Here is a 144,179-nt window from a genome sequence, read left to right on the forward strand (position 1 = left end):
GCAAACCTCACTCGGCCACTGCTTAGGACGGGGTTACATGGCACGACGTCCGTAATCTTTCAGCCACAGGACATGATATCCTGATCAAATCAGAATGGCTGCAGAGCAAAGTGCACGACCACATAAAACTTACGATCATTCAACCCTTCTTCAAACCAGGCAGAATCCCGTCATTCGAAAATGTTTTGACTTATTGCACTAACGGCGACTATGAGCAATCTTTTAGAACACCTATATAGTCTAACACCGAATGCCATATCATCCGGAACAAGACAGATAGTTTCAACCCACACTAACTGGTTTCCTGCCAAATTTTTGTACTCTGTACACCTTAAGGTTACTAAGTAGAGTCATTATTCGACGAAACAAACTTTACACCAGAAAACGTGCACCCACTGCACACGTAGAAAGCATTAGATAGCGCCATCAAAGAAGCAATATCAGGAGCGTGCCGCACTGGCATTCCCCAGTCCACCAGCCTAGACATGGACACATAATTTTCACGAAAAACGCGTAATTTTGTTCTCAAGCAAAGACGATACTTGGACAGCGCGTCCACTCTTGCTAAATACCACATGGTTTCATATTAATTTCAATTGTTCTAAACCTGGTCGTGGATAAAGTAATGTGAGCGCTAAAACAAAAAACATACACTCGCTTTGCCATCTATGCCGATGACGTTGTCCTGTGAGTGGAAACGGGGACTGTCCAGAATATGAGCATACGCAAACGGAACTACAAGCGGGAGTGTTTAGCCCTGAGAGATTTCGGACAAGTCTCATCTTGCAACTGTCTCGCAATAAGACAGAATCTCTTATTGTCAACAGCTGCCGAGCCAAAGATCCGGTCTATCGGGTGGGACTCGGCATGAGCAACACCACCTTTACGTCTCGAAATGGTGCAAACCAGGTATTGAGATTGCAAGTTTATGTATAGATTTTGAAACAAATATTTATTGAATTCACTGATACCGTCGTACGCCAATACGCCCTGCAGAAAAACCAAGTTTCTCTGACGATGAAGATGAATGATGGAAGGGGGGGGGGGGGGAAGGAAAGAAAAAATTAGCAGTGGCTTCGGTCGGCTATTCCAGGAAATACGTAGCGCGAGCTATGGTTCAGCTGGTTATTCCTAGGTTTCCTGGTTGTCTAGGATTAACTTATTATCATGCTTACTGCTGCTGTAACGATTTTCATTCTAATTCAATCACATTTAATCCAATCCAATTTTATCCAATTCCAGTTCAGTCCAGTTCAGTCGCGGGGGCGGGGGCTCGGGCGCGCCAGCTGTGCGCCGTGAGAAGTCATGCCCCTCGCACATGCGCGGCACGGCTCTCCAAGAGCAGCGCAAAACAGCTCAACCTCGGCCAGTGTAGCTCGCGCTACAAAAACGTTTCCCATGTCCGGAAACGAACCTGGGACCTAACCGTTATAAAGCTAGCTTCTATCCGATTGCTCCATGTCGACATGGTCGAGGAGGTTTGGAAAACACACGACAACCAAACAATCCGCCACGAGAAGAATGCCGGTTAGCCACAAGACTTTAGACAATTTTGAGTTTTAGAGCCTTACGCGTAACGTCACATCTTGGGGTTAAACACCTCATACCGGCACCCACTGAAAAATAAAAAAATTGTTCATTAAACTCCAAGCAGGAGGTACCGATTTCCGCAGTACACCCCAAACCGGAACGTTATTCTTGCGAAGTGCAAAACCAAGAGTTGCTGTAGGTATTGTAGAAAAGTGGTGCGTACCTCCAGAGTAAAGCAAACTGGCACTGTGAGATTCGCCATCCAAATAATCTATTACGAGAAATCGTGGCGTTGAACTATAGTGGTCGGTAGACGGAGGTGTGCATGATTTCTTTTGAGTCTCAGATTATACAGCAAATAATGTCTTCTTTTATTACAGCTGAGTAACAATGTGCATCATCCTCCCATCAGCTCGCGGTGCTTCACTTAAATTCGCGATCATAGCGCGCGCTTTTGTTTAATGAAGTATGCTTGTGGGAATGTTTACTCATTTGCATTAGAACTAATGTGGCCAATGCGTTTAAGAAGGTTAGGTGTGCAATATTGGTCTCGTCCTGAGAATTGAGGCACAGACACTGAGAAACGGTGTAACAATATCGCAAAACTTACATGTACACAAAACATTTGTTGGGCTAAATAGGGCTTACAAAGCCATGCGAGGCAGCCTGGCGCAGTGCACGGAACGCATTCTGTCTTGCGGTCTCTCACGGTCAACGAACCTATGTGAGCATAAGATGTGAGTTGTCACTTCTTGAATAAAATACCGTTTCATTTTATGTTGCAAAATGATATAGCATTAGGATCAAACTCAACAACGGTGCACAGTTGGATAAATTTAAAAGGCTGAAGGTACAGTTTCAAAAAATATTACAGGCTTATATACTGCGCTCTGAATTCTGTCACTCAGTAAAGCAATGTACAATCCCGAAGGTTGAAATATACTAAAACAAAGAAACGAATGCTCGCACTCAGATTTGATTCTTAACGTCATCAAGTGCTACTGTATGTCAAGATTGAAAGGCCTTTAGTTTGGACAGTTGTACGACTGCTGAGTACGTTATATCTTTTTTCAAACTGTACATTGCAGCTGCTTTCACGCTATAGCTACAGCTGGGTGGAGATATATTTATTTTAAAACACCGCATATTGTTTTTCTTTACAGAAACACAACACTGGGGCCATTAAAAATGCAATTTAGTGTTACTCATAAAAACATTGCCACTTTTTGTCACAGGTAAGAAATACAGTTGCACCATATCCCAGGGGATTTGTAAGGACATCGTTTTTATTCAACCACGCAGCTGCTACGGAAAGGACAGCCATGAGCATGCAGTTCTTCACGCATGTAAAATTAGGTCTAATTTAGTACGCCCTGCATATTCGCATTTCCGAAAAAACGGCACTCATAGATCAGCAAACTCACGCAATCACTCACCGACTTGTAGGAATCCTTACAAAGGTGCGTCTATTTAAAGTTTCTAAATAGAATACAAGAGATATGAACAAGGTACGTTTTACCAAGATACGTCAGTATAAAGTTAAAACCAAAACACCGGCGACCTGCAAAGTACGTCAGTAAGGTGGGTTTATATAGCAACCACAAATGAACTACCACAGTCCGTTACACGTCCGCATTACGTCCGTAACATACGCCCAAATAGCGTCCCCAGTTTATATAGCAGTGACATCAGAGTATCGCAACTTTTGTTGAAAATGTGTACGCACCTAAAACATCCCGGAGATATACTGCTTGAAAGATACACATTAAGACCGTCGTATTGACATTCGTGGTTGGCGCGCACGCACGCACGAACGCACGCACGCACGCCGACGCGCACACACGCACGCACGCACGCAAACGCGCGCACACGCCCGCACACACGCGCACACACGCCCGCACACACGCGCGCAAGCACACGCACGCACACGCACACACCCAGACACACACACACACACACACGCACACATGCGCACATGCACACGGCGGCAAAATAAGCCGGGCACGTGAGCACTTTGCAAAATTCATCACCGCGACATGTGACGTAGCACTTCTAATGTCGAGACACCGATGTGCGCGTGCGCATGCAACCCCCGTACACTAACCCTGTCTTTTCTTTCGCTTCAAGCGGCAGAGCTGATAGCATTGAGCGCTTGGCGCTAGGGGTACGTTTTTATGCTCAACACGTCTTGCTGGCACGAGCTACGGCGCCACATGGCGAGGGTGAAGCCTGCTTTGCTCTATCTGCCTGGCTTTGATAAAGGATGCATTGCAACAAAACTTTGATATCTTGGAGATCTGAGTTTTAAGGGCGATATCGTTTGTTTCGCTGTCTAATTGATTGATTCTAGTGTTTCACGCGCCGACGCAACGCAGGTGTTGAGGAGGTGCGCCGTAGTGGAGGGCTCCGGATTAATTTTGACCACCTGGGATGTTTAACGTGCGCCGAAATCTCGTACACACGGGCATTTTTGCTTTTCGCCTCCATCAGAAAAGCGACCACCGCGGCCGGCAATCGAACCCAAAACCTCGTGCTCAGCAGCACAACGCCTTAGCTACTGAGCTACCGCGGCGGGTTGTTTCGCTGTCTAAATTCCGAGCTTTTGGTCCATGTCTATGTCAATAAATTCAATGCGTATTGCGACCCACTAGTATCATTTTGTGCTTCTTTTTACCCATGACCACGCCGATCTCTCCTCAAGTTTTTTTTTCTTCAATACCTCCTTTAGAATTGCGCAAGGTGACTTGCCATCATCCCTTAATAAAACAATCTATTTCTGGTGTCAATATTTTGCGTGTTGGTGTGCTCATTTTTAGTTGGCAACCAACTGCATGTTTAAGCAAAAATACAAAGACGCGATGTGCTATACGTGGCACAAGATCGTCACCGAGACATGCAAGACATGTTATACAGTGTAGCCCGGTTATAACGAAGTAAGCGAGAATCTGAAATTTCTTCGCTATAACCGCTTTTTCGCTATATCTGGACTATTATAAGACCGCTATAATTGGGACGGGAAATCAAGATCACTTCGTTATAACCGCTATATCACTGTAAGTGGGTTCGTTATAAATGGGCTACACTGTATGTGGGATCAGGGCAGAGCGAGCAACGCACACTTCACCGCCGAAGCGTGTGCGAGTGAGGCATGTTGGCGAAGAAAGTGAACCCTATGGCCAAACGCTGATTGTGATCACCTTGGCGGCTTGAAGTGAAAGAAGAGACAGGGCAGCGAGCTTGACTGGATGCGCACACGCACATGGATGTCTCGACACCAGAAGTGCAACGCCAGATGTCGCGGCGACGCAGTGTGCCACGCGCTCGCGTGCCGCGGATTATTTTGCTGCCGGGTGTAGATATATGCATACACATCAAAAGCAGATCATATGTGAGAACGAGGGGCTTGTTCAATGAACACAGTCGTAAAATGCAGCATGACAGAAACATAGTTCGTTGATAATTGATCAAAATTAGTCACTGAAATGGCCGCGGAGAAAGCAATCCCAAACCTTTTGCGCTGAGGGTACCGTTCGATCCACAACCTACGGGTAATCCATCGGATGTTCTACCAATTCAGCTACGCGAGAGACTGAACTCTTCTTTCTTGTGTATATGTGTGTTCTTCCTGCCTTCGAGGGTGGTAGCAAGCACCGCTTCAGCCATTATGCGGTTAAAAAGACCTCGTAGATATTTTGTGTCCCAAAGAACCTTGCGCAAGTATATCCGCGGAATCGCGACACCGACAAGAAGAAGAATATCCAAGGCGGCATGGGAGATCTTACATGAAATGGGCATGCAGTATGGGTGGTTAACCTAATTCGGCCAATAAGTCCCAAGGCGTACACCGATAAAAGTGGAAGGTTTATTAACAACTCTGCAAAAAAGCATGACCTTTCAACTCTACTCTCCCCATTGTAAATGCTGAAAATGCGGTGCATTACTTCAGGATATCAAGATTACAGGCGTGACCTGTCACCAGACGGCGTCCGAAGTCATAAAGACGAACCAAATCAGAAAGGAAAGGCCTCTGACGGGAGTGTTAGCGACACATCACTGTGCTTGCATGCCAATGGTAAACGATGTTTGTCGGTCTCAGTAGGTAATAAGGCGTTGTTTCGAGGCGTAAGTTGGTTTTGTGCCCAATAAAAAAAACAGCTGTAAATAAGCGCTGGTCCTTCTGTTCACACACGCCCTGTATAAATTTTGTGCGTTCACTGCCATTTAAATCAATGACGGTGATCGTGAGGTTCGCCTCAAACGCTATATCGTCCTTCGTGTGGCAAGTTGTAATGAAAGCTTCCATTCATACAACAGAATCTGAATTTTAATTGTATCGAGAAAGACTGATAAAAAACCTCTCCCCGAACATAGCAGCCTTCGAAGTGTCCTGCGGTAATATGCTTCGTTAAATTTGTACTGGAAAATATAACTGTATCTGGGTAAAGAGAATATAATTGACGGTAGAAGGGCACGCATGTAGGCAGAAAGCCTGCCAATACATTTAGGAGGCAGGCTTGGATATAACAGACGTTTATTCAAGCTGACCTTTCCAGAAGGCAACATGTTATTGACCTTCCAGAAACTATTCTATTGAGGCAAAAGAATAATAATTGTTAAAAATGTCAGCACAGAAAGTTAACTAGCAGGAACAAGCAACTCTAGTTGCGACCATCTTTGTAATTATCGAAAAGCGCGTGATCAAAAACCCTTGGCACTGCGAGTCAGGGAGCAAGTCTAAAAGTAGCAAAAAAATGCACAGGCGACACACTAAACGTCAGTCTGGCAGAGAAAAATTACGAAAAAAACACGCTATTTTTGTTAGTTGACAAGACATATAAGCGAATTCTGAAAACCAAGAGTAATACAATAAACGTACTTTGGCGCCCGTCTGCCCTTTCTCAGTGTTGTAGAAGAAGCATAAGGAGTAAGAAATAGCAACAATTGTCATTTTTGCACAAGGAAAGCGTCGAGGCTGATCTCTCTATATAGGATGGGTCATTTTGCTGTGAGAGAGGTCAACAGAACTATCTTTAAAAGTGGCCTTCAACGTATGGTGCCGTTTGTTTAGAGCTGTGAGCAGGGAGGCATCATACTGCACTTGTGGCTGACAAGCCTTATTGCAGTATTCAGGCACCTCCTCTCTAGAGAGACGGTATCTACTCTCTTACTAATATAAACTTGGTTTGGAAGTTGTGGCGGCAGTTTCTTTCTGCATGAGACAACTAAAACCAACGAGGGTGTCTCACAATATGTGGAACCTGACGCTTTCACCTCACAAATGCACTAGAGGTTTGTGAAAACGAGACAAAATATAATTTAATTTGGATAGGTCGACCCTGACGAGTCTGATTGCAAACTATGGTGCCTGCATGGGCCCAAGTACTTGACAGTTTTTCCGCGTAGGTTAGTGCAAATGTTAGTTCTAAACTTTCGAAAGTTCTGCCAGTTGTCTGCTTTCTTGATACGCTGATACTTACCGCTTTTTCCTGCTTTTGCTTGAGTTTAACAAACAAACAGTTCAAGGTCAAGGAACGCACGTTGGGCTTGGCGTTGTTAACGCTACAGGTGCCGTCATAAGTAATTGGAACAAGGATGTGTGAATATCCCCCCAAAATTGTCTTACCGGCTTTATGACATCCATAACCGGTTTATAGGAAGCTCTTTCTATTAGGTAGGACTCCTTTATGCAAACACGAATTCAGCCAGGCAGTTTCTGGAGGAGGGAGTTCCTGTAAGCTTACGGGACTGTGTTCCAAATGCTTTTGACGGAACACGTACAGCTAACGAAGCACGATGCCGAGCATCGAGGATGCCAAGACGAGGTTCTCGAAAATAATTGCGGCACGATTAGGGTGACTGAAGTGATGCGCTCCAAAAAAAGGCCCTAATCGCACGTAAGCTGGAACCTTGAGCTAACCTCTGTGCACGTTGCAGAGCTACGCCGCTCACAATTCCCACTTAAACCAGCTGCTGCACCTTGCACACCGGAAACTCTATCGGCATTGCGTAGAGGCGCTGTTTTTGTTCACCTAGAAATGTATGTAACTTCATTCACAAGCTTCAAATCGACAGAGCAGAACACGAAACGATTGATTGATTGTAGGGTTTAACGCGCCGACGCAACGCAGGCGATGAGGCGCGCCGTAGTGGAGGGCTCCGGATTAATTTTGGCCACCTGGGGATCTTTAACGTGCGCCGAAATCTCGTACACACGGGCGTTTTTGCTTTTCTCCTCCATCAGAAAAGCGGCCGCCGCGGCCGGGAATCAAACTCGCGACCTCGTGCTCAGCAGCGCAAAGCCTTAGCCACTGAGCCACCGCGGCGGGTAGAACACGAAACCCTCGCAGAAAAAAATGTCGGTATGTCTATAGTTCCGGAAAAGCCATTAATGCTATGTTACTGAATGTGACGGTGAGAGCTGGTATGATGCCTTTCCTTGTCATTTAGCGCGTCGGCTTATTGCAAAGTCTCAATGGACGTGAGAAGCACCTCGGCGCTGACGATGCAGAAAGGCAGCAAAAATATTTCAAAATTACTGTGCAAATGCTCCTCATTTAAAACATTACACCTTCCCTTTCTGATTGGGAGCCATTCTTTTAAGTGGAGTGAGAAACACTTGTCTACCAGCCTACTATCTGCGTTTTTATGTGCAGGCTTCAACACTGGCACAAAATGTTCACGGCGAACGTAGCTGGTGGTGGCAGATTTTTTTTCCGATGTCCTTTTCTCCGAAGTACTGGGTCAGCCATGCGGATGAGTGTGGCTGTGACAGAGCGAAGAGGAAGCTAAATTTCATTCGCCTAATACAGGCGATATTCCATTGGTCCATGAAAGCCGTGGCATTTCTTCCACCCAGCAGTACAAAACAAGCCTACCAGGTACTCTGAAATGCATCATGTATGGGTAGGAGCTGCCTACTGTACCTCAAACAACCTAAAACATACCAATCCCCCCTTACCTACAAAAATGTGTGTAATTTTTTAGTACACCTTTACTGCTAAAATTACTAGACACGAAATACACAGGTACATGCGGATTTTTCCGGGTTAAGGCGTTTAAAAGTACAATTAATTACCGAGTCTCTGAGCCCATATGTTTTTTGCTTGATTGAAGACGTCTGGAGACGATGGCGATCCCCCAAGCCACACTACAGGATATTTTTCAATGGTGACTACTCTTTTTGTGTTGTCTCAATAACACTTCAACACTTCATACCGTTTCAACACTTTGTATACAATTGCCGGTGTATTGGTTGGTGGTTGGTTGTGTACAATGGTTGGTGTAAAAAAACCTGCGGTTGATTCCTCTGTCATAGGAATCGATCGAACACGAAAGGCAAAATGTGAAGCGAAGTCTCCAGATGACCGTGGTTTGCGGGTAGGTGGCTGTATTGTCCGAGTGCTTGGCGAGCAGCGTCCTGCTGGCGGGTCGCTTCGGCAAAAGTTTACTGACGTCATTTCTGTGATGGATATGACAGCAGTGAAATCTTGCTGTACCCCGCATTAAACACTTTTGTGTTAAAATATAAAATCGAAATACGAAGAACCCTAAGTATAGCGTACTCTTGAGTACTAAAGGTTGCTTCCCCGCAAGAACACCGTGTGTGCAGGGGTGCACCCTCCTTGTACTGGCGTCATTCCCGTGAGGGATATGACGTAAGTAAAATCATCGCGAATCCCGGAATAAAACACTTTCACGTTAAAAAGCCAAGTCGTGTCTGCCAAGGCTAGATGCCTTCTGATGACATCGGAGTGAATGATTGTAAACCCTTTGATAGTAATAGTATTTTCCGCGATACTCAATCCCACTGCCTCTCTGTAAAAGGCAAAAAGAAGAAATAAGGAGCAAAACCCTGTCCTCAGCACTCATAATAAAGACCCCACAGTTTAAGAAGAATAAACAGGTAGAGAAATCGCGACAAGAGGACGCCGTATTAGATGATTGACTCAACATGCGCGCTCATGTATGGAGAACACTGATTCATACGCTGTGCAACCAAACACGCAGGGGCTGGCAAGCTCATTTATTTCATATGCACCGTTGTAGACAGCAGCTAGCATTGGGAACAGCGGTTTCTGCACGTATTACACAAGGCTGCATTTGGAATTTTTTGGAAGTGCAGTTCGCAGATTCGCACTTCCAACTTCCTGTATGAATATTGCTTTCCTCAAAATTTTGTGTGTTCTTCCATCGTCGCTTCACGGTAAGAAAATAATTAACTCTTTTAAACCATCACCAGATAATGCGAGATGCCCCTGGAACTGGCGCCACAACGGCGGCGAAGGGGCCTAGCACTTCCGCTGCATTTTTCTTGCGACAAGAGGGAAGGAGAATCGCCGTGGCCGTTAACACTGCGTTACATCAAGTGTCATTTTTTCTGTATCGTAAGCAACGTGCCTATATTATCTAGCTTGAATGTATGTCTCAGCAAGACAAACGGACATTTTGAAATTTCACAAGTGACGAAAAAAAAAGACAGTCACGCAGAGTGCGGCATGGCGCCCCAATGCTTCTTTTTATTTGACACATTAGAATGTTTCCTTTTTGAGCATTATTTTCTCTTTTTCTGTGTTATTCGTCCTTTTTTTCCCCTTCACGTGCGCCACTTCCGCTTTGTTGGGGAACCCCACAAGAAAACAAAATCTTCCATCCGCCACTAGTCTAGCGTAACGCTCAAATAAAGCTTGCTTAGCGTTCTCATTTGGTCTCTGAAGCTGGCTTTCCACTCTACTTCCTTTGTATGATCCAGCTGCCCATACAGTTTCCTCCCCTCCCCTGCACTCGCTTACTCGGTGCTCCAGGGCTACTCTGGGGCCAGCAAGAGTTCACCCCTATAACATTTTTTGTCGGTTTTATGTTCTCTGCTTGAGATCAAGTATTTTTGCCATCCATCGTGCCAGGCATCTTGCTTACTAGGGATTATAATTTCTGAACTGTCACCCTTAGCGAATTTTTTGTTTTTTCTGTTCTGCTTCATGAAACTATCCCTACCGATTACTGTACTTATTTTTTGGTCGAACATCTCTTCTTTTCTCTCAATGTGTGGTTCTAGCTTTCGCCAGTTGCTTTTAAACGTTTTCAACGTTTTTGAGTAGAATGGTCATAGTGTAACATGTTTGAATTAAAATTGCAAAGGTCCTGGGTCAAAGGCGCGTTGTGTTTTAGTTTGCTTATGAATTGCTCAACAAGGCAATGACGCGTAAAAGACACAAATCAACATTGTAGATTTCCCATTGATATATGAGCTGTTTTTTTAAATGAACCAAATCCATTTAACGCGAATTTGAAAAACAAGTGGAAGTTTGTTGCCGGACCTAAATGCAGCGCCGTCAAAACTATTATATGATATATTTCACGGTTAGTGATCCGGCAAACTCTGAAACAAAAGTGCAAGTACAAGAAGGACCAGGGTACACGGATTATAGTTGCACCAATCCTGTCGCAATTTTACATCGTCTGAGGCGCAGCGGCGTAGGTAGGGGCAAGTCGCGGCACGGCGCCATTGGTGGCGGACAGGTAACGCTTGAAGGTCCACTGTGGTACACCGTGTGGTGGGCTCTTACAATTGCAGCAAATGCAGGCCTCGTTGACGTAGTGTAGCCCCTCCCGATGCCCGACTTGATCACCTCCTGACCGTAGAGGTGGGTGTTGTCCGTATATGACCGCTGCTACATGCTCGGGTCTGGGCGCCCGACGGCTGTGTCACCGATGCATTCCACATACACCACCTCTTCTCCTTCCTGTTTTTTTTCGCCGTTGCTGCTGGCTGCTTCTTTTTGGACGCTGGGCGTGGAGTCTGGGGTGAGTGACCCCGCACAACGACAATGATGGCATTTCTCTCAGGGTAGTTGTAACTACCCCTTAGAGCGCGTCCTCTTCACTGCTGGCGTGAGAGCCACCCCCAGAGAAGTACTCGGAGCCAGACCTCATCTAAGCGGGACGAACGGCCAGAAAGTGCAATACCGTGCGGAAGTATGAGTGTGCGCAGGGTGTACCAGTGGAAAAGAACCGTGGAATTGAGCAAGGCTGTGTCTAGCTCACGCGGAATTAAGACTTGAACATTTTTTCACCGGACTCACACTTGGAAAAATTGACAAACCTGATTTCACAAGTGGGGACGCAAGCACACTTAGGCTGGAACAGTTCAGCAAAGAAGAGATTGGTGTAAACTGTAATGAAATGAGCTGGATCACACGAAACGGAGGGAACGCTCTTGGTGCGGATGAGGAAATGGCATTATATTTACAGACTGGACAGCACAGATGGTTTAAGCAATGACAAAAGGGAATTCACAAAGCGTTATGGAGAAACTCAGATAATAAAAACAGCCCACGCGGCCCGCTCCAGCGCCCGCAACTACGAAGTCCGCGACCGTCCCCGCGTAAACGTCCCGAGGGCAGGAAACGCTCACAGTCGGTTGTATGGGACGCGGGTGCCGACGTCGCCCTCGTAGCGGTGTCCGCGTCGTTGAGGTTGGCTACCCAGGTTCTGATGCCAGAAGACTTTCAGCCGGGTCCGCTGACGGCCTTGCTCCCGCCTCGCGCCCGGTCACGCGCCGTTCGGAACGCCGGAGCCCGGTCGACGGTGGCCCGTGCTGGCGACGATGTCCCGGGCCTTGGCGGCGGCGCCCGGAACCGTAGCGGAGACTGGCGACGGCCTTGCCTCACCGTGGCACGTAGACCAGACGTCTTGCCGTGAGGTCGCACAGAGCCGTGCCCCGTTCAGTCCGCCTTGTTCCCTGGCTCCGTCTCGCTCCCTGCGCCCGTGCCTTGTTCACCTATTCTTCTTTCCAACTCATCAGCAGGCGCTTGGCCTTGAGCTTCGGCTTTTTTTTCCCGCGTAGAATGTGGCGTCATTCCCCTTCGCGGGTATGTTCCATCACATTACCCCAAGCTTAAGAAAGTTGTTCATGGAACAACTATTCTACAGTCCAAAGCAGAGTCCAAAACAGTCCAACATACACAAAAACATTGTCCTCACAAAAATTGTGTCCTACGGAAGCATGCAAGTTGCTAAGGCACGTAAAAAGAAGATAATACGATAAGCTCCTACAGTAGGAGAGCTCGTGACAAAATCAGCGAAAAATATTTTGGTACAATGGCAAGCTGCAGTGCAAAACTGTGGACAAGCTCAGCCGATTGTAGGTATTGTCAAAATATGTTATTCCTGCTCTTTTGTTTTAGTAAGAGCCCGGGAGACAGGTTCCAAAGGATTGTCCCTACGGTGGCCTACACGAGAGGCGCCAAGGTTGGTGTCCGATGCGTGGGTTCCCGGTGGAGACAAGTCGTTTAGTCCTGTAAGGTGTTGGGGGAGCTTTTGCTTCAGGGTGTTGAATGCAGCCTCCTGAGAGTCATCCCAAGCAAGCCAGTTTGTCTCTGTTGTATCCATCAGGTCAGTTAGAGGCTCGGCAATGGCAGCGTAATTCGGAATGAACTTCCGGTAGCACCCAGTCAAGGTGAGAAAGCACTACAGGGCTTTTTTTGTAGTTGGTCTTCTAAACTCAAGGATCTTCTGTAAGGTCCGTGGACGAGGTAGGTTCGAGCCACTTATGCCGTGGCTTAGGGAAGACCCATTCGTTTCCACGAAGTCGCACTTTCCTTGCTTGTACCCAGCAACGCGATGAGATATTCCATGTCGTGGTATTCCAACCCTGCCCGTACATGTTTTCTTGCAACCGTCGCATGACCTGACGAAGCGTCTGACGTTTCCGCGCAGACCCGGCCAGTAAAACTCGTCTAAGATGCGGTAGACGGTTTTTTGTAAGCCCTGATGAATTGCACCGAAGCCTTCGTGTGCAAATCGAAGGATAGGTTCCCTTTTGGACTTGGGCACAACGACCTGTGTGAATCTTCTACCCGTTGAAAGGTGGAAGTGACGATGTAAGACGTCGCTGGTCTTGACGAAACGGTAGCTCCCGCTTTTCCCTGATGAGACTGTTTGTCCAACCTTGCGGAAGGAGAGCTTCTGAGCGAAGGATCGCTTTGCTGCTCCCAGGCGAGCTGTTCTCTTTCGGTGTCCGTGGTCGGAATCACAAGCGCTTTCCAGGCCTTGATGTTTGATGAGGTCACCTGTGCGACGGCCGACACCAAAACATTCTTGCTCGGATAGACAAGCTCCTTGGTGATATTCTTCACCAGGTTAAATGAACGTCCATCGGGGCGTTTCCAGTGCGGATCCGGGTTGCCCACCGCTCTGACACCCGGAAGGTTCCCGAGGACGAGATCGTAGATCGGCCGCTCCATACACGATACGGTGAGTTCACCTACGAAGTACGGAGTGTCGACATGGATCCTCGCCTGGGCTAATTGCTTCACGGAGCCATCTATAAGTGATACACGTGTTGTTCTTCCGGTTAAGCAACCGTCTTCAACCAAATCTCTCCGAACGATGGCGGTATTGCTTCCAGTATCCCGAAGGACTGTAGCAGGCTTCCCTTGAACACGGCCTTCCACGACAGGCATGCCATTCACGCAAAACGCGTCCTTTCCAGTGACTTGACCGCGGTCGTGGGCGAAAGGATAAGCATTTGCTCCGGAAGCACTCCGCTGGCTACACACCGGATGATTTGGAGAGGCCATGGTCAGTGCGCAAGTAGCCAACTGCTCTTCACCGTCTGACCCAGGTTGGCAGTCCTCTGTTTTGTGCCCGACACGTACACAGGCGCTGCACTTCGGTGGATCCCTTGCGGTGCTGCGGCAGTCCGAAGCGCGGTGGCCCGGCCGGTTGCACAAGAAGCAGTTGGGAGGTTGCTTCTTCTGCGCGTCTTGCGCATTCTTCTGCGATTGCTCTGCGTCATCTGGGCCTTTCCCAAGATTTGGGAGGTTTTGCGCCTCCAGAAACCGGTCGGTGTAATCTGCCAAGTTATCCAGAGTTTTGCACTGGCGCTCTTTTAAAAAGACTACGAGCTTCGGATGGCAACAGCGGAGGAACTGCTCCGCAATGACATGATCGCGGAGACCCTCAAATGTTTTTGGCATTCCGGTCATTTCAATCCAATGATCGAAATAACCGGATATCCTAGCTGCTAGCTGCCTCCCTGTTTGGCCATCCTCAGCTCGTGCTTTGCGAAACTTGTCCTGATATCCTTGGGCAGTAAACTTAAACCGTTGCAGCAGAGCGTTCTTGACTTTCGCATAGTCCAACGACTCTGTTGCAGTCATCCGGCCGATAACTGAAAGTGCCTCCCCAGACAAGCACATACTAATGGCAACCGCCCATTTGTCTTGGGGCCAAACCTGACCCGTTGCTACGCGCTCGAACCTTTGCAGATAGGCGTGCAAATCGTCTCGCCTCTCATCGAACAAGGGTAGCAACTTCTGTGGGTTGATCACAAGCGTGTTGGGGCCAGCGCTACTCTCTCCAGTAACTGCTGGAGTGTTTTGCGCCCCTTCCTGGATGCGCAGCCTAAGTTGGAGGAGTGCCAACTCCCTTTCGTCAGCTTCCTTTTTCCTTTCCACTGCTTCTCTAAGGGCCTCTCTCTCAGCTGCCCTCTCAGCCCTCTCCTCCGCACGCTTGTTCTCAATCCACTGCCGAAGTTCGGGTCCCGTCAATCCTAGCTGTGAACCTATTGCCATTAACTTTTCCAAATCCATCTTCGAAATGTCAGATCACTCGTCCGCACACAGCATTCAACCAACTTTCGCAGATGTTAATGATACGGATCCTGGCAGGCTCGCCACTTTTTGTAATGAAATGGGCTGGATCACACGAAACGGAGGGAACGCTCTTGGTGCGGATGAGGAAATGGCATTATATTTACAGACTGGACAGCACAGATGGTTTAAGCAATGACAAAAGGGAATTCACAAAGCGTTATGGAGAAACTCAGATAATAAAAACAGCCCACGCGGCCCGCTCCAGCGCCCGCAACTACGAAGTCCGCGACCGTCCCCGCGTAAACGTCCCGAGGGCAGGAAACGCTCACGGTCGGTTGTATGGGACGCGGGTGCCGACGTCGCCCTCGTAGCGGTGTCCGCGTCGTTGAGGTTGGCTACCCAGGTTCCGAAGCCAGAAGACTTTCAGCCGGGTCCGCTGACGGTCTTGCTCCCGCCTCGCGCCCGGTCACGCGCCGTTCGGAACGCCGGAGCCCAGTCGACGGTGGCCCGTGCTGGCGACGATGTCCCGGGCCTTGGCGGCGGCGCCCGGAACCGTAGCGGAGACTGGCGACGGCCTTGCCTCACCGTGGCACGTAGACCAGACGTCTTGCCGTGAGTTTTTTTTCACAGAAAAAAAACCCAGACTTTTTTTTCACAGAAAAGTATAAATCAGCTGTCTTTTAAATAGCGGCTGCTTCTGAATCAGGCCTCCAAGCTTTCAATGAAATGCCCCGAAACGGAATGGAGAGGAATTCATTGTTTCATGTGATTGTTGTATTACTTCGCTCATTAAAGCTAACCTTGGTCTCTCTATAGCCCACAGATACCGTAAATAAAGTTTCAACGCTCTGTACTGTTTCCTTTCACGCGGTTGTCTATTGCAGCATGTGCTTGGGAGATGGCCAGGGCAAGGCACAGTTCATCGACCTTTCGCCTGTCTGCCAACGCTACCTTTTCCAAATATACAAAACTGAATGAGTCAGTGTATGTCTTTTTTTAGGTACTTCCATATATCTCCGTTAAACTGTATAAGAATATAGCCTAGTCAAAAACAGTGATTTTTCCGGCGTATCTATTTCAAAGAAAGGAGCATACAGCTGACATGCGTTGCTTGAGGCATCTATTATTATACTACAACTATACGTTTTCATTGTAGTGGTTTCAATACGCATTCGAATTGGTTTCTTTTTCAAACTCCGTTGCCAGTGAACTCGCACTTTAAGTATGTTATAGGTCTCTTCGCACAGCTAGCTATAAAACAAAGAAAGGTAAAGGTGCAGAGTAGCGTGATAGAGAAGTCAAGAAACTACAGACCTATTCCTAGTACAACCATTTTCTTAGCAAAATCGCTGGCCTTGTATGACTGCTTTGATTTAAAGGTCTACCTATTTAGGATCCTCAAAAGGATGCTATGTGCACAGTCCTGACTTCCATCTGACGTCTCACTTCTTGACGTTATGCTGGCCAAGCACTTGTATAAACCCTCCGTTGTCTATCTACATTTTCACAACGTGTCGTGCTTCAGTGCTTAGAGTACCGCTGAAGATGCTGCGCGTTTTTTCGGCTTTAGGATTTGTGCTCCTTGTTAAGGGTAAGAAAAAGACAGCTTTATATTACTGACTCAATAGTGAGCGGCATCGTGCACCTATTGCATTGGGGTGTGGAGAAACGTAAATTTTATTCGACACATTGATCGTATATTTTATGAAAGATGCGTAATACAGGAGCCTGGAAGATTGAGGTAAACCGATGCTTCAGAGTTGGCCAGTCCAGTCGGAGTTACGATTTGCACACTGGTCTTGTGGTCTAGTGCTTTGGTTCAACGTGGCATGCAATTTTTATAAATAATTGGAAGTGTTTCAGAACTATGTCTTAACGCTATCGCACCTGTCCGCGTATGGTGAATGCAGATCTGTAATTATTGAAATATCCACATCACAAGGAATACGGAGATAAACGAAGTGTGTGGAGATGAGAGAGAAAGCTGATAGTGTGTGGGAATTCCTCGCAGCAAAAGGGTGATCAAAATTGATGCAAGGGTCGTACGAAACAAACTAAAATTTTACCTTGAAACTGCAAATAGTGCTGTTGAAAATAATTTCCTCTTCATGTCCACTCCGCGTACAACAAAGATTGCATACGTTCTTTACTCAGTAAAGCGGACTTTTATATCATTCGCCTTGTATCACTCCATGAGAAATAGCACTGACGTGTTGTTATAAAAAGCTGGTGGAACTTTTCTTCGTTCGGGTAGCTCAATTTCTATCACGTGATCGACATGTAGTGACGACTCATTCGTGAGTGGGCTGTGTTTAACTTTTGTAATAGACACTCAGGGCAGTTACATCTCAGCTTTCTACAGAAATGATAGCCCTACTTACCCTCTTTGAATGTTGCGTAAAGGTAATAGTGGTGTCGTGCTTGAAACAACGTTTTCTTAACACGTATAATTTGGTGAATATTGAAGGGAATGGTAAAGTAATGTCACTCTGAAGGCAAAGCAAATAATAGATGTGAAGAGTTCCCTTTACCTTCTTGTACGTTTGTTCACAGCGTCTTTGTTTCGCACGTAATTTGAGATGTTCAGCTATTTTATACCCACTTATATGGAACTACGTCTTGAGTTTCTCGGCGTGATAGGGGTCAGAGATAGTATTAATAAATTAGAAGGTCAAAAAGGGCATTGGACGAAAAGTCGTAGCACGGGGTCTTTATCGGAGAGAAGGCTCGCAAATTGATGCAGATATTTCCAAAAGCACGCATAAAATGAAAGCAAAGTGAGTGAGTTCAAAAGAAAATTACTTACATTTTCTACTGTTTGGAAATTCAACGAAGCGCCTCATAGGGACACTAAATCTCTGTTGTATCGTTTTATTGCGTATGCCGAAATGTAGAAAGCGAGAACAACAGCAAGTAGACGTTTCATATGTAACCAGACAAAAAACAATTGTGGGAAAAGCACCTACATAAATTGTCGGGCGACGTGCACAAGCGTTGAAGAGCAGGAAACCATAAGGGCGCTAGCCGAAGCAGCTATACACACGTGTATTGGGCGAATATTTTGTAACCTATGACGATAAATGGAGGGGCCGCAGCATTCCTAACAAAAATACACCACCTCTACAAAGTTTAGAAACCAAATAAAACGAGCATACAATATTGTTTTTCACCAGGACACGAGATTAATAATACACCGCAACGATAAAGTTTCATCCACATGTTTTTTCTCCGCATTCTTCGTAAAATATCCGAAAAAAAGAACCTCTCCGCAATCGAACAATTCTGGTTGACTGTTTGTTAGTTTATGCTGACATTGGAAATGGCTGAAAATGCCATAAGAACATCGTTATCTTTTACTTAGGTGTAAACAATGAGTGTGTCAGGAGTGACTTAACGAATGTTTTAACAGCAAGTGCCCCAGCGACTTTACTTACTTTATTGAGAAAATTCATTCATTACTACTGAAGGTACGGCGCACAATTTAAAGGAATTGAACAAAGAGCATTCATAAAAGCTTTAGCACAAACGTTCCACGCGCCACTGGGTTATGTGCCTCCAGTTGACTTCGGAACAGCACATGCATTGTGGCCGCCGCCTTGTAAACTTGAATTCGAGGCACATAGCGATACCTAACTGGCCTATGTGAGCTTGTGATTGCAGGAGTACTAAGTAGGCCAGCAGCAAAGCAAATTCTACGCATCAAATCTTTTATATGCATGACGAAGTGTAGGCGCGTACGTGATTAATACTATACGCATCATGATAAAGGACGGCTTACTTTTTGAACCAACATCCTGAGAAATGCTATTTCACCTTCACAAGTACTTTCATACTCCCCTTTCCATCTTTCCACTAAGCCATATTTTCTTTGAGATTACGCAGTGAAGGTAATATTGTTTCTAGCGGTACTCTATAGCTCTCTTGCAGCTTTTTCTTGTCAGGTAATCAGATATAGTTTTTCATGAAGGCTTCATGTATACCTTACCACTTCATTTCTAAGTGATTGCGTGTTTCCTCATGTGCTCCGAGTCATGTTGCCAGTATCTCTAACATACGTACTTGTTCTACAGCAGCCAGCTCGGGTATTGAAATGCAGGGCACTCGTTTGAGCGTTACCATAAACGTTTCTTGTCTTTATTCTTTGTTTAGCTGGTTTATGGCGGGCAATAAGTATTTGTGTCCATTGTTTCCGCCCTACATGTCTTCACAGCGTCGTTCCCATTATTTTCAACGCCCACTGTTGGGTTATTTTCCTTATTATTCCATTTTTGTCGTAACATTTATGGTCCTCTTTGGAGACTGGGTGTTATTATTATTTCCAATTTAGCCTCGTCGAAGTTATTAACGACATCTTGCAAAATCTAGTACAATGTCCTACCTTGGCTTCAAAAAGCCTTGTGCATATCACCATCTACTGCAATTAATTAATGTGGTACCCTAACGTCCTACGATTAGGTTATCGGCTGATATCCATATTTAAGCGTTGTACAGCGTCCGAAAGTATAAACACTAGCACCAATCCTGACTTCCCAATCAATAATGCTAAGATATGCTCACTATACCTCCGAGAGGCCCCGTGTTGTTACCACCACTTTTTCCTCTTTTCTACTGTTCACTGCGTATTGGTATTGACAGAGCCATTTCTTTTGTTTAGCCAGACCTCCATGCATCTATACTGCATTTTTAATAGCATGTTTATTGGTCCAAAGGTTTTGGTGAAAAATGTCGCCCCCGCTAAACACCATGACGTTATATGCACCATGACGTTATAATTCGTTGATTCCTTTGCCCAGTACCCCTACAGCCAGAAGCTTGTGACGGCCTCCATTTCCACAAAAATGCAGATTTGGCGGAGGTTCAAGCTGTAGAACCTTAGAGTTGCGTAAATGGAGATAATCGGTCGAACGGAATTATGAGAAACCGAAAAACTAAAAAATATGTATAAAAATAGCGGAAAGTCGCCATCTGTGAAACTCCCTGGACTTCGAGAAAACTGCAGATTTGGCGATATGGCAAAAGTTGAGCTTCTAATAATTATAATTGCGTAAGTGGATACAAATGGTAGAGCTGAATTTTATATTTTCAAAAAGATAAGAAAAATAGTGAAAAAATAGCAAAATGAGGCAAACCGTGTACACACCGCATTTACACAACAAAGAAGTTTTGGCTGAAGTTCCAGATGCAATCGTTACAACAACGTACACGGAGCTAACCGGACAAACAGTATTTTTAAAATCCAAAAAATAGGAAATACAGAAAAAATGGCTACATATGGCTAACTTTGTAACGCCCTGACTTTACAGGAAAATGCTGATTTGGCAGAACTTCTATGGGCAAAGGTTGTAATCGAATGACAAGAAATGATTGGTCGAAAAGAATTTCAAAACAGAAAAGTTGGCTGTAAAGAATTCAAATCTTGCCAAGCGACATAAGAATGCTAAGCACTGTTAAAATATTACTTTAATTGCGGCAGATTTTTTTTTCTCTACGCCTAACAGGACATGTTGTTTGCCAGTCACAGGTGTCGGCCACCTTCTCTAAATCTGCGTGATCTGCTTTTACCACAATTTTGTCCGCGTATATGAGTACCAGGATCCCTCGCGCCAACAGATACCAATTGCTTTGGTATGATACGAATACACAAGTTATTCTTTTCCAATCGCCTTCACATTCTTCTAGGATTGGGTGTGAACAGCCACGGCGAAAACGGACACCCGCGTTTCAACTGGTTTAGAAGTGAGGAGGTCCGTGTGCTTGTGCCACGGACACGTCATTAGCACCTTCTTATCCTCGTAAATCGCTAACGCAGCTGTAAAAACGAAGCGTCAACGTCCTCTCTCTTCAGAATATGCCACAACGATTCTCTATCCACCCTGTCCTATTTGAGCTCTCTTTATGTCTTTTAATGTACTTTTATTGACCTGTCTTTGTCTTCCGACATTATGGAACACAGAGGACACACAAATGTGGTTTCAATGCCGACCTGCCAGAGAACTAGTGCTTTATACGCCAAAAGTTCCTTCTCTTCCCCCGCTGTATCCGCCCTATCCGCAAGTCTATATTGCAAGTCATATGCAATATAGACAGCGCAGTAAATGTATATTGCATATGACGTCGCTACAACCAGCCTGTACTAATTTTCCTTTTCCTTTTCGCGTGTACCTTTATAAAAAAATGTTTCATGCAAGTCATGGTGTTGGACATGCCTTGATAATCATAGACGTTGGATAGTGTACACTGAATCTATTTCCTTATAGGGCGTTGTAGCGAGGCGCACGCTATTTAAAATTTCTCCGGCCCTTTTGCCGCTTTTTATAAAAGCACATTCTTTTGCCCTTTAAACGTCCCAAACTGTTTCATCTATCTCTACTGCACTTTTAGGGTGAGTAGATATGACAACTTTACTTCGAAGGGCCTCAAATGTTAATTACATATGCAATTTTGTCCGAAATATTCAAGGTAACATGACGTTCTAATGTTTTTTTTACCGATACCATGGTCACTACTTTGTCTCTTTTTTTAAAACACTTTTAAAATTCAGAATGCTAGGTGGGGTGGTTTGGAAAATACCATGACAGACTTAAGATTCCCCGAGGAAAAATATGAACGCTGCATAAAACACAAGAAAACGGTTATTTTTCAGGACTTCCTGAGCTGCAGTCGAGAGTAGTTTATCCTATGCTCCTTGAGGAGCGGTCATCTGCTGGAAGGATGGTAGTGCACGTACACGATGAACTCGTTCTTACTCTCAGAAAAGCCAGCGTCGCAGCCCCTCAACTTCGAGTTCTGGAGTGGGAAAATGGCATCGCCGTTACGAACTTTGTGAGTATCCCTTTTAATAGCGTATTTTGTGTTTGCCCCACCTTTAGGTAAATGACACCTTTCTGTTCTGTTGTGTACACAAAACTACACGGTGTGATTTTCCTGCACTGCAAATTCACTGTCCTATTTCTGTTTACCGCTAAGTACGTGGGGGCACGTTTTAAGCACGCTGTTTGATACTATGGTTTTTGTTGCTTGGAATCTCTGATACTGCAATTATGAATATGTCACGAAGATTTGAGACAAGGTTGAGCTGAATTCTTTGGAAAGAGTTTAACATTACATGCACATTTAGGTTGAAATAATACTTTTTGTGTGCAGGCATAAGACTCTATAATGTATTATGTATTTTTTAGCCAAGTTTTATTAGAAATTATGTTGTTTTATCAAATTTGTACAGAAATTGCAAACTAAGGCCGTAAAACCCTGGTCAGGTGACGTAGGTAGGGCTGGCTGCCGCACGCAATAGAAACTGCAGTCAAAGAACTCTTTAAAAATGCAACAAATTGTGATAAAAATAACGACAGGGTGACCAAAAAGAATCGAAAAAAGAACTGACCCTGATAAAGCAGGGTGTAATAGTAACGGCAAAAAAGAATCAGGAACATTATTTTATATTTATTGTCCCAAAATTAGAAATAGTGCACAACAGGATTTTTTTTTTTCAAAAAAGAAACTCCACATGCATACCCGTTCAACTCCTGTGGACCACATCTTGGAAATATTTTGTTGTTCGCCTAAGAACTGATGCACCCGCAGGTTCATACATTACCGAACTGTGTCCATCGTCACGGAGCATAGATTCTACTCCAAAATGGTCCTAACATAAACGCCGTAGTTCACGAATACACCGCACACTACAAATTGTCTATTATGATACCTCCATTATGGTTCTGTGTTTCTAAACCTTACAGAGCCATACATAAATTATGAAGACAGTAAGTGCAAGCTTCCTTAAGCCTTCGGGGTCCGTTTACGGGCCATGCCCGACAACGCGAATCGGTAATAGCGGTCTGTTGTCGGGCTATGCCCGACAGGTGTATTCAAGGCTAAATTTCGCGTTTTTTTCACTGCATCTTTTGCATACATGCTGCGCTATTTCCTGAAGAATAAGTGAACTTTGGTGAAGTTTTCTCCGTTTTGACTTTGGTGCCGCACAATGTTCAGCACGGTGTTCCTGGACTATAGATCGTTCTCCTGTGCGCACGATTCACTGAGAGACATGGCCGCTTATTTATTGTGTTCGTTACAGCGTTATAGCAATAGCGATGATAACTTCAGTGGGAAAGAGAAATGCATGCCTCCATCAGATAGTTATGCCAGTGATTCGAGAGGAGCCAGTGACAAAAACGACTACTGCGGTGTACAGAGTACCATGCGGATAATTACTCTGTGAGCTGGACACTTTGTTGAGCGACAATTACATTTATTTATTTATTTATTTATTTATTTATTTATTTATTTATTTATTTATTTATTTATTTATTTATTTATTTATTTGAGTACCCTAAAGGCCTCGAGAGGCATACAAGGTATTCGTCAATACGTGTAAACAAGACCGAACCCACCGATCAGACAAAACTAGGTAAAAGCTACATTTTGGAAAAACAAAATTCTGGCCAATCCACCCTGTGATTGTGGCTGGAAAGCAAAGCTCTAAAAGGCACCCACAAAGATTGCCCGTGCGACGTCACTTAAATTCACTCACGTCGCTCTACAAATTGTCAAACCAGAGAGAAGTGAAATGCCCTTAACCACACCATTTATTACTTCAAAAAGATAATCTTGGTAAGAATGAATCAATGCATGATGCATGAACGGTGGTTGTTTGAGTTGTATTGGTGTAGCATACGAGGGGATACTCTTTTTTTATAAAGTTAAAGCAAGCTGAAACCCGGTGTTAAACGATCTTACTTCGCCGTTTCTGCCTCTGCGGACGGAGGCGACGAGGTCGGCGGCAGGCACGGGGGAGGAGAAGAAAGAGGAAATACACCTATTCAGATTTCTGAACGGCCCAGAGTGCGGCCCAGGGTTCCTTCTTCACTGGAGCCCATATGCAGTCTGCCTCGCCTGTGCTCTGTCCACCAGCTGAAGCAGGATAGGCAGAGAGGGGCTGGACAGCAGCATCTCCCTTTGCTCTTGTTGGGTAGTGGACAGAAAAAGGGGAGGGTGCTCAGGGCTTAAGTCGCACACCCCGATAATGTGGCGGAGTGTTCCTACTTCTGAGCGAAATTTGCATTCAGCTTCATAGTGACTCGGGAGCATTAAGCAAAGACGCGGTGGGGGTGGGAAGAAGCCGGATTGTATGAACAGTAGGGTAGTTTGTTGTTCTCTGGAAAGGTCAGGGTGAGGCGAAGGTAGGGTCTGTCTCTGAAGGCGGTAATGCTGGGTTATCTCCCTGAAAGTGACAAGCGGGTGACTTCCCCGTGCAGTTCCATAGCACGGAGGGTAAAAGCGCAGACTTGTTGGTGGGCGTATTCGCTGCCCTCCTTGGAAACACGGGCGGATGTTGAGATGAGCTGAATGGAATTGTTTGGGGAGTGGTTTTTTTGCACACGCAGTGCAGGTAGGGGCATTCAATCAGACTGGTAATTCCGGTAGGCTTGTTCGAATCGTTGACTACCTTCCGAACCCCCGGTTGAGTGAGAGGCAAGGCGATGACTGCCTCTTCTGCTGCAGTCAGGTCGTGGTTCTTGAGGGGCGTACACGCAAGGACGCTGGTTCTGGAAGTAGCCACGATGATGGCGTATTGGTGCCCTCGATGTTGCGAGGCGTCTGTGTAGATGACTGCAGGATCTGCACCGAGAGTGGTGTTGACCGCCTGAGCCCGTGCTTGTCGGCGACCCTCGTAGTGTGAGGGGTTCATATTTCTAAGCAAAGTGAGCATCTTTAGTTCTACATCAAGCAGAGTGACATTCTGCGCTGCCCAGGCAATCTGGTGAAGGATGCGGCGACCCGCCGCAGTTCTGTTGAACCGGAGCTTCTGAATCGAAACATGGCCCTCTATTAGCTGTTCCATTATGTTGTAGAGCTCCGTGCTAAGCAGCCTATATGTGGACGCACTCATCGGAAGACAAATCACCTGCTCAACCGCCTTTATATAGTCATTATATAAAGCATCTTTAGTCCTCCAAGTGGGGAAAAGACAGGGGTTTGACATTAGTGATTCTCTGGAGGACAAAGCTTGAATTAATCGAAAGGTATCGGATTCCTTGAGGCCTGGCATCTTGGTGGCAACTCGCCTGATCATGTGTATGATTTGATTGATGCTGTGTTTGAGGCGCTGCGAGGATACGCCACTCTTGGTGTTGGCCTGGAGATGTAGGCCCACGTTCCTGATGCTGGGGCTTAGAGTGATGGCCTGGCCATCAAGGACTTTTTGAATGTGTCCCTTGATGTATCGTTTGGCGGGAGGGCGGACGATAAGGAGCTGTGATTTTCTACGTCAACACTGGAGGCCACAAACTTTAGCACATTGGCGTAGTAGAAGTGAGATTACATGCGTTGGTGTAAGCTTCCTTTAATTTTTGTAACTCTTAGCACATGCGGAAGCCACACACATGGCCGCTAGACGTGCTGTGAGCGGACCGCAAAGCCGCGCGAGAGGTAGCGTCACGCTATCACGTGGCAATCAGCGAGAATGCAGGGGAAACCCGTAGAAATGCTTGGTTAGTGCACCACCTCTCTTCCCCGTCTCCATATGGACCCGTAGCTAAATTGGTAATACAACGGGCTCTCGCTTTGCTATTTTATTAGTTCCAGGTTCGATTCGCGGGAGCTGTTGGTGTCAACAGAAGTTGACACCAACGGTCGTGAAAGAATTCTTGGGGGTGGAGGTAAACAGTTTTCTTTAAAAAAGAAGAAACGACAGGGAGTAAACACACGGTGTATTTCACATTTGCAGTAGATTTCAATTCCACAAAGCATCTTTGGCATTAGATATTCAACGTTGCACTGGTAAACAAGATATATGAACAGGGCTCAGGAGACGTATCAGTTTAGATTTTACACATGAAGAAATGTGCGCAGGGCAGGTTGGAATGCAGGCGGGTAATTTATCGTTAGAATATCGCGAGGTAGCTCGTTTCCCTCGCTTACCGATAACACGAAACGGGAATTTCGATACTTTTTGGTCCTTGCGAATATCGGCGACACTTTAGGATCGTGGTCACTGCGATTGGACACATAATGGGCTGGAAAAAGATGGACACACAAAACAAATATAATACTATGATAAAGAGACTGAGAGGTCAGATGATGGTGAAAGCTTTTTCTGGCGTCTATAGGTGGGTGATTTGAGGGCTCGAGCCAAAAATCAGGGCCCATTTGCACGTATGAAGTGTGAGTATATATAAGTGCTAGATAGGGCGAGCCATTTTGTATACCAGCTCCCAGGCCGAAGCATTTGCACGTATGAAGTGTAAGTGCTAGATAGGACGAGCCATTTTGTCTACAAGCTCCCAGGCCGAAGCAACAAGGTCTGTACTGTTTGTAGCGACATAAGTATAAAAAGCGGCGGGAAGTAAACTACCTTATTCTAAAAAGAAGCAGTAAAACTCTGGCCTGCACCCAAGAGAATGCTTCGAGTGTTTTCACAAGCTTCTGAAATATTGGTAAGGGAGTTCCTAGCGCAATGGAAAAAAATAATAATAAATATTCTCTGAGTGTTTGTTGCTCAGTTTATAGTTCTCATCGCGACGTTACAAACTGTAGAAATACCACTGGACCGGAACGGCCGGAAATTGGGCAAAAGATGCAGACTGCGAAGGGTTAAATTGAAGGGCTTCCGGTTGGTTTACAGCTACCTCTCTGCCGTCCCCTGTATATGGCGCGTAAGTGTGTACAAATTTTTTGTGGTGTGGTGCCTGAAGTTTTGATTAGAAAGAACTCGTTGCCATGAACTGAACAGTATTGCCTTCCGTAATGACCTATTTACCTAGGCTTGATTGGGCATATTTTTGCGGCATATTGCCAACTAAGCCAAATGTACACGTACAAACGCAGCACAATCTACGTGCTTCGCAAAGTTCTAAGCAATGAATTTATGATAAAAAAGGTTGAAGCGAAGATTTTTAATAAAAGGCAGTTGAATCAACCTTCAATACCAGTTGGGACAAGTTGAGGAAAAAAGGGGAAACAGTGGCAATCACAGAACGTTTGGCACGAACTGGGAAACATTGTATTTTCAAAAACAGTTCTCGGGAGATATATATGCATTATACAGTCTCACACATGCAAATACCTCCTGCAATTCATTGCTACACGCTCTACCATTGATACTAATATGTTTAAGTGTTATCACTCATTCTATTCAGGTGACGGCAACAGAGAAACTTAAGCCGAATAGGTTTTGCACCAGTACTCAGAACTTTCATAGTAAAAAAACGAAATGGGCTTCATTACAATTCAGGTGGAGAGTAAAGCCAGAAAGCTTCTCCTATTGCGTATAATTTCTTTTTAAATGCCACGTTGCAAATGCCGACCCTATCGCGCAAGTCTATATACAATTCTATAGCAGGCTACGTGGAATAGCAATGTGCACTGCTGGAAGGTTAACGACCACTTTAAATCAAGGTCTATGAATGCAGTTTTTACAAATTACGCCACTCAGCAGTTCCTCTCTCACGCGTCGCATGAAATAGGAAACAGAAAATAGCCTCATTTTTTTCCACTTACACTTTATAAATGGAACGCTACGTGTACGTTTTATGTATCTGTACAGCAGGCGTAGTTATGTATTGATTTTTTTCACATTTGTTTGGATTATGAACATTATTTTTGCGTGACATGGCATATATCGTCAATTTTTAACGTGCTTAGAATGGTCTCCTTAACTTTCCCTGACAGCCCACTGTGACCGCCTCTATGTTCTTCTTTTGCAGTACAATGGCACACACTTAGAGCGGAACCTTTTTGAAGACGAGACCAAACTTGCTACTGTTACCGTCGATAACTTTGGCAGCGCTCTCAAAATGGTAGGTAATGGGGGTTCGCATGATATTCCGCTGGAAGGTGAGTGTGCCACTTCACAAAACTAAGCGCGAAAACGTCTACATCATGTAAACTGCTTGCGTGACATGCCCTGAAACACACGGGGTACTTGGGTTACTCGCAACTGAATATACTGGAAAACAACGCGAACACGGCACTGCAAAAAAGAAAAAAAAAACACGAGCGCCAACAACCATCAAGCTGGCTTGTTGCTGAAATTGTGCAAACAATAGCACCCAAAGCGGGCTCCAACTTGAAGGCGTGAAGGACATATTGATTTCAAACGTATACAGTTTGGCCTTTATTGTATGTTATTTATCTTTTTATCTTTTCGCTACTGTACATGATTGGGTCGAGACAAGAACTAATATACAAGCAAATGTACATTACCTATAAGTTTAAAAGGCAGCGAGCAAACTCACAAAAACTTAAACTGAGCAGTGAGATGTACACTCTTTGTCAAAATTTTCGAGGCCAGTCCCAAGCCTTCTAGACCACAAAAAATTCAAAGAATAAGCTTTGCGGTTCATTGCGAAAAAAGTATTTTATGACAGTAAGAGAGAAAGTTGTTTTCTCGTGCTTTCCAGCATAAAATGCTTCAGCATCCCTCGGGACGTAAGATTGTATATTGAATTTTTTGCGGCCTTAGTAATTTTGTTTTGGGCTAGAAAGTTTTGACAAAGACTGTACACGCGCACATATTTTATACATGGAACATGATAGAACTTCGCAACGTAATGTTAACAGAAGTACTTTTTTCGCAAAAAGTGCAAAATCACGGAAAAATCTTCAAAATAACAAGCACTAGCTAACATTGTTTTTGATCGGCCTAACACTTCTTTTGTATAAAATGTATTAGTATGTACCACATTCAACATTTGCACAGTCCTAAAACTGGGCCACTGGTTCTCGGCAAATTCATGCCTAAGCCATCGCATTCACTGCTGGTGCCGTCTTCTAATTGTACAGCGCGACCGCTTTCACTTGACGGAATTCATGTAATAAACATTACGTCAGTCATTACCCACAGTGCGCCACGAAACATGGAGGTTCGTACTAATGTACACGAGAAGGAAATCTGTATTCACTGTCTAGGCCAGCTTCACTACAGAGAGCATTGCGTCATGTATCGGGAAAGCACGTTTCACTTGTCCTTGGCATCGTTCATGAACATCCTGAAAAGTTCATTGGGGCGTTAATAGAGCAACAATTTTATTGTAAAAGATTACCTAAGTGAGGTGAAATATCATAAAAATAAAGTTACAATAAAATTTGTTGGTCAAGCACAACTTAAAAAAATGCATTTCAAACAATAAAAAAATGTTTTTGTTGTTCCATTTTGGCTTAAAGACTAAGAAGAAGCCATGTCGGTAGCCAGTCAAGTAGGCGAAGGCCGTCGCTCGCCACTACTGCGGCTGCTATGATAGAACACAACTGAAGCAATAGTTTTGCTCTAGTATATTGCCGCGAACCATACATTGGATTTGTTTATTTGTGTTTTGCTTTTGCCCCCCCCCCCCCCGGCTGCCACGGTCTGTGTTATCTCTGCGCCAAGGGAAGCGCGTGTTCCATTCTTTCTTTCTGTGCCGCATGTGTTATCTGTTGTGATAGGGAGAGCATTTCGATCTAACGTGAACAGCCCAGAATAATCTTCTTGGATCTACTATGTTCTCGATGCGAATCGACGTTTCGAGAACCACGCGCGCCAAACGATAAAAAGCCTGCAGTGCGGACGCCGGTGCATTCGATTCGACGACACTCGCCTGTGGAAGTCACTTTGTTGACCACTGCTTCGCCGCCTCTGTATTCTTTTGAGTTGTTAGGGGAGCACAAGTTCGCTCCAATAAACGTGCTTCTTATTCAAGACAACTCCATCGTCCTTGTCTTCGTGACATCTGGTGGAGGTGCTGGGTACGCACCCTTCATGCCCACTACAACCTCGGGAAGCCGCCAAGCCAGTCTAACAAGAGCCAGCCTCCGCCGGCAAGATTTACCACCCGGGTTCGGTTTGATGCCAGAAGGGCCCAAGAAAAGGAACGCTGCAACCAACACCATGGTGCAAGAAACAACGTCGCCAATTGTCCTGCAGCAGCCCCGGGAACCGCCATCGTTCCGGGGAGCCCCCGCTGAAGACCCCGAAGAATGGTTGGAGAAGCTGGAGCGCGTCCGCATCTTCAACAGGTGGGACGACGAAGAAACTTTCCGGCATGTCTTCTTTTACTTAGAAGATGCTGCTCGAACTTGGTTCGAGAACCATGAGAGTTCTTTGACCGACTGGACTCACTTCAAACGGGAGTTCCTTAAGACATTCACTACCATTGTGAGAAAAGAGCGAGCTGCGCTTTTGCTTGAAAGTCGGACACAACACCCCAACGAAGGGGTTGTTATCTTCGTTGAGGAGATGAAGCAACTATTTCGCCACGCGGAACCCGAAATGACGGAAGAAAAGAAGTTACGCTTCTTGATGCGCGGTGTGAAGGAGGAGCTGTTTGCTGGACTTGTCCGCAACCCGCCCAAAACCATCGCTGAATTCGTGACTGAAGCCAGCACGATTGAGAATGCTCTCGAAATGCGTGCTAAGCAGTATGACCGGAACTTTGTTGGGGCGGCCAGTGCGAACTACGTCGACAACATGCGGATTCCGTCTGATAGCCTACGCGAAACCATCCGCGCAGTAGTGAGAGAGGAGCTGCGGAAACTTTTCCCGACGACGCCACAACCCCAAGTCGCTTGCCTAACTGACGTGATCCGGGAAGAAGTTCAAAACGCTTTGGGAACTTCTGTGGCATCCGAAGTACACTGCGAACCCCAAGCTATGACGTACTCCGCGGCTGTTCGCCGACCCCGCCCTGCTCCAACATGTCGTCAAGGGGCACGTCGTCAAGAGGCCCCGCCCTACCGCCGCCCACTGTCACCCGCCCGACCCCCGGTAGCACAAACCCAGACGCCGAGGAATACTGACGTATGGCGAACACCGGATAATCGTCCTCTGTGCTACCACTGCGGAGAGGCCGACCACATCTACCGTCGCTGCCCATACAAGAGACTCGGACTACGTGGTTTCTCCGTCGACGCACCACGCCCCCGACCCGGCCAGCACCCATCTGAGATTGAAGAATACCTGTCGAACACCAGCCGTGGACCAGCCCGTTTCAACCGTTCGCCGTCGCCCTACCCGTACCAGACGCCGGACCGCCTTAACAATGCTAACTTCGCACGTGGAAGGTCTCCCAGCCCACGCGGGGGAAACTAAAGGCGGCAACTTCTGTAGGTGAAGTTGCTCTACGGCGAAAAACTGGAAACCCTCCAACGACGCAAGGACGCGCTGAAGACAGTGATTCACGACATGCCCTCATCCCGACGACACGTACCCTGCGGCGTTCGTCGTTCTGCCTAACTGCTCCCGCGACGTAATTCTTGAAATGGACTTTTTGATGGACAACGGTGCAATAATCGATCTGCAGACTAAGTCAATAACTTTTCCCCCCCCATCACTCCATGACGCGGGAACCGAACCCCGAACGACGTGCTGCTGTAAGGATTGCCGATGATCATGTCACCCTGCCACCCCGCGCAAGCTTGATGGTCGCAGTTTACTGTGAAGATGCTGCTCCTGACGCCGACGCCATCGTAGACACTGATCAAAGGGTGCTTCTCGACCGTGGTGTGTCTGTCGCAAGAGGCATTGCGCGCTTCAAGGAACACCAATCCCACATTTTGGTTACTAATTTCACCGAGGAGTACCAGCATTTAAACAAGGGCGCGGCAATTGCATTCCTCGAAGAAACGCAAGAAGCAAGTGACGTGATCGCGGTCGCCGACTTTGAACGCACACCCGTAGAAACCTTCAAGCTCCCGCAGCCATTCGACGTGAATCCGGCGCTACCGCAAGAACAACGGAAAAAATTATTGGCTTTGCTGCGTCGCTATAGCGAACGTTTTTCGTCGAGCGCAAAACTACGTCAGACCTCTTAGCGAAGCACCGAATAATAACCGAAGATGGAGCCCGACCTACCCGACAGTCACCGTACCGCGTCTGCTCACACGAACGTGAAGCCATCCGGAGTCAAGGCGACGACATGCTCAGCGACAACATTATACAGCCATCGAAAAGCCCCTGGGCTGCGCCCGTCGTACTCGTAAAGAAAAAAGACGGCACATTAAGGTTTTGCGTTGACTACCGCCGACTGAACAAAATCACGAAAAAGGACGTGTACCCCCTCCCCCGAATCGACGATGCCCTCGACCACCTCTGCCACGCGAAGTACTTCTCATCGATGGACCTGAAGACCGGCTACTGGCAAATTGAAGTGGACGAGAAAGACCGAGAGAAGACTGCATTTATAACCCCAGACGGCCTATAAGAGTTCAAGGTGATGCCGTTTGGGCTGTGCACAGCACCAGCGACGTTTCAAAGAGTCATGGACACTGTGCTAGCTGGCCTTAAGTGGCACACCTGCCTCGTATACCTCGACGGCGTAGTGGTATTCGCCCGGACTTTCGACGAACACCTTGAAAGGTTGGAGTCTGTACTCGAGGCCATTCGTACGTCGGGGTTTACGCTGAAGCCTGAAAAGTGCCGTTTTGCATACGGGGAACTCAAGTTCTTGGGCCACGTCGTCAACGGCGCGGGAGTCCTACATGACCCGGCAAAAACTTCAGCCATTGCGAACTTTCCAAGGCCGAAAGACAAGAAGGGCGTGCGAAGATTTCTCGGGCTGTGCGCATACTACCGGCGCTTCGTCGCAAACTTCGCACGCATTGCAGAGCCACTCACGCGCTTGACGAAAGATAGCTCCACTTTCAGCTGGGAAAAGGACCAAGACAAAGCATTCTGCGAGCTGCAAAAACGCCTGCAAAGCCCGCCCGTGCTCGCTTATTTCGACGAAAATGCCGAAACGGAAATGCACACGGACGCCAGTGATATAGGCTTGGGCACCGTCCTTGTCCAAAAGCAAAGCGGCTGCGAAAGGGTAATCGCCTATGCCAGCCGTGGTCTGTCGAAGGAGGAGAAAAACTATTCTGCCTCTGAGAAAGAGTGCCTGGCTATTATATGGGCGATTTCAAAATTTCGCCCATACGTGTATGGAAGGCCATTCAAGGTTGTAACAGACCAGCATGCGCTGTGTTGGCTCGCCAATTTGAAGGACCCCTCTGGCCGTCTTGGGCGGTGGAGCTTGCGCCTGCAGGAGTTCGACGTTACAGTCGTTTATGAATCCGGCAGGAAACACTCCGACGCCGACTGCCTGTCCCGCGCCCCCGTCGATCCACCACCACAAGACTCTGATGAAGACAGCGCGTACTTCGGGATCGTGACGGAGAGCGACCTAGCCGCCCAGCAGCGTGCCGACCCCGACTTACGCGTCATAATCGAGTACCTCGAGGGATGCAACGTAGCCGTTCCTAGGAACTTCAAACGCAGCTTACCAGCATTCAGCCTGAGAAACTCCGTCCTTGTGAAGAATTTCAGCCCCGGAACAAGAGCGAATTACCTTCTCGTCATCCCCGCGGACCTTCGTGACGAAATTTTGGAAGCGTGCCACGACGACCCGTCTTCCGGACATCTGGGCACACCCCGCACTATTGGAAAAATCAAGGCGAGGTACTACTGGCCCGGCCTTACCTATGACGTCACCCACTACGTCCAGAGCTGCCGTGACTGCCAGCGACGAAAAACGCCGCCGACAAGACCCGCCGGACTTGTGCAACCGATCGCCGTCCCATCGAGACCATTTCAACAGATTGGAATGGACCTTTTAGGCCCGTTCCCTACGTCACGATCACAGAACAAGTGGATTGTCGTAGCGACAGACTACATGACGCGCTACGCAGAGACCGCCGCTCTTCCGAGGGGGACTGCACAAGAAGTTGCGAAGTTCTTTATAAGCCAAGTTGTACTGCGACATGGAGCCCCGGAAGTCCTAATCACAGACCGCGGAACGGCATTTACTGCGGAGCTGATGCAAGGAGTATTACGCTACAGCAACACGGATCACCGAAGAACGACGGCGTACCGCCCCCAAACGAACGGACTAACAGAACGTCTGAACAAGACAATCGCAGATATGCTGTCAATGTACGTTGACGTTGAACATAAGACTTGGAACGAAGTCCTCCCGTATGTCACGTTTGCGTACAACACGGCTATCCAGGAGACGACGCAGCTGACGCCGTTCGAGCTTGTGTACGGTAGAAGGCCGACTACGATGTTTGACGCCATGCTTCCGCACGTAGAAGACGACGACCTCAACGCCGACGTCCACGGATATCTTCAACGTGCGGAGGAGGCCCGCCAGCTCGCTCGAGTTCGTATAACGGACCAGCAGCTGGTGGAGGCGGGCCGCTACAACCTCCGACGCCGAGACGCCGAGTACCAACCAGGGGATCGTGTGTGGGTTTGGACTCCCATCCGACGACGCGGACTCAGTGAGAAGCTCCTGCGACGGTATTTCGGACCCTACAAGATTCTACGACGTGTTGGCCAACTTACCTACGAAGTGATCCCCGATGGTGACTCCGGCACATCACGACGACGCACGCGGCCTGAAGTCGTCCACGTGGTTCGCTTAAAACCTTTCTACGGACGATGACGAACTTTTATTTTCATTTTTCGGACTGTCGCTTATGTTAGCGTCGGGTCGATGCACTCTTAGAGGGGGGGGTAATGCCGCGAACCATACATTGGGTTTGTTTATTTGTGTTTTGCTTTTGCCCCCCGGCTGCGCCGGTCTGTGTTATCTCTGCGCCAAGGAAAGCGCGTGTTCCATTCTTTCTTTCTGTGCCGCATGTGTTATCTGTTGTGATAGGGAGAGCATTTCGATCTAACGTGAACAGCCCAGAATAATCTTCGTGGATCTACTATGTTCTCGATGCGAATAGACGTTTCTAGAACCACGCGCACGAAAAAATAAAAAGCCTGCAGTGCGGACGCCGGGGCATTCGATTCGACGACACTCGCCTGTGCAAGTCACTTTGTTGACCACTGCTTCACCGCCTCTGTATTCTTTTGAGTTGTTAGAGGAGCACAAGTTCGCTCCAATGAACGTGCTTCTCATTCAAGACAACTCCATCGTCCTTGTCTTTGTGACAATATAATTAAATGAAACTCTATGCCCCCTAAGCCGCATAATTGATAAACCCGTTTTATTAGGGTTCAGACATCAGGCCCTTGTAAACACTACATTCTTTTGTGTGACTGAGGTGGTGGGAATTTGCTTTATTAGTCAACGGAATGACATGGTGGGCTTTAACCGAATGCAACACGAATTGAGCCACGTGCTTTACTGTGAAGCGAGTGCGAATATACCTGGGGGTGTTACGCTGTCGTAGTTGCGCCTATGGACCCTTGCTGAATTTCAGGATTATAAACTTTTTCACAGGACCAGGCAGAGGGGATAGCTCTAGAAATCCTAAAACCACTCGTAATTTCTACGGTTCAACATTCAACTACACACGCGCCTACTTTTTTTAGCATCATACATGTTTTTCTAGCCTAAATATACATTCACAAAGTTCCCACGGACAAAATATTGTACGCCACTGTGTATAGGCTTTAAGTGTAAGCGTTATTTTACAGAAATTTGTCCTTTAGTATCCGCCATAACGACTTTTTTACGAGAAAAGCTTTCACCCGTGCCACTGCATTTGTGAGCCTGATTCCGGATGGTGCCAGAGCAAAATGTTGAAGACAGCCCAGTAAAAGCGTTTTATTAAACGATTTGTACGTAAAGATAGTAAAATTGTTCCTCGTCACAGTGAGGTGGAAGTACTTCCACATTAAAGCATGTCACCGGTGGCGCATGCAGAACTAAAGTGACAGGGCCTTCAGGGAGAGGATATTTTATATTCGGCTCAGTTGCGTAGTCGCATAGTACTGATATATTTCTAGGTAACAGAACTGAAATGTAGTCATATAAAGAGGCATTATAACATTTTTCGCTGTGTTTTTTTAAACTAGAAAGGAATAGTCGGGCCGAGTCAACGAATCGAGCCAATGCCAATCGAAGAGAAATCGAGGGACGGAATTATTCCTCATATGATATCTGACATTGAGCAACCCAGAATGCTGGACAAGCACTTAAGTTTTAAAAAAGGTAAGGACCTCTTAGGGGTGTACACATTGGGTAATGAACCAATTGCACGATTATCTGAATTCATGGCCTACCGCATTGGACTAGCCGTCAGTGCCAATGTGCCAATATTGATTTGAAAAAAAGAAGGTGTGATGCCTGAAAATTGGAAAGGGCACAGGAACAAATTCGCATAGTTTCAGCATCGGTCATCTTAGTTACCCTTGGCCTTGCCAAAGGATACACGTACCAGGTTAACATCAGCGTGACGGCGAAAAAATTACTAATTCAGCTAAGACAAGTTGCGACCAGCCGTCACATCCTCGATTCTGATCCGTGCCTTCTTGCTCCCATGAATTCGTCGTTACTAGCAACCACTTATTCCGATCCTCCCAATCTGGTCATTTGTGCCACGTTTCCAAAGTATGCGGAACGTAATGTGCATAGGGCACACTTTTTGGCTTAATGAAGCTCTGTGCTTTCACACATGCTTTAAACAGCCAAATAACATTCTGTGGTACACTTTGAGCACTTTGATGTATCCAAAATGTGTCCCTCTCCTGGGCTCTGTATGAAAGCGCAATGAATATACCTAAAAAAGTAAAAGCGTCGTTTTATGTAATACCATTTTGTGCGTTTCCGGCTGAGAGAAGTGCTCTTCAATATTATTTCGGGTAATATAGATTAAAATCCGTCATGTCCAGGCGATTAATAAAAATTTGTAGTCAGGTACAAGAATGCAGTTTTGACGCCAGCCGATAGGAAACATTTGGTGGTCAAGCTGCGCACTGAAAGAAAAGCTGAAAAGTATGGTTTTCTCACTTAACATATTTCAGCTGCATCCATGGAGGGTCTCTTCGAATACAATAAACTCCTCACTGCCTCAGCATGATATCGTAGCCTGGGAGGGCATGGTGAAATATTCCATTGGTTTCTCAGCAAGTGTCGAACCACCGAAGTATTTGTAGCGTTAGCTACACTGGCTGGGGTTGAGCAGTTTCGCATGGACCTTGAAGGACCGTGCTCCGCAAGCAAGAAGAGCATTGGATTAGATTGGGTTGAATTCGATTGAATTTAGAATTGATTCGATTGTATTAGATTGGAATGGATTGGATTGGAGTGGATTGGATTGGGTTGGATTAGATTAAACTGGATTGTGTTGGATTGGAATGAAAATCCAATCCATTTAGAGTACGGGTATGTAGAGAATTGGGTCTGCCCCTTCGCTGGTCTGCGCATTCCAGACGAGTGACGAAATTGCCGTGGCAGACGCACTGGGGCTGGCGCGTGCCCCAGTGTGCGGCTCCGTTGTGCAGTAGCTAAGTCTCACGGGGTGCCGGAGCGGCTTGAAAGCCGTTTCGCGTGGGTCTTGGTGAGCCATGCTGCGCATGAGTGAGCAGCAGTGACTGGACTGAACTGGACTGGGCAGGACTGAAAATTGTTTTACCAGCAGTAAGCGTGATAATCAGCTAATCATAGACAACTAGGAAACCTAAGAATAACCAGCTGAACTTAAAAATAACCAGCTCACGCTACGTATATCCTGGCACAGCCTAGCTAAGCCACTGCTAATTTTTCGAGTTGCGGTTAGTGTCTTGTAGTTTCTCTTATATGCAAGGCAATATCACAAAAGCACTTTCTTTGTTAAGCTGTAAGGACTGTATTATCGGACCTAATATGAGGTGTCACCGTATGAAGAACCTCTGTACTAAGAAATAGAATAATTGTTCTCTACTTTAAACTGCTGGTTCCTAGCACAGGTTTCTTGCACCCTTTCAAACACTGATCGCCCTTTGAGCCAAAAACTATTCTTCAACACGATCAATATGTGTCGAGAGTACACGAAGAAACCGTCTATTTGACACATAAAACTAATCGTGCAGAACTCCAGAAACTGACGTGAGGGTCATCTTTACGTCCCATCTTCGTTTTGTGGGCTCCTGGCCACATGTGCTTCGAGGTTGAGGAGAAGGCACATTAGCCGGCCCGAGTAATAATACACCAGTCACCGAACCTTCAACGGAACACCCTTCCGCTTCCGAACCTCCTCCTCTTTTGGAGCCACTAGTCACCTTCCGTGGTATCACCCTTCCTCACAGGCTCTCACGCACCACCCTTCCATCTCTCTACCTCTCGTTAGCCTACGCAGAATCAGCACTATAGACACAAATCCAAACCTACTCCTGCCCTACTCAAGTCATTCGCTCCCGCATAATACTAACCCCCTTTCCTATTCCACTTGCCCCCACTGCGAAAACTACAAAGATACCCTCACGCGAGTGGCAGTGCCACACCGTTATTAATATTTCCCTACTCAACCCCTTCGACCCATGGTTGTCTGCTCTCGATAGCTCGGACGCCCAGTCCCAGTGCGTCTTGGTCCATAGGTCTCGGGCCCAAAGAGCTGCTCTTGCCGGGTCAGCCATGCTTAGGCCAGGTCAGGAACAAATGCTTTCTTTCTGTGTATCTCCGGTGTTGTTCGGTGAAATGATTGAGGAGCTTAATTTTGAACGAAGTTGTATAGGATTGCGCACGGGCGAAGGCTAGGGTTCTGATTTTATGCCGTGGCTTTAGGTGTGGCACAAGCGTGCGTCGTCTAGTATTTCAGACATTTGCAGTGTCCATATCAATTTTTATTTTTGAGCATGTTGAGCATGTCCTAATATCTGTGTGTACTCCACATTGTTCGCGTGTTACTGCGGCGTGCAGTCAGTTGCGTCTGTTTTGTCAGCATATCTATCGTGTGACCTGGTCATGCATTCCATAGTACAAGGGGATGTATTGTTTCGATAGCCTGGTTTAGTCAGGCTACAGAGATTTAACGTTCGGGCGAGTGCGTTGGGGCTTGTTCTAGGAAGCCGTCATGCAAAGTAAACCAGGTAATCTTGCAGAAATCGTAAATGCTTTACGCACCAAATGGTGCGAGAAAGCGAGGTGCCAAAACTGTTTGTGCTGCAAAGAGTAAGCTTTTCAAATGTACCGAGTATTAAAAAGCTTTCGGATCATTGGAGTTAGTGTAGGCTGCCTAGAGTAGGATTCGAGTGCTTTACTGATGCGCCACATCAGCAAGTTCCTACTCGCGGGACCAGACCTCGCCGGAAGTCAGGCAGGCTCGACGTTATACGGCCTGAGAGGAGTGCGTGACGGCTCGTGAGTATCACAATGACACCCCTGTTACGAACAACTGTGGTATTTCACCAGCGGGGGCGGTAAATCCTTCTGATCTCTCTCCGAGTATTTCACCTCAAAAGGCAAAAAAGTGACGCTAGCGACTCGAATACATGGTAGCAGTAAGGTGTAAATTTTCTCGAATAGTGCACCCTACCGTGAGCAGGTGTAAAAGGAGCTGTCCAGCTCCGGTCCCTAATAAAACCGTAGGCTGATGGAAAGTGTCGTTGCAGCAGGAATCTCTAAGGGAGTGTCGCACTAAGGACCTTACTGCACATCATTATGCTCGTAATAAAGTATGCGTATATTCTCTTTGATGCACATTGCAGGGGAAGGTACTATACCTTGTAGTTGAAAACGCTATACCTGGGTGTCGCGGGGAAGCTTTGAATCCTCAGGAAATGTGGCTATGAATTAGTGAACAGTGACGTTTTGTACATGCTAGCTGGAAAACGATGGTTTGCAGATCTGTGCAGAACGTGCAGAATATTTCTTAAAAGGTTGTACATCATTGTTGCAGACAGCAAATACTAGTTGTAAAATTCTAACTGGCTTCAGTGTCCAATATATACAACTTCATTAGCTTTCGACAAGCGACTTTATGATAGGTTTTTTTCCTTGTTATTGCTTATATTTAGCCTCATTTTCATTGATAAGAATACATCTATGGTGTTCCAAATTGTGTCACAAATTTACTCCGCATACGCTAATTCCCGGTTTCCATGCAAACAGAAGCACTGCGTGTAAGTACCTCATGAAAGAAAAAAACGACTTGGGTGGTTTGTGACCCAAACTTGTGGGACAAAAGAAATTGTTTTCCTCAAAATTATAATTTTTCAATTCGCGTCATTTGCTCTACCTCTTCGCATAGAAACTTATATGGGTGCTTATTACAGCTCTACTATAATATCTCAATACTGCTATTTTGCCGCCTCCACAAAAATGGTAAAATGTGCCGTTAACACACAAATATGCAAATCTATTTTGATTGAGGATAATATATTGCTTTTAATCTCTACACATGAATCATCAAAAACTTGGCAGGCTTTGTGCACAACCTGAGGTTAATATTTTTATTATTATAGGGATTTTCAATCTCTACAACTTAAGAAAATGTACAACTTAATCAATCTCTACAACTTAAGAAATATACAATTGATAAGTGTACTTTCGATAAATGTACAATTTCGGCGTTTCCTGTATTTCATTAGAATTAAGTTTGGAATTGTGTAGCGTTACGCTGTGTAGTTTGTAATTATTTGTGTTGTGCGGCTACTATAATTTCTACTATAATATTTCAAAAAATGTATAATCTTGTTTTTTTCTCCATCACCTTTGTATAGCCAGTTGTCATGTTTTGTTTCTACCGTTGCTGTGCAATGCTACAATGTTACATATCCGGCATTAATGGCCGCCGTCAGGCAGAGTTAATCTGCCTTTTGCCTCTCATCCCGATACATGGTTTGTTTAAATAAATGAAATAAAAAAAGAAAATATCTTTTTTCAGGAAGGTAAATCTGTGTTTTTTCGCATTTACAGACGAAGCCACTTTAATACAAGAGAGGCAATACTGGGGTTCGAGGCGATACCCGAGGAATATTGAAGTCGAAGTTTTTGTCGTCCTCGATAATGCTCATCACAGCCAGTTTGACAACGCTGCGGACGCGTTGTTGTATTTATGCGTTACAGTTAACTCCGTGAGTTAAAATTGTTCTTGGTTTTATTGGAACGTACAAAACGCTACAACTTGTAAAGAACCCCGTATCTAGTCGCTATACCTACAAATTATCTGTGCCGTCTTTCTTTCTGTTGTTCTCGAGAGCCGCAGCACCGAAGGTTAAGCGCGAAAGTTTCAGAATGTCTGGTTTTTGGAGAGTTAATCTTGAAATTATTCTATGAAAACATATTTTTAGGAGTATCAAGGGTCCGGCTTGTGTTAATAAGAACGTGCTACATACAATACTGTTCATATTTCTTATGCATGTATAATACAAGAAGAAATATTAGAATGTAGTATACCTTATTTGTAGAGCGGGAATAGAGAATGAGCGGCTTGGTAATTAGCGGCAAAACGTCAGGAGTAAAGAACGTCAAAAAAGCTATAGAAACCTAGTTAACTTTCAGAAAGTATTTGCAGAAAAATATGCAGCCTCGTTTTACCCGTACCTACAACCTTAGCAATACGCGTGCGATTCCATGGGAACTAGGCTACCGGGCAGCGTATTCTTTTTTTTCTTTTGTAGTGTATTCATTTAATATAATTGTAATATATGCTTCTCGGTGTAGTACTAATACCGCGGTTGAAATAGCATACCACACAAAGAAGCGCTCATTAGGAGAAGCAAATAGGGCTGTTGTCCTGCGGGGCCGAAGGTTTGGTGCGACGGGTGGGTTTGGGCCATTGAGGCGGCTGTCTGTGCCACGAACGGGACAGGAGGTAAGCTTCTGTACTGAGATTTTCCTGCGGCCTCAGGGAGTGCTAAATTCTGCTGATAGACAATTTTCTTTATCAACTAAAATGCTGATTCATTTCGGTTCTTTACCCGCCGCGCTGGTCTCACGTTTTGCGGCGATGAAGTGTCTTTTTAAAATAGCCACCACCTAAAAGCTTTGAGGTAACTTCGGGAATCATACCGACGTGTTTTGCGGCTATGGACAATTTTTGTCTCTGGAAAGAACAAAACTTCCGTCTTCTAAACCTGTAAATTAGTGCACCTGTAAATTAGTGCACCTCAAACAACCTTACATGTGAAGCAAAAACGTCCGTGAGTACGAAATTTAGGCGCACGTAAGTATCCCCAGGGGGTCAAAATTAATCCCGAGGCCTCCACTACGGCGCGCCTCATCGCCTGCGTTGCGTCGGCGCGTTAAAAAAAACCTACATGTGACTTAATAGCAGAAGTGAGTCGGTCTTTAGGAAGTTCTCATGGTGTTTTTAAGAAGGCTAGCTCGCCTTTATGAACACTTACTCAACGGACCATTTTTAGGAATGACTTTTTACAAACCCAAACAGTAAATCAAGTCTCTTCTCTCGCTTTCTGCATCGTTTGGTACCAGGCGCGCGGAACGGGGTGGCGGGGACGGATACCTTTGCATGCGATATTTGAGGAAAGATGTGGGTAAAGTAATTCGGATTTCTCATATTATAAAAGATGTGAGCAAGAAATGTCGGACCTCAATAACGTTTGCCCAGTGATATATTTAGCAGTCGGTGCAACTGCCTGTTATGTGAGTAATGTGCAACTTTTTTCGGCTATACTGCAGCTTTAGGAACTGCCGGAATGGCTTGATGAATTCGGTTTAACAAAACCCCCGGTGCCTGGTGGCAGCAAATATTACTTTCAGGCGAGGAATGTGCCCGTGGCCTGTTTTATCTCTCAAAAGAAGCACAAGTTTAGAAGAACTTCTTGCTGGGCTAGTTGGTGAATAGTTGCCATGATATGAAGCACTGTCTCGGCTACTTTGTTTCATCGTCCGTGTTTTTTGATGCGGTTCATTTGTGGCAGACGCACAACTGTAGAGAGTAGCGTGGTTTATCTCTAGGGGGATAGATTTCGTTGGTAAGCCGTGTTGTGAGAGGTCACCAATCATAACTACAGCGCAGAGCTGGATCAATGTTCGGGTTGTTCTGTTCATGAAACCCACCCAAGAGAACCGTTTTCTATTCATTTTTTCTTTAAAGTTCCACCCTGAAAAAATGCAAACGAGGAGCTAATGTCCTATGAAGTACCAACTCTGCAAAAGTCATACTGCACCAAATGGGATAATACTCCTCCCTCCAGTGAGCTCAAAAAATTAAGAGATCTTATACAAGGAAATCGCAGCTAGGCCCGCTTGGCCACCTCTGACGTGAAGTGCACGCGGCAAAGCCTTCCTAGACAACCTACTCCTGGCTGCCCACCACTGGCTACGTACAAGTGCCCGAGCCAAACTTATGCATCCAAACAATGCCGAGAGGGAACATGCACGCGTAACATACAGCTGTAACCGGCCCCCGCCAAGTTGAAGGAAACTTGCACAAAACAACTGATAATTCGACAGCCGTACGATAGCCGTGGTCACATTATGGAACTAAACACGTCTATACCGTTTAAATACAAGTGGAGATCTTTGCAATAGGCCTGCGTTTTCAGAAGGAATGGGCCCAAGTGTCCTAAAGGAGCGTACTAATTTTATTCAACGTGAAAATAACTTTACGCTGTGTCGATAACTCTTTTGTGTTGGCTGAAGAGGGTTGATGCGCCCGCATTTTCCACTGTTTTAATTCCATCGAGGGAACGATCCAGTTCATGATAGCATAGCAGGTGGCCGGTCGAATCGTTTTTCTCGATGTTCAAGTGCAGCTCCATTATACTGGCTTTGCGATTTGGGTCTACCAGATGAGCAGTCATATTACCCGGTACCTTGACTTCGTTTTGCCGTCCACAGTAGGACGCAAGTGCCATGCGGTCTCGGCGCTCTGGCCATGTGTGTGATGCTTGTGCTCTTCCTCAAAAGCACGGAGGTGAAATGAAATTGTGACAAACGATGACTTTGCAAGAAAATTTCTACTGTGGCCAAATCATAAGCCACGAATAAGGCAGATCGGCAACCTCTTTCCCTTAGCACCGAGAAAATAGTGGCAGCGGGCCACCATTCCTTACGATGTCGGAGTAAGCAAAACGCTGTCACGAAACTTCAGGGGCCAAAAAGTCCCTATATACCACAGGCCCACAGGTGAATTTAGGAAGCTTGTACATACCACAGATGTGCTAGAACATGAAATATCTTCTGGGTGGGATATATGGAATTCCCGGTGAGGTGTCCGACGCAGCCTACATAGGGTGGACCGGAAATGTTCAGAGACAGCTAATATTGCAAGAAAACGACGATTTGGACGCCCGCGCCGAGCTAGATACCTAGGCAGGACGCCACACAAGAACAGTTCCATGATCATTTGCGAGTCATTCAGAATCTGTTCAACTGGGATGGAGGAGGAAATTATTGATGAAGAGTCGGGGGTTGGCAGGCCTGAGAAATGGAATTCGGTAAGTACTACACTAATCCCTGGACACTATGGCAGCCTAACAGGAAAAGCGCAGCAATACAAACAGGATTTGCCTTTGGTTCCGCACAGCACCCACTCTCCAAAAGAGGGGACGCGCGGAATATGGTGCTTGAGTGGTGCGTTCGGCAGGCGTTTTAATTCCCAGAAGAAATGTGTGGGAGGTTACGGCGTTGGATGGGCGGGGAATGCCCTGTCTTTTGTTGTCAAGGGGCGGGCAGCATGCACGTCCCCACAGGGCGGTAAGTAAACTTGCGGAAGACGTCGTCTGTAAAGGTTTAGTCCTCACGGGCTTTGGTGGAGGGCCATTCGGAACCACTCGGAAAGCCTTTCGGCAGCGGAGAAAAATGTTTTCGAGGAGGTATTATCAACACACCTACTGTGAGAATTTTTTGTGTGCGATTTTAGGAGGACACGTTGGACCATGCGTGCAAGGTATAGTTGGTAACAGAAACAATGTTTGCATATATATAGATATAGTTTGGAAATAAGGGGCTCGTTGAGGAAATACGGAAAAAAAGCTCGGCAGTCTACAACGCCAAAGGAGGCATAGAGGAATGAATGGGCTTTTTGTAACCGTTAGTGAAGTTAACATTTTTTTATTTATGTAAGAAAGGAGAAAAAACACGCTCCCAGAGAAAGGCGTGGTTTGGGTCACCACTCTGGGTGCGTGTTTTTCTTTTTTTCTTACGTAAATTAAAAAAATGTTAACTTTACTAACGGGTAAAAAAAGCCTAATCATTCCCCTATGCCTGCGTGGGCGTTGTAGACTGCCGAGCTTCCTTTCCGTATATATATATATATATATATATATTATTTTTTGTGTCATATTCTTCCGTTTGGAATCGCATCCCAATGAACACGCGAATTTTAAAAGGGCGAGGCGGGTAAAGCTGGCTCAAAAATGTGTCTAAACACGGATGCCGCTATGATGCTACGCTGTAGTTGCCAGATCAGTAGTTGAAGATATGGCTAACAATTTTTCTTGAAAATGAGGCACAAATTTAGGGCGCTAAGCTAAAATTATGCAACTTTTATGCCAATAACTGGGTTTTTCACGATTTTGTATAGTTTTTATTAGTTTTCTCGAAGCATTCATGCTTGACGAACAAAAGTAAATGAAATATTAAGCAAAAAGAGGACGTCGGTCTGAGCGCCAAATTCAGTTTCGGAATTTTGTGAGGAGCGTCACTAATGGGGGGGTAATTTACAAAGGTTCACTCTAACACGCCTTAGTGTCTGCTGTGTCACTTCCTTGCTTGCGAAGACAAGCTTGCGAAGACTGCCGACGATACGGAATAAAGCCGCTGCCGCCTATCTTCAAGGACACCTCTACATGTCCGTAGTGGTTGCTGCCGATTTGAACTCGCCGTCAGCCGGTCATATCATGTTACGCGAGATGTTGCTGTGCAGATCGGCTCCTTTTGACCGTATATGATTCGTAACTTAAAAACTCCCACCTCTCCTCGCGGGAACCCCTGTGTAGATGCGCCGCATAGGGGGTTCACGTTGCAGAGTTGGACAGCGGAGGAACGGCGCTGGAAAGATTGAGCGGAGCGACGCAGGCACCGCGTTTTATACCGCGCATAACGGTGAGGGGACGCGCCGGCGCCAGTACGTCTGCCGCGGCTATGACGCAACACAATCCAACACAATCAACTTTAATCCAATCCAATCCAAATACAATCCAATCCAATCCAAGCCAAGCCAAGCCAAGCCAAGCCAAGCCAAGCCAAGCCAATCCAATCCAATCCAATCCAAGCCAATCCAATCGAATCCAATCCAATGCCCCTCGCGAGAGAGTGTTCGCTATCGGAGAGGAGAGGGGGTAAGCGGCGGAGAGCGCAGCTGGCGCGGCGAGGAGAATAGGGGAGGGGTGGACGCCGACAACGCCGGATGGATGCAGGGACAAGGCGAGTGAATGAGATGCGTTCGCATCTAAAAACAACCAAATGTACGAAATATTGTACCATGCCTAGCGTATAACTATGTTCTTGTTTACGAGTGCTGTTATACTTTCACTGAACGGTGTTTTACCTGAGAGAGAGATAAAACAACCGCCAACTAATAATAATAATGGTAACTTTATTTGCACAATAAGGTGGTTTTCTAGAGCAGGACAAGGCGAAGCCGAGAAAGGTAATCCCGAAAGTAGGTGCAGAAATCTCCGGTGTGCGTATGTGCGATTGGTGCATGCTCCTTCGATCGCTGAAACACGCAATCTGAAAATTTCGAGAATATATTTGATGCTTTGCATGACCCATTTCCTAAACTCGGTGGATCAGCGACGTTGTTTTATTACGTCTACTTGCACCTCTACTCGCATATGCCCCATGTATATACCTGCGCAGAGGAGGAAGGGAAGGAATAAACTTCATTCATGTGAGATGGGCACCCGTGTGGTGGGGCGTTAAGAAAAATTATTCTGTCCTTCCCTGGGTCCCTTCGTAAATGAACGGAAACGGCCACTTCTCTTCACGCCCAATTATCAGGACCACCCCGCCTGCAGGCGGTTTTGCCTGAAATACCTGTGGGTTCGGCCGGAAATCGGTCTGTCAAAAGAAACCGCCTAGGAAGCAGGTTGAGGTAACACACATATGCGCTTTCTTGGGTCGCGATGGGACCGTCATGTATTTTGTGCAAGGCGAAGTTGACGAAGGATATACGTCTACCTTGAAAAGTAAATTAATTTGAGTGTAGTTTTAAATTGCTATTGCCCCTCATTAGTTCAATCATAGTGGTTAATTTTGAAACAGCTGCCAAACATCACTATAGCTGGTGAATAAGACTGCCTAGCTTAATACTATCAATCGCTAATAAAGAGTATTCAGACACTTAATGTGTATTGCATATGACAGTCATTAAGAAAGCTGGCAATAAATTGAACTCTCAATTTTATTATTTGCAACAGTTACATCTGCACGTATCGGTTCAGCCAGTGGCACTTGGAGACGTTCTTCAGCTGTATACACCAGATAAAAGGAAGGAATGCGATATGCGAATGCGATACGCGATAGAAGGAAGGAATTCGATATGTGTAGCACAGCATTCTCATTTATGCTAACATTAAACCGGTGGCCGCAAAGGTGTCACACTAGACCTTGTGGAATTTCAACGCTTCCATTCCAGCGTTGTCAAAGCAACAAGGATGATGACGAAGTTGCATTACCGAAGCTGGGTTCCAGTAATGCTGTAGCTGATTATGAACGTTCTGGCTAACGCTCATTCAGATTGTGGTCAGCAGCATTGTTATTTCGACAAAAAATAATGGCCCATCACAATGCCATCAGCCCGTGTATCGTATGCTTCACACCATAGAACATATACCGTGTCGCAATCCCGGCAACGAAAAAAAAATGACATTGCCAGCCTTACCTTCTCATCCTTCTACCGGTTTTGTTTGAGGTGTGAGAAGTTATTTGTGCAAGCTGAGCGCAATAAAATCTAGCGCACAAGTTACTTTTCATACGTACATTACTCTTTAGCTGCCAGAACAAGCAAAAAATAAACACAGAAAAAGCAAGAGGGTTATATGTACAAGCAATTCTCCTCCAACAAATTTTATTTCACCACCAGTAATACCACCAGACCTCTAGGGAAGTTTGTGATAGTAAGGGCAAGGCTAAGATGACCTACGTGCGACTATAAAAAAGGAAGAATCTGTAGGAGAAAGCTAGGGAGGTTAACCAAGGAAAGAAAAAGAACTGCCCAGCTAGCTATGTGAAAATGGGAACAGGAAACTTGAAAGCAAAGGAAAGGACTGGCATAAATTAAAGGATAAAAAAATTCGGGAGAAAAAAACATGGAGTGGAAACGGCCAGTACAAACATAGCACCATGGGCGAAAAAAAGAGAGACATAAAACATGCAGGCAAAACGACAAAATGGGCAAACGAAGGATGCTGCATGCAGGTAACACCCCTTCAGCACCTGTGACTGTTTTTCTCTCTTATTCACTTCAATCTGCTGCTTCAAGGCAAGAACTCATTTGGCTACTTCAGCTCCATCTTGCTAAAACCACTGAAATATATCTGATTTTCTATGTACATGATGTACATAGGGTACATAATTTCTAATTTTTGAAAAATTCTCCTGAAGTGTCTGTTCCTTCATGCCAAGCTTTCGTGACTAACTGCCTCGTAGAATTGCATTTGCTTTGCTCATTTTTTGCTCATTTATGCTGCCTCTGCTTGTATGTGTTTATTTCGTTCTTCTCCTCTTCTCCAGTGCTTAAGTTATTTTAATAATGATTTTGTTTTTTTTTTCAAAAAGGTTTTTTGGCTTTTAGCCCTGCCTGTTTATTGGCTTTAAACCTGCCATAGCTCTGCTGGAAATAGTTTGTTCCTCACACAATTTTTCTCTTTCTTTATTCTGGGAGGGGGGCATGAAATTTTAAAAGGTAAAGAGCCCTGCAGCGACTAATGAACACTTGCACTATTTTCTTTGTGTTTGGAAGTACTGAAAGCTATAGTTCCACAATCCCATGAGTGAATTTCATGATGCACATAACATAGTAATATTAGGATTTGGTATTTCAGGGTTATTGAATCTAAGCTAATGCAACGGCCACTACCTAAAAGCATTTCAACTGGAGAAAAAAGTTGACACACGTGCTGCAGAGGCCTCGTAGACAGGCACAGGCACAGAAAGCGTGTTTGTTTAGCATAAAGTGCAGTGACAAATACGATTTTCATTTACAAGCATTTCTTGTAAGCTTTGTCCAGTTTGAACAATTCCATTCGCTAGAAAAGCAAGTAGTTGTAAAGAGCACCTCAATAGATTGCGAAAGCAATTAGCTGACGCATACAGGAAGGGGGGGGGGAGAGCAGGCGTGTGCAACAGGTTAAATTAGCGCTGTACAAACGGGACAACCAAGAAAAGACTACACAGGACTAGCGCTGCATATCACCTGAACTCTTTTACCACACACAAAATGATATATACACAAACAGCGCATGCTCGAATACGGGGGAAGGCACCAGGAAAAAAATCAGGGGAAAAAAGCAATCAGGGGGCACTGATTTCTTTTTAAAGGAAGAAGGAAAATAAATGAACTGGGGATATTATTAAGCTCTCATGGGAGCTCACCTGCATTTAACACAGTAAAGAAGCGGGAATAGTAGGGGAAATAGGATAGGAGAGAGAAAAGTAAAGAAGAGTGAGGAAAGACTAGAGAAGAGTAGTTCCCCTGTGGTCGATTCCGTCGCACACAACACACCACGAACACTGTTGGCTGGCGTAATGCTGGGTCCGGGAGACGAGAAGCCTCGAAGGGAACGGTGAAGCTCGGAGGAGAGCTTGGTGCGATGAAGAGCGAAGTCTGCGGCGGTCCCGACCACTTTGGAGTTCGCTGGATACGAGTGCGGCCGACAGACGGGTACTGGGGAAGGGGGGGGGGGGGGGGGGGCGGGAGCTGGCACTCGACCGCCCACACCGGCAGAGCGAAAACCGGGCGACATCCAAAAGGCCGCGGTTGCAACGGGCCGCCGAAATGAAGCCCCTCCGAAGCACAGGAGCACGTAAAAACACGTCCGCTCAACTCCGAAGCGACGACCAAGCTTCCCTGACGCACCCGCAAAAGCTACCTCTCTGAGCGTACGAAGTACCCGCTAATCTACGCGCTACCCTTCTCAGTTGCGAAGAATGCAAAACTGCATCTAACGCGGCAGCAAGGCACAAAAGTGCGCTACGTACCACAGGAAAAACATTACACAACGTTTCTGCACAGCAAAGTTGTCACGGCGCACACACAGCAACGGTGGCTGCCATGATGGAATGCGTATGTTGCTAGGCGAAAACCCACTACTGCCGCCAACTCTAGTAGGCAAAAAGACAGCGAGCAACGCAGTGAGGGTGGCATAATGTCTGCGCCCGGGTGAAGCACGGTTTTCCTCTAGAGTCAGTAGTATTAACTCTATGAAAAGGGTTTCTCTTTAGGTTTAGGAGTCACTCCTCACTCCTAATACACTCGAAGTGTTTGGGAAAGCGGGGAGGAGACAAGGAGCCCACGAGTAGGTGTTGGGAGTGTGCGCTTCAAGAAAAAAAAAGTGTGGTTAGGCAGGTCCCGGAAATCGATTCCGGTAACACTATCCAGTGAACCCAGCAACCGACGCACTGGGCCGCCGCAAAAAACCGGGAGTAAAAGGTAAGCAGTGTCGGGGAACAACAACATGCGCAGTCAATGGGAACGAAAAACCTCTTCCCGTGGTTGGAGCGAAAGCTGGCCCCTCGCGTTATGCAACCGGCGTTTACCCCATTGAGCTGTGATCGCACTCCGTACGCACAGCATTTCGTTTGGGTTTGTAGCACGTGCCTTGGATTTGGACTCTGCCCCGCGTTCTAGCGCCTGCTAACGCGTTCCACTTTGGGAGAGATGTGACAGCCTGCGGACTAAACGATCCGACTCTGCCAGTCGTGGAGAACTTTCAACGGCAAGTTCTGAAAAAAAAACATGAGGTGTGACAGTTTGGTCCTCGACGAAGGGAGAGGGGCCGCCGGCCCTGTTCTTTCTCTAGCCTTGCACCAATACTGCAACCTTCGCCAATTTTTACCCCCACAGCGTCTCCACCTTAACATACAGATATAGAGTTTTCGTCTTAAAAATTACAGTATACTCTCAATAAACGGAACTTAAAGGGGCCGAACAAAATTAGTTCCGTTTAACAGGAGTTCCGTTTACTGAGATAGATGTGTAAATGTGCAAACTTATGTGTGTGCACACTCTTAATGTCATTTCATGAAACACTAAGCGCTAAGAATGAGGCTTGTGGTTTTTTTAGAAAGCAAGAAACCTACAATAGGTTTAGGCACAGCATTCACAAAGTTGATTTCGCAACAATGATTCGCTGTGCACTACAAAAGCATCAATTATTTTTGTTTGAGGACTTGCAACTGAATCTTCACGGAGGCTAGAGGCCTTTACTTCGCGAGTTCTGAGGAGCCACCGAATTTAGAAGACGGAAACGCGATATTTATTCGCGAATAGCAGCGTGATTGCACGAACGATCGACGGCAGAAGCTGAGCCCTGTAACCTCGGCGTCTTTTAATCGATACCGAACGACTGGAACAAGAACTGAGATGTTGCAGTCGTTGTGCTGAAACGGCGGACCAAAAACTAGACGAGGCTTACGAGGCCAACGAGGCTGAAGAAAAACGTGGAAGAAGAAAAAAAAAACAACAGCTGGAACTGTAATCCTCTTCGTCTTCCAAATTTCACCTCAATATATTTGGCATGCCTTTTGGAAATCGCGCTCGCGGTTCAAACGCTCAGCGAAAAGCATTCCCAGGTTATCATTGTCACAGATTCTGTTTCCGTCTGCTCCGCTTTATCTTCTCCAACCGTTACTCCAGTTCGCCGATCGCTGTCGATGCTTTTACCGGCACATGTCATGGAAATTTGTCTGATATGGGTCCCAGGGCACATATGTGTTGAACTTAACGAAACAGCTGATTACCTGGCAGGAGTAAGTAGCACTGAATGGTCCTCTGGTTGATATTTTGCCTCCGATAGCCTACGTTGATGCAACTATGTTTCGAAAGTACAGTTCGCTGGACAGACAGTATGGCTGGCTGACCTGACATTGAGCATCTCCGGTACTCTTGGAAGTGTGACTTTGCGAAGTCTTGACTTTGCGAGGTCACACTGACTTGCTTAAGCTGCCGAACACCTAATTGGAATTTTTATCTACACCGCACACACATAGCGCCATCGGCCCTGTGCGGCTTCTGTCAAAAGGAGGAAACAATTGAACACTTACTGTTGTATTGCCGGCGGTTCTCCTGCCTCCGAAATTATTACCTGGAGGTTCCCCTCCGGCGCATGGGCCTCGCCTTGTCGGTGCCTAATTTATGGTCATTTGGGGCAGTCGGACTAGGTTGGTTCAACGGGGATGTTTGTCGCGCTCTTCAGTGTTTTATTACCGATTCAGGTCGCTTGCCTTGTTAATTAATTGCATCAACCAATTTTTAATCGTTTATTGAAATACCTGCTGTTCAAGCAGTATTGATTTTTTTTGTTCCCAAATTCTTAGCATCACTGTACCCCATTTTTCCTTAGTTTGAAACTAATTAATAAGCTTCTTCAACAGTGAAACCACAATCAGACTTGGCCAATCCCCCAGAGTGGGTACGTGCAATTCTTGTTATGGCTCCAACCAACCTCCAAAAATCTTATTGTCGTACCAATGGGTTTCAGATGAAGTTACATTTCAGGTTTCGTTTACACGGCGACGCAGAAATCTTACCTACTTCCGATTGCCGAGAGTTTTTTAATACATGATCTGAATACAAAACCAACTAACCTACAGGCTACTGCTCCGTTTATGCGGCAATTCCGTTTAAGTGATTCTTGTTTATCATGATTACACTGTATATCTTTACAGAAATTCAACCAAGTTAATAAAACAGAGCAATCACTTATATCGAGCCTGGACACCCACATCCTATGCAATTCCGTATGGGCACGGTCTGCAATGGAAATTAGGCTGAACAGCAGAACGACAGCGGCAATAATAACTTTTTTACCATGAAGTCGTTTTTTGCTATTTTATGAGTGTAACTAAAATTCCTTTGTTATTTTCTTCGTTTTGCATACTGCTGCGTTTTTATGCAGGCTAACTTGAGGTTTGCAGTCACACAAGACCCTCATATAACGCTGATTCTCATTGGAATTGAGAAGAGCAAGGTAAATAAATAATTATGATGTTCCTGTTAGCTTTATTTTAACACTGTCGTTTTCTTCTCATCAGGAAGAGCCCTACGCTGTTGTGATAGATAAAGACCTCTACGACGAGTTAACGATACGAAGTTTCAGGACGTACGCCTTGAAAAACAAGATTTCCTATGGTAGTCCGGACGTGGTATTCCTTATGTCAGGGTAATTGTTGTTTATTTATACATACTAAATGCACAGAAATGTTTTGAATAGTTGCAGAGTGTTTTCAAACTGAATCTTTTTCTAGGCGGGACGTATTCACTATACACAATGGTATACCAACTAACGATGGGTTAGGTAAGTATTTTTGGTTAGATGAAATTTAGAGTAATTTTTCAATAACAGACACCACTTTACTTGGCTTGCGAGTTATAATATCACACTATGCTGTATTCCAAAAGGCAATCATGCTTCAAATATGGTTACAACCTTACACGCCAAAGGGAGGGCTCATTTGAATATGCACTGGAGTAACACTTTGCCGACCCACCTAAATTAACGTGGTGCACGATTACACATAGCGGGAAACAATAAAGGTGCAACGGTTGTTCTCCGCACTCAAAGAAGTCACCGTAGGCGTCTTCGCTACAATGCTGCTGAATAACTAATCGAATTGGCTTAGTGCTGAAATTTGGCCGATGACGTTGGCGAGCATTCAGTTTGAATGAAGAAAGGGCATCGGCGCTGGGACAATGCGAACATCGCGCAACCTTGCATGCCTTGCGTGTTTCCCCGCGCACGCACATTTCCTTGGTCAAAATATATGCTGGGAGTTGTCATTTGCCTAATTCGCATACTAGGCCACTTCGTTTGGTCATTATGAATTATTTAGTTGAAGAAGCCCTACGGGTACTTCTTAACAAATACAAGATTCGTTTCTACAAGAGGATTTTAAACACAGCGATTCCCTTCTTCGGTGATAGGGTTTGTTATTTCTAAAACTTATTTTCACTTTACGTGTGCATTTATCCGGCTTTACGTTGCTTCTTGCGATACAGAGAACAAAACCGGCACTGAAGCCATTTTTCTTTCACTTCCACCACCGTCCTTCATCATCATCGTCAGAGAAACGTGGCTTTCCTGCAGTGCCCTTTCGCATTACAGTCGCTGTCAATGGGAACACTAAAGATTCGCGTAAAAAAATTGGCTGAAGATTGCGGTGCAACCTAATTCTAAATTTGAGTGCAGCTGTTCAGGTGTTTGTACTTCGCAAAATATTGTGCCGAATCATTATAGACAAAAATATACGTATGGGCAATGACGCTCAGCCTCTGCGTCAGAGGCGCGACCTGCAGTCTTCTTGAAGACGGTCGCTAGCTTTTGCTTCGGCGGCGCAGACCGCGAGGCTTTCGTGCCGCTGGCGCTGAGCCTCTGCTCAAGAATCTTGTTCAGCTGCAGTCGCAGACGAAGAACCTCATTCCTCTCAGGAAGACATCGCGTCATCACAGAACGCACGATGGTGCGCGCTGTGGTGTAGTTGTGTAATAGAGGGCCACCGCCGTATAGCACATCTCTCGGGGCTCTCTAGGCATTGCGCTTTTCTCCTCACACACTTGCCACTCTCCTCCTCCGCTTTCGTAATCGTTCTATCTTCGGTGTCCTGCACGTTCTCTCCGCTACTGCCAGGCATGATGGCGAGAGACGATGCGAAACTACAGGAGCGGACGTCTAGAGCTGCGCTCTAAAATACGTGCCATGGGTTCCGTTCACGGCACGTTAATCACCCCCATTGGGCTGAATAATCTATTCGTTTTCGTGTCTGATAGGCCTGCCAAACAGTAGTCCTATCCAACACCGCACGAAATTTTGTGACTAACTTGGTTTCGCAGGCAGTGGTTTTAGTGAGTGATAAGGTAACCTAGGAAATATTTTGTACTAGCTATCCACAGATTGTATTCCTCAAACAGAAATCGCGACTCAAAAGCGGCTATTTTTCATGCATGACGTCGCATAAGCACATCAACGATGAATAGATATTGGAGAGCTCTAGAAAAAAACAAAAAAATAGGCTACATGTTCCAGGCAGCAACATTGTCTCGGATGCTTTACGCTCTACCATCTAGCGGTGGTTGGAGGGGCTCGTTTAAGAACACAAATGTCGAAGGCTCTACACAAGAAAACATTTCAAAAATATTTTCTGGCAACCTATTTCTTGTGTACCGATTCCTCAAAACAGAGCAGCATATCTAGACTGAGATGTTGCATTACCCATTTAGTAGTCAGCGTAGAAACTATTCTCCCAGCTTCGGGTTTTAACATCAAATAAATCGCATGTTGTGGCCTCCTCCCGGAAAAGCACATGAAAGGATAACGTACTTTCTTGTGTAGATTCAGCGCCTTCGGTGCTTCGTTTTCTGATATAGGCATGGTGACCCTTTTGTTCTGTTCTTCTATAGGTACATACTTCGGCGTACTTCAGAAGCAAAATATTTCGCAAACATTGTTGTTAGGGAAGCAACAAACTGAACTCACTATCGCTACATGTAGATATTAGATGTGTCAACCCAAGCCGCAGCACAACAGAAACGTCGCAATGTTCAAAATGACCTATAGATAGTTTTTATTACGCATATATCAATACACAAAACATTATACATAAATAAGAACTGCATGCTCAGGTGCCAATAGAATTAAGGGAACGTTTTTCACGTTAAAGCTCCAAATGGCTAATTTAGCCGTATAGCAGCAGACAGTGTTGCGCAGCGTCTGTATAAACAGATGAATGTTGCTGGCTGCGGCGCGTTGCACTGAGATGGCGCCAGACCTGCCGCCGAAAATTAAACGTGGCGTGCCTACATGTGACAGCAAAATAAGGCACGCAGTGGCTGCATAGGCATATCAGCGGCTGCCTCACGTCGACATTTTCCCCGACGCATCTTCTGCCTCCGAAAACCACACACAAAGGAGGGAAACGTCCTCTTGAACACTAGCCCGCGTGCGCTCCCACCTTCGTAGTGTTGCCTCTGCTTTATCCAACGATGCCAGGACGAGTATGAATATTTTCAGGTCATTTGCTTCGTATCACCGTGGCCCGAATTCTCCAAACAAGGGATGTCGTTTATAAGCGACGCGGTAGCTTCATGCAAATGCATGCGTTCTTGAGCTGGTTCGTCGCTTTGAGGGGTTCAGGAACACTGGCACTGGCACTGTAGCCAGTGCGCAAAGCGACGCGTACTGCCCCCTATTGATTTGCTTGTCGCTTTGCGCCTTTCGTACAGTGCTCCTCTGCAGCGCCAGTCTTGCTACTTCTCAAAAATTTCCAGCGACGACCCAGCCCAAGAACGCATGCGTTTCTTGGCGCTATCGTGTCGCTTCGAAACGAAACCCGTTTTTGGATAGTTTGGCCCCAGAAAGATCACTTAGCATTTCTCGCTTCATCTGTGTTGTAAATGGCTCACATAGATTTGTTTCATTGAACACAAGTATCCACCGAACAGTGCCTTTTTTGGTTGCAAGCATTCCTACAAAATTTACAGGTGTACACAGGACAGAGGTTTTAATCAAATTTGTCAATGATACAGCAGTAACTCAGTCGTTGAATTGACACCTTTATGTTGTGATGTGTATGCTATAAAAAACACAATTTTACTGTGAAATATTAAGAAAGAATGGCGTTTTGCAACTACGTTGTCACATATTCCTTGCTATTTTTCAGGAATCGGCTACGTTTCCGGGGTCTGCTCGGAGTTCTTTGTAGCGCTAGGAGAAGATAAGCCAGGGTTTTTCAACGGAATGCATACGTTCACACACGAAATTGCTCACACGTAAGCTGCCTTACTATTCTAGAATTAGTCACCAGATATCTTGGCGCAAAACAGTGGATATTCGACAGTGATGAGCAGTCTTTCCAAACAGTGAAACCACAAAATAAACGTCGAGAACAACCATGATGAATACGCGTGGTATACATGACTACTAAACGTTTGCAGATCGCATTGTCCTATTTAGTTAGATTAGTGAGAATTCGCAACATATGTTTTTAAAAAATTCACAGAAATCAGAAATCCCAATGTATGTCAAATGTTTACTTCTAGGAATCACATAGGAACAAATAATTGTAAATTGGGATTAAGAAAAATGCGAAGAAACATTGCTTGCAGGTAGGCAACTAAATATGAAAAAAGTAAATACTTTAATCCCACAGGAGCACGTCATTCATGTTATCTTAACAATTCAACTTAAACAAAAAAAAATTGTGGCGTAACAATTATGAATAGATATAGTAAGAAGTTTGCTATCTTGACCAGTAAGCTACTCTTGCCAATGAAGATCGGCTTAAAACAAATGTGTACTTGCGGTAATGGCATGTGGGGCAAGAACTTGGCCTTTCTTATCACCTTTTAAAAAAATGATTGGCCAGCAATCGAATTCCGAAAAGTCTTACAAGGAAAAATGCTGTACACTGAAATAGAGATGAAACTTGGCTAACGAAAAGTGGCAGTGTGAATTGGGGGCAACATTTTGTGGAAGTCATTGTAATCTAAATTTAGCAATGAAACGGTATTGTACAAGGGAACAAGTTAAGAACGGCGACAGCTCATGTAGGGGGTCACTCCGCCTTAGCAACTGACCAGGACGTCAACGGGCGCACGCGTTCTGAAAGAAGATCGACAGGAATATGTGATATCATCTGCCTTTTTTCACGAGTTTGTGTGTCGTCGCTGCAGTAGTTTATAAGCGTTTGAAGTCAAAAAAATTTTGGAAACAGCTGGTGCCATATTCAAAATATTCCCAGTAACGCACTACTTGGGCCACGCGGAGTAACATCCGTCTGCGTTGACGGCGCACAGCGGCAAATTTTGTTCCCTTTCCTAAGTTTTACCCGTGTATAGGAAGGACACGGCACGCATACGGATTGCAACACGTGAACCGTCCATTCCGCGGAATGAGAATCAATGAATTTTGGTGGCAACGAATGGACACGGAAAGCTAACGATAGGAGTGGCCCCGAAATTCTTGGGAGACGCGTTCAGCTTGCGGGAACGACGCCAAGGAGGGTAGGGCTGAAGATGTTGAAGGTGATGATGATTATAATGCAAAACTTTGGGGCAATATTTCTAAAGGCGTATACATGCCAAATCGCCCTATCTCACCTCCTTCTCAGTTCCGCCGTATATCCACGACTTCCTTAGTGTGATTGGTTCAAAATCCAAATTGATACCCTTCCAGAGGAAAATTTATTTGATAAGCACCGGCAGAAGAAAACGGTTAGAATAAAACCAATCGACCAGAAAGCTTTCTGTGATGCAATTTTTTTTCAGGAAATGGCACCCTCACCTTTGCTTAATTTTACATATTCCCCAACTTTTTTATATTACCTTAAAGGTGTTGTGCCACCAAATTTGTTGCTTGTGCATTCTTTGTTGCAAACGTTTTATAATTTGTTAGAAACCATGATACATGCTCTCACATGCACATATTCTGAGTAAAAAATTTATTATCGCACGATTCATGTGAACAGGATTCGGTTTCGGTTTCTGGGCGCTGATTCAAGCAGTGACGTCACAGTGTTGCGAGGGGGCTGTGCCACGGCAGCGCTGCGGTACGTTGCGACTTTACTGTGGCGTCTGCTTCCGCACATACGTGCTTCACCACGGAAGTAAACACGCCGACTCGTCACGTCAAGCCGCGACAGCTCCGACGCGGATTCTTTGTCTGCATCCTCGGATGCAGACAAATGAAAACCATGGATATGCAAACCATGAAAATGCTAAAAAAAACGCTAAAAAAAAGTTGCCCCCGCCGCGAATCGAACCCGCAACGTTGACCGGGCGGGCGGAACGCGCGAGACCACTGAGCCAACGAACAGACGGTTTCACGCACGCCGCGATATAGCCGCTGTACTAGATGGAGGCTGATCCTTGCAGTCGTACGTCGGTGTTTAGAAGCTAGTTTACAGAATTCCTGGCTTGTAAACTCAAATTTCTTAAATAGCGTTTGCGCAGCAAGGTTCCGCGAAGCCCCCGCGACAGCTTATCGCCATCAACTCTGCTCTTCTGCGAAAGCGCTCGCAAAAATAAGTGTGCCTGGCTGCGGCTGCGATTTTGCACTGAAGGGATAGTGCTTGCCATACTTTGGTTTTACGTTTTACGTTAAAAACCTTTGCCGATACTGATCTCTTATTACCCAAATTACCCTACGTAACTGTTCTTCTGCACGAAACTGACCTTATATTTTCTCCGGGGTAGCGGATTCCGGGGTAGCGGCGTCGCCGAAGAGCACGGCCGAAGCGTCGAACGACAAAATACGGATCGCATTAGCGCTAGTGTTGAGTTGTATGGGCTTCATGGAACTTACTGAGTTTATTACCCTCCAGAAACTAACAAAATAGAGCCGCGTTCATTGCGGCACGAATGTTGTCGGGGCCCAGTTTTCGCTTCTCGGTCGATTGACGACGCGTCGTGCGACCAGTCAGGAGGCCGGTTCTGTTGGCGTCTTCGGTCGGCGAGTCAGTCACACTACGGCGACTTTCCATCGGCCGACGTGTTTGTGTCGCTGTCGGCGTAGTGTGACAACGCGGTCTGGCAATTCGGCAGTTGGCTGATGTTTTGGCGACTCGTCGGCGTCGCGTTGTCGTCGCCTTCGTATCGGCATAGTGTGTCGATACGACCAAGCGACCAAACTGTGGTAACTGGAGTTCACGTTGACGTCGCTCGAGTCGCTAACGTTGTATGATGTCACAAACTTTGCTGTGCTGGCAATTCACTGACGTCATGGTTAGTGGCGCTAGCGATGGGTCCTGATTTTCAGAAGAGCATTTAGGTAATTTTCAGAAGCGAATTAAAATATATATTAAGCGCTTGCTGTACCCAGCACTTCGTGTTGAGGGTCGTTGCATGCAGGGGAAGCCTACAGCAGGCTTTTTACAGAGTTAAAATTTGGTGGCACAACACCTTTAAATTCCTTCCACCTGGTAGGCTAAGGTGCAAGTTAGTCCTCCCCCTTTTTGCTTACAAGTTGAGATTACCTGTCTAATGTTGCAAAACAGTTTACCGGAGCTCAACCACGAAACCTCGTAAAAACACAACTATACTACACGCAAAAAAAAACTTGCAACTGTGGAGAGCTGAAACAATATTCGATTTATTTGGCAAATGCTGCTATTGTTATTATTTTTTATATTTTTCTGATGCTTCACTCAAGTTTACCTGCATAAAAACCCGATAATAAAAAAAATCACGCCATATCCACGGAATGAATGATGATAAGTGGGGCGAACCTCGAGAGGGGGAGATCATCGGTAACCGTAACTCTCCCGTGAAAGTTCGCCCATTATATCATTAAGAAAGACGTAAGACTGTGTGCGTACATTGTACAAATCAACTTTTATTTTGTTCTTGTTCGTTTGTTGTTGTTGTAGGGTTCGTGAGGCTGCAAGCAAGCGCTCGTATCGGCAGGCAAACCCCGATGCAGTGAGAGCTCGCGAGGCGGCTGCAAAATGCATCAAGCGAGCGCAGCCCGAAGCTGCCGACGCGCGGTTTAAGCGCGACTTTCTAGACGAGATGCTTCGGCCTCTCTTTCGCGCACGGCGGGATCCTGTCGGCGAGCGCGCGCTGCCGCCGCCCTGCGCGCCCTCCGCTCCGCAGCCTTGTCAACAACCACCTCCTCCATCCGGGGACTCGTTGCGAAAGAGGAAGCGCGTCACAACAGCGCTTGCCTTTTATAGTGTCAGTGACGTGCGATTGACGTCATCATGACGTCACTCACACCAGCGCCAAATGCGAGTGAGTCATCGAACTAGGCGGTCACGTAGCGCCACCTGCGAGTGAGTCATCGAACTAGGCGGTCATGTAGCGCCACCTGCGAGTGAGTCATCGAACTAGGCGGTCACGTACCACGATACACAAGGGATGGACAGACCCACGGCTTTAGGAGCTTCGCCCCTAAAAACATTTGGACACTAACCTTAAAACTGCACAATTTCACCCTTTTACGCCTATTTCGCTAACATGGGTTGAGGAAAAATTTTTAGGGTACGTCATGTATAACACGTGCACAGAGAGATCAAGGACGTTGCATTTACTGTCACAAGCACACACCACAGGTGAAAAGACCAGGGGTGGTATTCCCGTGTTTTGTCCCTTTTGTGTCCCTTTCAAAAGTGTCCCTTTTGGGCGAGCACTGATTGGCTAAAAGAGAACACCCGGATGTGACGCCATGCAAGCACGGCGGGGCTATGAGCCGTGGCTACTCGGAGCAGACGATTTGGAGCAGACAATTTTTCTTCGCCTTATTGTTGGTTCGCTCGCGGAACAATAAACACATAAAAGATACTCTGATACGGTTTCAGTTCCTTAAAATGCGTTTGCAAGAACAGTTACGGTATTTAAATCAAATGCCCACTGATTAACCGGAAGTACGTCACGATGAAAGGGACGCAAAAGGGACGTTTTCAAAAGGGACAGTTACGAGAATACCGCCCCAGGTGTTCACTGTCTTTTATGAGTGGTTTCTCTTTAATTGCTTTTGAGAAATGATGGGTGGGACATCGAAGCTCATGTACGAGGTAAAGGATTTTAAATTCCTCTAGCATGTCCAATGAATTGCAGGAAGTGTAGAGGAAGATCACATCATTTTTTGTGCACCCGAGGCAAATGCTGCTAAAATGAATAATTATGGGCATCCAAAAACTATTACCGCCAGAGAAGGCGCGTACACCTGAGATTCTCGCAGCGTAAGCAGGTTTCTTCGCTGTTTTGTGGTCCGGTGTGCATTGGGAGTTCTTTTTTGGACGAAGAAGCAGTAAAGCTGATTCGCAGAGAGGACCATAGAAAAGAGTGGCGCATATGAACACTTGCTCCCTGACGACTGCACCTTGCACGGACTGTCATGACGCGCTCGCGTTCACGCTTGCTGGCGAGTTCGCTAGCGTCGAAGCCGGCCGGAGAACTTTCTGGAAAGCTTAAAATAACATAAATATTGGTTTTGTCCATTTTATGCTCTTTTGAAATTTTCCGTTTCGAGCGACTTTATATTGGCTGACAGCTGATGACCAGAGCCCGCTTGCTCTAACAAACGTGCTTATTGGCAGTCATATTGGCAGTCTAGTCTTAGTCACGGACTTATTGAATAAGGCCGCGAATTAAATTCAGACTTCAGCGCTTCCTCGAAAGCGCATTGGTGATGCTACATAGCAGCCGTACTGAATACAATAAAGACAGCGCACAGATAGCCACGCAATGCAGGTCCCCATTGAGAACCGCGGGGAATGCGCCGCAAAACTGCTTGGTAACGTCCCTGGCGTTGGGCAAAAGATTATTTCGAACCATGTTCGAATAATAATAAAACATGACCGCGGTTCTGCTCTCTTCGTTGCAAATGTCGATGAAAGACGAGTCATTTGTGACATTTGCCGATTAAATGCCTACCTTCGCTTTCCCGCTTACCTATTATGCTGTTCCTCTCCCGTCGCGGTCCTCCCAAGATAAACACGCTAGAAGTTTTGCTAAAGTCAATTTAAGTTTACCGCGTTTCGCTGCTACAGCCAGGGTGTTTCGATGCCAGAACTGCCGTACGGCGGACGCGGGCGTTAATCGAGGTGCCCTACTTTAAGTTTTGTAGAACCACGTTGCCCTTCTCCACGTGCGTTTCCAGCGGAACGTGGAACCATTCTATTGGAACCTTTCGTAACTGTTGGCGTTTGATTTCTTGAAATGCGGGAAGAAGCTATAATAGCACGGAAGATAGCTCGCAACAGAGGAAAGTTTTTTTTTTCTGCAATGGATGCAGAAATAAAGCGAGCATCCATGATTTTTTTACAAAGAAGCACTGAAAATACCAGTTATGTATTGATTTTTTGGCTCATATTTGCGTAAAGTGTTGTCCTTGTTCAACATTATTGACAAGTATGAACATTTTCACAGGACCTAAATATTTAGAATTGGCTGTGGGTATATAAACCTAATATGCAGATGCCGTTCCGCTTTGGCCGGCTGGCTGAATCGAGTCACAGACCGACAGACAGGCATGCAGCCAGACCAAAATATCTGCGTTTACGTAGCCCAAGAAAGACTACCGCATTGAAAACGTTGACCATAAGAGGCGTATTTGGGGATTGTCACATACCGTTACAATTTCCCGCAATCTTTGTTTGGCCACCGAACGCGGCTGCGACACCTAAACTCGTTTGCTCCTGACGATGTTGGGAGACATAAACAAAGATCTGCTGCCCGAGAAATCCAACGGACCGTCGCGAAAAAGACCGGTGGTGGGCATACAAATACTGCCGAGGAGGTAGGAGAAAGTTATGCTGCCGGAGTGATATCTCACGTCCTGTGCAGTGGTTTTGCTCTCGCCATGAATGATACAATTGTGAATTGGTTTCTAGTTCACCGTAGTAGACTCGGATACAACAAGCAGCTCAGCGACTGGGTGCCACCTACGTTCCAACTGGAGGCATTGCGACACGGTCGCTACTACTCTCTCTTATCAGCAGACGTACTGCGACAAAACCCACGCACTGCTCAAGCAGAACGCACAATCAATCTGTAAACCCAAAAATCCAAGTCACGTAACAGCTGCTTTCGAGGGAGCAAAGGAAAGCTGGGAACTCGGCGCAGTTTCACATTAAAATATGATTTTATTTACCGCTCATGGGCAGACCTATCGGAGGTTGTTATCTTCTCGTTGTAAAATTGTTGTTTCATTATAACGCTGCAGCACCATTATGAACGCCAAGTCTTTGTTTTTCAGTTAGCGTGACTCATATATATATATAAAAATTGTGGCGTCGTTTTCGTGCCGCTTATTCAAAGCCGCCTCGTCAATTTCCTTTTTTCTTCTTACAAGGCGCCGACAATGGCGTCAACAGCGAACGTGGCAAACAATCTTACTCCTCGCTTGGCCGACCGATATATGCACTGCACCGATAGCGCCAGACAGACGATCATTTCCACCCATTATTGTAGAAGTAAGAGAGAAAAAAGAAGTACTAACTGGGCAGAACAACCGGAAAGCGATCTTTGGATAACAGCACAGGCAATCTTAGGCAACCTCCACCACACAGAGGGCACCGTGAGCGGACCACTTTTACCATAGAGGACGCACGTTTACTAATAAGGAGCCCTATTCCCGACTGCACAAATTCCTAGGGAAACTGGGAATTTGTAGAACGTTTTTCCTGATTGTCTTTCAATTTTGGTCACGTGCTTCCTGTTGACGAAGCGGTTGTGTGTGCTTTCGTCATTTTCACGTTTCGTGACGTTTCGAGCACCAGTTCTAAAGTTTCCCTTATTGCTCTTTGTTGAAAGCGCATAATTCTTGGCCGACAATAAAAAACTAGACTAAATGCACCCGACATGACAATGTAAGCCGGTCGTTGCTATTCAACCACAATACTGATTGTAATGCACACTCTCTCTGTGTTTGACTGAGAAGGCGTGAAGTGATTTAAAAAGTTGGCGGGAACGATCACTTCACACATTGGCAACTACAGCTGCGTAATAATGACGTAATGTTACGTAACAGCTTGAAAATGGCGGCGGTATTTTTCACGAAATGGGGCAAAAATTTCCCCGGCCTTCGGCGCCGCGAAATGTCGGTGAATTTGCAGCAGCCGCAGTTTCGCCTGACGCGCGGTTTAAAGCATGTTTTCTACCCCAACAAATATAGTTTCGACTGTTTCTAAGACAGCGATCCCGGAGCATACAAATAACGTGCTGTATTTTTCTTTTATGTTTGGCAATAAAATAAAAATTATTGGTTTGTCATAACCGCAGCATAAGAGGGCAGTACAAGCCTCTCCATGACAAAGAGAGCCCAATGCAAGGCATTTGTCCCCACTCGTCCCAGTAAGCTGCTGGGTGACATGACCGAACTCGAGGAAAAATAAAGAAAAGTGACTCTTTTTGTCATTACAGCGCTGATTGAAGTCGATCTTGACGAATGAGTCAATCGACGACATTGGTGCGCTCCGCGCTTCTCAAGCGTACTGTTTCGCAGATCTTATGTGTGATACAAGCGATGGTCACGGCCGTCTTTTTCTGTGATCACGCCATAAACTTGTAACATAGCAGCAGACGATAGCGTGGCGGCGCTGGCGGCCGGGAAGGTGATAACGCTACAAAGCTTGCATTGAAGCAGAGAGCCCAACTATGTTACAAAAGGCGATTGAAAGAAATATATAGATGCGGTGAAAAATTTCTGTGATGTTCTTTTGCTCGACATCCGCCTTTCGCTCACTTTTGGATCAATGTTACTCGATCATCTTGTGGTGTTGACGCCAATTTTAACCTGGAGAAATGTGTTTCTCTTGCCGGCGTCAGCTACAGTTGCAATTTTTATAATACATGCCAAGTATACTTGTACCTTTTTTGCGCAATATTTGACACCCAGATTGTGATCTTTATGAGTGAAGCATCAAATTACACTGCATGTCGTCATAGCTATAGATGCATCACGTCACTGATTGCTTACGTCGTGTTACGCAAAAAAAAGTGAATTCCCCGGTAATTTGTACAGTCGGGAATACGGCCCAATGTTGCCTGTAGCGCACGCGAGGGAATCTACAAAAGCTGATATTTTTCGAGCTATTATCACACTTATCACCCATTGCCTGCAGAGTTGCGTGCCAACGGTTTCCGGGGCTGATGATGAGGCGAGGCCACGGTGGACAAGGCCTGAAGAGGGGCAGTCGTTATGAATGAACCGACTACCGCTTGACTTCTGCACTACCTACAATCTGATTGGTCGGCTACAATATCAGCGAGTGACGTCTTGTCACATGCGCTGCCTAAACTGTTCGTTTGCGGTCCTTTTTTATTACGGTACCCACACAAACATGAACCTTGTTTGCGTGTGTGCCAGTTATCACACTGGGGATAATCATGGCTGTTTGTATGTCGGTCAGTGCGGCGACGCTTATGTAAATTGTATGTTATGAACAGAGGTTGGGATGGGCACGGCATCTTTCACAAACAAATTACACCCTGATAAACCAATACACGGAAAATGCCGCTGATGCTTCTTCAGCAAACAAGAGCGCAAGGTGCCTATAAAACCGCGATTAAAAATCAGTGTCATTAGCCTCAAAGTAGGTAAGCCTGACGGCTTCTGGTGGTGGCGTTTACCGGCCCCTCTTTATACCCACTCTCCCTGAGTCCTCCCCAGCAGCGCATATGTTCGCTAGACAGGCATTTTTTCGAAACCGACAGCCGCGCGGCCGCCACCGAGAGCCGTTCGCAACTTCCCTTGTTTTTCACTGCATAGAAGTCGGCCTTTTCGATGGAATGGCCGACCAAGTCAGCATGAGTCTGGAAACTAGGCTGCTTGTAGCAGGCTAGTTCACAGTCTTCTTGCGTTCTTATTCGAAGTCTCATTATCAGATTTATACGATAAAGGAAAGTCTCTAATATTCTACGGACGATAGAACCCGAATGACAAATAATTAGTTCGTCAATAATATTACACTGCCAATAGCTCGGTCTTACTGGGCATCGAGCGAGCCGGCCCTGGCTTTCTCTAGCCCTTTGTTGCGTGCTGTTGGACGTACCAATAAAGGAAAAAGATATAAAAGGGAGATATTCCAAACGAACTATATATTCCTCAGCAAAGAAGGCATCCTTATCCATCAAGCAAGAGCCCAGAGAACTACGAAGCATGTGATCTTTCAGTTTAAACAAATTGCAATCCGCCTTGTTATAAAGCAGCACTTTACTTTTTGGGAATAGGTTCCATCGCCTTTTATTTTTTTTAATTATTTATTTTAGAAAAACCTAAAAAGACCTCAGATGGAGAGCATTACAAAGGGTGACCATTACATCACAATGATAAAACGATAAATCAAAATCTAATTAAAACGAAACACAAGGGCAAAAAGGGTAAAATAAATGACAGTGCATGACGTAAAAAAAGAAACACTCGCAGAGAAGGCACACACACAAAAAAAAAGTTGTGGAAGCATCATGTCAAAATTAACACGTCGTCGCAGGGACATTACTAGCGCGCAAAAAAAAATGATAAACAAGAAAAAGAAATTGAAAACAAGTTTACAAATGAGGCAGTGGAATGGTGTTAGGTTTGCATACTTCTGTTTAGAGCATCTGTAAATTTTGAGACACTTGATTCGATGACAACGTGGGATGGCAGATTATTCAATTCAATCGTGGTTCGTGGTATCAATGATTGCGCAAATGCGAGGGAACGACACCTGATGCGTTTGACTTTGTGTGGATGATCACGGCGCGGGAAGATGGCTGTAGGTTTTCTGATGAAATCATCATGAAGAGACGCATGATTGCAAATTTTGTGAAATAGCGTTACACGAGATACACAGCCATGATGAGATAAGGCTTCAAGCTCCGCGGGATTTTTGAATTCTGTTACACTGGTGTGACGTAAATAATCCGATTAGATGAAGCGTGCAGCATGGTGTTCTAGGGCTTCCACATCAGTTATTAGGTATGCTTGATGGAGATCTCATGTCGCTGAAGTGTACTCTATTTTGGGACGTATTAGTGTTGTGTATGCCAATTTACGTAAGTGTGCAGAAGCATGTTTGAGGTTATGTTTCAGGAAGCCAAGAGAATGGTGTGCAGATGCGAGAATATAGATAATATTATTATTCAACGTACGCTTAGTGGTTAGATGAACGCCACGACATTTGTAGGAAAAATCATGTTCCACACTGTTGTCTTAGATGTAAGATGTTGATGGGCGGGATGCTTGATTAGTAAAGGACATAAATTTTGTTTTAGCAAAGTTTGGAGGCATTATTCAGGTGTAACACCGTGCATTTACAGCGTTGAGTTTGGATTGAAGAATGTCATGATCACAGAATGAATATTACGATATACTGCGGAGTTGTCCGCAACTAATCTGATATTAGATTTAACGCCGTCTGGTAGGTCAATATCATAAATTAGAAAAGTAGAGGCCCACGTACGCTTCCCTGTGGTACACCAGATGTTACGGGGACTAGAGATGAGTTGTGATTGTTAACTGATTTAAATTAGATTCTGTAAGAAAGAATTCTTTTATCCGCGAGACAACAGTAGGGTAAATGTTCAGTTTAGTCAGCTTGTGAAAGAACCGATGATGAGGGACATGGTCAAATGCTTTTGAGAAATCAAGGAAGATGGCATTTACGTGGACTCGTGCATCTATACATGAATGTATGTCGTGAATAAAGCCAGCGAGGTGTGTGTCACAAGAATAGTTTCAGCGAAAACCGTGCTGATGCTTAAGTATTAGGTTATGCTCTTCGGGGTATTTTATGACTTGTGAATGTATAACATGCTCGAATTTAAAAATGGTACTTGTTAGAGAAATGCGTCGATAGTTACCGGTGCGGAATGATCACCTGACTTGAAGAATGGTACAACCTTGGCCACTTTCCAAGTTCGGGGTGTCTCGCCTGTTGATTGTGACTGGGAAAACAGGGCCGAGAATATTGGGGAAATTATTGGTGCCAAACTTTTGAGAATTATTTTATTTAGGCCAGTATTGTCCGCTGAAGATGAAATATTGAGATTAGTAAGGAGGGAATAAATTTCAGAATCACTAGTAATTATTTCCGACGTTTTAATTATATTTTCCGCCATCACATCGCAGTACTTGTATTGGCATGCTTTCCCTGTTTCTTGAGAAACCTGCTGTACTGCAAATCTGTACATTTGTGTCGCATATTTTTGCAGAATCTGCTAACTTTTTGTTGGAATGAGAACACGATTTCTGTGAGCTAATTTATTTTTAAATGTCGGCTTGTTTTTCTGTGCAAATGTTTTAGTTCTAAACTGCACATATTCACACTTCCTCTTGGTTTGCGGTATCTCTATAGCCTTGGAGCAAAGCACGACGGAGATGATGCTGACCCCCAAAGCGGCCACCCAGGTGCCAAAGACTGCAGCTGGGATTTGGGCCACATCATGAGCTACATCAACCGTGGTCCTTCGCATCACCAGTTTTCAACGTGCAGTTTAAAACAAATCCAATATGTTATGAGGTACGGGTGACTCACATATTTGTTTAGAAATCATGTTTGGGGAATACGTATTAAACCATCCGAAATAGGGAAAGTGGGTACGGTAATTTATGATGTAAAGATGTCCATCAGGACATCTGCCTGCTAACAGAATTTCAAATAAAATTCGAGAAAACAGACGTACTCTTATATCGGTAAAGGTAATAAAGAGGAGGGGGGATTTCACGTGTTTGCAAAACGTATATTGATAATAAAAAAGCACGTTAGTTTACGATGGGATGTAATAATAAGACAATTTTTGTCTTGTGTTCGCATTCATACAGAATACGACACAGGTTCTGGGAGTATCTGGAGAATACCGACGACAAACCCGTCATCGGCCTAGTCTTTCACGGAGTTCGTAGGCTAACTAGTCAGAAAACGCTGTGTTCATCAAAGCCAACTTTCTCGCAAGTGCTGTGTAGCTGATCAGCTAAGTTGCAATTTTTAAATTTCTAAAGACTGTAAGTTCAAAAGGACAGGTATTACGCTACTACATCGCGATAGCCACGTATTTACAAAAGTAATAAAGCTATCTAGTTCTATCAAAATTCAGCTGCACATTCAAATCGTAGCTTACCAGTCTTCACTTCCTAAAAATAACGTAAATTCGAAAATCTCACTCGACATGTTACACGCCCGTTTGAACAATTTCCTAATATTATGTGCTGGGAATTGGTATTGATAACCTCCGTATGCAACAATCATTTGGATATATCAGAGCGTTTCCTACATAATGACGAATCAGTAAAAAAGGTTATTTACGCCGAATGCTTATTCGCCCCACTAGTACCTCGTTTGGAGAAGCGCTTTGAAGTTTCCAGACATTCATATGAGTTACCGGTATCAAAAAATCAGTTATCTATTTGAACAGGCGTCCTGTATCAAAATACATTCCTGAAAAAAAAACGTTCAACCTTGCCCAGGTTCAGGAAATTTTCCGAAATATTCCGCAATATGAGGCTCTTACCAGAAGGTAGAAATTCACTCGCCAAATTTCGAGCCTCCGCAACCTCGAGCTTAGCTTGAAGCTTATGCCAAATGTTAGTGTGTTCTACTCGTTAAGTGAGTAATCTAAAAAAACCATTTCACCTTTGGAAGCTAAACTAAACAATATATTTAAATTCGTTTTCGCATTTCTATGGGTAAATTTTGTGAGCTACCTAAAGTACGAGAAATTTCAGGGCAAGACATTTATTTAGGGATTAAAAGAACACAAAATGTACACTCACATCTTGCTTCGGCAAATGCGCATTCGTTGGGGCGAAACAGTGAAACTCGCTCTATCGGAGTTTGTACTAGTCACGCGTATATCAGAATAAACCACTTTAACCTCTGAAAATGCTCAAGAAATAATCTATAACTTGTGAAAATGCAATTCCCTCTCTTCACACCCCCACGTATGTAGTCTTCCGTAATAGAGGCTTTGTGGGTCCTACCAAATAATAGAAATGTACTCCGATGATTCTTAATCTCTAGATGTGAAAGGTACAGCTGTACGCCGACCATTTTGTTTGCTTTCACGGATGAAACGAGAAAGGTGACGTGAAGAAGTTATAGCATGACTAAGCCTATTTCGGTGTCCAGTTTCTTTTCTAAATTTAGCAATGCGTGCACTACGAAATTTCTAGTCTCCGGTATGTTTAACAGAAACTCTACTGTGCTTAGCGCCCAACATAATCATAGCCCTTTTACAAGCCTTATTTCACTATCAGAACATGGTGATTAGTGATTAAATAATGACTCAGGACTTCCTACACACCCACAAAAAAAGGTTTTTTTGCAATTATTGCAATCGCCAAGATAATACCTCTTTTTCTATCTGGTATCAGGTGTTGGAGGTTATAATAACGCGTTTAAACGTCCGCTGTTATGGAGTAACTAAGGCGCTATGCTGCTAACGCAAAAGAAGGCTGGTTATTTCCCGCAAAGGCCAGCCATTTTTCTGGTTTAGGAATAACAGAAAATAATTAAAGCCCTTCCGCTCAATGTGAAAGCTGTCGGAAGGGAAGATCAGTGATTCGCCATATTGCCCTGTAAAGCCGTTATTCGCTCACTGCTACCAGCCAAAGCAAATCAAGTTTCCCGCTTTAGCAGTGCTCATGCGCCCACATCCTGAAACTGCGCCAGTGGCACCTTTGTTCTTTTTTGCTTGCTTTTTCTCCGGCACGTGCCGGCGTTGCACTGCCACTTTTTTTCGCCCACTATCATAAAACCGTCATGAAAACCAGCTCAACGAGCGTTCCTAACCTAATGGATGGGTGCGCTGCCGGTTAATTACGTACATTTTGCCTGAAATGTACCTGCAGTTTTCTTTGCGCTAAACAACGGCAACGTGCATGACAAGCATTAGCGATTCACGATTTTTTAACGCTTATGACTATATAAACCGCTTGGCTTTCGAAGCCTCTGGATTATACCGCGACGACAGCCGCTATGACGGAATGCCGTATGGCTCTACTTGGGCCCAGCAAGCGAGCTACGACGGCAAGGCGAGCTCCTAAAATGCTCGGCCCTTAGGGCAGTGAATAGTTAGACCACAAGGTAAACATCCAGTCTAGTCTTTATTATTTCCTAGCCTGTACTACGGCCGGCTTAAAGTCTAGTTGCAGCTCAAGCGTGAAACCCCAAAACCCCAAGTGTGATTTTTGGAGGAAGTAAGGTTATCGGTGAAACATCTGACGCAGTAACTTACAAAACCTCCCTATACTGATCTTCCAAGTTTCTAGCAGTTTCTCTCGCTTTATACTTCGAATAAATTGATGATTGATAAAATAATGATTTTAACCTCAGTTTTTAAATATTTGTTTTTCGGAAAACCATTAAAACCGAGAAGTGTTCTGCATGAACCTACGATAGTTATGTACTGCAGCCAACAACATGGCCTTCCTTTTGTCAGTAGAACGAAATAGTAATATTACTATACCCTGGAAACTTGATACAGTGAATTTCCTACAAAATATTGTGCTGGTGTTCCACTTTGCAGAAATATACGCCTTACGCCGGGCGGCCTATTTTTTCTTTGCAGATTAAAAGGAGAAACGTGCTGGTTTGCAGGCACCCGAAAAGAAAGTTGGGATGGACAGTACCCTGGGATGACCGTCACAGTTAGCAGATATTGTGCGCACTTGCTCGCTCCGAAAAAAGACATCGAGTTTGGGGAATCCAGTGTAAGCAATTACATTTTGCTATTCTTTTTGGCTTATTTTGCGCGTTATTCAATTGTTGCTGTAAAAAGACATCGTTTGAGCGTACATTACCTTACTTTACAGGTTAATTCCACGTCGTGTAGAGTTCGGTGTGAATACCACCAATACTATTCTTTTGGTACTGGAACCCAGAAACAGTGGTATAGGAGAACGTATGTCGCCATGGGGGACGCCCTTGACTATATGTCCTGCGGATATAGAATGGTAAGATGCGCCCAAAATTTGCACTCACAGAAATAGTATGTAGTTTATTTCACACAAGTATTTTCGGGAGGTAATCTTTTAGGGTAACATAAAAGTTCAAAAGCATTGTGCGTATCATTGGGCGGATGTACATTTGCAAAACAGTTCATAGTTTCAAGAATGTCATATTTTTGTAAGTTTGCTCTTCTTCAGGGAAATCTTCTTACGGACGACGAAGGTGAGACTGTCTGAAATCCCGGACATCTCATCGTTAGAGAAAAACGTTATTTGTAAACAGAAATACAACAAAAAATACTTATTTTAGGAGAGGTCAGGGACACACGAATAGATTTCTTGTTTACACTGAGTTTAAACCAATGCATTTGGGATAACTAAACAAAGACTTCACATCAAATCAAATCAAATCAAATTTTATTTTCAACAATACAATGTTGAAGGTCACCCTGGCATGAAAGCTGCTAGGCGCAGCTTGACGGGGCTAGAGGGCCCAATATAAACTTCAATTACATGCATGCATACAGTGATAATTAAAGACAACAAAATTTATACAATCACGTGATATACCAAGTCTACTTAAAAAAAACATCTCTGTAAAAGCAGCATTTAATTTGCAACAGAAAGAGATCAGGTAATAACAGAAAAAACATTTACCGCACTTTACACTTACTTAAAACATTCAACAAACAGACCGACAAAATATGGAAATAAAACTCTGTACACGACATTTACCTATTGACATAAGCATCACGAAGGGCATGTCGCGTAAACCTCCACCCTGACAATTTTGCGCTGTTTCTGTTTAATATGGACGGAATGTTAGGTGCCAATCCTTGGAAAAAGTAATTAGCTCGGGGAAATGGTACTAGCCACATATCAGGTTTGCGAGTTGAGTAATTCTGGGTCCGGATTGTTCTGCAAGATAATCGTTTCAGGAACTGCTGATTGAGAGTATCAGGAAAGTGGAATGTGAAAAGCAGGCGGTAATTGTATAGATTATCGATCCTTCTTATTTTTGCTGCGGAAAAAGTGCTCGAGTGAGAAGAAGGTATGTACGTTGTTAATGCAGTGAACGGCCTTCTTCTCTGACAACAATACGGTGGAAACATTATTTTTTGTTGTAGTGCCCCAAACCAATGTGCAATAGTTTAAACGTGATTTAAAAATACATTGGTGATTGTGAAGTTTGATACTGAGTGGGAAAAAGTCCCGGCATCGATACAGTACACCCCCAGCAAAAGATAATTGTTTGGTCAACATTTGAATGTGTGCATTCCAGCTCATGTGAGGTGAAAGCACAACCCCCAAACCTTTGTGTTGCTCTACTGGATCGATCTTAGAATTACCTAGATAAAGCTCTTCTGTAACGGATACACGTTTATTTTTTTGTATGAACAAGACAGCTTTTGATTTTTTTGCGTTGATTTTTAAGCAGTTTGCTTCGGACCACTCGCGCAGTTTTTCTAGAAAAGCATTTGCAGCAGACAAGAATTCGGTAATTTTATCAGAGGACAGAAACAGGCCCCTGTCGCCAGCATATAAGACAAACTGTGAACGGTTATCGATAAAAATAAGGTCATTCACGTATACATTAAATAAAAAAGTGCTTTAAACACTTCCTTGCTGTACACCGCACCGTATTAGTTGAAATAACGACTGATACCCATTTATCGCCACCTAGTGTTCACGTCCGTTGATATAAGATTGCATAAGTGAATGCGGCACCCCAAGAATTCCTTACTGATTTATTTCTGAAGTAATATATTGTGATTTAGTGCACCAAAAGTTTTGCTCTAGTCAACAAATATTCCCAGAGTTAGTCTACTAGCTTCAATGTTTTTTATTACTAATTTCTTTTGTACTAAGAGGGCGGACTCGGTCGTACAGCCTTTCCGGAAGCCATGCTGGCATTCCGAAAAAGTTTGGTGTTTTAGAAGCATTCAGGCGGGACAGAATAATTTTTTCTGTAGCTTTTGAAAAAATTGGAAGGACCGATATAGGCCTGTAGTTGGCGGTATCATTCTTGTCCCTCATTTGAATATAACCGACACTTTCGCTCGTTTCATGTTAGCTGTGAAACAACCGGTTTGCAGGGCAAGGTTACAAATATAAACTAGGTAATAGCAGATTACGTCGGAACATGTTTGACGGGACGTATTTGTATATGGTCAACATGGACACTTTGGTATTTTTGAGGGACTCAAAAGTGCGTTACACTTCCGAAAAGTCGGTTAGCTGCAAAAACGCGGTATCAAGAATGTCACACTGAACACAGTGCGATGAAGGTAGGGTACTAGGAATGGCGTTGATATAATGAGCACTGAAGTGTTCAGAGGGGGCTGTATTATTCAGCACCTGGCCGTTAACAATCATTTCAAATTTATCATTTGGCACTGTGCGGGCATTCATTGAATCATTGATAATTTTTCAGACATGTTCTCGACGCGAAATTTGAGCCTCATAAAATAGCTTCTGGTAATAAATGAGTTTCGCCTTGCGCAGCACAGCGGTCACCCGGCTGCGAATTTTCTTTAGAGAAGTGAGGGTAGAAATGTTTCGTGTTTTGAAGAATGGGCCATACAGTTTTTTTTCTTCAATCATTTTTATCAGTTCAACACTGATCCAGGATTTTTTTACACGCCTTGGGGGCTTGAAAGTTTTCATTGGAAAGCAAGTATTGTAGTGCTTAGTGAATATTGTCATTAAAGAGTTGTAGGCATCGTTTGCATTGGTACTGTTCATAACTCGTGTCCAGTTGCTGAAGAGTATAGCATTTCGGAACTTTTCCAGGCCGCAATCAGTGATGCTCTGATAGCTAATCTTAGGAGCTACCGGTTTACGTCGTGATGCGCATTCCGAGTAGGCCAGGAACACCGGGCAATTGTCGCTTAAATCAGAGTACCGTACTTACCCGATTCTAACGCGCACCTTTTTCCCGCAAAAATAGGCCGAAAAATCGCATACGCGTTAGAATCGGATACGAAACCGAAACTGCCGAATCAGCTGCAATTTTGTTCCACCCATCGCCACCGCAAGATGGCGCCAAGGCTTTTAGCAACAATTTTTCGGATCTAGGCACCTAGGCTTTTCTTTCGGCGTTCACACCAATCGTCAAATTATTCCACTTGCGTGCTTGATAACAGCAATGGCAGCAGCGGCAATGAAGGTGCGCCGCTTCCGCAGCTTACGAGCGGCTCCCACGCGTTCACAACGAGCGGTTGGCTGAAGCGTATGCCTCTGGAGAAGCTCGCGGGATGGGCATGCGAGGCGTGGGCCACGATCCCATGGAACATGGTTGAACGTTCGTTCAGAAGTGTGGCATCGCGAACGCGCTTGACGGAACCAATGACGAGATGTTGCGGTCAGCGGAAGGCGACAAGGAGCTCTCGGAGAGCGACGAGGAGTGAGATGAGTGAGATTACTTCGGGGAATAAATCGCCCGTTTCTCTCGCACTCGCTTTTATTGCTCACAAAGTTCCTTGCGCGTTACAAACGGAGGTGCAAGTTTTTTTGGTTTTTTGCCTGGAAAATAGGGTGCGCGTTAGAATCGGGTAATTACGGTACTCGTGCCCACTGCCGTAACAGGCGGGCCATAATTAATAATAAGAAGGTCCTGGATAGAGAAACTTGTAACGGTTACACGAGTAGGTGTTTGGATAACGTTTTTATACCCGCAAGCAACAATGCGCTGAATCATGTCGTTTTGAACATGAGCTGTCGCCAAGAAGATTGATGTCAAAATCTCCGCCAAGGAACAACCGGAGCTTTTTGTAGGACGCACACTCAAGTAGGTCATGTACAAAGCTTTTAAACTGTTCAGTGTTACCTGAAGGAGGCCGATACAACACAGAAAAAAGCACGTAACGTTGCTGCGCACAAAGAACTTCATAATCTTCGGCTACCGAAGAGAAATGTGGCGCTTCCTCGGAAAAGCCTGCGTCACCAGAAATATAGATGGAGATGCCATCACCGCAAGAATTGGTGCGGTTGGCAGAGAAACAGTCGTAAACTGGTAATGTCGGTGGTCTGTTCAAGGAATTAAACCAAGTCTTTGTAAGCATAATGACGTTAAATCTAAATGAAGACTGCTCAAGGAAGAAAACAAATTGGTCGTAATTTTTTACTAATGAACGGGTGTTAAGATGAATAAGAGAGGTGGTCTTCTTCGCACGAGCACACAACTTAATACATCGTGGTTGCACGAATTCCTGATAGAGGATGTCATGAGGCGCCAACATGACGCCGACGAGACAAGCTATGCATGTGAGCGATACGTACTATGGCCTACGAAATTTTAGATAGGTCATCTACTGAGTCGATGTGAATGCAATCTGCGCCATCAGATTTCCGTGCCAATATTTTGCCATTTCGGGTCCATACGTACCGCTAGTTGGTTTCTCGTTTCTTTTCAATGGCCAAGGATAGTAGGCGTTTCTGGCTTTCGCATAGGTGTTCCTTAACGATCTTAAACGTGTGCGACCAGCGACCAGAAACAAAACAACAACAAAATATCGCTATAGTGGCCCAAAACGCTGCTTCTTGATGACAAATGTTTTGCTTAGAAACCGTACAAATTGTTTGTTTTGCCTATTTTAAAGGTTTGCATTCAAGGGGTATGCCAGTATGACCCGCGAATCAACCAAGGTAGAGTGCCAAAGCCTGGACACCCGACCAGAGGGACTCGCCCTTCAGCAAGCCCAACCAGAAAACCTTTTCGAACAACGAGAAGGGGAAGATTCTTTCCCTGGCGCCACAAACAAATACAATAATAAAGCAATATGCTTTGAGATGAAAAATAAAGCAATAGTAAAAAATGTGCTTCCTTTGACTTTAGTTCCTCCAGGATATTCGCAAATCGCTGCACAGCATAGATTGTCCCCGTATAATCATCTTTCTTGTGTTTTACTATGAAGTGGTATACTTCTAACCAGACAAGAAAATTTATTTCTGCGTCAGCAGAAAATTCTTAGGCTACTACTCACTACAGGCTGCACCCAGGGTACACAAACTAACTACTGACACCGCCAGGGATCTAACCTGGGCCCAAATGGAGAAGCGGAATGAGAGCCCGAACGAGAGCCCGCCGCCTTCCCGAATAAGCTACGCCCACACATGAAGACGGGGAGACAGACAGTGGTTTGGATTGAGCATTGCCCCCTGTATTTCAATGCCGAAGGCGTCGCCCGCTTCACAATAAGAGTGAGTGGGGCTCCTGGCCGCCGCGTGTCTTAAGATGGGGCCCCGAGATTTACCGGGATCCCCGGTCGTGTCCAAAAGCATAACTAGATTCAAGAGCGGCTTGTGCCTGGTTGCCAAGGCAACCCATTCTCGAGACCGTTAAAGTAGTGGCGCTCTACCCAGCAATAGAAAACTCGGCGCCCTGGCCGATCACGTTTTGCTTACGTTGCCCCTTTCCACCACGCGTCGTCGTCACGTGACTAAGCACTGAGAAGTCTAGCAATTGTCGGAAAGTAGTCTCAGTATAAGGAAATAACTTAATTCGCCGCTCAGCACTGATGCATTTGGCATTGAAAAATAGAGGGGGCGGTGGATTCAGCCTGTATGAAGGGAGGTGCGTTTTTTGCAGGCGACACGTGAAACAAAAATCAGGTGAAGGCAGTGAGAGAGATGACGTCCTAGCCGCGCCTTCCGCCCTTCTCCTCACACTTTGAATTACGCTTCTGTCAGTCATCTTCATACCGACGTAGCTGCGTTCGGCACTATAACCCGGCGAATCCCAGGTAACGGCTGGCAGAGTTTTTGGTTTTACTCTTTGTAGAGCCACGGGTGGGAATTGAAATGACGCCGCATGGGTAATTGTTGTCCTATTGTACCCAGCTTCGTAGTCCAAGCAGCATCACAGCGTGGATTGGAGCCAATTTTTCAACGAAAATAGTTTTGTGCATGGACGGAAGTCACAAGATGCGTTTTTCGCGAGTATGTAAAAGTGAGGAAGTCCTGTCCTCCTCGAAAAAGGTCAGCGCTGTCTATATTGCCTTTCTTTGTCGCTTGTTGTTTGACTCACGACTGCTCCAAAGTTTTTTCAACAGGTGAATCTATCTGCTTTTAGCATAGGGAAAACTTGTAATAAAATCATTTCCGTAATAGGCCATGAAAGCTTCAGCAGAGAAAAGAAATATTTTGGGGGCACCTGCTCACCTCGCGCCATGTTTTCAGACGGCTAAAATTACCTATAAGAAAACTAGTGTGCTAATCCTGAAAACATACAAAATTTGCATTTGTAGACATTCATATATTGTGCCACTCGATGGCCTTTTAATAGATGACTGGTGGGAAGACGTCTCTCGTCAAAGACAGTGTTACACAACTAGCCCCCAATTTCGCAGAATCACCCAATTTCGCAGAATCTTCCTGATCGTAAAAACTTCACATCCTTTATTTTCCGCAACTAATTTTGGCCGCACGTGCTGCGAATTAACATGGAGTCGCCAAATAAAATTTGAAGCTGGACAGAATCATTAGCAGACCTCCGAAACTGCATCTGTAGCGCCGGGAATAATCTTGCGGTATGGACATGCTAAAAGTGGAAAATGTTTAGTCAAATACTCGGTTCTGCATGGTGACTGTCCTCGCAATGTTTGATTGTGACGGTGAGGTACTCACTTTCAGCGCTCATGTGTAGCTATTCATTTAGAGCACCGGGCAACGCCCAAGGGATATTCGCTATAGGATGTGTTTTATAATCAAATGGTAACAACTTTTGTATGCGAGCGATGGGCGTTGCTTGGTTTTAATTAAATTTGTATGCATAAAAAACTCAGAACAGAACTTTGTGTATGCGTCAACGTAATTTCCTCGACCATGGAAAGAACTTCACAGCACGTTTAAGTGTAGAAACACAGTGCAATCAATCTTGCTCTTTCAATAGAGAACCTTATAATAAATTAGCATGCCTCAATACGTCATGTTGTCTTTGAGGAGGTGTATACACATGAAGTTATTTTAAAAGCCCTCCTACAAGTCCAATCGAATCAGCCACCGAGTAATAATATAGTGGTTTATCAAGGTACAAAATATACCCTGAATAACAATGTGCCTCCCTTACACTGCCCCAACCTTTGATTTACCTTCGAGTTTTGAGAAGTGTTTTGTGGTGCTGTTTTAAAACAGCAAAAAATACTTTAACGGTCAACGCAAGCTAAAAAATTTGCCTTGGAAAGGTTGCACACGAGGACAAAGAATATTGTCACAAAGGGTACAAGAACGCAGAGACAAGTCCGCCAAATGGAAAGAACGTATTCCCGCTAGCAGATATACAGGCTTCATTCTTTGCGTTCATTACCACCGTAACAATGCCTTAGCCAGCGGAAACTATTAGCCCGCAAGCCTTAAGTGCCCTATATTGTAAAGCAAGTGTAGTTATTGTAATGTTTGCCCTCTACAGAAATTGGGTGATGCTGTAAATACCACATAAAAAGGATATGTTTGTTCCTGTAGAATTAGAACACGGGTCACCAAAGTAGCAGTTGAGTGCATTACCTGCGCGCTTCCTCAGCACGCTGACACCAAAAGAACAAACCATAGTGCAGTGCCTGCCGCCTGTAGCGCGAGCGCGATGGAACGTGCATACAATATGTGCAGTCTGGCCGCACATGATCGTGGTTCTGGGCAATTTAAATAATGGGAACAGAAAACATCATCCAATGGAACTGCAGAGGCCTCCTTAAAAATCTTGACGATGTGTGTGAGATTCTGCATGCCAATCAGCCAAGTATCATGTGTCTCCAGGAAACCCACCTCAATTCTACACAAACAAATTTCTTAAATAGGTACACGGTATTCAGAAAGGACAGGGTTGGCTGCACACACTCTTCAGGAGGTGTGGCAATTGTTGCCCGGAAATCCTTAGCCTGCCACCCTGTCACTCTGAACACTGTCCTTGAGGCTGTAGCCATCCGCACGATAATATTTAATAGACTGATAACGGTATGCTCCATTTACATTCCTCCTGATCATGCACTTTCGAGCTCTGATTTTGAGGCGCTGGTTGACCAGCTGCCCGAACCATACATACTAACAGGCGACCTTAATGCGCACAACTCTCTTTGGGGCTCCTCCAGAACGGATGCCCGAGGTCGCCTGATAGAGAAGTTTCTTACATCCTCCGGAGCATGCCTTTTCAACAAAAAACAGCCTACATACCATAACTTAGGACACAATACATACTCGCCACTTGACTTGGCTATTGGTTCCGCAGTTCTCTTTCCATGTCTTGAGTGAGGTGTGGGCACAGACCCATATGGTAGTGACCATTTCCCCACTTCATTAACGTATATAGGTATAGGCCCGAGCAGTCCATCTTCCGATAAAAAGTTTAATGAATCAAAAGCAAACTGGAGCACATTCACACAAACATCTGAACTACACCACACATCCATAAAACACCTACACGAGGAGGAAGCCGCCCAACTCGTCACGGCGCCCATCCTCAACGCCGCCGAAAAGTCCATTTCCCAGGCCTCCAGTGGGTCTTGCAGCCCAAGGAGGCCCTGGTGGAACGAGGACTGCAAGCTGGCGCGAGAGGCCCAGAACAAGGCGTGGGGTGTCCTTCGCCGGTACCCCACGTCAGATAACCTCATTTCTTTTAAACGGGCAAAGGCTTTTGGGAAGCGAGTGCGTCGTAAGGCGAAAAGGAAGGTTGGCGCACCTTCCTTACTTCCATCAATTCATACACTGATACACACAAAGTCTGGACACGAATACGAAAACTAAAAGCACAACAGACACACAGCCTGCCCCTGGTTAGTACAAAAGGGGACACACTGGAAGACCAGGCTAACACACTCGCACAACACTTCCAACGCGTGTCCAGCTCAGCACACTACACTAATACTTTCATGCGACACAAAACATCTGCAGAAAAGAAGCCTTTACGAGACAAGAACAAGTCGAATTCTGCTTACAACTCTGAATTCACACTTCATGAGCTTAAGGTTGCTCTTTCCACTTGTAAGCCCTCAGCTCCAGGCGCAGACAGCATTACATACACGATGATACAACACCTACACTCAGACACTCTTGAGACACTCCTACACCTTTACAACAGAATATGGCTTTCGGGGCAGCTTCCAAGGTCTTGGAAGGAGGCCATAGGGGTGGCCTTTCTGAAGGAGGGGAAGGACCCTTCCTCTCCCGCAATCTATCGTCCCATCGCCCTGACAAGCTGCCTGTGTAAGCTCCTCGAGAAGATGATAAACCGTAGGGTCGTGTACTTTCTGGAGTACAATGGTCTTCGCGAGGGCTGCCAGGCAGGCTTCAGGGTGGGGCGATCTACCAATGATCAACTTGTTGCACTGGAATCCTACATAAAAGATGCATTTGTCCATAACCAGTTCTGCCTTACTGTATTTTTCGATATTGAAAAAGCTTATGATACAGCCTGGCGCTACGGCATCCTCAGGGACCTTAAGTCATTTGATGTCTCTGGCAACATGATGAACACTCTTTGTAGTTATTTGGCCGAACGAACCTTTCGAGTGAGTGTTGGCAGTGCACTTTCCAATGTATATTTGCAGGAAAATGGTGTCCCCCAAGGTGGAGTTCTAAGCTGCACGTTGTTTATAGTAAAGATGAACTCCCTCCGAAAGGCATTGCCGCCGACCATTTCCTGTTCCATCTATGTAGACGATGTGCAAATATCTTTTAAATCCTGTAACCTTCCTGTAATCCTGTAATCTTAAATCCTGTAACGTCACGTGCAGCTCGGTGTTAAGAAACTTGCTGGCTGGGCTGACCTTAACGGGTTTAAACTAAACCCGGCCAAAAGTATTTGTGTTGTGTTTTCCCGCTAGCGCGGGATTAACGCGGACCCTCAGATTACGCTTGACCGTGCACCTATTCCTGTTAAACGGGAGCACAAGTTTTTAGGTGTCATATTTGACGAAAAGCTCACGTTCATCCCACACATCAAAGCACTTAAACATAAATGCCTCAAAACACTAAACATTCTCAAGGTCCTCTCCCACCAATCCTATGGTGCAGACAAAGAACTGCTTCTCCAGGTCTTTACCGCATTAGTCGGGTCTCGATTAGACTACGGCAGTGTCGTGTATGGGTCGACATCGAAAACAACCCTAAAAAGTCTTGATCCAGTACTCCACTTGGGCCTGCGCCTTGCGTCGGGTGCCTTCCGCACTAGCCCGGCCTAGAGTCTATATGCTGAATGTAATAAGTGGTGCCTGGAGTACCAACGAACGTATGTGGACTTTCTCTAGGCTTTGAAAATTTCATCTTCTAATAACCACCCTTTTAAACCTGTTTTTAATGGTACATCCACATCGCCACTGTTTGTAAATCGCCCGTCTGTTCCTTTGCCGTTCTCACTTAGATTGAGACAGGAAGCTTCAAATTTCGACATCTCCTTTTTAGACATTTACACATCTTCTTTTACTGACGTCTTACCACCCTGGCAGCTTCAACCTGTGTGTTGTCGCTTGTCCTTCGTGAGAATTGGTAAAACCAGGGTACCACAAACTGCTATTTGGAACACTTCTTGTCCCTGCAGTCTAAGTATGAATGTGCAGAGTTTTACAGTCACGCATCAAAAACTGCCCTTACTGTGTCGTGCGTGGCGCACGGACCAGATTTTAGAGTCTCTAAGACCCTGAACTCGAAGACCAGCATTTTTACGGCGGAAGCCCATGGAATTTTGCTTGTTTTAAATCACATTGTGCAACATAAAATACCCAAGTCTATCATTTTCACAGATTCACTGAGTGTTGTACATTCATTGTCATCCAACAAGTCTTCTAAAAACCATGTTCTTAATATAGTGTATAAAACCATTATGTCACCGTATTCATTAAATATCGAGGTGATCATCTGTTGGGTTCCAGACCACCCTGGGATTGCGGGAAATGAGACCGCTTCTCAGATGGCCGCTGCTGCTGCACATACAAATACACCGGACATAGCAACAGTACCCTACACTGACCTCAAGCCACACATCAGACAACACCTTCGTGAAACATGGCAAGCACTCTGGAATCAACAGACAGACAACAAACTACACATAATAAAGCCACTCTTGGGACCATACACGACTGACACACACAACAGACACACTGAAGTTGCCCTTGCTAGGTTACGGATAGGCCACACTCATATAACACACTCCCACCTGCTCACAAGATCTCCAAGATCTCTGTGCAGCAGATGCGGAGAGGCCCTAACCGTGATCCAAATTCTCATACGATGTAAGGCACTCGACATTACACGACGCAAACACTTCCCACAACTACACACACGACATATTCCACCACACCCGTCATACTTCTTAGGAGACGATGGCATGTTTTCTGTTCAGCGCACCTTTAAGTTCCTATCAGAAGTTCACTTTTTACAACTCATCTCATGCGACCCATAGTTTTACCCCTGGTCCTATACACCAGCCACCTTATTTATCTTTTAACCACACTCTTGTTCTTCACCCTGGCCCTTTACACCCGTCATGCTCATAGTTTTTAACTGATTTTATTTCGTGTTCTCCCCTCATCAAAACACTTTGTGTTTGGCGCTCTTAGCCCATGTCGGCCTTGCGCCAATGAAATCAAACCATCATCATCATCATCATTATCTCCTACTGGTTTTTAATAGGCGCAATTGCAGTAAAAGGGTGGCAGAAATTACCCACAACACCAGCTTTCGTGGTATTCACGGCGAAAATTCTTTTCCTTCCTAAGTAATGAAAAACATTTTGCGTAGTACCTGACTAAAAACATTTAGGTGAAAGAATAATTCTAATCCCCTCGCTTAGGGGCTTCGCATTTCTCGGTATTATTAAGTGCGAATGCACTTCTTAAGCGAGCCTGAAGCGTCCGCCGCCGTCCGCATTCCGCCGCCGTCCGCATAGCAACAGCTGCGGGTGCTCGCGCTCCTCGTCTTCCTTGGCAACGGGGGGAGATGGGCGCGTGCTGCCTGGCCGCTGACATGGCACATACCCACGTGGGGGATTGGCCAGGAATCTCCTCGTCTTCCTTCGCAACGGGGGGAGATGGGCGCGCGCTGCCAGGCCGCTGACATGGCACATACCCACTTGGGGGATTGGCCAAAGGAGTACTGACACGAAATTTCAAAGCTGAGATCCGCTCTAGCAATCAAGTACAACGACAACACAAATAGGTGTCTGTGCATGGCACATACCCACGTGGGGGATTGGCCAGGAATCGGGCGTGAGAAGGGCTAATGCACCCGCTTAAAGGAGTGCTGACACGAAATTTCAAAGCTGAGATCCGCTCTAGCAATCAAGTACAACGACAACACAAATAGGTGTCTGTGAATAAATGCATCTTTCTTTCTTTGTAGTTGTGTGTGTGTGTGTGTGATCTCGCTTTCGCGAACATTACAGTTGTGTGCGTGTGTGTAATCTCTCGACTACTCATTAATATCACGACATCCACCGTAATCGCGCAATCAACAACCGTGCATTCGCACTTACACACTCTCCCCCTCGGCGAAGTGCGAGGGAATTTTTTGTAAATCTTTTTTTTTGGCCGCCTTTATTAAAACCGCCTTTATTCATTCAAATCTCCAACGCTATGTATCATCCTAAATATCTCAATTGTTTAGGGGGACTATAAATGGCGGTACATTAATGTTCTTCTATTTTAGGGAGTGTATAAACACAAAGTTGACACATAAAAAGAAACCATACTTGAAAATCGCTTCAGGAATATACCTGAGTTTCGTTAGATATAATCGCTCGTTTTTGTTGCACTCCATAAAATCATCAGCAAATGTATTGCTATATTTCAGTTCTTTTTAGATCTACAATATGGGTCGAGGACATCTTGTGCGCACCTTATATCACGTGGTCTAAAATATTGATCTTGGGAACGAAAAGCAGGGGCTCGTAGGCAGTTCCGTATAAGCCGTTGCAAAAACACTAACTCAAAGCAAACTGTAAAACAGTCCTGAAATATTACATATGTAAAGCCACAAAACAGCTTGATTTTTTTTTGTTTTAAGGCGAAAGGTACTCTCATTGCTGTGTCGTCTTCAGACGCGTAAACGACAGGTGGGTCGAGTATATTACATTGTTGCATGGCCTAACAGCGAGAACTGTTACGCGGATTTCGAGGTTACTGAAACACGCCATTTGTATCTTGCCAGCGAAGTGCGAGTCATATTTCCTAGCAAGCGACGGTAAGTGTTTCTTGAGCCTTTACCTGAGGCAGCTTCAAGATTACTGTGCAGATTACCGGCCTTCTGCGAAGGCCATTAGGCATACAACCATTCGAAGTGCCTGTCTCGACATCTTTCGCTAAGTCCCAGTCGCGCTAAGTTTAGAAAGCTTAGGATGAACGGTAAACATACGAATGGCCTGGAACAATGTGAACCACTTGCAGTTAAGTGGTTTTTCACGTATGCACTAAAGCACCTTCGCCATTTCTGTGGCTAGAAAGGTGCATTACGATACCGCTTCACCAAAATAGGCCCTGTACTTATCTTGAAATTATCGGCTCCGAATTGTTTAAACACAAGCACAAGAGAGAAAACGAGCAGCAGGAAGTTAAAACAAAACAACGAACGTGAAGTGTTTTGCGAGCAACAACTGCGACAAGGAAATTTACAGGGCAGTAAGCATCTTGGTTTCCAGTCCAGCCCAGCCTTCAAAGAAACCGTAAGAGCGCTTTCCTCGTCTGGTAGGCGGATGACGGGAGAACTGCACGTCAGATAACAGCCGCCGGAAGCCACATTTTTCAGTGCTAATGCCCACAGAATTCTTTGGGATGGATAAAAAAATTCACTAGCAATAGTGTGTCGTGTCAATGTGTATGGGCTTGCGACCACTATTACCACGCAGAGCTGAAAACTAAGCGCTGGGAAAAGTCGTGAGAGACCGAAGGAGAGTTTCAGTTAAAGATCTCTCCAGCGAGCTGAGTTCAGGCGGTGTCGTCCTCCGAGCAGATATAGGAAGGACCCCAGCGGGGCTTGCTCTAGATAACCACAAACGTGCAGCAGCTGCACTATGATGGTCCCAATGTCCAAAACGTCGGCACATTAGGTGCCCATATTGCGGTACAAGGTAATAGTGAGAATTGTGCGTTTAGCAAAAAAAAAAAAGAAGAACCAAATATAACAAATATTCTATAGTGAAAAATATTAAACAGCTCCAATTAGTGTCTTAGAGCACTAGCCTTCCTTCTGTGCAGCACAGGTTTTAGTAAAAAATACTTCAGCATAGAGAGTGTGCTCCAAGCTTTAACGTTGAGCATCCTTCAGGGATTGAAATTGTGAGGGTGTCATATCACAATGGTAATGGCGACCAAACAATGTCGGTGGTTTTATTTTTCGAATTTACTGTGTGAGCGTCAGTCAATAAAACTTTAGACATTTTAGTTAGGTAGAATACAAGGTGTAGGAAAGGAAAGGTGGAGCGCCTCTAGGATATTTGTTGCTCTCTTTAGCTTACTGTGAGCATGGCGTCAATCACAATTGTTTTCAACTTGAAGCGAGTTTGGCTATTTTACTACTGGAAGATGGGTGGCGCGTTTAGAGCTGTACAATTATTTTTAGGTCTTTTATGTTTTGAGGTTTTCCTCACAACTTTTCGGGGAGCGAAGCCCGCTGCATGTAAAATTTTTAGTACTCCAGTGCATCAAGTCTTGGCCTTGTAACGGCGCTCTTGTGGCTACGAAAATTGGTTCGCCAATGAGCAAAAAGAAAACTCAAGGAAGGATACCATAGAACGTGAGTAGCGAAGCTGTGGCATCAATCGATGCTTTTCTTTCTATGCACACAAATCTGCTTTCGAAAGATATGACGCCCAATCACCTGCAAAAAAGAGTTCTACTGAATTTTCAGCGGCAGTGCATTATGTCTGTTGAAGGTTTTCACAGAATAAACATCTCCAGAACGTCTGGAGGGACATTGGATGGAGCTCCAAAAAGGCATTATAAAGTACAGATAATGGGGTAATAGCCGTTGCAATCGTAGGAAAAGAAAAAAAATATTTACATAGGACAAGACGCCAAAAAACAATCAGTTTGGCAACACGTGGTGGCAAATAGTAATAATAATCAGTCAATCAATCAATACAATCAACCTTTATTTTTGGTGCCCAGGAACAACCCTACGGTCTTGGTGCTGGCACACCATACACAAAACACTGATAAAGAAACGTAGAACACCACGGCGCAAACCACAAAATCCTCGATATGAGAGAAAAAAATAAAGTAAAAATACACACAGGAATTAAGAAAAAAAAAGCAAAAAAAGAACAGTGTAGGAAGCTATGGCCCTCGGCCAGCAAAACGTTCAAGGCACTACAGAAAAGGAAATATACAACAAAATACACAGTGCATATGATAGAGAGAGTGTACATATAAAACGAGAGTTTAGATTTCTGAAAAGTTACACTGCAATAAAGTATTAGCCTAAAACGAGCGATGCCGTTGCAATGTCCCATCTTGTCGAGACACATAACAAACATAGAAAAAAGTTTGACAGAAAAATAGTGAAAAAACAATGGCAGGAGTATAGACATAAATGATCAGACAAACAAATCGCCGAGATAATAAAAATGACGAATGAATCAACCAAATAATTGTTTAATAGTGTGTCCAGGAACGATGTGCTGGTGCGGATGTGCTGGTGCTTCTTAAAGTATTGAATGTTATGCTCCACCCCAGTCAAGGCATCGTTCTTGGTTCAGGTAGCACTGCCTGAAGATTTATGCGGCAATGAGTGAGGCACGACGTCCGTTGTGGCAATTAAACCGCACCTAAATTAAGCTGTGATTAAAATGATATAAAAATTCCAACTATATATAAAATCAATTGCTATGACAAAACTGCACCTTTCACAGTTTTTTTAGATGGGAAGCTCGAAAGCGTACAGTACGGATGCTTTCTTATTGAAATGATGACTTCAGCCCCGAAACGTTTCGCTCGAAAGCATTTGACGTTGACCTACTGGTTTAAATCTTTAAATGGTCGACCACTATTCCTTATGGTCGTTTTGTAAAGCGAGCCTGTATAATAGAATCAACGTGAGGTAATTTCTACAACCTTGAAGTTGAAATGCCGCGCTTTCGAAATAAAAAAGAATAAAACATGCTCAATCATAGCCGAAGGCCCAAATTGCAGGGCCACGCTTCCGTCATCACGCAACAAATGGATCAACACAAGCTTCGCCAAACCTCTGGCTTTCTAAGCTATACTCACGATCCACAATACCCTACTAATGCAATCTCATCATTCTGAACTAACCCAGTCCGCCTGCCAAAATGTTCCGAAGCGCTGACAGAAATATAGTACGTCATAAATTTGACAAAAACAAACAACATATAAGCATGGGGGAATTCAAGGCGCCCCAAGCGCAAGGCGATGCGACAAATCTGTCGAGAAAGCAGAAGAAACTCGAAGCATGACCCAACAACACCGCCATATCATGGACAAGAATATCTAATACTCCACTCGAATGAAAAATTGCAAATCGAGAGGCACTAATTCCGGCGGGATATTTCAAAGCGTATACCTTCACATAGACCCGAAAAGCCTGAATGAGAACATGGCCACGTGACCAATACATTTCAGGCAATGTGCTAACCACCACTGTGATCAGACACTCCCCAGCGTTACAAAGGCGATGGAAATGACATAAAGAGCACTCAGAGAAACGTAAATACAAGGGGAGGATCCATAATTGCGATGTCTGGAATGCTTGTCATGGAACAAAATTGTTGCGATGGAGGTTCAGACAACTTGAAATAATGTAAAGGTAAATATTGTGCATATAGTGCTTTTTGGTGTTAATAAATTTTTAAACTTGTGTCCTCAACCTTTTCGCACCAAATTTTATGTCAAAGAACGCTGTTTCTTGTTCGAGTAGATTCATTTTTCGCAAACTACGCAAACACTTTCACTTGCGCTAAAGAATGTTGGTCTCTATAATCCGTTTAACAGTACTAATAGATTTTATAACTATTTTGTTGACGCTAATTTTATTTAGGATGTTGCTACAACAAAAACGCTCCGGGAAATAAACGAGCTGCTTGTAATTCGAAACACTAATTTTTTGAACCCACCCCCTATAAAACACCTTAATGAAAGCGTTACCAGAAACTAAGTTATCATAATTGAATTTCCCTTTACGCGTCAGCGGCAACGCTCCAAACAGCCATCTTTTATCCAATTTGTCGGCGCCTTGTTAAAATCATACGGCACGTTTTAGCGGTGAGGATGAACTGTATCCCAAGCGCGACGTAACAGGGCGTGTGCAAGGTTAGCTTTACAGCGCTGCAAGAGCGTGAAAGCTGATCAGGGCAATTGAATCTTCGCGATCCGTAAATGCGGAAGCATACCAATTTGTTCAGCGCTACAGAGGTGGGAGGTACGGGTTCGCGCCGTTCGCTCAATAATTTCTAATTTAAGGCTGTGTTGCGCTGTTACGTCTAACGCAGCGACGCAGCCTGGTTAGTGGTCGGATTCCATGGCCTGTCTGAACATAGTCCCGTATTATAGGGCGCCTGAGCGACCTGCCGCCAGTGGCGGGTGGTGAATGGGGTTTGCTAAACGACGAAGACAGTGTGGCTGTACTCAACGCTTGGTTGCTCGCCGTTTGCCAGGGTGTTATCACACCGCTTCAGTGCGACGTGTTTTTAAATGAACAAGAGAAATGTTAAGGGCGAAGCACCTTAGGACCACGCTTTGTCCGTGGCTTGTGCATTGGCGTTCGTGTACACGGTTTTGCGTATCCGCGAAGAGCATTGGATTGGATTGAACTGGATTTAATTGGATTGGATTGGACTTGGAGTGGATTGCACTAAATTGAATTGTATCACATTGAATTAGTTTGGAATTGTACATACTGTACACACGCGTTGTTACTCTTTTACACGCGCGAGTGGACAATGCCACGTGTGATTTACGGTAACAACGATTCCCAGTGCTTAGCCCACTCGTCATGATTAACTTCGTGGAGACGCGTGATTTTTTTTATTTTGTGAGTATTATTTCAGAAGTCCGAAATGCGGTGTAGTGTCGCAGCGTGACTACTGCAGTATCCAAACAACTCTATCGGTGTTCATAAGTAATTCGAAAACCTTACAAAGGAATAGGAAATAGTGCGTATTGTTCTTTTAGTAGCCTGGAATCAGCTTTTAAATACCACTTTCCATCTCAAGTACAGTTAAAGGTACGTTGCCAAACTGCTCACTGTCATGGGGGCGAGCCTTCGTTCTGGCAGCAAATGTAGGACTGGAAGATCGAAAAATCCTGCCTTCATGTTCCGGCGCTGCATTAAGAGATCCGTTTTGGTTTGAGGTGTTTCAAATGAAGCCCTTTACTTTGTAACATAGAGTGTTTAGTCCACAAAAATTGTTTGCCTGTTACATAAAAACACGCTGATTAGTTTACCCGGTAGAAAGAAAAGAAAAAAAAGGAATGAGAGTATTGTTTATTCCTTCCGGTTAGGAATTGTCCAAGAGACTTTGACCCCTTGCGCCATTTTTGGCTACTTCGACTGTCAGGGCGTCTGTCACCGGCTTGAAGCGGACTGGGGTAGCATAGAAATACTCAAAGCACCTAATAACCAAAGCAGTACCGGTAGGGTCCCTCGTTCAGGTAAAGGTCTCCAAAAAGGGATGGAGGGTTAGCACGGGCAAGCACCTTTGCACTGGCCGCCGTAGGGGTTCGGGTATAGGCAGATATGTCACGGGGTTGAGAAAGCGTGTGAATGCCCCAGTCACCTCCCAATATAGCGACGCTTATGGTTATAGTGATACAGGGTATTTAATGCAGTCATGCCTGTGAGAGATTATATTAGATGCGACGCTGAGAGCATCTCTTGTCGGCGGCCCTGTCCTTCCTGCGTGCGTCCGTCGTCATCGGCGGCGTCCGCACTCTCCTCCGCTCACCCCCTCTCCTCTTCCATCGCGAACACTCTCTCGCGAGGGGCATTGGATTGGATTAGATTGGATTGGCTTGGCTTGGCTTGGGTCGCATTTGGATTGGATTGGATTGGATTAAAGTGGATTGTGTTGGATTGTGTTAGCGAACACTCTCTCTCAACATCTGCGGGTGTGCGGCCCAGCGCGCTCTCACTCCGCCGGTGGGCGGTGCTGCGCGTGGTGCTGCGCATGTGCAGTACTCTCTCTCTCTCTCCGCGGTCTCCTCTCCTTCGGGCGTGCTGCGCAAATAACCGGTGTGCCGCTCTCCGGCTGCCTTTCGGTCGACGGTTGCTCTCCGCTTGCGCTTGAACCCCCCTCAGCGTCGCATCACACCAGGGTTCCCGCGAGGGGAGGTGGGCGTAATTTCTCTTGGAGGTTACCAAATGGTCACCGCCCCCTTCTATGGGAAGCGAGGCACAGAGGTTTTGAACAATCTCTGAGACTGCCACCTTGAGCTGCTTCACGATTCGTTGTTTTCTGGTAGGCCAGATTGCGTAGTGCCCACGTAAGTCGACTGCCTCCAGGTGATGATCCTGTCAGGTTTTAGTAAACATGTTGTGGCCTACACCTTCGCAGGCTCCTCATTGCTGATTATAGACAGACGGACACAGAAAGAGGCAGATCACAGTTTGGAGTTTATGAAGCCCAAGTTACTCTATCTTCTCTATAAACCCTTCAAATGTGGATATGATGTGGAGAGGTGTGCAGTTGCGGACCGTTGTTTGTTGAGGCAATGAACACCCCGTTCCTCCGGCCTATTTTATTGGGTGGTGGCGCTCTGCCCGTGCTGCCCGCGCTGCCCGGCTGCTTCGTTCTTTGCTTCTTCGGTACATTGTAGTGTGCAGGGAATGTACGGCCATGCCCTTGCCTGTAGTAAACTCAACATCCTCCACAATTTAACATCCTCTCACATATAAAATTTCTGTGCGTTCCTGTTAGGTCTAAAATATAAAAACTATTATCGATGGTAGCATTAAGCCTTCATTTTACTAGTAGGCTTCTACCTTGGTGAGTGGAACCAAAGAATATCTCCTAAGTAACTACGTGCCCCCATCCTATTTGACGACGTGACCTTACGTTACGATGGAAATAAACCTATACTACCCTTTATTGGTCATTTTGGACTTGCTAACTCTTCTTCAAAGGAGTTCCATTCTTTATTTGCCTAAGGCAATTTGATCGCCACAGCGAGTTTCGGACTGACCATGTCCTGCTTAAAACTGCGGGTTCGGTCCCATAAAAGAGGCGATATACCATAGAGGTTTTCGCGGTGACCGTAAAAATCCCGGCTTCTCCAGTATTTATGCAGCTGATTTCACGTTTCTGAGGAACCAAAAATATTCGTGTGCACATGCACAAGAACAAGCACAAAATCTTGTCCGTTACGACAATATGATTGCTTATTATCGGCTCATAATAGCGGTGACGCCGTTTCAAGATATCTAGGAACCCTCCGATTTCCACAGCAGCCAAAACCGGACGTCATTTGAAAGCTAGTTGTCAGCCTTGATTTCCTGATTATTGCAACAGTTTTTGATCAGCGCTACCTGAAGCTGCATTTATGGGACACATTACAATCTTTATCTATGCATTTAGAAGTACAAAAATGAGTTTTAGCGGAACTGTTGAACGCAATTCTGAGCGGCGTAGAAAAGCCGTTTGAGTGGAGAGTTTTTTTATCTATTCAATGCAATTGTGTACAAAAGTTTTAAAGGACTGAATATAAAGCTATAAATATAGCTGAACTGCATGGATCAATGGCCGGCCTCATCATTAGTTCCTTGGAATAGATTTTGTTTTCGTCTGCTCCTTCTGACACCCTACGCTTAATTCATATTCACGAAACGTGACAATTTTGAATTTCAACAAGGCGCGTGCGTTCACAAAAACAGAACACACACTGCAGCTCGACGGATGTCACCCACCCCCCTCCTTCTCCATATATCTCGATTCGCTGGGTACGGGTTTATGGTTCGCCGTCGGGCTGCGGAATGAAATTTTGAACGCAGATATACTTATGCAAAATAGAAGCACAAAAGAGAAACATTCCTACCCCCGTAAAAGATGTCGCACGATGAAAGCGTGCCACTTTTCTGAATTCCCAGCTACCCGCCGCGGTGGCTCAGTGGCTAAGGCGTTGCGCTGCTGAGCACGAGGTCGCGGGTTTGATTCCCGGCCGCGGCGGCCGCTTTTCTGATGGAGGCGAAAAGCAAAAACGCCCGTGTGTACGAGATTTCGGCGCACGATAAAGATCCCCAGGTGGTCAAAATTAATCCGGAGCCCTCCACTACGGCGCGCCTCATCGCCTGCGTTGCGTCGGCGCATTAAACCCCACAATCAATCAATGAATTCCCAGCTCTCGGAAAGGAGCACGACATTCGCCTATGGCGCGCGAGACAAATCGTGTAGCTCAAGAACCAACACGGGGGAAATGAGTTTCGTACTACGGAAAATGGGCGTTAGCTGAGCGATAGGAGCGGAAAACCGCTGGGAGAAATGGAGAGACGGTCGACAGGTTGGCACCGTGTTCCCTGGGGAAGCTACAAGACTGACTCTCAGGTTACGAAGCTGCTCATTGCGGGCCGTGTCCGAATGATCTTAAGGGAACGCCTTGTTGTTTTATGTTGTTAGCTGAAACCTTCTGCATTATCACCGTATCAGTCTGTGACGAGAATTCCTACGCCAACGCCAGCGTGCCGTTAGCCTGTTAGCCCCCTATACCCCAAGCTTTCGCCCACTCAGTGGCTGGGGCACACAGCGCCTGCCACTGAGACGCCCTTTTGCAATAGTCGCCACGGACGGTTGTACGCGAACAGGTTGCCCCTTTCCTTCAAAAAGAGAGTGCAGTACCCCAAAAAAGCTTTCGAACGCAGGAAGCGGCGCTCTAGTGGCATCAGCGGCCACAAGGAGCAATTTAAACCAAAAGGACAAAAATTGGTGCTAGTTTTTTTGCGGTATTTTATGGTGGACCGCCAGTGGCACGCGGCATGGACGGGTTCCTCCCGGTGACTAAGAAACACCGTGTTAAATCAACTGTCGTTGCACCGTAGGTAAAACTGATTGATTGATTGATTGATTGACTGACTGATTGATTGATTGATTGATTGATTGATTGATTGATTGATTGATTGATTGATTGATTGATTGATTGATTGATTGATTGATTGATTGATTGATTGATTGATTGATTGATTGATTGTAGGGTTTAACGCGCCGACGCACGCAGGCGATGATGCACGCGGTAGTGAAGAGCCCCGAATTAATTTTGACCACCTGGGGATCTTTAGCGTGCTCCGAAAGCTGGTACACACAGGCGTTTCTGCTTTTCGCCTCCAACAGAAAAGCGGCCGCCGCGGCCGGGAATCGAACCCGCGACCTCGTGCTCAGATGCACACCGCCTCACCCAGTGAGCCACTGCGGCGGGTCTTAGGCACGGAATGTCCAAGAGCTACTAAATGTCCAAGAGCAATTTTAGTAAAACACATAAGCTTCCTTCGGCTGACAGCGTTTTTACGTCGTACGCTGCCAGCTTCAAGTTCCAATGGTGGCCTCTCCGGACCCACAGATTCTTAGTACGTTGTGCTTTGTCGCTAGCGTGTACGCCACCGTATTCGGGTGCTCTGCATTTGCAGGGGACTAAGAGCCGCACTTTCCTTTGGCAGGTTATAAGAGGTGGGTGCCAACTACCACACCAGGGTGTCCGGATCATTTGCTGGCGAGGAAGTGCTGTTTGTGTCCATAAAAGCCTTCCTAGCTTGGTTTGATTTATCTAGTTTAACCTCTCAGGTATCCGGGGTCTTGTTTGTGGCCTTATTACCTGAATAATTGTGGCTATGGAGCCATTTATCCCATTTATTTCCTGTCCTCTAATGTACACACTAAAAAAAGCTAAAAAAAAATTCCAGGACAAAACCCGCACCAACAAAGCTATCGCAGGTTTAAACCAATTCAAAATAAATAAAATAGGCACTAGGCCAAAAATACTTTTAGAAAAAAGCCGATGCGATGTTGACAAAAAGAAAAAATCACACTAATAAATTGTTTTTGTGCCGGGTCGGTTTTCGAAGAAAACCGAACCGGCTTTCTTCGAAGTCGAGCAGGTGTAGGGTTAGGACTGCGCTCATTCATAAGGAAACGGACGCTTTTCTAACAAGCCTATCAAATTTATTTGGCCCGAAGAAGATTGCGCCCTCACGACAACCCATCTTCGAGTGGACTCAAGACCATTCACGGACACTACGTTGGATTCCAATCCAAGCTTGCAGAGTGTGCCGCGAAAACCGAAATAAAAAAAAATCCTGCCGAAATGCGTAGCGTTCTTATGCCGCTTGTCTTGAGTGTGAGTTTTTACCGTCAAAGATTTTGGTTTTTCTAAATCCGCTCCAACAAATTATTTACATTTACGATATTATAGTGATTCGAAGTGAAACATTCGCGAAATGTGCTATATTGTGGAAATGCAGGGCCTTATACGGATTGTCCTTTTCCTGAATCCTTTATTATCTTTCTGATTCTTTAGTTTTTCAAAATTTAGTTCCTGCAATTATCTTTATTTATGCTGCTATAACGACTACATTTGGAACTTTCGGGAAATCTGCATTATTGTGGAAATGCAGGGCTTTGCACGGTTAGCCATTTCACATAATTTTTCTCGTATTTTCTGATGTTTCGGTGTTTTAAAATTTGTTTGTACCAGTTATCTCATTCACGCTAATAAAACGATTACAGGTCTAACAGCCGCAAAATCTCCATTGTTTTTGAAATGTAGGTCGTTATATGGTTTGCCATTTTCCGTATATTTTCATATTTTTGTTATTCAATATTTTTTTTTTAATTTCGTTCGACAATATGTCTTTTATTCCATTATAACGACTGCAGGTGGAACTTTCTCGAATCTGCATTATTGCGGAAATGGAGGGCGTTACACGCTTCGCCATTTTGCAGAATTATTTTATATTTTTCTTGAAATTCAGTTTTTTTAAGTTTTGTTCCACCAATTATCTTTAAATTACGCAACTATTTGATTATGGTGAAATTTTAACGATATCTGTATCATTGTGAAAATGCAGGGCGTCACACGTATCCCCATTTTCCACAATTTTTTGTAGTTTTTCTTATTGTTTCGTTTATTAAAATTTTGTGTAACCAGTTACCTTTATTTACGCTATTATAGCGATGACAGGTGGAACCTCTGCGATATCTGCATTTGTATGTTAATGCAGGACTTAACATGGTCCTGACTTTGGGGGGTAATCAGCAAAGAATCCTACGCATTAAAAACCCTAGAAGACACGGTATACCGGTAGGGAACTTGCTAAGTTCGTGCTGCTAGAGAGAGAGAGAGAGAGAGAGAGAGAGAGAGAGAGAGAGAGAGAATACTTTATTGAAACACATCCTGCGTGTTAGGAGCCGGCTCGACCGCGCAGGGCTCGTAGCCGCTCCCTAGTCTGACTTATAGATTTCTATAAGTCCGGGTGTAGACCTCGAGGCTTCGTGCCCGCCTTGCTCGGGCTACTTGAGCTCCCCGTCCACTTCCTCCCCTGTCTGGGGTCGGTCGTGTTTGGGTCGCTCTTTCGCCTTTGCTTGGCTAAGGCCGCTTCGAGCCGCTGCTGCTAGAATCTCGTCGCCAAGGAGCTACTTCTTTCTCCACCAGCTGCAACCGAGGTCGAATTCTTGCACCATAAGAAGAAGGGGGGTAACGTGGCTCATAAAGGAAGACACCGCATTTCAAAGAAACGGGGGCGACCGAAAGGAATTTCCGAGTTCCGTGTTTCAATCTATATCCACACAACCTTTCCTTCGGCTACATTTCAAAGGCATGCACACTTACTAGTACGACGCAGGTAACAAATTCCACTTTTGATCACTGCACACACAAATACTCGAGCACAAACACGAGCGCGCGGTTCGTTTCAATGCGTTGGGCTGTTCTTGAAAGGCTGGCGCGTCAGCCTTCTCGGCGCCCCCTTCAATCTTCATTCCTCCCCGTGGGCCTCTTGCAACCAATGACAGGGACACAAACATGAACTGCGTCGCCATCCATCACATGCAGGCGATGAAGACGATGGCGACGACAACTCAGCTTTCAAACCGGCTGTGTCGCTGAGCGCTTCTCTATCGCAATTGCACGTCGTCTTCGTGCAGTGCAGTATTTCTTCGGCGACGAACCATCGTCGCAAACACTGGCGCCTTTTTTCTCTCTGTCTTTTAGAGGACAGGAAGCAATAATAAACGGCACTTTCAAAATCTTGGGATTGCGAAGAACCAGCGAAAAGGAGGTTTTGGGAAATTGAAACTTGACGGAATAACCAAGTTTCCACGAAATTATACGCGCGGGGAGAAGGCGGTGGGGTGCTGTTCCGTTCTTCGTATAGTTGCAATCATTCTGCGTTGTAGCGATCCTGCCTAGTTGCTAACTACTCACCCATAGGAAGCGCTATTTCGTGTTTTGCGTTAGTTAATCAGACCTGTTACTCCTTGGCTCTTTTGCAGTATTGCTGTGCTGCCTGCAGCAACGCCATTTCTTCAGAGTTGTTATGCACATCGTTCATCGTCCACTCTCGAGAGCTAATCGGTCATTCATTGCAGGAATGTTTGTCTCATGCCTCCGATCCCGGGGGTAACATAGTTCGCTCCGAAGCCCTTTTGGTCAGACTGGCAAAAGTTCGCGGGTGGCTTTTCAGCCTCTACGGTAGCACTCTTCATCTCGTTTGCCGCCTCCACTTACTGGTGTCCTTCGTTGACCCGCCATAAAGTGACGAGTAAATCACCTTTCATGGCGATAAGCCTCACGCTTCCTCGGCTACTTTGTCACGAAGAGAGAACGACTCCTCCCAGCAATTTTTACCGCATCGTGAGGCGGGGTCGCTGCCATACCTAAACACCATTTTTCATAGGCAGCTAAGAAAGAAGGAAAATACTCGTAAACCAGGCATCTCGGCGGCCCGCACACCTTCCGCTTCCGGCGGGCAAGCATTGCCGGTGCGCGCTGGGATGTTAACACCGGTCGGCGCGTTGTGCTCTGTTGTGTTGTACAAGAGCGTTTGTCAGAGTGTGCGCAGTTTTTGCGCAACTTTAAACTGTTTCAGCTTATGCGGCGATTGCGCTCAATGCGGGAACGTCGCTTGGTCAGGACTGTACGGTGGTGTGTTAAGGAACAACCAGAAAAAGCGAAAAAAAGTCGCTGACAGCGCAATGGCAACCGTACAGCGCGTGGCAAAAATGAAGTGGCGTTGCAACACGTTTTGGTGCATGCTTTCCCAGCGGGCACCGAGTTCAGACACCGATGGCCGCCGTTGATAAACCGCGAATGATTTGTACCAGCGATAAACTCTCGTGTCTGCAGGGTGCACTTCTCGGACGGCAAGCAGACGGAGAAACATCTAGTTATCACACGCAAAGGAAAGAGAGCACGGCGTGAGATTCCTAACGCACAGGAAAAGAGCAGGTAACCTGGAGGAATTCTTGACCATTAACGAAAGATTCGCCGTAGTCGTATTGAATTAATGCTAAACAAGGGATACATGCTAAAGAGTGTGCAAGCTTACGCGCCAACAGCTAGCTACGGTAGTGAGGCCGTAGCCAGTTTCAACTAGGACGTCGAATCAGCAAAAAAAGATGGGAACAACCCAGTTCAAGATTGTGATGGGAGACTTTCACGCAAAATATGTGCGAAGAAAATGGGAGAAAGGTCGGGGGTTAATCTTTATAATAGGCGATCTCTACAGTCGAGGAGATAGAGTGGTGGGATTCACGAAGCGAACCAACCTCAGAATAATGAACGCATGATTGTGGAAATTAAAGAATGAGAAATGGACATGGAAACGTCACAACGGTGAAACAAAAAACAAAATTGACTTCATTTTAAGTGACAACCCACGTATTGCTGTGGCGGTGAATGTGTTAAGCACAATTAGGAGCAGTGATTATGGGATGGATAGATGGAAACTAACTCTTAATATCAAAAGATATAGAAAAAGACTCGTGAAAAGTAAGAAACCCGACATGGAGTCAGTGAGAGCCAGGACGCACGATTTTCATATATCACTTCACAACAAATTCTCGCTTTTAACCGGGGACGGCGACGATAGTGTAGACATGGTAAATAACAACGTAACAACGACCATCTTAGAGTCGACAGCAGCTGTGGGACAAGAAGCCGTTAGAAAATAAACTTGAAAACTAACTCAGAAAACGAAAGAACAAAAAATCTTCGAGTACAGCGGATCAGATAGAACTAGCAGAGCTGTGAAAAGTGATTAAAAGAATAAAACCGAGCGGCATTCGTGACTTCCACATATGGCCGTGATTCAAGATACTCTGGGAATAGGACGAATCCCAAGAACCCCTCATAGGAAGTTAGCAGTTGGAAAAGACAGAATGCACGCACTCAGAAAAAAGCAGGGTGTCGTTACAAATAACACGGAGGAGATAATCAAAGTAGCGGAACGATTTTACACCCGGCTACTCACCCGCGACGTTTGACCAGGGGCAACCACTAAGAGCACAGACATAGCTTGCGAGTAACCAATAATCACCCAAGATGTCGAGAATGCTCTGAATGGTATGAAAGTAGGAACAGCCCCCGGTAACGACGGCATAACTGCAGATCCTTTAAGCTAGAGGGATGATATTGTACTGGAGAAGCATGCTGCACTATTTTTCGAATGCTAAAGACACTAACAGTGCCCTTAGCACGAAAAAACGCAAATATGATTCTGATTCACCAGAATGGGAATGCTAATGACCATAAGACCGGGACGCGCATACCCGTAGTCGCAGTTGTGTTGAAACTGTTTACCAAAGTAATATTTGACCGAATATTTAACAGCCTAGAATCCTATCAACCCAGAGGGCAGGCTGGGTTTCGGAAAGTATACGCAACAATGAATCACATCCAATGCGTCAATCAACTGACAGAAAATTCTGCACAGGATAATAAACCCCTTTATATGGCGTTTATAGACTACAAAAAAGCGTTTGATTCAGTGAGAACCCCACAAGTGCTCGAAGCATTGAAAGACGTAGGGATACAGGAAACCTACAAAATCCTCCTAGACCGCATAATAAAGGATGTACAGTGAGGACAATCCTTCACAAGCCAAGCGATAAAACTCTCTCCATCCGTAAGGGTGATTCCATCTCCGCGGAACTGTTCACAGCTTGTCTGGAAGGCGTCTCAGGAAGCTTGACTAGGAAAACGGGGGAGTACGGATAGATGGAGAACAGTTAGGCCATTTTCGGTCTGCGACGTAAGCGAGTCTGCAGAACTCTTGCAAAAAATTCTTGAGGAACGAAATTAAGAAAACTACGCCGTTGGCCTAAAATAAATATGAATAAATATGAAGTAATGAATAATAAACATTGCGAAGACAAGAAGCACAGGTAACGAAATGACAGAACAAGCAGAATATTTTAGCTCTCTCGGTAAGGTTACCTGTGGTGATCCCAAGCACGAGAATAGAATCCAGCGTAGAACCCCACTAACACTCGCAAATAATCAAACGTAAGCTACATCATCACTGATAAGGAGTATATACAACCAATGCGTGCTGCTGCCGATGATAAATGGAGCGTAAAGTGCTGATAACTGGAGCGTAAATTGAGGGGTTTTCGGGGGAGCAAATGGACTGGAGCGACGCGGGACAGGAGCGGATAGAGGTCGTTGGGAGACGCATTCGTCCGCCAGTAGACCTAGTGAGCTGTTGTTGATGGTGATGCAGTTGCGGCCGTTTTGTGGCTTTTAGGCTGGTTCTGCCGGTTTTTTTATGCGAAAAAGCTCGACTATGGTACATCTTTCAAGGTTCCTATCCACATTAGGTGACCTTAATCCACCTTAAGTTACCCTAATTAGGTGACCTCAAGTGGCCTCAAGTGACCTTAAATGACCTTGAGCAAGTGACCTTAATCAACCGGCCCGGCTCAGCCCTCTCCGGGTGCGCTTCAGCACAAGTCAACAACGTCACGAGGCGCTGGTTTAACGTCTGCTTCGCCAGCAAATGGTAGCTGAGACTCTAAATCGATGGCGCCAGCGATTCTGTGTGTGCTTCTCTTTTCCCGAAAGCAAAAGCGTGAATTCAAACATAGAGTAGATAAAAGCTAGATGGCAGGCTGGGATTTCTCAAGCAAAGAAAAACTATTAGGAAACAGTCTGCACATATTCGTGACTTTCGCTCGTGGTAACGGGGTTTAGAAGTGTTTAGGCTGAGCCATTTTCACAGCAGAGCTGTGCAAGCTTTGTTCTGCCTATACGGATAGTTAACAGGAAATTCCGCAAGGCGACATGCCGAGGCGGAAATTTCCAGGCCAAGAACTGTGACGGAAAGCGGCCAGGAAACCACAATCCGAATTGGGAGTGGTTATCAAGAAAGAAATACTGCCCGTGGCCGGAATCAAACCCCTGGTCCCTATCGTTCTGAAACCGGCAGCTATCCGATTGTGCTATCTTCGCGTTCGGGGCGCGCAGCATTTCTTTTGGGTTGGTAGTGCAGGCGTTGGCTTTAGGCATAGCTGAGTTGATGGGGACTGCGTCTTCGAGCTTTGACCGTTTCAATATTGGGCTTCAGGAGGGGGATTGTGGACTTTTGTTTAAATTAGTGTGCGTTGAGAAAGCTTTGCTTCTCGACCACCTTTCTATTAAGAAAGAGGCATATTAAGAAAAGCGAAGTAAAGGTAGGGAAGATCACCAGTTCTATTGTTTCTCAGTCTTCGCCTTTCAAGTGCGAATGTGGCCGATTTGTTTTTCCTTCATGTTTTTTCTTCCTAGGTTGTGTACATGTTTGGTGCCAAACAGTTTTCGACTAGGCGCGTGCACGTTAATAATAAAACGTTACCCATCCCCGCACAACGCGTACAAAAATTAGTGAGAAGCACAAAACACACGATAGACGTGTTGAACTTCTGTCGCCTGTATGCGCGTGTGTTGAAAGGTTGGGTTCTGTCGTGTTCTACGCGTGACCAAACGGTGGCTTGAAGATAACGTTAAGAAAAAGGCACCCTGCTTTTAAAGCCTCCACTCCCATGAACGAGTGAATGTTTTGCCAATAAAGAAAGGCGTCCTTACGGCGTGCTACCCTAGAATGGTACCAAACTTCTCCTAGCAGAAAGCTATATTAACCTGCCTTCTAAACTAATACACGCAAACAAGCCTTAACTTGCGTAATAATAGGCAGGCCATAGTTGTACTTTCTGCAACTTTGTTCTGCAGTTCATAATGCAGCGATTATTGTGGGAAGAATGTTTTAACCAGTAGGCTGATTTTTACTTTCAAGAGAAAAATAGCCCTAAATCAGTTGGTTCCCAACGTTCTCGTCTTCCCCCCAAAAGGTTACCAAAACAGCAACGTTCTCAGAGCTCTCAAACCAGTTACAAAATCGCACGTCTAATTGCGAGATGCTAGCGCAACACATCGAGTGCTGGTGTCATGTTTCCTGTCCATCCACCGTCTCTTCCCTCTGCGGTGTATATAGTTCTGTAGTCAAGCGATCATCCCCCCCCCCTCCTCTACGTTGTGTTTCCTTTTGTCTTTTATTATTGCCTGAGTGGCGGGGTTTACATTTGTTGAGCGTTGGGCGCATAACATCGCGCAGGTCGAGCGTCCTCCCACAGTCGTCTGTTATTGGTGGCCGTCACGTGGGCCATGTTTACAAACGGCCGAGGCGCACCGGTATGTCTGACGCCAGAAGCTCAAGTAATCTGTCTTCGGAGTGCCAGATGTACTGTGCACCGGTATCCCAGCGGTTGTATGGACCGTAATCTGGGTGGACATAAACGCGCCGCCCAAGCGCATCGTTAGTTCTCTACGCAAACGTAAGGCAGTCATTAAACCTCTTGATACAGTTGGGGGTAGATGTAGGTTCACACCACACTGAAAGCGCATCCCAGGAGAGAGGGACCAGACAGAGCAAGAGAATTAACATTTGTTGTACGACGTTAGGTAATGCTAGACAGTCACCCTCAAGACTGTCTAGCGTTACCTGAACGCTAGATTAGCGCTAGATTAACCCTAAATTACCAGAGCGTTTCTGTAGCCAAACCGGTCTAGAGGAAATACGTAAGTTTTTTTGCGGAACCAGATTGGTCCTACTAAAAACGGTTTCGCTTTAATATAAAACTTCTCTGAGACCACAGTGAGCACACAGCTAGCCCTCTAAATGCGTGACCTACTTCGTATCTTTTAATATAAAAAATTTTGCATGCAAATCTGACAGCTTCAAACAGGGTATGCTTCAAGTCAACACAGTATGTTGGTTCTTTATGTTTATATCGGCTCTCGCGCTGCCTTATATAAGGAACTGCTCGTGTCTGACAGCATCCAAACAGGCCGTTATAGGAGAAATGTTTTCTCTCTTGAGGCGAAATGGAACCTACTTCGCTGCACTGGTTGGTTTGGTCCTGTATACTGCCGCTACCTCACACAGTTTTTGTAGCCTAAATGTGATGGGCAATAGGGAGCGCAGGGGCGCGAATAGATTCTTTTCACTGTGCAAGTGAATCCTCTAAAGGGGGCGTAAGAAACCTGCTTTTGTGGCATTTTGTTTTATGAAGGCACTGCAATCGCGTACGCGGAAACAGGGATCTAGGTACCGAATTTGAAGTTCTAGAAACCACTAAACTTTAACATCAGTGGATGCTGTCAACGGAAGATCGATATCAAACTTTTTTGCTTTCGCGTACCAGTTGAGAAAACACGCATGGGGAGCACAACCGAGATGCATGTCAATATTTAGATTTCACCAAGACGCAGGCGTTTCCGGAAATATACAGCAGCCTCAACTTTCGCAGAAATACCTTCCTCCCTCCGCATACCTGTATGTTTTGCGGATGTAGTTATAATTCGCCGTAGCGCTTCACAAACTGATTATTCTCCGGCAAATACTTGCCAAGAAAAGGATGGGAAGGCAACTTCAGAGTTTGCGCCATGCAGCAAAAGGAGACGACCCCGCTCTGTTGTCGGCTCTTGCTAGGAAGTTAGAGGAAACTCAAAACTTGCGATGGAATATGGGATTAAGCGTGGCACCAAGCTGGATAAAAACAGACTTAATCTGTTAAGGAAACAAGACAGTCAGAGGGAACATATATTTACGTCGCTAGCTTTACCAAGGGGACCTCACTGTCTGACAGAACAGTCATCTATCCCGGCTTTCCCAGTGTTGTGTGCCACGAGAAACGGAATGGAAGTTGTTGCTGGATATTTCTTGGATGCTAGTTGTTCAGGTAACATGTAATCATATGTTGATGCGGCTGCCGTAGCAGCTGAAGCGGCATTGCGGAAGATGCCAGCCTAGATGTGTGGGATTTCTTGCATATAAACATTACCTGACTTTTCTCTAGCAGTGTTTAAATTTCAAGCCGCAATTTGGACAGATGGATTGGTAACGTATAGCCGGCCAACAGCACCGATAGCGATCCTATACGAACGCGATGGCTTCCCTGACAGGCCGAAGAATCAATTTTGTTGCAGTAAAACCTGACCTGAGATATTTCCTGCTAGGCTAAATCGGCTGTTAACCCATGGTACGAACACTACGTTATAACGTATCGCCACAAAAATTTCCCCTCGTCAACCTCGGGTAGAGGTGCTTGGAGTTTAAGGGCTCTCTGCGGAGACTGGCGGCTAGCATTTTTTTACAGAAATCGCTGCATATTTTGACCGTATTAGCACTGTAGAATATAGTTCATGGCAAAAAAATAATCATTCGTTGAGTCTGACCACTTCAAATCCACGGATGAATTTGTCCCTTAATTTGGCAGGCCGTGCTGTGAACAAAACCGAAGCTATCGGCGATTTGTCAATAGGAATTTCCCGAATTGTCCTAGAGCTACTCTGCAATATTGTTGTCCTTAGAATGCGTACTGCAAGAGCCGTCATGCGCTCTCCCCAGAATATTGAGTATTCGCCATGGAGGAGGATGTTTTAGTGGCTCGGCGCGAGGACATAGAGCTTCAGACTGTCGCTGAAGAGTCGTTTGGCGTCAGTGCAACGCACATCTAGCTTCCTCACTCTGCTTCCCGCTTCCTCCTAAAGAGCGAACTTCTCAGGAACCCATTTTACGTGCTGCACGAGGTTACTATGCCGCAGGCACATCGGGAAAGTCCACCAGCGACGAGACCATCCTGATGCAGACATTTCTTGTCTGGGCTGTATCGAAAGAAAAAAGAAGCTTTGTACCAGGGCTATTTGACAGGGAAGTCAACGAAGTTTTGTACGAGAAGACGTGTCGACGAACGTTATGCTACCAGCTGTAGGAGAAGACGCATTGTCGATCAACGCAGTTGGAAAGGCAAGTGAAGCTAAAAAGCAGAACTACCAAGTCGTAGGAATCACGCTCGATAATCAGCACAACAATTTTTAATCCACCTTCGATGCTGTAGAGGTACCAGAGATATACCAGGACATTCACGGAGACATTGCTAATGTACCCTACGTGCACAGGTTAATGAACTCGGGAAGAGACATCACGGATTTGAACAAGTTCGGGCAGGGCAATGAGACACCTGGCCTCAGTGAGTTGATAGGAGATGAGAAAATGGACCCGCCGCGGTGGCTCAGTGGCTAAGGCGTTGCGCTGCTGAGCACAAGGTCGCGGGTTCGATTCCCGGCCGCGGCGGCCGCTTTTCTGATGGAGGCGAAAAGCAAAAACGCCCGTGTGTACAAGATTTCGGCGCACGATAAAGATCCCCAGATGGTCAAACTTAATTCGGAGCCCTCCACTACGGCGCGCCTCATCGCCTGCGTTGCGTCGGCGCGTTAAACCCCACAATCAATCAATCAAGCTGACAAAATGTGGCTGGTGAATTTTGACGAAGCACCAGATAGAGCCTGGCAGCCATCAAAACTATATTTGGATGGACCTTTCAAAGTGTCACAACGACAAAACCAGATAACGTGATTCCTAAATGCATGGTCTGCGTTTTGCCCTCATTTATGGCCCTGTCAAAATGCCCTCGTTTATGGCCCTGTCGACGCTAAACAGAAGCGACGAAAGTACTCTCAACCAGAAAGCACGGCAATAGAACCAAGTCATGATGGCGACAAGATTGGCCGTACGGTGGTTCATGAACTTGCCCAGGCCCGGCGAACAGTACCACGTTCGCTTTCCACAAAAGTGTGCGCTGGCTTGTCTACTGAAAGAAAACCTGCATGAATCTCTAAAGTGTGCTAACGAGGGTAACAGAGTGGATCCCAAGAGAAGGCAAGCGTTGCAGGGGGCGGCAGAAAGTTAGATGGGCAGATGAGATCAAGAAGTTTGCCGGGATAAATTGGTCACAGTTGGCACAGGACCGAGATAATTGGAGAATAATGGGAGAGGCCTTTGCTCTGCAGTGGGCGTAGATAGGCTGATGATGATGATGATGATGATGATGATGATGATGATGATGATGATGATGATGAACGAGGACAACTCTGAACATAAAGACTTCATGCGAGATGCTTCCCAAAGCCGTCAAGTCCCTTTTTTTCCGCACACATCAGCTCAAAAGCGACCGATTCCATTCAGCATGAAGCGACCTGAAATTAGTGTTGCTAGGACAGTTTACAAGCAAAAGGTAATTTATGGTTACGGGAGAAGAGACCGACAACGCTTAAGTCAAACCAGGTGCAACTACAGACACCATCGACAAAGATGAGAATTCTATGCGCTAACTAGAGACGCAAGTACGGATTGCAGTTGTTTGTGCAACAAACTTAGTCTAAAGAATGAGCAAATGAAAGAACTTTACATGGACGACAAAAAACGAACACTCAAAAATTCCTTGATCGGAGCCTTTAAAGTTCTCAGGGGAGAATGCTGAGAAAGGAGACACCACTTAGCAACGGCTTCCAGTTAGTAGTAGGTGCGGCTTCCAGTAAGAAGTAGGTGCGGCGATAACAGGCAGCCCCCGGCCCTTGTCACCTTATGTTATTTCACAGCAGCCAGAAGGTGCACCACGAAAGCGAGTACTGCTACGGACGGCGTATTTCTGCAGCTCCAGTTCAACCTGTCCAAGTTTCTGAATGCAGTCGTCGGCCTGGCTCTATCATCTAGGCTGCCACAACCAAAACAGCGCGCTAACTCTCATATGTTTGACCTCCGCCCCGTTCCGTCCTTGGCGGACAGAAGGAAAGAAAAGGTTTTCACCAACGTCGAACTTGCCCATGTCACAGCATGGATGGAGACAGCTATCACAAAAGCTTGCGACAAAACACTGCCAGCCGACGGCGACTGCCGCAATTTCCGGCCCTGCCGACGGAGGGTGACCGAGAAGACCACACGACCACCACCGAACAATTGACAAGGGGAGGGCAAACATCTCCCGGTCGGAGATCGGCGGCACTGCCATCCCTACACGCCTTATTCCAGAAAGTGAAGACGAAAAACCAACGAAAAAAGAGAACACCCACTGAAGCCCAAACTTTTAGAATAGCTGCAGAGGCTATATTTGATTGATGAGAGGAATGCGGTTTAGTGACCACGCAAAAAGCCCCAAGGCTATGCCGCGGACGGCAATTTATAAACTGAACGCTTGCACGGCCTGCGTGGAAAAAAAAGTAATAAGATTCTGACGATCACGTAGGCCAGTTTTTTTTTTACTAGGACGGATATGAGGAAGGAGCATAAAAAACACACCGACTGAGAAAGCATTTTTTACCCCTCAAGAAGTACGTTTTGTTTGACCATGAGGACATGCATAAGAGTGAACAGGAACCACTATTGGGAACGCAAAAATTTGAAATTTTGTTTTGTGCATCTATGTGAATTAATCTATTTTAATAGAATCACTCGTTTTGTGTTAAACTACATGTCTCCAAGAGATATACAGGGTGTTTCGGGGAAGAAAAAGTATTATTATTAACAAAGGCCTTCGCTGGTGGATTTTTTTTTCTTGCGCAAAATGATCAGGGGGCGTCCAGGGCGCAATCAAGCGAGTTAGGGTAACAAGTAAGTACTATTGGTTAATAAACGGTTTATTTACGGTAGTTACGCATGTAATTGTAACGTGGAAATTGTAGAGGGTCTGTAGACAATTCGATACCAAGTGTTAGCTTTGCCAAAATGTTGATATGACACTGTTGACCCGCTGATCTGACACTGCAGTCCTCGAGAGGCGCGCTTCCAGAGCCCGGGGGCTGGAAGTTATGCAAAGCCATGCCCCCGGGTTGACGTCAATCGAACGGTACAAGTCATACGTACGCCCCGATTTATCACAACCACGATAGAGCTGAGGCACACCCGTTACCCAGCTGTGGCTTTATCTCGTCTCCAACGAAAAGTACCGCATAGTAGGAGTGAGGTGTACAGATTTGAGTGAGGTCAACAGAGTGGCATAGATTTTCAACGGTTTTCTGCCGCCAAGCTCCAGATGCGCGCGTCACGAGGACTCAAGTACTCATGTCGTAGGTCTGCGGCCAAAAACATTTTCGCAAATCTAACGATGGATATTGGGGCGACGGAAGATTTTCTACAATTACCACTTTACAACACCACACCTAAATTATGTAATTGAGTTTAATAACACGTGTTAGGTAATTGTTATGCTAAGTAGAAATTGGGACTTGCTTTATTGCGGCCCTCACACTCTCTGATTGCTTCGCGAAAGAAAGAAAAATTACCCTCGAAAGCCTATTTTTGAAAATATTACTTAAAGTTTTCTGAGACACCCTGTATGCGGTCACTGTTGAAATATTCAGAGACGAAATATTATTTCAAACCCTTGGCAAAGTAACCGTAATTACTCGCGGAATATTTCACTCACATGCGGCCTCTTAGGCCGGTTTTATTAGGACAAGGTAATGCTTGGAGTTGATGGAGCACGAGCTGCTATATTACAATATAGGGAGTGCACATCTCAGGAGAGCAGATGCATTCGGAGGAAGCTTCTATCATCAACAGGAATAGCATCAGCCGCTAGTGTTCTCAGCAGGACAACAGTCTTTCCAATGTTCCTCCAGCCATTCCTGTCGGGCGTTTTCCAATCCTTCCCCTTGGTCCGAATAATCAGATTTCATCCATTCATCAGGCGAGCAGTTTGCGTACATTTATATGGCGCACAAAAGGTATGGGCTGAGGGGCACTCGGAAAGCACTCACAAATAATGAAAAGTACGTCCCCTCTATCACTCCAAAGAACAATATGCATCCAATGCGTCAAGCCTTAAAAAATATAGCGCACGAAAATTGCGAAGACAAATAATGCGAAAGTCACACCTGTTTATTCGCAGGAAAGGAAGTTGCTTCTTATAGGCGTCTACATATGCATAAAAAAAGCTAAACCAGACAGTAAAAGCGATTAACACCACCAATACGCAGAGTTCGCCAACAGCATGCTGTCTAAAATACAGGATTCATTGCTAAAAATTGATAATTACGGTTCACTGAAGGACGCTTCACATTCTGGATGAAGCAGTTACACGCGCCACAGTGTAACTGCTTTTGACACTGATTCGGTTTCATTTAGGAGCCACGCACAACCACAATCGCTACAATGAATGGGTAGCAATGATCTAGCGCCATCTTTGATTGATAAACTGTTTTCTCGGAGGCAAATATTTATGCATCGTCCACTTTGCCCAATATAAAGCTTGTCACATGTGAGCAGTATCTGGTATAGAATACCAATTTTGCCTCCCATGTACTTCACGGCATGTTTCTTCCCACATGGTCTAGGATTCTTTTTTCCGCTGATACCACTACACAACCCACCCATCTTACATGATGCGGAAACCACAGAAGGCACCCGATTTATCGTAGCAACGCCTATGGTTGTGGGCTCCTTTATGGGAACACCATACGACGTGAAGTCTCGTTTTCTTTTCGGCTGTCACCTGAGGATTGGCCCGCTTACGGTTCAGTTTTCGAAGCACCGCCTCCGATACAGCCGACCCGAGCGAACGAGGGTAGCCGGTATTCGTTAGTCGGAAGGCCTGAGTGTCGAAATAAGATGGTGGCAACACTTGGTAACAGAGCACTATAAGCACGTCAAGGCAATCCCACTATTCACAGTTTTTGAATGAGCAGATACAAAGGGCAGGAGCCCTTTGGTCGCGCAAGGACAAAACATCAAACCCACATGTTTGTCTGCTCTGCAGAAGTCTATGTCTAAAAAGCGAAGGTTCTGCCCTTTTTTATTTCCTGCGCAAACTTCAAGCGGCGCACCAATTTATAAAAGTCTCTAACACCTCCGCAACTCTTTCTTCGTAGCTCTGACCTTCCCGCCTTGTCAACGCAATCAAGTAGCCGTCAACGCATCTGAAATTTTTTTGACCACTTCATTGTTCCCTTCACGTAGAAAATCCCGGTAGAACCGCGAAAAAAGAATGGTTGACAGAATTGGAACCACGCATGAACTTATACAAATTCCGTTTTTGTGCCGGTCGCCATGCTTCACGACCATGGCGGAAAGGTAGAACACGAGGATGGAGAAAAAATCATAACAGAAATGGCTGCAGCATTTTGAAACTTTGTTGCGACTTTCTCCTCAACAAACTTGTACGGTTGAAAATCATTCGCCACGTGGAATTCAGGAGGAGAAGTTTTCTACAGCCACAGAATACAATCGACCGACATCACCATTTTTTTGTAAATAGCCTATAGCTTCAGGTGAATTCCTGCTGGTGACCGGATCATTGTTGTTTAGCGTATACCAATGTTTCTAGGGCTACCTCCTTAGTTCCGGTCCCCAACTTCCTTTTTGACTAACAGTGCATCTGAACGGAGCCCCTCTTTAATGGTCTTGGAACGAAAAAAACAATGACAGGCAGATCCCTTTATTTCACTAATGCCTTCACAATCTGATTAGCTTCTAGAGTTCTACATTAAGTCACTGCTGCGCTCTCTACCTTCTGCGGCTTGAGCTTGGCTGGGATGAAGTTCTTGTGCACCGCTGTTATCGCCTTTACCGAGGACATGCCCGTCGGCACAACTAGAAATCCACACTGTTTGTCTGCATTAATAAGCTGCGGCGAGTTGGCCCGGAAGTGGTCAACAACCATGCTCATGAACGGCTAAAGACGTGGGTGTTTGCTCGAACCGCTATATGCACCAGGCCATCCCCTGCTTCCAAGCGGCACCGCTCCTGATTCTAGAGCTCGGCTTCCCCAGCAACACGTCGCTTCAGGACCAGTACCTCGAGCGCTAGAATCTCGGTCACTTACTATAATTCTGACTCTATGTGATGACTTCCGCTACATTCTGTGGAAGTTTAGCACCACCGTGTAGATGATGCCGTGTTGCAGTAAGCACGCCCTTCTCCGATTTCTTGCTGAAGTGACGAATCATCCCGTGCCACCGAAAATCAAGGGTCTGTGCACAATATCTTCTTAGGAACCTCGACCTACTTTACACCAGCCAGTGAGGGTACTAGGTGAAACAGGCAACGCGTAGCCAGTACTGGTAGAGAGGTACATACCTGCGGAACACTGAACGTCGGAACCCGCTCATCCGCCTGACGCCCCTGATTAATGGCTGTACTGCACCGAACCGAGCCAAACCTTCCACTGGAATCAGCGCTTTTTCGAGCGTAGTGAAAGCTGTCCTGCACAGCATTCCGTTCCCGTGATGTGGCTCACAAAAACCAACAGTGCAAAAACTGAAAGAAGAAGCACACGTGAAAGGGTCCAGTATAGAAAAAAGATGCTTCAGTAAAATCTGCTTTTGGGCTGGTTGTGCATTATACTTGAAAAATATAGCAGTGACTTGACTCGCAAAGTCAGGAATAAAAACAATGTGCAATTCACAACTGTTTATTTGCAAGAAAGTGGTCCCTAATGAGCTTTTTTGTATACATAAAAAACAAAACCAGTTAGTAAAAGCTATTAACACTCCAATACTCAGAGTCAGCCTAACCCGTGATATTCAAAAAACTAGATTTTTCGCTTAAACGTAATAATGACGGTTTGCGATGAACCATTTGCGATTTCTCTGAATGAAGCACGCTTCTGAAAGCTCATGCGCTTCTGGAAGCTCTTGACACATCATGAAAAAGTTCCCTTTGAATGCATTGTGGTGAAAACGGAAGGTGGCAACGAGAACTCAGTAGGTATCTCCGGAAACATTTAAATACGCCAAACACCGGTGATCTGTTAGCCGCAATGAATTCGCTTAAAATGATGGACTATTTATAAAAAAATGGTGATGACTCTAGATTGTCTTTTGTGTAGATAGAAGACATATTCGGTTCAATTCCACATGGTGATATTTTTTCAAAGGTGATGACGGTAGGCTATACATACAAAAAATACTCGTTTCATGCGTGGTTGCAATTCTGTCAACGTAGGTTTTTTTTCGCAATTCGACGGTGGTTTACTACGTGAAGGGAACAATGAAGTAGTGCAGACATTTTTATGCGTCGACGGCTACTTGATGTTGTTGGAAACGGGAAGGTCAAAGCTACGGAGGAAGCATTACGGAGGTGTTAGGTACTTTTAGGAATTCAGGCGGCAGCTTGGAGTTTACGGAGGAAATGCAAAAAAGGCAGAACGTTTGGTTTGTAGACATGATCTTCTGCGTAGCAAACAAACATGTGCGTTCTATGTTTCGTTACCGAGCGACCAAAGCGCTCCTGACCTTCGAATCTGCTCATTCAAAAGGCGGAAAACGTGTGATTGCCTTGACGTGCTTATAGTCCTGTATTACAAATTCCCGCTACCATTGAGCGCAAACTACTTTCAACGCCCAGGCCTTGGGTCTATTGGATTCCGGGTACCCTTTCTCCCTCCTGTCGGCCTTATCGGAGGCGGCGCTTCGAAAACTGAAGCGTAAGCAGGTGAATCCTCAGGTGACAGCCGAAAAGAAAACGAGTCCTTAGGTGGTGCAGTGTTCCCATGAAGGAGCCCACAACCTTAAGCAGGTTACTATGACCTATTGGTTGCCCACAGTGTTTTTCCGTACCATGCAAGCTGGGTGGGTAGTGCAGCCGCATCTGCGAAAAAAAGCCTTGTCCATTTGGGAAGAAACACACCAGTACGTGCGATGCAAACTTGGTATTGTATACCACATAGCGCTCACGTGTGACAAGGTGCATAATGGGCAAAAGACGATACATAAATGATCGTCTCCGAGGATATGATTTATCAATCAAAGCCCGCGCTCGATCACACTTACCCATTCATTGTCGTTATTGTGGTTGCACGCCTAGCCAAAAAAAACCCATTATCATTGACACAACCTGTGACACTGTGGCGCTTAAACGTTCCGCGGCGTATTTCAATCAGAAAAATCGTGAACGCTGCTTTAGTAAACCGTCATTATCAGTTTGTAGCAAAAACGTTTTTTTGACAGCATTCGGTAGGCGGACTCTGGCTATTCTGGTGTTAATCGCTTTTATTCTCTGGTTTATGTTTTTCGTGTATATGTAAAAACCTATAAGGACAACTTCTTTTCGGTTAATTAAACAGTTTATTACAGAAGTACGGAGACAGCGGCAGATCAACCCTGAGAAGTAGGTGGAAAAAAAGGTAAAGCAATTGTCTCTCGGGAACATTTGTATTGGAGCAACCAGAAATGCGGTGAATTTCGTGCTTTGCTTTAAATTCGCGCCCCGGTAGCAGTGTTGTTGCTGATTTAACAAGTTTTTTCGTCGATTGTTATTTTTTGCATACAGGCAGTGGATCATATGAACTATTGCGACATATATTGCGGATTCAGGCTTTCAAGTTGCATGCTTTCTTTTCGGAATCCTTTTTAAATTTCTCTTTTTGTGCTTAGTTAGATATTCAGTTATTGTTTATTGACCTGGACGGGCTCTGAATTCTTTCATTTCTCGTTACTGTGGTCGTTGTACTACAGTATGTTCGCACATTTTTATGTGGTGCTGTTTACAGTACATTCATAACCGTAACTTCGGCATTGCGGCCCCACTTGCAAAACATAAACCCTATAAAATGTTACCATGCCGAATAAGAATGGTATCAACAGCATAATCCTCTCAACAAATGCCGTTTAGAGGCTTGAATTGCATGATGCAACTAATGAACCGTCAGATATGGCGACTTCTTTTATTCAGAAGAACCCTTGCGTTGCTTCGGTAAAGAAAAATCGTTACTGAGTAATAAACCGCCCCCACATGAATATATCTGTTCACCGCCCACATGCCAGTTGTGAAAGAGCACGATTATGAATGCTATTAAGTGTTGAAATTTTTCTACTGTTTGATTTCACGTTGTAAGACAATGGGCTGCCACTATTTAAAAAGCTCTCGTCCCAGTCAAGTATTTATTGCTGGATACAATGGGTCCAACAAGAGCATGGCGCCGTAACCTTGTGTTAACATAGTACTAACAATAAATGTGCTGGACTAAGGGACGAACCTATTGCTGCTGGCGGGAAAAACGTGCACGGCAAAGGCCTGAGGTGAGAAAGATGGCCAGCATGTTACCGTCATTTGCCGCAAAACACTGCACAAGCAGGCAAAAGAATCGATTGAGATGGCCAAAGATAGCACAACTCAAAGCTGTGGAGACAGGTCTTTGTCCTGTAATACATTTGAGTTACTTTAAAGAACCAGAAATGTTAGCAGCAAATTTCATCAATAAAAATATTGATGTGTCTCAATAACAATGACAATAACGTTAAAGCGAAGTTTAAACAGTTTAAGAAATTAACAGACAAAGTTGTGGTAACTCCCATGCCACTTTGTCGGCGGATATATGAGACCTTACTGAGAATTGTTCCTGCGATTGGAAAGCACAGACAAAACAACCCCAGGGAAACTTTCCGCGCTGTTGTTGAAGTGTTTCCACTTTTCGTTTCGTCATGCCACTTGCACGCTAAAAGAAAATTGGGCACGGATAATTCTGCTTTATTCTCATAATTCGTACGTCTGACTTGTTGTAGCACATAAATCATATTTCTTTATTTGTTGTTTTTATGTTAAAACAACGTGTATGTAAGCTGCGTTGCAGTCAAATTTGTTACATAAAGCTCCTTGATTTTAAATAGGCAAGGTTGTATTGCGGCTGATTTCATTCTGGTTGCGGCAATGAAATAATCCAGGCATTGTGAGCTAATTTTAGTGAAATAGGTTGTTCAACTTACGGGTGGGGAATGTACAATAGGTATTTAAAGGAGGTGTTGAGAACATTGGATCAGGTACAGGTGGGCGTGAGGGTTAATGGAGAATACCTCAGTAGCCTCAGTTTTGCTGATGACGTTGCCTTGCTAAGTAACTCGGGAGACGAAATGCAAAGCGGGCTTTCCGCACTGGACAAGCAGAGTAGAACCGTGGGCCTGAAAATAATATTCAGAAAGCTAAAGTAATGCTCAGTAATTAAACTATGAAACAGCGCTTTAAACGAAGACTGTGAGAGAAGACACAGACACGAGCGCTGACTATCAACGGTGCAATGCTGAGTAACCTCGGGGAAGCACAGCAGCTTGAGATAGGCGGCGAGGCAGTGGAAGTGGTAAGCGAACAGTATCTACTGAGGTAAAGTTGTGACCCCGGATTCCAATCATGAGTTAGAGATAATTAGAAGGATAAGAATGGGGATGGAGGGCATTCGGCAGTCATTCTCAGATAATGAATGGCAGCCTACCATTGTCCGTGAAGCACGAGAGCTGTACGACAGCTGTATCTTACCGGTACTCACCGACGGGGCAGAAACTTGGAGGCTCACTACAATGGTTCAACTTAAATTGAGGACGACTCAGAGAGCGGTCGAACCGAAGATGATAGGTGTAACATTAAGGGGCCAGAGGAAAGCGGAGTGGATCATGGAACAAACGCATGTTAACGCCATAGTATTAGAGATTAAGAAAAAATGGGTGTGGCCAGGGGATGTAATGCGAAGGCAAGATAACCGTCGGTCATTTGGGGCAACAGAGTGGATCCCTAGAGCTGGCAAGCGCGGCGGGGTGTGGCAGAAAGTTAGATTGGCAGATGAGATCAAGAAGTTTGCGGGAATAAATTGATCGTACATAGCACAGGACCAGGGTAATTCGAGGTCTATCCGAGAGGCCTTTGCCCTGCAATGGGCGTAGACATGCTGAGAATAATCATGATGATGAATATATAACAATTTTGGTTCAGGGTTTGCAAACGTTTATGGTATAAATCAATCATTGCTCACGAACAAAGCAAAATTTCTGTGAACCAGCAACGTTATAAACCACGGCGTTGCTAGAAGGCATGACAATGCAAAAATGGCGGTTGGTTTTCGGAACTACGCTCACTCTCCTCCGCAAATAATAGAAACTCTGCTGCCTAAGAAAGGACGAAATTATTTTAACCCCCATTTAATTGTCAGTCTGTTTTGTGCCTGCATATGCAAATGCTTCATTATATCTCAGCTTCAATAATGCGCTTACGATATCAAGGAGGTCAAACGCACATATCGGTGTAATATTTTGAAGAAATACACGGTGTTTGCGAAGTTTTTTGTTGTTAGAGCACACGTTCGGCGTTTGGTTTAAATAGTAAACCAACTTTGTCGAACTGAACTAATAGCTTTTTTTCGTGCGCTAGCTTCCTAGTACTCCATATTGCTACAAAAGCTGCATTTAGTAGCGCCCGAGTTCTCGTCTGACCGCTAGGCCCAATAGAAATGCATATTACTTTTGGGACCCACCACATTATCGAAAATTTTCCCTGTCAGATGTTAGGCGTTATTCTTTCAGGCGGGAAGGCAACCCCCTTGAAATGCGATATGATTAGAACAACTCCTCCACAACGACAGCTCTTGTTCAACTACTACAAACGTGCTTTGGCGGCGCGGTAGTGATACAGACGACACAAACAGGTTTTACGAAAGCATCAATGAAGGTAGCATATGCTGGTACCAAGATACAGGCTCTGACCTATTAACTTCGCTATCGTCGCCTAGTATATTCTTGTTAAACACGGAAAAAAACAGCGTATAGCTAATCCCAGTGTATTGGTCACCCTATAACATGAATCCCTGGACAGGTGCCAGAAACTGCAGCGCAAAATTGTTCCACAGATTTATAGTGACGTGTTCATTTCTTGTGTGACGAATGGCCACGAGAGTGATTGGCCAAGCGAGTGAGCCAGCCAGAACGACAGCGACGATGACAAAGAAGAGGAACTGCGCGTAAGTGATCGCGGAGGCTGGAACGGCAACGGCTGGAAGCCAAGCGGCGGAACAGGGCGCGGTCCGTGGGAACTACCCCGTGAGACTCCTGGGCCACCTTAGACGGGACCCCGCTACCCTCCGCCAAGGCTCGAGAGCTCGTCTGGGCGCCGTCATTCAGGTGCTGGTGCGCCGACTGCTGACGCGCCATTCTGGCTGTTGGGCGCTGGTGTTCCTGCTGTTGAAGTGGCTAGGAACACGTCACGTCTCAGAGTCAGCTGACTGGCCTATTGGGCATTGCTCTCGGACCTTGTGAACTGCGAGGTTATTTTGTGTATCTTTGAACTGTAGACTGTGTGTACGTGTGACCCAAACCCATCCTCTCTGTTACGTCCCGACCTCTACTATGCTCACGTCCTGTGCTTGTCCTCCACCCCGTTGAATATAGTCTTCGACGTGTTAAACAGTGTTCGTCTACTGCCTGCGTGCGTGGTCCTCGGCCCATTCATAACAAAAGTTTGCTTGGCCTGTCGAATATAACGCGGGTGTTTGTGTAGACAGTAGCCCCGCTCATTGCTCTGCACGCGGTCCGGCCCAACATTCATGACATCTTGTATGTGCACCCCGCTTTTCTCGCTTTTAAGGGGCCTCGACGTGTAAGCCCACGAAAAGAAAACAGAACTTTTCATAAAGCACAGACTAAGTTCACTAAACAAAGCAGACAGCACCGATAGCTACAATCATAAAATCATACCTACATATGCTTCGCAACTTCCCAAAACCTTCAGATAAATATGTCACTTTTGTAGCACGAGATGTTTAGCGCGACGCAAATACGTTCGGCGCAGACAGAAAACGCCGAGCGCATGCGAGCGTGTGCCGGGCGACGACCGCCCGCGTTGCCCAGGCTTGCGCCTGGGCCTACGCTATGTGAGGAGCGCTTGCCTTCGTCGTCGGCGTCGTGTAGCAACCGGCGTACCGTGGGTCCGCCGCACTTAAGACGGTAACGACGAATATATCAAGCCATGCTTGACATATTCAAACCATTGTCCAGATGGCGAAATGGAGGTCTAGCGCGACAGAAAGTGCTACAAGAAGATTCGCCCATGCGGCTGTGCGGTCGGAACAGGACGACGAAAGGGATAACGACGACTGCTACCGAATAAAACACTGTACATACCGATTCTAACGCGCCCCCGATTCTAACGCGCACCCAATTTTCCAGAAAAAAAAACCCAAAAAACTTGCACCTCCGATTGTAATGCGCAAGGAACTTTGTGACAAAGAAAAAACGAATGGGAGAGAAACGGGCGATTTATTTCCCAAAGTAATCTCACTCATCTCACTCCTCGTCGCTCTCCGAGAGCTGCTTGTCGCCTTCCGCTGACCGCAACATCTCGTCATAGGTGCCGTCAAGCGCGTTCGCGATGCCACACTTCTGAACGAACGTTCAACCATGTTCGATGGGATCGTGGCCCACGCCTCGCACGCCCATCCCGCGAGCTTCTCCAGAGGCGTACGCTTCAGCCAACCGCTCGTTGTGAACGCGTGGGAGCCGCTCGTTAGCCGCGGAAGCGGCGCACCTTCGTTGCCGCTGCTGCCATTGCTGTTATCAAGCGCGCAAGTGGAATAATTTGACGATTTGTGTGAACGCTGAAAGAAAAGCCTAGGCGCCTAGATCCGAAAAATTGTTGCTAAAGCTTTGACGCCATCTTGAGATGGCGATGGCGATGGGTGGAACGAAATTACAGCTGTTTTGGCAGTTTCGGTTTCGTATCCGATTCTAACGCGCATGCGATTTTTCGGCCTATTTTTGCGGAAAAAAGGTGCGCGTTAGAATCGGGTAAGTACGGTACTTTATTGGCGTGTGCTACACAGTGCCGTCCAAAACAGCTTTTCACTGCTAGGGTCCGGCTTTTCATTTCTCGAGGGGTCCGCTGTCAGTATAAGGAAAATATATTTGGAAACCAGCTCTGCTGTTTCTCTATCCTTGCGTTCACTATTTCAAGCTGGCCCAAGTTTTATTCGCTTGCTTTGCCGAAAGCAGGTGACTGAGCTCGCCTACGTTAGTGTCTGGAACTACACCACGTGGTAAAAGAAAATTAGCGCGGCCTTTTTTCGGTCATTTTCGCTAAGTAACGTTTTCAATCGGCCTTTTTCAGGAGTCTGTTTGTAAAAGAGATCTTTTTAGTTCTTCCTTTTTACGCCAATTTTAGCTTGCGGGGCATTTCTTCTCGCTTCTCCCTAAAAACTATGTTTTTGGGAGTGCGTCCTTGTTTCTGCTGATAAAAATAAGGTCCATAAATTTATTTAACTTGTAAGTATGTTTTTCAGTTGCTTTACCAAAATCCTAACCCCTCGCGAGGGAGTCCAGACAGGTTGCGATCATGTGATCATTGGGTTGAGTAAAACAGCACACTTGTATGTGGGCCATACCTTGGCAAAACTAGGCACCAGTCATCCTACTTGCACAGAAAAATATATTTTCCCTCACGCACTTAATCACACTCAAGCTCACCAGTATCCCTCACCAGTCGCACTTACTCGCACTCACGCTCACCACTCGCCGTCACCACTCGCACTCACTCACTCGTGCTCACGCTCACCACTTGTCGGCTCCCCTCGCAAGCGAGTGTGTGCTGAAGCACCTCCATTATTCTTGAAACGGAACGGTATTACTGCATTACGGCGTCAGAAGTCCGACCAAATCCTATTCCACAATCAAGAGGCCACCAGGGAATTAATTCTACGGTGCCTCATAGCAGGAAACCAGTGACGACATATTTCCGAAGCTAAAAGCAACCCCGCCATTAACCACCATCACAGCGAGCGGCTCCTGCAACGAATAACCGACAGCGAGTACAAGCGCAATAGTTGTGCTCACCGCGGTAAGCCCTGCAAATGGCGTGAGCAGTTCGAGTGCAGTCATGAGTTGTGGGCAGGACTGACGGAGAGTGGCACTCGCACTCGTGAGCGGTGAGCGGTGCTCACTGCGCGTGGGACTCCCACTCACTCGCACTCACTCTTGGCAGTTCAAAACGATGGCGCAGCTCGCAAAGCTCACTCACCACTCACTCATGAGGGTGAGGGGTGGTGCGAGTGCACTCGTGAGGGAACCTGCCAACCTATGATGTGGGACCGGACACCGCTGCCTTCAATGTTTTCTTCACGTAACCCCATACTGCGCGCAATGTATTATAGTCCCGCGCGCGAGCATCGTGTGGGCGCCTGCAGCAGGGACAATGCGTTAAATGTGGAACCACCACCATCATACCAGTGTAGCAGGTGACTATAAGTAAAGTAAGACAGAATAGCGATTATTTTGGGTAGGGTGTCAAAAGGTTAAAGGTAACTCAATATTGCTGGCATCTTCGGCAATCAGTGGGTACGTAACAGTACGTGAGGTTCGCCTTCCCAATAAACTCTGATTGATACATTTTTCTCTGGAATCTTGGCACGCTATACTTAATCTGGACTCCTGGACAAGCTGAAGTTCACTTGTTTTCCATGATGGCTGGGGTGGCCTCAGATTTTGAAGGTACGCATCGATAACACAAGCTGATAACTAATTCGGCGTGGCTAAAATAACGGGCCCAAGGAATCGCAGGTTGAAAAAGTAATGAATTGGCCGAAATTGAGTGTTTAGCCATGGTGTTCACAGAGTGGCTTACTAAATCATAATTTATCTGATAACCCTTTGGCTAACAGGAGTATCGTGAAGGACCTAGGAAATCACGACTTATTACCTACATTTTCTTGTTTATTTCCCAATAAAACTCCTAACCATTTCTATTGTCATGGTGTTGTCAATATCAAGACTAGTAGAAAATGCAGTTTACGGCAATGGTTGGTGATTGACAAGAGGGAACTGTTTGAATAATATATAATATGCATATTGGCTTCCTAAGCTCTTTTGCGCTATTATTGCGGCACTTATGTTCTTTGTGACTATCAAATGACTGCTGATAATATCAAGGAACAAGTAATGAATAAGCATCGAATGCTTTTCAAACACAAAATGCTGCTTTTTGTGTAAATCGCGGGTTTCATCCCTTTCAGCAAACCTTATTGTTGGCATCGGCGGCATCATCAGGTTAACTGCCCGAGATCTGAATGTGAGTTCTACTATTGTGCGAAAAAAACGACTACGCAGCAAATAAATATTGCCATGCATTACAACTGGTCACAAGCGTTTTCAAAGTTTTAATGACATTTATTGCGACAACTACATAACTTTCGCTACGGATTCAGCGAACTCAATTCTGGAACAATTGTCTCAAGTATTTTTGCAATTCTTTGGTAATGTGAAATGCAGCTCGCTCTATTCCAAAGGATACTAATATCCTGCACTATACTTGGGCGCACTTGACATCAAACAACCAGCCCACAGCAGTCCAAATGCCAGCTCAAGCGTTGCATTATGTGTGAAATATAGTGCGTGAATATCGAGGTCATGTAATTCGGGAAATACGTTTTCTGACCACAAAAGCGAATAAGATGACTAAACGGTGAACAGATTTTGGGAAGACCTGCGTTGGAGGGCCCGTAACGTAGCTTGTTTCTGACGATAAATATTCTAAGAAATTGGCATTTTGTGAGGACAATTACTCAGGCCATACAGGTTCTCCAACAGGCAATAAATAAAAACGTGCCCTAGAGCAATACGTGTCAGCCTTGTTATGCTTTAAACAGGTGGGAAGTTTCTTTTACACAACGTTTCGGCAATGCTCGTGCTCGTAGCTTTCGCTCTGTCTTTTATTCCAGTCAAAGGTAAGACAGCATGTACGTGAACCGCCACTTTTCCTTTAACATATCTGTATCATTATAATTGAATTCTATCAAAGGTAAAAAAATAATGAATTCCTAATGCTTATAGCTGATTGTGCTACTTTTGTGGACTAGTCCGGAGGCACTAATACCCACTTTGCAAAGTACTAAAGGTACACGTATATAAGTCTTGCAACGAAAGGAAGCAAAAAGGAGTAAATACACTCCTTAGTCCTCGCGAGCGATTGTTACTCCTTACGTGGAGTAACTGTGGGAGAGTGTGTGCCGTATAAGTGGCGGAGTATATATATTCGTCACGGCGATATAGAGAGCAACAGGAAGACAAAAGATATCCTTTCCTGAGAACTATCTCCCCCTTTAACGGTGTCGCCGCAATGCGATCGGGAGCGCACATCTGTTGAGAGCCTCATAAAATCAAGCAAACGTAGTTGGAAACACCAGGTCTTTATAACGCCATAGAAGCAAATGTTAATTAAAAATAATAGAGCTCCTTGGCTAAGTCAGGAGGCGGTTGTTGCTGCTGAAAGTGTTTATTTCACCGTTTTGTTATTAAGCCAATTTATTGCCGCTGCGAAATAATGAAGGAAACACCATTTAAAAATAACGATACAAGGAGAATAAAGGCTTGCAGTATGGTCACTCGCTTCGACAGCGACAGGCCGAAGTTCTGTGCTCGAAGTGTGTCCGAGCAGAGAATCCTTGGCAAGAGCTACTGCGTCACCTATAAGCCGCTTTAACGACCGCCATAGCTCTTCGGTGACCTCGTGGGAAAGGGCGGCGATGTGTGATTGACAAAGGCTTCTTACGCCGTGTCAAAAAGATCTAACAAGCGACAATACAACCCAATTAAAAACTCAATGCACATCCCAAAGGAAGCCAGCTGGTTCTTAAAATAGCACACCTCACTCACAAAGTGTTTTGAATAAACATAACTATACCAGAGTAAAACCGCACAATAAAACCCTGCAATAAAAACATTTCTTGATACTTTTCAATTTTATAAGGCAATCTATAATTTTTATGATTTTGAATTGGTTATTTAAGTCACTGCGCGGTAATAATAAGGAGAGATCGCGGATTCCAATGTTTGCAAGTTTTTGCAAAGTTTACTATGAGCGATATTATCACACGTGTTCGAGGTATAAATGAAAACTACACCGAAATTGTCAGCTGTATCAATTGGGTGTTTGATATTGTCGGTAAGATTTATTAGAGTAGCTCTGTAGAATGTCCTGGGAGGAACCCATACTGATGTGGTTATAAAATGTTAAATATATAGAGACACTTTAACCATCGGGTCACAATTATTTTGTAATCTTGTTGGAAAAAGTTAGTGCGCAAATTGCACAATCAATCGAAATTATTTCACAATTTTCTTTTGAGATGACTGGTGTAACTCTACCGAGCTTCAAGGCCTCTTGAAATGTGTCAAGTTTAACCAAACCGGTTTAAGTATTTAAGAATAAACGTGGGTCACATCTTGAAAGAAAACGTTCTTTGCATACCGACGAAACGTCTCAGACTTGTTGATTCATCGAATGATTTTTGGGTTTAACTCTGCGTAACAACTTATATATACAAAAGAATCTATCCAAAAGTGGGTTTGAAATTGTAACAATACTGCGCCTTTAAATGGACACTGAAGTGTATTTGTCAAGCTCCTGGTTTTGCTTGCAGTGCATAGACTGGCTCAATTAACACACTTTTCATCGTTTATCCATTTGATAAGTCGGTAATTATTTTATAAAGCGCGAAAGAAGAAAATCTACCATGCGCTGTCTGCGGCGGCCGCACCAACGAAAGGCTGTGACGACGGGAGAAAATGCAGCTTGATTGGACGATGTCCAAGGTTAGCATTCAAACAAGTTTCAGTTACTTAAAACAAGACGCTTGACATGCGACGGCATCGTTGGATGGGCATTCTCGCTATCTCAGTAATCGTTGTACGAGGCTTCTGCCATGTTGTCGGCTGTAAAATGCCTAAGATACGCTTCCCAGGACGGCTTGGAATCGTAGCAATCACTAGACGAGGCCTACGCAGTGGATGAACGCCCTCCGCGTCACCGCAGACGCTCAAATGCCATGCGCTTTTCCCCCCATTTTGGAGCATTTCGGAGCTTTTCTCCATAATTGGAGCTTGCCTCACTCCTGCCTGTATTGTAGAACGCCTGTTCGCACCATGCCAAGGGTATTCTGAGTCTGGCCTGTGGCCTCTGCCAGCAAGCAGTCGGTGCTTACAGCCACAGCACGCCAACGAGAACTCGCTAGCACGTCAGTTTCAGCCTCCGCGCGTTCTGTGAACTAGTTCGTGGAGCAGTGAACGTTACGGATCAAAAAAGGTGAACTCAGTATAGAAAACATCGGCCGAAAAAAAATAAATCAACTTGACAAAAAAAAAAGAAAAAACTATGTACCCTCGGGGATTCGAACTTGTGATTTTCAAAATGGCAAACTTAGCGCTCCAGCCCACTCGGCCACGGGCAGCGCTGCCAGCGTTGGAAATATAAGGTATATAATGTATGACCAGCTTACTCTTTTATTTAGTTTTAGCATATCAAGGAGCTTATATTAATATTTGCTGTATAGCGCTCGTGCAGTAAGTTTTCCTCAAATTTCCACAATATCTCACGTTTAGCGATTGCATTTCTTAGAAGAAAATGCGCTCGTAGATGTGTGGTCGTGCTGCTGACCGCTGTGCTTGTTCTCCCAGCGCAAAAAAGGGCTTCGTGCTCCCTACTTTTACGCTGTGCGGTAAAAGTATCAGTTGATTTTATTTCCTTAGTACCTATATTGACTCGCTGACTCTTCTCCCCCTTCAATGTCCTTAGATTTTTCTACTAGCGTACCAGTCACCGAAGCGTCGCATGTGCGCTTGTGCAGCGCTTTAGAAGAGCGACCACGCCTTGGAGCTAGATACAGTGTACAAACTAACAAAGTAACTAAAGGCACATTCTTCCATTCACAAACGTGTCGTGGCTTCGTTTCAACTGAGCGAAGGAATTGCAACGACCAGTTGTGTGGCCGGCGGACTAAACGCTGGGCCGACTGACTCTGCCGGAAGCTCGGCCAGCCGTGCATTAGCTCAGTCAAGCCAAGTCATCTCCTCCTGACGTCACACGAAAATTCCACAGAAAATGGGTGAGGATGCAAAGAGGAGAACAGCATTTTCGAATTGATTTTTCTACTAAATATATTCGCGTACACATGCTCAGAATGGTCGAAACATGGCCTGTTGACTCCGGACTAGAATTCGCCCTAGTAATCCCGCAATGTTTACAAATCACTTGAGTGTCCTTTTAAAGGGGCCATGCAGACAAAACACAAGTTTGTTTTATTCGAAAGTTTTCGTGTTTTATAGTGCCTTCAGCGCTTGTCCGGAAGCAAACAATGCTTTATTCACTGAGAAATTATTTAATTTAACTTGAATTTCCGTTCCGTTAATTTAGTTAATTTCCGTTAATTTAGTTTCCGTTCTCCCTCTTAATTGTGTGTTTTCGTGACGTCTCCAATGGTATCACAACAACCTTTCTGCAGCCGATCGCGGAGCCTTTTTTACCGTTGTTAACCTAGATGGCGCCACCATACGGCGAATATCCATTTTCTGACTTTTCTTTCTTTTTTACCGTATCTGTACGTAGCTCGCTTTTGTTACTGTCGAAAATATACTGTTCGTGAAACACGGTGTTCGTGTGACCCATATGGTCACGTAAGACCCCTTCAATTACGCCAATCTGCCAGTGTCGTCAGAGACAACCGCAGAGGTCCGCAGTGCTGTGTAGCTAAAACAAGCATAGTACGCGCAGTACCAATAGCAGTACGCATCGGGACATCTATGCTTACGAGGACTTTCATAACTATCACTGTTTACCCTACCAGTATTACAGCTATAAAAGGAATATGCCCTTAATCAAAGCGCAAATAGCCCGTTCGTCAAGCTCATAAGCCCTACCTTATTTGCGCTTCCTTTTGGCTGCCCCAGCCAATCGCAGAGCTCTTACATATGGCATCATAGGTTCTGTTGCGGGAATTGAGCTAGTGGGTCGCATAGCCATTTCGTTTATTCCTAATTATATAGCTTGTTTGAGCAAAGCTGGTTGACAAGTTGAGTTGGGTGAGCAGCTGAGCAAAGCTTAGTTGAGCAAGTTGTGTGAGAACGATTCTAACGAGGCAATATTTCGAATGAACCAACCCTCTGTTTTGTCTGTATGGCACCTTTGAGGTTAAAAAAAACAATTGTCGCACCCAAACCCTTTGAATTATTTACTGAAACTAAATTTTATCCGGACATACACCAACTGGTAAAATGTTCATGAAGATTTTTTCTTGAATATCTTCATCGCGGACGTCATTTAATTTGCGGTTGTCTACAGCTCACATGGCGATCTCACCGCATATTGCACGCGTGTTTGCTTACGCGGCAACAACGTCCAGTGGGGCCTAGTGAATGTGCTTTAAGTGTTGGATAACCGGGCATAATTATGCGCACATTGCAAAACTTCCCGAAACTAGTTCTCACGTGAGCGTTGCTTCGTATATTACACTACGTATTACACTTAACTGTGTGGATAGGCGGAACCCCTTTTTCTAACGTAACTTCTAATGAGGAAATTTTGTGTGATGCCAATCCTTTGATTGTAGAAATTTGCCGCATGTTGACTTGAGGACGTAGGGTTATTTTAAGGACTGCGCTGTTTCGCTTTGGTGCTATTTATACAGTTAAAGGGTTTGGAAACGACAAAATGCGTATCGAAATATTGTATACTAGTGAACGTTCAAGCTTTCATGAAATCTATATTTTAGAAACTCCAACGTTGAATACTTGGTGTTCAACGTACCCCGATGCACTTAAAACAGTTTTCTGGCTCGCTTAACTGCTCTTGACGGTTTTTCTCATTTGCCTACTTTGAAACACTTTTATATTCTGTGTCAACTTTGCCCATCGCACCATGCCAATGGAGATTGCGTATGTTTAATTACAGAGCTGATTATTGGCATCATTACAGTGAGGGTAGTTACATAAATAACTCTTGAGGGCTAGAACCATTGGCATGCTGTTTCGAAGTGTAGCGAATCCTAGACAAAGTAGTTCGCCTTGTTGCCTGACACCTCTTACAGGAACCAGGTCACATCATATCGTTTATCCACGTGTGCTTGAAGAGCGTTCCTATGGTGGGCGAATGTTACTGCACATACATGACGGACTGACACTTAATCTGAGAAAGGCTTCAGTTGCTACTCCGGAGTTACGTGTACTCGACGTTGAAGATGGTGAGCACGTGACGAAATTTGTAAGTATCAAGCTTGCCATTAAAAGCTACCGGCTACCGTACAAACGACATACAAAACTATAAATCATCGTTACAAGCTGCGTGAAACAAGAATTTGTGTATAACAAACCAACCGAGTAAGCACGCGATAAAAAGTAAAAGGGTAAAGAAATGCAAGAATATTTTATTCAAATGCGCTATATCTATTCGTAGAAAATAATCTTTTTTTTTTCATTTTTGATACCACCCCAATTTGTACATAAAAATTGTGATAATGTGAAAACTGAATAACTATACATTTCAATCTTGGATACCAAAGAATACCGTAGTAGACGCCTTAAAGAAGCGGAATTTCACAAAATCAGCCTGCTAGTCACTTCTCCCCGTATCAAAATAAAAAAAGTACGAGTGTTGGCTTGAAAAGAGTTTTGCGTTCTAAAATAACTAAACCTCCAAAATTCCGTTGCCACTTACCGCATTTTCTTAAGCTGACGTAATCTCGATATTCACCCCTAAGCCAATACATCGGAGCTGTCATCAAAGGGTACCTGAATCCACTGAAAAGCGGCATGGTTATGCCAACATCAACATTACAAGATTTCATTACGGGCAAACAAAATATTGAAGACGATTAATCTGGGTACGTCTGCTAGGATTGAGCCCGCTTGAACAATGCGACTTGAAACGGGCGCTTGTGTCAAAGTTTTTGAAACCCATTGCGTGCAGCATTTTTTTATGTAGCGCCATGCAAAAATATAGAAAGTACGGTGCGAAAAAAGTAGCCATTGAGGCATTCTCCGGCCAAAACCACAGAACACGCAATTTTCATTGGCGTGTACACATTAGCATGAAAACGGGATGAACCCTGGGTTAAATCAATTTAATCGAAATACTTGCCCACGGTGTACTATTACAAAAGTATTGTCAGTCATTAAAACTGGTCTTGAAACTTGGTTCCATCGAAGCCATCTTGCTTGACTAAAGAAACGTCGTTGGAACACCCACCATGTGAACACAATTTTGTTTCACTAGGAACGACGTACGACTATAACAATAATCACTTTTGGTGGCTTGTTTGGGAGGTTAGGGAAAGATGTATTCAGGTGCCACACTTAGTAAGTTTATTCTTAAAATTTGTCCATATTTGTCTCTTCAAGACTATTCATTTTTAATGGCTATAATCTGCATTTTAAAAGTTACATTGCGCATAATAAATGACATCAGTCGCGTACGCCAGAGTTAGAGCACTGCGTGGTTAATCGTTTACACGATCCAGGATGCTCGAAAGCGACGCAACGATTTTTTTCTTTCCCAGATAAATGTAGGGTTGAAAGTAGGGTGCAGCTTGTGGTATACCTGTGTGGAAGTGTACCTTTCGTATGCTCATCATGCCACTATCTGTATTCTGAACCGCCCGTAGCTGGCCTAAATATTGGCACAGCTACCTGTCTAGATATGGCCCGAGCGGCTGGTAGGCGGAGCTGGTAATACTAAATAGGTTGTGGTTCAAACTAGGAGAATCTCCTGGCCCGTCGTACTGATGTCACGCACAAGTTTGCGGCCTTGGGAAAATCAGTCACAACATGTGTTGACGCGTGTCTGTTGAATATTTTTGTCTGCCTGGCTAAGGGAACCTTGGAACCTTCAACGGCAAATAAAAGTTAATGTGTGAATATTCATTACATCGGTGGATTATGCAGTAATTTTGGCAAACTTTTTTTTCAGTACAAGAAAGACGATATTGAGGAATATTTGTATGAGGACGAGACGCGGTTGGCAACGGTTCATGTACTCCGAAAAGGAAGTTCGCATGAAGTTGTAAGTAAAACTTTCAAGGCAACCACCATTACGGCAGTTTCCAAATAAATATCAGCAACTGTCGTGACATACTACTCAAGAATACAATGGTGTGCACTTCACTGACCAATCTTTGTGCTATTGTGCAAAAGACGATTATGATTTGCAGTTGAAATTGTTGTTGCGGTCCGCCACTGCTGCCATACCGGCACTTAAAGGCAATGCCACAAAGCCCTATTTTGTTCTTGTTTTGGCACGTAACTTTTGTGTGCAAACATACACAACACAACAATAAAGTGGGCCTGAAAGATATTTTACCGATGCAGTGATGTTGACGTTTTCATGTGCAGTTCATTTATTTGTGCCAGTGAGCTCTATCATGTTTGTGTGAGCTGTGACAAGTAGTGTTTGGGCTGTCTCTTGATGGCATCAGGACTTCTAAGCAGCAATACGCTCGCATTCGCTACGGGTAAAAGTTTACCCCTTTCGTTCTCAACCTGTATAAAACGAACTCGATTTCGTTTGTTGCCGCGCTAAGTGCGCGACACTTAAACAGCAGCTCTTAAGAATACCGCCTTCCTCACAACTCCGCCGATGCTCCCTGAGTGTGCAGTGAGACTCTCCGATTAACGCATAATAGAGCTACGCCAGATTGATATTAGGATGAAGAGTTCGGGGTAAGATTAGCACAAGGTGTCCTCCCGGAGCCAGAACCGAACCGAAAACCGGAACGAATCCCGAATTTTCCCCCGGAAGCTGCATTGGACCGAACCTGAACGGGAACAAATTCTAGGAACCGTTGCGAACTTGTTTCTGGAACGGTTGGTGAAACAGTTCTGGTAACGGTAAGAGTCTGTCGGATAGCACCGATAGTTTAGGGGCCATGGGCATTTACAAGTTTTGCGGTGAGCTCCCTTTTCACCAATCATAAAACTTATTTGCACGCAAAAAAGCCTGGAAGATTTTGGTTGACGTCTACCTAAATGCTATAAAAAGTCCTTCATTATGCATGTATTGCGCTGTTATGTTGTTTCTAGCAAAAAACTGACATCTCGCACAGAAGTCTGTAAATATAGCTGCGTAATGCATGCTCTGTATTCATCCAAGGTTTTTCAAATCAAGTATTTATATGATATAAGGTGTACAAAGCTACTGAACTGAAAGAAAAAAAGCGACCGAGTGGTTTCATGCGAAGCAAATCAGACAGCGTTCTTCAATGCATTCGCTTACTTTTGTGCGACTGTTCGGCAGCCCTATAGTACCAGCGACCACTACAGCTGCTTGTAAATTCGCTAAGCTTCTGTTTTCACTACAATTCAATCACTGTCACCTGTCACTGATGTTTCATTATGAAGTTGATGTCACCGGTGTTTACCCATAGTCAGTGGGTCATTATAGCCCTTCCTTTCTTCTATACCGTCTGTTTCAGCGGGCCTGTGTTTCGTCATATAGATGCGAAGCAGGTACTCGACTTCAAGCAAGGCCTACGTATCGTACACTCAAGACGAGCTTATACTGTGTCTCAAGGTTGATGCCTAAATGGCATTCCGACGAAGTTGCACACGTTCTGAAGGGCATCGCGGAGGATGCTCATTCACTCAATCAACCAATGAATCACGTTAATTTAGATGCCCACGAACAGCGAATGACCTGCGTGCCACCGCACGGTTAGGGATATAAATAGAATATACAAGAACATATAAGAGACAAACACGCGATGAGCACACAAAAACTGGAGTCGTGTAATGGAAAAAAAATAAAACACGGGTAAAGTGAAAGATGAGTGTAGGTAAAAAAGACGCCATGCGAAACAAGCGTTCTTGTAAACGTACGGTGAAGGTAACAGCGATAGGCTTCGCTGCACTACATTTTTAGCAAGAACGAACGACCGAAACTTTTGCAGTTACTCACCTTGTAAAGACAACACAACCATAGCGGCAAACATTGACAAAAAGTAACAAAAAGAAGCATTCGAAACAGTATAGACATAAAGGATAACAGGAACAAACTACATAAAACAGTTTCAAAAACGTGCGACTGTTAGTTACTAAAGAGAACCGTTGAGAACCAAATTGCAGCAATAGGGTAAACAAAAATAGGTTAATAAAAGAAGCGAGAACAAAAGAAATCACCATAGACATCATAGGTGTTTAGCATACTCTATTGAACGTTTAGCACGGTAAAATGTCAAGGAACCTTGAAAGATGACAAGGCGTTCAAAGAAGGGGTTGTAAGATTTATGTATTCCGCGGACAGGAGAGTGATTAGATTGGCTCGCACCATTCAAGAACATACGATGTGACCTGGTGGGCCTTTGCGGAATACTAAACTCTAAACAGTTAAGCAGGTCGGTGCAAGAAAGGTTACCATGCACAGCTTTGGGAAGGAATGTCAGATCTCCACGCATACGTCTGCAGTTCAAGGAAGGGAGGATAAGATGGGAAAGTCAGAATCATCACCGGGACTGTTACTGGGATGACGGTGCCTAATATGGATAAAAACGTCTTCTCCAAACGTTTTATTAATTCACTACAAGAGTTGGAGATGCCGTTCCAGGCAATGGAAGCACAGCTTATAATGTTTTACTCCAGCCACGATTGTTTGGTCTTGTATTCAGTACGTTATGGCATGCTAGAATAAACTTACTCTTGTGCTTCTTATAAATATTTTATTGTTCGTACGTAGATCTTGCAGTGTTGCGGTTTCTTCAGCTTAATACTTCTCTGCCGGCGTAGCACCTGCAGTTTCTGATTCCGCGACCTTCCTCGTACAGATACATTTTGATTCACAATGGTGAATGCTTCATAAAAAGAAATCCGAAATAAATTGAATGTTTGTTATACAATAACATTATTATATTGAATAGTAATTGCTATACCTCTTATTAGGTTTTGCTCCTATGCATTCAACGTACGGTTGTTTTGCACAAAAGGTAATTGAGTAACTTACCTTTGTGGGGTTCTCACCAAAATTGTGTTCATGTGTACTCAATATATTAGATCATAAACCCCTCCGATAAAGGGGCTTTTTACTTATTTTATATAAAACCCTGTCTTTATAAACACCAAAACATATAAATAAGCCACGTGTTGTCAGATGAGCTGTCTGCATGAACGCCCATTCCGATAGATTTTGATAATATTGTTAATTCCCAGTAACTGGGGTACAATGCCGTTGTTTACAATATACGGCTGACTTGCATTACATCAGGCATTTGCAAGTCGCTTTCGGAAGCTTTTCTCAGGTCCGCTCCCGTGGTATACATGGTTCCAGAGAAATAAATGTTTACTATCCTTTCATGGTAAGTTGCTTCATGTTTTCCAGGAAGGTGTCATTGGGCCAGATCATAGAATACAACCAATGCCTTCCATGGAGAGGTCTGCCGATGGCGTGGTTGCACATGCGGTATTCCCAATCGAAACAAAAAGGATGCTCGACAAAACTGTGGTACCAAGTGAAACGGGTAATGTTCTTATTTCAAAAAATAATAACGGCATTACACCAGGAATATTTTTACTTTGGCCAGCGTATCACTCCACGTGCAACCCCTATTTTAGAGAATGATTGCTCTCCAATAGAAGTGCCAGATGTTTAGTTTTTAAAGCTCAAATTACCCTATTGTTTTACCCACAAATATTTCTTTCGCCTCAATAGCCCTGCTTTTCGCATGTTCACACTTTCCGACTGAGTGATACGCTAACGGAGTGCTCGCCGAGCTCACGAAGGAATTGGTTAGGCGTACAAGAAAAATGCGTTTGTTTCCATCTCCTTTTCAAGCATTATACAACATTGTTAGAACAATAAAATGCACAAAAAACCACGCCCCGGGGTTAATACGCATTTAAAGAGATGGTTCCAGCGTGCGCGGATGGAGAAGTTTGACCTCCGCATCTGGTTTCGAGCAAAATGAACATTGTGCCCACAATTTCTTTCAGAAAAACCAATATTTAGTGCAAGAAATACGGGGAGAAACAACGTTCCAGCAAGCGTGACAGTGGAGCTATTTATCGTCTGTGATATTCGACATCACAGGCACTTCAATCAAACAAAATATCTACTTCGGTACATTCTCGTGTTTCTGAATTCGGTAAGTTTTTGGAGCGATCTTTGATCTGTTTATGTGCACAATCATTTCTACCAGGGTCCGCAAGATTGGAGTTCTTGTCGGTACCTAAGCACTTCAGTTAACTGCAACGGCTCTAGGGTATTACAATGCAAAAATTTAGCTGCGTATACGTGTGAGACATCTCATTAAATAACGGCAGGCGGCAACCGGAAGAACACAATTTGTTCGGGCAAAGGTACTCCGTTTTAAGGGAAGTGGCAAGTGTATTCAAGGTTCAAAATTTATGGCCTAAATATTCTTCAAAATATTGCGGAAAATATTTCTTCGAAAAGAAAATTCTCCAGGAAATGTCTTAATCTACATGATGTGCGAAAACAGTGCTGCATATGTCTGACTTCTACGGTGAAAGTATTCCCCAAACTTGACGCACGAATACGCGATAATATAAATATGGTCCCCCAAACATTAAAGAACATGTTTAGACTTTCTATCTTACTCAGTGAATATAAAGAAATCAATAAAACTTATCGATTTTGTTAACACCAATCTGCGTGAGTCATGCTTATGTGTTCCAACACCTAGAGTCTGAAAAAGAAAAGTATGTAATAAATCAGAGGAGCCCTTCCACTCTCAGAACACGGAAGTCTCGCGAATCCTGCGTGTGGTTGAATTTGCTAAGTTGGGTTTTAGCTATGTTGGGCTTTATAATGCTCGATTATAACGACAGTGACCCAATCGCTACTTCAGAGGTTATGCGCACACACACGATTGTTTGGTAGAGATAACGATGTTTTAACATAGCGCGTCCTTGCCAATAGCAGCGCAGGTGTTAGTGAGCCGCACTCCTGGCGGCCCGGGAGCGCAGTACATTGCGCAATGGAAAGAGGAAGATGGAAGCCGTGCGTGCTCACCAGAATACACGACTCTGGAAAGACGCAGCGCCGGCGGACTGGAAGATAAACTAGGGCTGTAACCATAATGCCGGCTTGCATGGCTATTGTTTCACACGCAAGAAGCAATCTGGGAAAGCCAGCTAGCAACGACAAAGATTACACCTATTTTCTTCAAGTCGTCTTTTCCTTTCAACTCAAAAGCTTTGCAGGGAAAAAAAATGTATGGGCCACGTAAGAGATCACAAAACAAAGGCCTTAAAAACTTTTTTTCTTGCTTTAAATTTCCTATATGCTGGACACACGCGAATGAATAAACCGAGACGTGCTCGAAACGGATTCGCCAACTACCGACGAGCGTCGCGGGTCGCCAGCAAGAGTAAGTCGGAATAGCCACCAAATGGGGAACGAAGTCTCTGAGTTTTCTTTCTACACGCGCACAAAAACTGAGGGAATTAAACATGTACAGCCTCGCTGTAAAAAGCAAAACAACATTGACAAACGGTACATTCTGATTGTTTTGAGTGTACAGCCCTAACCACATGGACGCGAAACCACGCGTCGCTAGAGCGTCGGCGGCGTTCGGCAGCACCGCGCCGACCCGGAGGAGACGCCGTGTAACCGCATGAGAGCGGCGAAGTCGCACGTCAGGCGTTGCCTCCACGTCTGTTGGTGGACAGGTTTCTATAAACTCTGCAATCCTTTTGAAGTTACCTTTGCCCGTTTACGGGCAGTCATGTTCGATTGTGTAAGTGCAGTAATCAGGACCCCACATTTGCCGTACAAAATTCCCTTGCCTTACTTCATTCACTGCTGCGAATGCTTGCGGGCCAATTTTGAAATCCTGCAAATGCATTTCAGGATATCATCGTCAAAGCTTAATGAAATATTGGACATTCACAGAGAAGAAGCACTTCGAACAATTTATTTCCTTGCAACTTGATGCCCAACCTTGATATTATGTACGGACTGCTTCATAAGAACAATCAAAACAAATTTCAGCGCTGCTTTACTACTGAGGTTTGAGTCAAACGTCAGTTCTAGAATAAAAGTTCCATTCTTAACAGTTCCATTCTTGAGGTCGTAACATTTTACCGTTTTTTAAGGGTACACATATCATGAGCCCTCACCGGGTCGATCCACATTGATAGCATAATTAAAATGCCAACCGAACGATAGGCTACCTACGCCGTACTTTTTCTACTGCCCCTGTTGCCCTAAAAACACTGCTGTATCGAACATGAGTCAGCTCAAAACTTAAATATGCTCTCCGTTTTGGGACACCGGCTGTGAAATTCTGACCAACCATCTTGAATGTGGTCAAAATAATGCCGCCTGTTTTGATATACCGTAATTATAGTTGTACATCGCGTGTGACTCCCATAAAAACTCAGTGTTTACCAGAACTAGCAACTGTTCGCCAGTGCTTCCATCTTTGTTTCTTCCACAAAATACTTTTTACCGTACTCCGGTTCTCCGCACATCCTTCATTCCTTCACCATCCTATGTCTCTTCACGCATTCATCATCAACGCCAAGTTTGAGTAATGCATTTTTAGAATAAGACACGTTCGCAGTCATTTATATCCACAACATCGCAGGACTAACTATCTTCGGAGGTCAACAGCAGCAACAACAAAGCCTTTGGAATTCCGAAGAAACATCACGCCGTTTTTGCCGGCACTACCTAAAAAATGCATAACATCACTCTTTCTGCTTCTCTGGTATCTTTTGTGTATGTTTACTCACTCGTCTCTGTAAAGCCTCTGGACTCGAGGGTAAAATAAATGAAATGGAATGAAATAGAAATGCAAGGTACACTGGCATTCTTTGTTTATCTTCCAAAAAAAGCTGATGAAACCCTCACCGCAAAAGAAAAAAAAAACGACCACGAGGTTTTGCCAAGATTCGAACCATGGGCTTTCAAAACAGACGCCCAACTATCAGCCTTTCGAACACGCCAGGAGGCGCGGCAGACGGCAACGATTCGGTGTGCACCGCTAGGCTACCAACGAATATTGTCGGGTTCGGTTTGTTTTGACAGTAGTTAAGAAATTTGGGCGGTGATCACTCTTGTTTTTTACGCACCAATCTTGGAGGCGGGGCCTAATATGCTAGTATTATAAGCGATGGAACCGAAGCTTCATTGTTTTGGGCCAAGAAAAGCTATCGCACATCCCCGGTCACCCCTACTGCAAGCCACGGTAGCTGCGAACGGAATGGAATGCGGCGCTAGAATTATGGCGTTGATAACGCTTTCTCGTCAAGCAGCGATCTTGCGAACAAACCTCTTCATGCTAATACTACAAGTGATGTAGCCAGAGATCCCTTATTTTACTCACAAAAAGCTACCGCGTATACCCCCTTTCCCCGAAGAAAGCCAAACAAAAGCCAGGAATGAATGTGCACTTTAGAACAGAAACAGCGTGCAACTTGTCTCAAGACGGCCGATTGCCACGGGTTAAAAGAGTGTTTCCTGGGGAAAAGAATAACCCCAAACCACTAGAAGGAGAGGAAACCCGGATTCTCCTGCCCGCTTTCCGATGTTTTCTCGCACTGCGTTGACGCCGATATCTTGAGAGCATAGACTTCGTCGTCGCTCGCTCGTCAGGGCTCGTCGCCATGCATTCTTTGCGACGGGAGCTGACGGGTGTCGACAAGGATGTACGTCGGCGCGTAAAACGCGGATACTACGCTGCATGTGGTTGCGCTGTAAAGGACATCAAATGAGTTTGATCATAGTCAACGACGATTGAGTGTGCTTCCGGAATGGGCGAGGCGAGCAAGTGAGACGAGATTATTACTTGATGTTTGTAGCCGCAGATAAGTGATCTAACTAAACAATTGCAGCATTCGCGAAGGACGTTGAATGAAAGATATTAGTAATTATCGCTGGAGCGTAGTTTGACCCTAATTGTAAAACAGAGTGTGGCTACGTGCGCTAACTCTAAAGCTACAAAATACAGTGGTTTAACAAGTACTAAACACCGCATTTTCTCAGATAAGAATTGTTGAAAATATATTTGGAATTTATTTATGGTCAGTCGTTTAATATGCCTACCCATCATTTCTAATAACCATTCAATTCATAATTTCACTGATTTAAGATATATGCTACCGCATATTGGAAAAAAAAATATTGTGTATCCGTACAGCCTACTTATGAAGCACTTTTTGACAGGTCAACCTGAGATTTGCTGACACTCGGGACCCTAAGCTCCAGCTCCAGTTCCACGGGCTCGAGAAAAGTAAGGTAAGACTATCCGTGCAGTTTCGTGCGATAGGTCATGCAGCTTCATAACATCCTACGTATTGTTTAGGACGACGCATTTATATCTGGAAGTGAGCATTACGTCCATGGATCGTCGACACTAGATAAGTTTCGGAAATACGCTGTGCGAAAGAAAAAAGGCCACGGCTATCCGGATATTACTTACCTGTTGACAGGGTATGTTTTAGACTTTTCTTTCGTGCCTGAAAAATAAGTACTAAGAAATATGACGGTGTTGGTGACTGTTTTTTTCTCTGTTACAGAGGTGACGTGTACAGCGGCCATAAAAACGACCTAGGTATGAATTTCTGGAACTCAAAAACAATAATATAAACTGGCTGAAATCTGATTTGCAAGCGTTATTAACGGGATATTTGACTTCACAGCGTAAATTCTTACCTTCAAAAAGTGACACAACACACTGCACAACTGATTACGGTTTCTGGGTTGTTGATCAGGGAAGTTTTCATCACTTATCACATAACGTAAATGAAGCGCTCAAAAACATCAATTGTACGAAGTTAGCAATGAAAGTTCACTAGTTTTCTGTGCAGTGGTAAAAATTTCGCTCGAAAAAGAACGCTATTGTAGGATATTGTCTGGGTGCGTAATAACGCCGTTTCTTCGCTTATTTACGCCCACCATGAATATATTCCCCGGCATCCAAGACCAGCCGCCGTCGCACTTTAAATAAGGAGCCAATGTCTTGTGCACGTTTTGGCACTTGCAAAGTAAGTCCTCGCACCATAACGGCAAAAGCAATTATTTTTGTAATCAGTGTGTAAACAACGCCAATCAATGATGTTTTGACCAATTCCTGTGGTACCAAAGATGAAGCCAGCACTTGCAATTTTGGGCAAATGATGCCGACTTGATGATCATATCATATATATATTTTCATCAAACCATTGCTCATTAGCATTTTTATAACCGGGTGTTTCGCTTTCGTGCGCTGTAATTGCCCGCCAAACTAGATTTAAGCACCCAACACCACACAAAACACTCATGCGGCGCGAATCCGCTGCACCACGATAGATTGAACCAATCATGCTACCTCCCGGACACGTCACACATGGTTTGCAGCGATTACTCGCGAACCACAAGCTTCCGAACTGCGCGAACAACCGTAGTATTTACCGTATTTACTCGCATAATGATCGCATTCCCGTAATAATCACACCCTCGAAGTTTGTCATCGAAATTCGATTTTTTTAATTTCCCGCACAATGAACGCACCCTGAACTTGTCGCAGCAGTATGTCATATGTGTGTAAAGTCTCGGTGATGATGATCGTGCTTACCTCTGTTTCCTTCCCTTTCGAAGCAGGCATAGCTAACTTATTGCCGCAGACTTGCTGATATTAGCGTATCGGCAAGCATGGGTTCAATATTGATAAGGAAGAAACTCTATCTAAATGCACATAATGTACTCACAAGACAAAGAAAAAAATGCGCTCACCTTGCTGCGTCGGCCCCCATGTCAGTTTTGATATCCCGCTTTATGACAGCGGCAGCCACGTGTTGGTTGCCCTGTTGTCACCTCGCAGCAAACTCGTTCCGGCCCATTCCGTAATTCATAAAAACAGTGCATTTTGCGCCACTTTGCAAAGCGGCTTGCGGCGGTAGGCAAAGTCTTTATTACGTGTTTATTATTTTAATTACGTGCCTAAGACCTATCGTAAAAGTTCTGACCTGCAACTTGCTTGCGTTTTCTGTGATCAAAAGGTTTTCGCTGAAAGTTTACCCCGTGTAATGAACGCACCCTTATATTTGCATCAAATGTTTTGGAAAAAAAGTGCGACTATTACGCGAGTAAATACAGTATCTTACACCCTGGGCGTGGACACAGAACCTGAAAATTTCCATCATGCTAAACCCTCTTCTCCCTACACAGGAAAAGAGGCTGGCGACACCAGTGTGAAAATACAAAGAACTCTGAGTGTGCAGAGAAAGCCCCCTATTTCCTGTATTTACCTATGCCTACCCTCCCACTAGATAATCTTGAACCCCAGGACTCAACGGTTCCACAGTTGGGATGATAAAAAAAGCCAAATAGTTGTTTATTTGTAATTGATGACGGTATTTTAAGAGTGGTCAAGTGTAACAACGTTTGCTCAGTGCCTTTTGAGTTGCGCTAAAGTTGGGTTCAGTGAACTTTTTTCTGCACCCACAATAATCAGGGTTGGCACAATAATCACATACGGGCTCATTCATGATCCCAACTATTATGGGAGAGGAGGACGAAGATGCGGTAACTGACCAAGTCAAGGCAAAAAAAAATTGAAGTGGCCCACGCCGGCCCTCAAGCCAGGTCGTAATTGTCTGACAAAAGAGCCATCAAGGGCCTCGGAAAGAACACATTCATTGCCTTACTTCCTGCCGCAAAAAAACGTCACTGGGATACTCAACACAAGTGAGTACGACCAGAACATAAAGAATTTGCTCTCGGACGGGGATACTTACGTAGCGATGCAGAAAGGACCCGCGACAAGCCTTCAAGCGAACCTGCAGAAACTGCTGTCAAAAACTTTTCAGTTCTTACCGCCGCAGCAGAAGCACGTTTACTGTTGCCTCCTGTGTACCAACCAGTTGCACCAACAAATTATGGCTTACGGAAAGTACGTAAATTAGGCGGGCAGCTACGGCCCATCGTCGACTTCACAAATCGCAGATATACCGACTTTCCGGTTGCCTACGCCGAGTGTTGGGCCCAATCGCCGGAAAACCAGCAGCAATAATTACCAATTTCTCATCTTTCGTGGAGAAAGTGCGCGACATTTCCCTGAATGAAGACAACGTATTGATGTCCTTGGACATCAAATCGCTGTTCAATTCGGTTCCTGTCGACTTGGCCAAAGCAGTATGCAAGAAGGTTCCCTGGTAGACGAAACACTCGCGGAGACGCACACTTTTTGAGGTAGAAAAGGTGTGCGAGTTGCTGGAATTTTTCCTTACGCAACACCTAAACCACCTACCGCAAGCAGTTTTACAAGCAGATTCACGGAACTGCCTTGGAAGCTTCCATAACCGTTGCTACAGCGAATGTTGTCATGGCGGTCGTTGGATATAAAACCCTCGCCGATTTAGCTCCCAAGGGCAAGAGATTCGTCCAATACGTGGACGACTGCTTCTGCATTATCAATAGAAATGTTGCCCCACGGTTACTGCTTCCTCGCAACTCGATTTAAGCCACCATACAGTTCACCGAAGAATATGAGTGTGACAGCAGCCTTCCTTTATTCGATGTACAGGTCAGCTGTACATCAACTAGGCTTTCCTTTGCTACGCACAGGAAAGCGGCGCATAGCGGACATTACCTGAATTTTATTTCGCGCCACCCAGCCTGTCACAAGCAGTCCGTCGTTCCATCGCTGGTGATGCGGGCAACACGCATTTGTTCAACGGACGACGAAATGCAAAAAGAACAGCCTCCGTCACTTCCTAGGAATTACATTGCCAGCAGCAGCTTCACGACGATAGAAAAACACCAGTTGTATTCTGTGCCCATTCTGTTGGGTGCATGTAGATACCCTCGACTGTTTCTGGTACTGCTGAGAAGTTGCTCTTCAAGTATCGTAGCCCTCACCGAGTAGTCGAGCGTACGCCCCCAGTGAGCTACGTAGTCGAGCCGCCGACGTTGTCCCGAGACCTTCGTTGCGGCTGTCACAAAACTATGCACGTTGGCCGTCTCAAGGCTTAACATGAAACGATGGTTTTGCCTGCGACGATGCCTCCTTTTGTACACGTGGAGTAATTGTAGATATCAGATTCGCCCATTTAGAGTACGCTTTCCGACAATGCGAAGGACGGGCTATGACCCGTGTGGGTATGCTATGATAGATAGCCATGTGCACTTCATGGCATGCAGCGAATTACGATTGTAGCCGAGAACGCGCCACAATTTCGGAGAGCTCGCTCTACCTTGATCATAGCTTCGGAGAAAGGTCAGTGGGAAACTTCTGAAAGGCGACCGCAACAGTCGAGAAGGTACTGGTGGAATTTGCGGAGAGAAGTACCCTGAAGCTGATGAACACATTCTTCTACAAATGAAAGAAATAGGAAATGGACGTAGAAAAGTTCCGATGGTTTAACAAAAAAATAGAATTGACTTCAGTTTATGTAACAACCCAGCTATTGTGTGAGACGTAAAGGTGCTTATGAGGAATTCGAGCTGCGATTATAGCATGTTCGGATACAAGCTACGGCTGACTCTTACGGGAGAAATAAAGAAACTAGTGCAAACTAAGAAACCCCGCATGGAGTCAGTCAAAGCCAGGTCGCAGGAGTTAAGAATAACTCTTCAAAATAAATTCGTGCTTCTATTCGAGCAGGACAGTGTAGACAGGCTAAATGGCAACCTAAGAAAGCCCATCAAAGAATCCGCACCATCTGTGGGAGAAGCCAGACACACGCAACCGACAAAAAAAAACTAAGATAACGAAGGAACTAGTTTCCAAACGTAAGAACATGAAGGAGTCAAGTACGGCGGATCAGATTGACTTAGACCTGCTATAGAATCTCAGTAAGAGAAGTAGAACAAAAGGTGTTCGTGTATAAAACACGGCAGTGATCGAAGGAACGCAGTATAAAGGAGGGAGTTCGAAAACAAGAGGAAGCTAGATACCGGGAAAGACAGTATGTACGCACTCAGAGACGAGGCATGTAGCATTACCCAGAACTTGGAAGAGGTAAGAAAGGCAGCAGAACGAACCTACACTAGGCTGTATGCCAGCAACGTGAGACCAGGAAACACTACTGAGCGTACAAGCTCAAGTTGCGATATCCCGCTTGCAACTAAACAGGAAATAGGAAAAACTCTCAAAGGCATAAAAATAAGAGAGAGAGAGAGAGAGAGAGAGAGAGAGAGAGAGAGAGAGAGAAGAGAGAGAGAGAGAGAGAGAGAGAGAGAGAGAGAGAGAGAGAGAGAGAGAGAGAGAGAGAGAGAGAGAGAGAGAGAGAGAGAGAGAGAGAGAGAGAGAGAGAGAGAGAGGGGGGGGGGGAACTTTATTTGGGCCCAGAAAGCTGCAGGGAATGATAGCATATTTGTGGATCCTTTGAAGCATGTTGGAGATAATCCACTGAAAATCCTTTCTGTACTATTCTAAAATTGCCTAAATACTGGAAAGTTTCTATTGCGCGGAACAACGCCAACAATATTGTGATTCATAAAAAGGGAGATACCAAAAACATCAAGAATTGGACCCATTAGCGTACACTCATTTGTTGACAAGCTGTTTACCAAAGCTATAGTTACCCGCATAGGCGACACCCTGTATTTCCAACAAGCCAGAGAGCAAGCTGGGCTTAGCAAAAGGTACTCACGCATGGATCACATCCACGTCGTCAATCGGTTGATAGAAAATTCCGCAGAGTACACTAAACCCCTTTACATGGTATCTATAACTTGTGAGAAAGCGTTTGATTCCCTACTCACTGCAGCCGTGCTAAAGGCATTAAAACCTAGTGAATACACGAGACCATCATAAAACATCTACAAGCCATATATAAGGAATTCGCCGGTCGAATAACCTTCCAGAAGCAAAGCGGTAAATTCCTGATCAGACGGGTCGGAAGGAAGGAAAATAGCATTTCGCCAGTACCATTTACAACATGTCTGGAGGACGTATTTAGAGACCTTGGGTGGGAAAACACAGGAGTAAGGATAAACAGGGAATGGTTGAGCCATTTGAGGTTTGCGGACAACATAGCCTTGCTGGGTGAGACTGTAGAACACCTGCAAACGATGCTGAACAAACTTTATTCCGAAAGCACGACCATGGCGCTAAAAATAAGCATGAATAAATCGAAAGGATTGAGGCATACGCATGTCAAAAGCATCCTCTTCACTGTAGGAAGAGAAACGCCAGACGAAGATAAAAAATATACCTACCTAAGAAAAATGCTTAGTACTGACCCCTAACACTAGAGAGAAAACCGGTGCAGAATAACTATAGGTTGGGGATCACTCGTCTTGCACTCCTAAATAGAGGTAAGCTACGTCTGTTACGCAAAACAAAAATATACAACCAATGCATAGTGGAGTGATGACATGCGGAGGTAAAATTCGACGCCTTACTAAACAACTAGAAAGCCTACTTAGGTCTGCTCAACGCGCCATGGAACGAACAATGTTTGAAGTAACACTTAGGGACAGGAAGCGAGTTACCTGGATCACAGAACAAACTAGTGCGCAAGATATCATAGATGAAGTGAAGAAAAGAAAATGTACTGGGGCTGGCCATGTGGTGAGACTGACCGACAACCTGTGCACAATTATGGTAACAGAGTGAATACCAAAAGATTGGTCTATAAAAAGGGGAGGGCTCTTACTCCATGGGGGAATAAATAAATAAATTCTGGGGTACACTGTTACTCGAGCAGCACGGGAAAGGAACTGTCGGAGGTCATTGGAGAGAGAGAGAGAGAGAGAGAGAGAGAGAGAGAGAGAGAGAGAGAGAGAGAGAGAGTAAGCTTTATTTGAAAATAGGAAGACGGGAATGTGGCAAGAGTTATGGGTGAAGTCCTATTTCCAGGACTCCAGTAGCAAAGGCTCCCAGCTTGGCTCTCTCTAGCAGCTCACGCTGTGTCGAAAGGTCTGAGCTGGACAGTGCTAAATCCCAGGACTCTCTGGAGGTTTGGTAGGTGTTCTGTTGCCAAATTATAGAGCAGTTCCAGACTGTGTGGAATAAGTCTGCTCGTAATTTGCATTTGTGGCATTCTTCGTTATATCTCTCTGGAAACATGAGAGACAGTCTGGATTTGTGTGGGAAAACGTTGGTTTGAAGTTTTCTTATGTTTCGTGCGTCTTTGGCATCTAACATGTGATGCGGTGCGGGCATGGTCTTTCTCGCTTGCCTTTGAGTGTAAAGCCTTTCATTAAGC

At 45.1% G+C, this 144,179-nt stretch overlaps 1 protein-coding gene across 1 annotated transcript; it reads left to right on the forward strand.

The window, feature by feature from the left end:
* Positions 1 to 16,556: 16,556 nt before the first annotated feature.
* LOC144141428 (venom metalloproteinase BumaMPs1-like) lies at positions 16,557 to 77,095 on the forward strand. The gene is made up of 13 exons (XM_077672990.1): positions 16,557 to 16,716; positions 21,769 to 21,947; positions 27,830 to 27,922; positions 35,896 to 36,031; positions 40,715 to 40,872; positions 52,831 to 52,902; positions 52,967 to 53,094; positions 53,180 to 53,229; positions 56,588 to 56,696; positions 68,708 to 68,872; positions 71,919 to 72,060; positions 72,163 to 72,303; positions 76,899 to 77,095. Exons 1-13 carry the CDS (start codon positions 16,671 to 16,673, stop codon positions 77,067 to 77,069), a joined length of 1,590 nt encoding a protein of 529 aa, XP_077529116.1. The 5' UTR covers positions 16,557 to 16,670; the 3' UTR covers positions 77,070 to 77,095.
* Positions 77,096 to 144,179: the final 67,084 nt, after the last annotated feature.

This window comes from Haemaphysalis longicornis, unplaced genomic scaffold (genome assembly GCF_048455015.1).
Source record: "Haemaphysalis longicornis isolate Haplotype H1 unplaced genomic scaffold, Haemaphysalis longicornis Haplotype H1 scaffold_6, whole genome shotgun sequence".
NCBI classification, from domain to species: Eukaryota; Metazoa; Arthropoda; class Arachnida; order Ixodida; family Ixodidae; genus Haemaphysalis; species Haemaphysalis longicornis.

What these genes read in the sequence shown, in the direction of transcription:
- LOC144141428 (XM_077672990.1), top strand. Translation starts at nt 16,671, where the DNA reads ATGCTGCGCGTTTTTTCGGCTTTAGGATTTGTGCTCCTTGTTAAGG. An exon ending in TATGCGTTACAGTTAACTCC is followed by an intron (nt 40,873 to 52,830) that starts GTGAGTTAAAAT and finishes GTTTTTATGCAG; the next exon opens with GCTAACTTGAGGTTTGCAGT. An exon ending in TGTCCTGCGGATATAGAATG is followed by an intron (nt 72,304 to 76,898) that starts GTAAGATGCGCC and finishes CCTATTTTAAAG; the next exon opens with GTTTGCATTCAAGGGGTATG.